A 144,179-nucleotide genomic window follows, 5' to 3' on the forward strand; every position below is an offset into this window, starting at 1 on the left:
CCATCTTGTGCCTGGCATCGAGTGGAAATCAATGTAACTGCCACCAACAGCAGCAGTTCAGGTTAGTTTGCAAAGTAATATATATATATTTATGTATATGTCCGTGTCTGTGGGTGCTTGTTCAGTTTGAGAAAAATAAAGTACCACCATACTTGTTTATTTTATGCATATGCAAATTAAGGAGATCCTTCACAAAACTATTGGCCGTGTGCAATTAGTTATCCGCGCACTTTCATGACAAGTCACCCTCAGTTAATGTGCGGAGCTGGTTAAAAGCACAAGGGTTTCTCTCTTCCTGGGCACATTTTCAGGGCAGATAGGCACAAAGAGGACCAGACACACGCACAGGTACACACACATACAGAAGCATGCACATTCGCGCAGAGTCCACAAACAGACACACACAGAAACACCGCTCTACACAAAGACTCGCTCACAGCCACGCGCACATAACCCCACATTCACATACACGCACACAGGCTCGCCCATTCACATACTCATACACACACATTTCAGCTGAAAAAGGAATGCCAGTTGGAGAAATGTTATTTATCCATTAACAACAAATGAATATTCGAGCTGTTTCCTACTGTATATTGGCAGTAAACTTTTTCCGTTTGCGCTCCAAATCTTAGATTTGTTAGCCTCACCTTGTTGTTGGCATTTATTTTCTGTGCACGTAAATATATTTAGATCCAAAGCCGTGTGTCCGCGCAGGCAGGCGTACGTACCCCAAGAGTCCACAGTGGCAATCGGTGGTCTCACAGCTCGCATCCTGTCAGCCACTGAGCTTGAAAAAAAATTCTAATTGGACCAAACTATCAGCCAATCAGAGACAACATACACATTATTATCAATTGCTCAAAGCCAAGTTTATAAAAATGTCGGCGTTTACAACAACGAAACGAACGTTATGAAACAGCGTGTACCAGTTTCACGCAGGTCACAGTATCTTCTGATATTTGGACCCCGGGTCTGCCTTTATTTTTCAGTCTTCTAAACAGGCTGAGGTTTTAAAGCACCAAGGAAAGCCGTCGTTTAAAATGTTCTTGGACACAGATATACCATCCCGACAGCACCGAAGCCAACGTATCCCGGTGGACTGTAAGCGGGTCTTGAATGCAGCAGAATTTAGCATTTTTGGATGTCTGTCCTATTCAAAGCAATGTAGAAATACTTTTTGTAAAATGTGTTAGCTTTTGATGAAGGTGGAGCATACTATTAATAATTCGTTTCACTATCCGTTCAGTTAGCAGCCAAAACACTGCATTAATGATATTGGCATTTAAATATTCATATAACCGTTATTAAAAAAAATATTTCATGAAAGCGGAGCAAACTATTCCCGATTCTTTTTTCGGTTCTTTTGACCGTTGGCAACCAAAGAGCTGCATTCATGGCAATGGTATTTAACTATTTACTATATAACCTCTGTTAAAAATGAAAATAAGTTTTATTATCTACTGGCGGTCGCCAGTAGATAGTTATAGTTAGGACCGTGTTTCCACAGGAAATCTGAAAATTCTATTTTGAATAACTTTGGCGCCGGTTGACGAATCCTCGCGAAGTTTTCAAAACTAATGGGGCGCTCCGCTCAGCTCCTGCCCTGAAAGTCTCGGGGTGATTCGTCAAGCGGGGGCTGAGAAAAAAGGGGGGTCCCAAAACGCGTTTTCCCCATGCATTTTCCCATAGGACCTTTAGTCGAAGGTACAGCCCGAACGGCTGAACAGAATTACTTGAAATTTGGCAAAGAGGTAGTCCTCAGGTCAGGCATGTGCCTTTTGCATATATGGTGTCAATCTGTTCAGGAGTTCCTGAGAAAATTGCATTCAAAAGCACATAAATATCTATAAGCGTGCACCATGCGCGCACCGTGCGCGCACCATAACGTGCGCGAGCGTAATTCTGATTGGTGGTTACATGTCAGTCAACATTCGAATCGGTCGAAATCAGGAAGTGTCGGCCGCCATTTTGTGTGTTTTGTGTGTGACAGTAAAAAAGAAAGGTAGAGAACGTGAAAAGGGGGCAGGGTAGAGAGTTCCTGACCCCCTAGCCTTTGTCAGGGGGTCCCTGAAGGACCCCGAAGGGTGAAAAAAACATTTTTTTTTTCCAAAAAATCACGGTGAAAAACCTTAAAAAAAAAAAACACACATTTTGAAGGAGCCATTTCATATTACAGGATACAGTCAATCTATAACTATATACATAGGTAGCTTATTGTAAAATAAATATATAAAAAATATAATAAAACATACATAACTTAGCATTTAAAAAACCTTACAAATTCACTTAAAAAACCATAGGTTTCACACATGTTATAGTTAGATGGACATTTCACTCATAAAAAACCATTGAAATTCACCTGTTATAGTTAGTTCAGATAACTATAACTCGTGCGACTGCCACTCTATCACAAGGATGATGTCATGAGTGATGTCATGAGTGATGCCACTGACTATGTCATGAGTGATGTAATATGTGACGTCATCAGTAGTGGATTGCGGGCGCGCGAGTTATAGTTATCTGAACTAACTATAACGGGTGAATTTCAATGGTTTTTTACGAGTGAAATGTCCATTGTGAAACCTATGGTTTTTTAAGTGAATATATATATATATATATATATATATATATATATATATATATATATATATATATATATATATATATATATATATATATATATATATATATATATATATATATATATATATATATATATATATATATATATATATATATATATATATATATATATATATATATATGTATTACCTACTGGCGGTCGCCAGTAGGTAGTTATAGTTAGGACCACGTTTCCATAGGAAATCCGCAACATTCTATTTTGAATAACTTTGGCGCCGGTCGACGAATCCTCGCGAATTTTTCAAAATAGGTGGGGCGCTACGCTCCGCTCCTTCCCTGAAAGTCTCGGGGGGATTCGTCAAGCGGGGGATGAGATAAAAGGGGGGTCCCAAAACGCGTTTTTCCCATGCATTTTTCCATAGGACCTTTAGACAGGGCTACAGCCCGAACGGCTGAACAGAATTACTAGAAATTTGGCAGAGAGGTAGTCCTCAGGTCAAGGAAGTGCCGTTTGTAGGTTTGGTGTAAATCTGTTCAGTAGATTCTGAGAAAATAGCCTTTAAATCAATATATATATCTGAGCCAGCTTACGGTGCGCTTACGGTGCGCTTACCGTACGCGTACGGTGACGTGCGCGAGCGCGATTCTGATTGGCTCTTAGATCTTAGTAGACATTCGAATCGGCCGAAACCAGGAAGCGGCGGCCGCCATTTCGTGTGTTTCACTCAGAAAAAAAAGAGTGATAACAAGAAAAGGGGGCAAGGAGGAGAGTTACAGACCCCCTAACATTTGTAAGGGGGTCAAAGAAGGACAGAAAAGTACAAAGAAAACATTTATTGATTTTAAAAAAAATCGCGGGGTACACGTACGGTAAGCGTACGGTAAAAAAATAAATAAAAAAAGAAATGAAATGCAGATTTAAGTGTTTAGATATTAGGGGGCTCTAAAAAGAGCCGTTGTGTTTATGAAGTGATTTTTAAGTGGTACCTACAAGTAAGTACCGATGCAGAGTCTAAGGTTCAAGAGGAAGACTCTGTTCCCTTCATCAATGAAGTGCACACCATCTCCTCTATAAATGTCTTGCATGTCGTAACGCAAGTTGTTGTGGTAAATGGAACCCATACCATAGTCACGGAGGAAAGCAGAAACAGATTTTTTGACGTGCTTTCTTGCTTTGTCAATCTGTGGACAGAAATGATTGGACCAGTTCCATTTTTGCCTTTGGCATATGTTAGAAAACACAAAGGCAGTTTTAGGGAAAAGTGAAAACAGTTGTGCAAAGGTGTCCTTCATAAGCATTTCCAGACCTACCCCAGTCAAAGTGCCTAGGTCATTGCCACCACAGTGCACTATTATGAGGTCAGGGTGTTGGTTTTGCATGAAGGATTTCACCAATGGCATCAATTGGTGCCACTTTAACCCTCTCTGACCAATCCATTTAATGTCTACATTTGGCAAAGCAAGGTCTCTCACCATACCTGTTTTCTCTGCAAACTTTTCACTCCAGAAGACATAGCTGTGTCCTACAATCCACACTGTGAACATCTTCAAAGGAGATCTAGATGCACTCAGGAGGTGTATTTCAGTAGAATGGTAAAAAGAAATGAAAGACAGTTTGGAAATAGAGGCATACATATTTTTTTTAAAAAAAAGAACTGATTGGCTGTTTCATACCATTCTACACTAAAAACTAGGCTGTATGTGTAAATTTATAGAAGCATGTTTTGTATTGGTACAGAAAAATGTGTTACCAAAGAACAGTACTATGGATTTGCTGTTAGGTTAGAAAAGTCAAGCACTCTTGCTCTGTGGAATTGAAACATTGTTTGGCGAACATCTGACCTAACTCCACACAGCAGTGTTCCATGAGCTGTTGCTATGGTAGCAGGCAGAAGTCAAGTTGGGGGAAGGGTACTAGGCAGAAGTCAAGTTGGGGGAAGGGTACTTTTGGAAAAGGGTTGGTTTTCAACCAATAGAAATGTGTGATTACATTTGAAAAAAAGGGGGAAGCACTGAGATTTGAAATTAACATGTATATATGTGGAAAAAGAGAGGGAAAGTTTGCCATTATCTGGTTCTGCTGAGAGGAGAGAGGTGTAAAGAACAGAGATCCTGGCTCTGATAATCTGCTGTTTGAGTGCCACATTTCTTTCACAACTAACTAATTTTAAAGGTGAGTTTAGAGTTTGAGAGGGGATGTATATGGTAAATTAAGAAATGAATAATAGAAATGCAATTCTTTTTGTTGAAGTTGTGTTTATTATTTTCTGTTTTGGAAGAAATTTAAATGTGAGGAACATGTAAAATAATATGGACTATGTTTTCACGATAAATTAAGGTGTACTGGTATAAAAAAAGAATAGTTTAAGGGTTTGAGGTTGGACTCAGTAATGCAAATACATTCAGCATCACTAAGGCTGGTTGCCCTTGCTGGAGTGTAGGCAGTCACCCAGGTTACAAATGGTGCTGGTGTGAAAAAGCAGTTTGGACATGTGCTTTTTAAAAAATCTGAAAAGTGGATTCATAATGTGTCAGTCTGTAAAAGTGATTATCACTTGCCAAAAAAAAGAGCAGTAAGTGTGCTTTCAAATTGGCAAAGAAATTTCGTTTTGTGACTAATGTGAAAACATGACTCTGTGTGCAAAGAGGAATTATAGACAGAGATTTATTGCGTATTACTCTGGTGATTTCACAGTTGCATTAGATGGAAAGGGGGAGCCATTTTTTGGTGCAGAAGCAGACTCTTAGCACATACCCAGCTGCTTACCATGTGGAATCATGCACAGTATTCACAAGCGAGTGGGGTTTGAGGTTTCAGTCAGTAATGCAAATACATTCAGCATCACTAAGGCTGGTTGCCCTTGCTGGAGTGTAGGCAGTCATCCAGGTTACAAATGGTGCTGGTCTGAAAAAGCAGTTTGGACATGTGCTTTTTTAAGAATCTGAAAAGTGGATTCATAATGTGTCAGTCTGTAAAAGTGTTTATCACTTGCCAAAAAAAAGAGTAGTATGTGTGCCTGCAAATTGGCAAAGAAATTTTGTTTAAGGGCCTAATGTGATAACATGACTCTGTGTGCAAATAGGAATTACAGGCAGAGATTTATTGCGTATTGCTCTGGTGATTTCACAGTTGCATTAGATGGAAAGGGGGAGCCATTTTTTGGTGCAGAAGCCGACTCTTAGCACACACCCAGCTGCTTACCATGTGGAATCATGCACAGTATTCACAAGCGAGTGGGGTTTGAGGTTTCAGTCAGTAATGCAAATACATTCAGCATCACTAAGGCTGGTTGCCCTTGCTGGAGTGTAGGCAGTCACCCAGGTTACAAATGGTGCTGGTCTGAAAAAGCAGTTTGGACATGTGCTTTTTAAAGAATCTGAAAAGTGGATTCATAATGTGTCAGTCTGTAAAAGTGATTATCACTTGCCAAAAAAAAGAGTAGTAAGTGTGCTTTCAAATTGGCAAAGAAATTTCGTTTTGTGACTAATGTGAAAACATGACTCTGTGTGCAAAGAGGAATTATAGACAGAGATTTATTGCGTATTACTCTGGTGATTTCACAGTTGCATTAGATGGAAAGGGGGAGCCATTTTTTGGTGCAGAAGCAGACTCTTAGCACATACCCAGCTGCTTACCATGTGGAATCATGCACAGTATTCACAAGCGGGTGGGGTTTGAGGTTTCAGTCAGTAATGCAAATACATTCAGCATCACTAAGGCTGGTTGCCCTTGCTGGAGTGTAGGCAGTCACCCAGGTTACAAATGGTGCTGGTCTGAAAAAGCAGTTTGGACATGTGCTTTTTAAAAAATCTGAAAAGTGGATTCATAATGTGTCAGTCTGTAAAAGTGATTATCACTTGGCAAAAAAAAGAGTAGTAAGTGTGCTTTCAAATTGGCAAAGAAATTTCGTTTTGTGACTAATGTGAAAACATGACTCTGTGTGCAAAGAGGAATTATAGACAGAGATTTATTGCGTATTGCTCTGGTGATTTCACAGTTGCATTAGATGGAAAGGGGGAGCCATTTTTTGGTGCAGAAGCAGACTCTTAGCACACACCCAGCTGCTTACCATGTGGAATCATGCACAGTATTCACAAGCGAGTGGGGTTTGAGGTTTCAGTCAGTAATGCAAATACATTCAGCATCACTAAGGCTGGTTGCCCTTGCTGGAGTGTAGGCAGTCACCCAGGTTACAAATGGTGCTGGACTGAAAAAGCAGTTTGGACATGTGCTTTTTAAAAAATCTGAAAAGTGGATTCATAATGTGTCAGTCTGTAAAAGTGTTTATCACTTGCCAAAAAAAAGAGTAGTAAGTGTGCTTTCAAATTGGCAAAGAAATTTCGTTTTGTGACTAATGTGAAAACATGACTCTGTGTGCAAAGAGGAATTACAGGCAGAGATTTATTGCGTATTGCTCTGGTGATTTCACAGTTGCATTAGATGGAAAGGGGGAGCCATTTTTTGGTGCAGAAGCAGACTCTTAGCACACACCCAGCTGCTTACCATGTGGAATCATGCACAGTATTCACAAGCGAGTGGGGTTTGAGGTTACAGTCAGTAATGCAAATACATTCAGCATCACTAAGGCTGGTTGCCCTTGCTGGAGTGTAGGCAGTCACCCAGGTTACAAATGGTGCTGGTCTGAAAAAGCAGTTTGGACATGTGCTTTTTAAAAAATCTGAAAAGTGGATTCATAATGTGTCAGTCTGTAAAAGTGATTATCACTTGCCAAAAAAAAGAGTAGTAAGTGTGCTTTCAAATTGGCAAAGAAATTTCGTTTTGTGACTAATGTGAAAACAAATGTAGTAATATATTGAAATAAAATAAAGGAATTTTTTTTTAGTTTTTTTCAGGTATTGCTGAAGAGCAGTGAACAAAATTTAAGATGCCTACAAAATCCAGAGTAAAAAAAGACCACAAAAAAAACCTATAATTGAAGACAACTGGAGGACCTAAGTTAGTTGAAGATGCTCATGTTGGGAAAAAGAAAAAATCTTCTGGTAAGCAGACAAAAAATTTTCTAAAGAACATATTCAAAAAAAGGAAAAATGTACAAAATGTCTGTACTGGAAAGAATGTTTTCAATAGAAAAGGACAGGAAAAAATTGAGAATTTAGTTAATGCAAATATACCTTCTGCAACTAAAAAGATTAACTTAAACAGAAAAACAGCGTTTAAAGAGATACGTAGAAAAATGTTTCAGAGAAGAGTTATGTCCAATTTGATAAAGGATGTGAAGAAATATAAGCAAAAGGCTAAGTTTTATAAGAGAAAAAAAGAAATTGAAGCCATTGCAGCAAAGGCATTAGAATTAAAAAGGAAACTATTCATTTTAATTTTGAATAGGATGCGTACATTAGACAAAATGGTTAATGTACTGAAATCACATAGCAAAAGGAAAAGAGTAGTGAACAGAACAAACTTTTCTAAAGTGTTTTTAGGAAAATGGAGGCATAGTTCAAGTAGTGAATCTTTTTTTAATGAAGAGAGTTATTTTCAAAGTAATAGTTTGCTGCATGCAGTTGACACCAGAGGTCGTGCTTATGAAGTGAAAAATGGTTGCATAATGGAGAAGGAGATAATGGTTCCAAGAGATGAGGTACAAGTGATGGCGGATGAGGCTATGGGGAGACGTCCTAAAGCCCCAGTGTACACTTGGAATTGTAGTAGTATTTGCACTGTGCGTCAGGAATCTATTGATAAATTTCGTGAGTTTCTAAGAGAATATAGTAAAAAAAGTGTAAAACAGAAGATTAAGGTGCTTCAAAGTCTGGATCCATGCAGAGTGAGAGAGAATACTGGTTTGCAGGGTCATTCTCTGGCTTGTCTATCTAGAAAAGTGTGTAATAGTGTTTTCCATCATTTTAGGATGCTGGCTGTTCATCATACTGAAATGAGAAAGTTTGTGAGACGGTTGTATGTTGCTAAAAGTCCAGCAATAAAGTTAGATGAATTGAATAGGGCTCTGTTCCGTGGAACGGTATCAGATGTAGAGAAGGTTGTTGATGAAATTCAGTTTTGTTACTTTGGTCCTGAACAAAACAGTGCAGAGAAGGACACAGTAAATGAGGAAGAAGTGGAAGAGAATGTAGAACCCTCTGTAAGTAAGACATTTAATGATCACATAACAAAATTTGCAATAATCTCTAATGAAAGGCCAAATATTAATTGTATTTGTTGCCGCAGAACTCATTATAGAAAACAAACTAGGAATGTTGATCTCTACAGAAAGAGTGAAAATGAAGATAATTATAAGTGGAAGGATTTTGCCACATATATATTTCTTGAAAATTGTTTTGAATTGGGTGAAGATCAGCGTATTTGTAAATACTGTTACAACAAGTTAGAGGAAAATAGAATGCTGACCAGAGCTGTACATAATAATTTAGAATTGGATGCTATTCCTGCTGAACTTTCTGAATTAAATACATATGAGTCTATACTCATTCAATGTGTTCATCCGTTCCAGACCATAGTACGTATGGAGCCCAAAACTGGTAAATTACCTCCTTCAGATTTACTGAGAGGTTTAAAAGGTAGAGTGGTGTATTTGCCCTTGGATTTGAAAAAAAATATGGAAACTATTGATGCGGATACTTTGGAAACTGAACCATTAATTATTCTGGTTAATGGTGTACCTACAAAGAATAGGAAGATTTGGCAGGAGCTGGTAGATGTACGGAAAGTACAAAGAGCAAATTTGTATTTGAAAAGGAATAACAAATGGTATGAATCAATTTATATAGAAGAAGAAGAAGAAGAAGATTTACAAGAAGACACAGAAACACCAACTGGACAAATTGAAAAAGTGGACAAGTCAAAGGAAGAAGAAATTTATGAACATTTTAGCATACATCCTCTTCATTCAAAAGAAGTTATGGGAGACAATATTGATCTATTTCAGATGAAGAAAGCAAAAGGAACTCCCGTGAGTGTATGGGAGGAGAGCTTGGAAGCTCGATGTTTTCCCCAGCTGTTTCCTAAAGGAAAAGGAGGACGATACGATGAACGTCCGGAACAGATTCCAGCTTCTGAGTATCGGACTACAAGACTATATGCTGAAGATCCCAGATTTCGACAAAGTATTCCTTATTTGTTCCATCTTTTATTTGAAAGCGACTTGTCTGCATTGTCTTATGCAGTAAATCACATTTTAAAAAGTGGAGTACATTTACAAAATGTGTCTGCTAAGGATTTTATGGAGAAAGTGCAGCACCGAGATGATCATTTGGAAACACAACTGATCAATCTGATGGCTTGTCAGCGTGGGACAAATGAATATTGGTACCGACGCCATGGTGAATTAAAATGCATGTTACGGAATTTAGGAACACCAACATGGTTCGTTACCCTAAGCTGTGCCGAGTACGCTTGGGATGATTTACTGGATTTTCTACGAAAGGCAAATTCAAACATTAAAAACATCGAATACAAGACAGCAGGAGAACTGTGCTCATTGGATCCGGTTAATGTTTGCAGATATTTCAATCATAGATTTGAGGCTATGATGTCCTTCATCTGCAATAAAAAAAATCCACCTCTAGGAGAAGTAGTGGATTTCTTTTGGAGAAAAGAGTACCAGGCAAGAGGTGCTCCTCATATTCATATGCTGTTGTGGATCAAGGATGCCCCAAAGTTTGGAACAGATACTGATGAAGCAGTGTTATCTTACATTGAAGAATATGCAACATGTGCTATACCAAAAAGCACAGAAGAGAAAAAGTTAAAGGAGCAAGTTTTAGGTTTCCAAAGTCATCGGTGTGGAAAATACTGTCGACGGAAATACAAGAGCAAAGATAAATACTACACTAAGGTGCCGATCACAATCCGGTAAAAACCGGGTACGAACCGTCGGACGGAGCATATTCTCCGTCCGACGCGTACCCGGTCGTCAAAATATACAAACATGGAATTACGATTCGCACGGGTACACCATTACCGTACGAATCGTAAAAAAGACCGACCGAACAAAAAACACCTACCAATGCGAACCGGGAAAGCGCCGACCTGACGTCGGGACGCACGCAGCCAGCCATTCACGACCCAGGAATCACGATTCGCACCGACGTCACCCCGCACGGTGAATATTTTGCGGCAGCCAAAAACTGCCGGGAAATCAGGACGACGCGAACAAGGACCACCAGTACGCGACGGACAGACGGCGACGCGAACAAGGAGGACCAGTACGTGACGGACACACAGGACGACGCCACCAAGGAGGACCCGTACGCGACAGGACGACGCGATCACGGAGGACCCGTACGCGACAGGACGACGCGAGCAAGGAGTACCAGTACGCGACGGACAGACATGGACCCGAACCTACGAGTCATCCCTGCCCTCATAGCAGTACACCTCCTCTACAGGTTACGACGCAGACGCCGCAGAAGGTCAGAATAACTAAGGGAGGGGGGAAAGTGGGGTGGGGTGGGGGTGGCACGACCAGGGCAGGCCACAAAACAACCACATGAGTGACACACTACACATGGCCTGGACATACCTGACTCCCATGCCCTGGTCACCACGAGGGGGTGGGGGCGTGTCCTGATAATCCAGCGACCGCCACAACGGAAGTCCGTCACCACGCGAACCGGCAACACAACCAGACAGGTACGTCCCGTACCCACGCCTGAAGAGCGTGGGTACGAGTCGGACCACGCCCACACACGTCACCCCAACAATGGCGGGACGGATCGCACCCACGTGGCAAAGGCCTGGGTACGGGCCGCACAAACATCACATAGCGTGGGGACGGATATGTACGGACCCTACCCCCACCCCGTATGCAAGGAGCGTACCCCCCAGCCCAACAGTGCAAGTACGACCCGTACCCCCACCCGCGGACGTACGGAGCGTACCCCCAGCCCAACAGTGTAAGTACGACCCGTACCCCCACCCGCGGACGTACGGAGCGTACCCCCAGCCCAACAGTGTAAGTACGACCCGTACCCCCACCCGCGGACGTACGGAGCGTACCCCCAGCCCAACAGTGTAAGTACGACCCGTACCCCCACCCGCGGACGCACGGAGCGTACCCCCAGCCCAACAGTGTAAGTACGACCCGTACCCCCACCCGCGGACGTACGGAGCGTACCCCCAGCCCAACAGTGTAAGTACGACCCGTACCCCCACCCGCGAATGCAAGGAGCGTACCCCCCTGCCCAACAGTGTAAGTACGACCCGTACCCACACCCGCGGACGTACGGAGCGTACCCCCACCACACCAGTGTCAGTAGACTCGTACCCTCACCTCTAATGCAGTGTACGTAACCCCACCGTGTATGTGCCAAGCGCACATATCCAGAAATCGGAGGTGTGTGTGCAGAGTCCACCCAGCAGTGCCCTGAGACAGGAGTGGTGGGTGTGGAGTCCTCCCAGCAGTGCCCTGAGACAGGAGGGGTGGGTGCCCATCACTCCCAGCAGTGCCCAGAGACAGGAGGGGTGTGTGCAGAGTCCTCCCAGCAGTGCCCTGAGACAGGAGGGGTGGGTGCAGAGTCCTCCCAGCAGTGCCCTGAGACAGGAGGGGTGGGTGTGGAGTCCTCCCAGCAGTGCCCTGACACAGGAGGGGTGGGTGCAGAGTCCTCCCAGCAGTGCCCTGACACAGGAGGGGTGGGTGCAGAGTCCTCCCAGCAGTGCCCTGACACAGGAGGGGTGGGTGCAGAGTCCTCCCAGCAGTGCCCAGACACAGGAGGGGTGGGTGTGGAGTCCTCCCAGCAGTGCCCTGACACAGGAGGGGTGGGTGCAGAGTCCTCCCAGCAGTGTCCAGACCCAGGAGGGGTGTGTGCAGAGACCTCCCAGCAGTGCCCAGAGACAGGAGGGGTGTGTGCAGAGTCCTCCCAGCAGTGTCCAGACCCAGGAGGGGTGTGTGCAGAGTCCTCCCAGCAGTGTCCAGACCCAGGAGGGGTGTGTGCAGAGTCCTCCCAGCAGTGTCCAGACCCAGGAGGGGTGGGTGGTGAGTCCTCCCAGCAGTGCCCTGAGACAGGAGGGGTGGGTGCAGAGACCTCCCAGCAGTGCCCTGAGACAGGAGGGGTGGGTGGTGAGTCCTCCCAGCAGTGCCCTGACACAGGAGGGGTGGGTGCAGAGTCCTCCCAGCAGTGCCCTGACACAGGAGGGGTGGGTGCAGAGTCCTCCCAGCAGTGCCCTGACACAGGAGGGGTGGGTGCAGAGTCCTCCCAGCAGTGCCCAGACACAGGAGGGGTGGGTGTGGAGTCCTCCCAGCAGTGCCCTGACACAGGAGGGGTGGGTGCAGAGTCCTCCCAGCAGTGCCCTGACACAGGAGGGGTGGGTGCAGAGTCCTCCCAGCAGTGCCCAGAGACAGGAGGGGTGTGTGCAGAGTCCTCCCAGCAGTGTCCAGACCCAGGAGGGGTGGGTGCAGAGTCCTCCCAGCAGTGTCCACACCCAGGAGGGGTGTAACACATGTGTGTGATGCCACAATTACCCACATCCATACTGCCTACAAGGGAACATGTCCCCATGAACTCATGTCAACTGACTCCACACACAAGTACAGTGATCACCAAGGATGCCACGATTGTTGCAGGTGGAGACATGGCCATGCATGCATGGCCAAAGTAGAAGGGCTCCGTCACACACACAGCTCATGTACACACAGCTCTGCGCTAAACATTGGGAACACCCTGCAGGGAAGAAACTGGGTACACAGAGGAAGGAATACACCCTGGGACAATTGAACCATGCAGTAACTGCTGACATGACCTAAGGAAGTTAGCCAACACCTTGTGATGGCACACAGATCCTAGGGTGGCCCCAAAGAGCAGAACACTACTACAAATCCCACACACCCAAAGCCTTAAACACCACCCAAAACAATGTAGCAGCCCCACCAACACCAATACCACCATAGCAGGAGTGTGAGAATGACAACAAAAAATAAGCTTTATTCAGCATGAGCACAATGTCCGTGGATCAAAGGCAGTTCAAAGTCAACAAAGGCCATAGGGCAGTCAATGATTCCCAGCTGCATGGGGGACACAGTGGGATGTGTGTCCCCTACCTTGCCTGCACAGTCAAATGCCATCGTCTTCCATACTGGTGAGGGCATCAGGGGGGGGGGAAGCAACAGGCACCGCAGGGACATCAGGGCAAAGGGGCGGCGTTGTGGGTGCAGGGATGGAGGACTCAACCACAGGGGGTGTGTCATGGCCAAAGGCGGAGGCCAGGATGGCACTACACACCTTAGCAAGGTCCTCCAGGGAGTCCCCTGCACCCGAAGTGACCTCAGGCCCCAAGGAGGGGGGGGGTTCAGAGGGATGGGTTGCAGCGCCACCGGGGGAGGGTGGAGACAGGGGGGGAGACTCAACCACCCTGACCGAGGACTTCCTTGACCGCTTGCGTGGTGGCGTAACTGTGGGGCTCAGGGACAGAGCGGCCATGAAGGAGTCCTTGGGGGAGATGTGGCCAGGAGAGCTGAGGGGAGGGGATTTGGAGGGAGTGGATTGTGTGGAATGCGGACTCCCACTCTGGCTGCGTGTCACACGTTTGCCCCCCGACCCAGTGGGTGTGCCTATCTCACCCTGTGTGTGCGTGTCAGGAGGAGTGCGGTGGACCTTCCCTGCTGGTGTGGTGCCTGTGTCTGTTGTGGTGGGTGCATGCCGACGTCTGGGTGTACGTGGGACAGGCATGGAAGTGGGAAGTGTGGATGGGGCAGGGGTAGGTGGGGGGAGGTCGCGCTGCAGGAGACCCACTGCTGCAGTCAGTGTGGAGTCTAGGGACCTCAGCAAGTTGCGTTGGTCAGCCTGCAAAGAATGAATGCCCTCCAAGAATGCCTCGATGTTGGTGAGGGTTTTCCCGTGGGAATGGAGGACATTCAGGATCGCAGCCTGACCAACCTGCATTTGCCGCTGGATGTCCATAGACTCAGCATTGGCGGCAGCAGTGGAGACAGGGGCAGGGGGTGCGGTGCCTGGCAGGAAGGAGACATGCGGTGACCGGGCACGCTGGGAAGGGACACGAGCAAGTGGGAGGCGGTTGGTGGGAACTGAGGGGGCGGTGGCAGGTGTTGTTCCACTGTCAGCTGCTGGTGCAGCCTCCGCCAACTCTGAGACATCCTCCTCGGACCTGTCAGCTTCGTAGTCTGATGTGCCAGTCGACAGGTCCTCGGCCACACTATCCTCCGCCTCTGTCCCACTCGATGTGCCAGCCCCGATGTCACGGCTGCCACTGGTGCTCGGTCCCTCCGCCTGGTCCGTGTCCATGTCTCCCTCTGTGTCCCCCGACGATGCTGTGGGCAGGGTGGAGAGACAGAAATTAATCAGACACCTGTACACATCTGTCACATGAGTCCAATCTACATAGTCAACATTGCATAGCCTGAAGAGGCAGATCCCTAACATCTGCAAAACAAGGTACCGATGTAGGGCATGAAACACAGTTGGTTGAGCCACCATGCCACTGAAATACCATGGAGAGCATGAGACAATAGCTGATGACAGGAAACGGAGTCTGACATAGCACCCAGGCCCTGGGGACAATCCTGCACTGCCTCTGCACCACACAGCGTTTGTGAAAATACCTATGACCAGGGACAATATCCATGAACTTGAGACACATGCTGCAAACATGCCCAACATAACTCGGTCACTGCACCTTGCGTGTGTGTCCAGTAACATCACACACTGTCCAGACCCAGCAATTAGGAATCAGGATTTGACACATAGGCATTGCCCGCCCCAAGCAACCCCCACACGATGCTAATTGCTGAGACACAGGTGGCACCAACATCTCATAGTCTGGGTGATAAACACAGTGGCAGGCAAAAGGCAAGATTGGACGCAAAACAGCAAAGGTGCGCCTGTACAAATAATGAGGTACCAGTGCCCATCCTCAGATGAGTATAACAAGACACACAGGCACTGGCAACTGTGAGTATGAAGAGGGACAATCAGGTCAGGCTGCACAGTGGACACCTGTACATAATAGCACGTCTATATACATGGTGACAGGGGACAATGGCACAGAGCACAACCTACGCTGTAGACAGTGAGAGTGTCCACGTTGATGATGACACAAACAACACTGAGGATAAGGTGCCCCAGGGGACAGTATTGGGCACGCAACTACATGCTACTGAATGGGAATGACTGCTACACACGTCACCATCCCTGCACTATGCGTAGCGCACACTCATGCACATCATGTCACAGGCCACTACATAGGACATGCGCGCTGTAAGGCATGACACATGAGAGACCAACTCCCATGTCTGGAGCCAGCATCAGTGCCAACTGACATGGAACCCACATGCAGTGAACTTGACAGTTCACAGGCAAGGTCCCACAACCTGTTACCCACCACCACCACCCATGATGCTACAGTCATTGTTCTCGTGGACAAAGCGCCAGCCTACATTACCTTGTGAAGGAGTGACTACACACAGACCAGGGAACACATTGCAAGGAGGGGAAGGGTGGCAGGGGCGCAGCGCTACACTTGGGCAAACTGGATGGGCACAGCACCTTTAAACCCTGCCAGTGAATTAATGCCACTGTGCCCTTACAAATGCCGGTGACACACAACAAACGCACATGTACCTACCCCCTTCCGCCTGCTGCATCGCCTGTAAGCGCCTCTCCAGGTCTGGAAAGACCACCGGCAGCACACGCCTGTGGAGGTGGGTCAGACGGCGGCGGCCGCGGTTCTTGTGGCTCTCAGGTGAGTCCCCCAGCAGGAGCCGTGCAATCCTCCGCGTCCAGCACCGGATATCCTGCCAGCGTTTCCTCACCTGGGACAGGCTCCGCCTCCGACCATCCACACGCCTCACGGCACTGACGGCGGTCAGCCAGATCTGCTCCTTGGCAGTGGCGCCTACCTGTGAGGGAGTACAAGTGACACCACATCAATACACCAGCCACATGTCACAGAGAGACATATGTGAACATAATAGCTGGTTACTACATGGCATGTAATGCAGCCAACGCATTGCACCTCTGTCATAGGGACATCATCCTCTGGTGAGGGAAAAGGCAGTACGTGCCATAGTGGGTACTCAGGTGGAATGATGGCAATGTCACAATCAATGATCAAGGCTCACACTGTGCATCACACCCACACCTCCTGTCTCAGGGCACTGCTGGGAGGACTCTGCACACACACCTCCTGTCTCAGGGCACTGCTGGGAGGACTCTGCACACACACCTCCTGTCTCAGGGCACTGCTGGGAGGACTCTGCACACACCCCTCCTGTCTCAGGGCACTGCTGGGAGGACTCTGCACACACCCCTCCTGTCTCAGGGCACTGCTGGGAGACATCAGGCACCCCCCCCCTGGTACCCCCCCGACAGTACATGGCATGTGTGTCACACCGGGTCACAATGCCTGAAGACACAGTCACAACATAGGGACAGTCTGTGGCAGTGGCCTATGCACTCACCTGATACCCTGGTCGCCCATACAGCATGGGGTACTGTGGGAGGATCACATCCAGCAGAGCCATGTTCTCCTCCAGGGTGAATGGCTGTGTCCTCTCCACAGCCCTTGACATGGTTCCAGGGAATCAGTAGCAGCAGCTTGGTCGACAAATGCAAAGATGTGCAGGCAAGTAATCCCTCATGGGACCTGGCTGCCTTATATGTGGCCTTCTGCCCAGTCTCATGCACAGGAGTACAGAGTGATTGGTCACTCACATTTGCATCCTATGTTTCCACCAATCCCTTCAAACCTAGCAGTCTGTGGGTTCTCTATCGGTTTCATTCTCCTGCATGATGTCAGCCCCACAAACACATTGCAACAAAGTAGAAGAATTCCAACTGACTTCTGCTGTGCACCTTCCAGAACAAAATCGAAATTTGAACCTGGTCGCCATGACAACCAGCATGCATGTAGGCCTTAATACTTGTCCCCTATGTAATTAGGAGAATCACACACAGGTACGGTGCGTTTCCGGGCCCTAGGGCACCCCAAATGCATGGCAACGGCCCGTACATGCATGCCTACGTTCAAAATCACTATGGGTCTGCACGCGTATGCGTACACGTAGTGGTACGGACCGTACAAATGCCTGTACGCTCACTATCACTATGGTTCTGCACGCGTATGCGTACTCGTTGTGGTACGGACCGTACAAATGCCTGTACGCTCACTATCACTATGGGTCTGTGTACCCGTAGTGATAGTGAGCGTACATGCGAGTGTACGGTCCGTACCACTACGTGTACGCATACGCGTGCAGAACCATAGTGATAGTGAGCGTAGATGCGAGTGTACGATCCGTACCACTACGTGTACGCATACGCGTGCAGAACCATAGTGATAGTGAGCGTAGATGCGAGTGTACGGTCCGTACCACTACGTGTACGCATACGCGTGCAGAACCATAGTGATAGTGAGCGTACAGGCATTTGTACGGTCCGTACCACAACGAGTACGCATACGCGTGCAGACCCATAGTGAGAGGGCCGTACACTCGCATGTACGCTCACTATCACTATGGGTCTGCACGCGTATGCGTACTCGTTGTGGTACGGACCGTACAAATGCCTGTACGCTCACTATCACTATGGTTCTGCACGCGTATGCGTACTCGTTGTGGTACGGACCGTACAAATGCCTGTACGCTCACTATCACTATGGTTCTGCACGCGTATGCGTACACGTAGTGGTACGGACCGTACACTCGCATCTACGCTCACTATCACTATGGTTCTGCACGCGTATGCGTACACGTAGTGGTACGGACCGTACACTCGCATGTACGCTCACTATCACTACGGGTACACAGACCCATAGTGATAGTGAGCGTACAGGCATTTGTACGGTCCGTACCACAACGAGTACGCATACGCATGCAGACCCATAGTGATAGTGAGCGTACATGCGAGTGTACGGCCCTCTCACTATGGGTCTGCACGCGTATGCGTACTCGTTGTGGTACGGACCGTACAAATGCCTGTACGCTCACTATCACTATGGTTCTGCACGCGTATGCGTACTCGTTGTGGTACGGACCGTACAAATGCCTGTACGCTCACTATCACTATGGTTCTGCACGCGTATGCGTACACGTAGTGGTACGGACCGTACACTCGCATCTACGCTCACTATCACTATGGTTCTGCACGCGTATGCGTACTCGTTGTGGTACGGACCGTACAAATGCCTGTACGCTCGCCATCACGATGGGTACACATACGGCAGCACTCCCACAGTGATTGGGGAACATACACAGGCCCTCTTAGCAGCAGTACGCCGGTTTGTACACATCACTGTGGTGATAGTCGACACACAGGTAGGAATAGGGCGGACATACTTGTCCATGGATGGACATACTTGTCCAGGAATGGACATCAAGGCATCGTCTGTGCATTACTACATGTGTGGGGCACAGGTGTGACAGGCTGTGATGTGGAACATGCCTCCTGAGTGGAGGAGGCACCAGATGTATGATGAGATGTGTACAGGTGTACTGTGTGAGGGTGCAATGTGTGCCAGGCATGCCCTTGACTCCTTTGACATGTGTGCATGTCGTACTGCGCACTTGGGGTGAGCGTCACTGGCATGGCACGGACACCAACACACGGAAGTGTCCCATGATGCCCGGTACAGGGGTCATGACACCTGACTTGTCACTACCCACAGTGCACAATGTGACTATGTCATTTATGTGTCCGGGATTTACATCAGGTTGATGTTGTAGCACCCTCAAAAGCTGCAGCCGTTGCAGCAACCAACATGTGTCTGTGTGTAGATTGTCATTGCACACTGTTCCGCACACCATGCCACATGTGGTATCTGATGTGAGGTGCACATGTATGCATGGGACACGGAGTAGCGTGACAAGGCCATGTCAGCAAACTCACAAGGAATGTGTGGGGAGTCATGACATGTGCACCTTCATGGCAAGGTGTGTGGGCTGGACTAGTGTAATGTCATGTGACCTGTGGCTCAAGTGTTCCGCTGCCAGTCTCTGCAATCAGCATCACACTTCTGCTGATGTGTGGGTGTATGTCACTCCTGTCTTGCGTCGGGCAGTGCACTTGCACTGGGACACAGCTATTCCCATGGCGTGGCATGGGGAGGTTCTCAATCACCGTGTGTAGCTGGGTCTTGGAAGGAGTGTCACCTTGCATCCATACGTGTCCTGGGCATGTAGCACATGCCTGACTCCCTATGTGGCATGTGTGTATTGCCAGATTTACATGTGCTCAGTAGACATGAGTTGTTCTCGTAGTGCACTCACTCTTCCTTGTCACTTCCAAATTACTGCAGAGCGCCTCCTGTTGCCCGAAGAATTCCAGACTTGGCCACCATGCAGGAGAATGACAGGATCCGGCTCTACCGCTTCACCCAACCGTTGATTCTGGAGCTGACGGCGAGACTGGCACCACACCTGCAACCGCAGCACAGGTATCCTACGGCACTGACACCCCAGCTGAAGGTAATGGCTGCCCTACATTTCCTTGCCACGGGTACCTTCCAATATACCATAGCTCATGTTGGTGGCATGTCCCAGAGCATGTTCAGCGGTGTGCTGCATGATTTCTTGGAGGCCATGTTGATTCACCTGGATGACTTCATCAAGTTCCCAACCCCTGAACAGATGACTGAGGTCAAACGTGGTTTCTATGCCCTGGGAGGGATGCCCCATGTCATTGGGTCCATAGATGGGACACATGTAGGTTTGGTACCACCACACGCACGGGAGGTGGCGTACCGCAATCGGAAGCACTACCACTCCATCAATGCCCTTGTGGTGTGTCTGTCCAACATGGTGATTTCACATGTCTGTGCACGTTTTCCAGGATCAGCACACGATGCCTACATCATGAGGCGTAGCGGGATGCCTGATATGATGATGCAGCTGCGCAACGAACGTGCATGTGTTGTTGGTGGGTACAGTCTGTCTGTCCTGTATTCTGTTTGGCCGAGCAGCACTACCGCTTCGCCTGTTCTAACGATATCCATGTGCTTTCCATTTAGGGGACGCTGGCTATCCCAACATGCCTTGGCTGCTGACACCTCTCCGCAACCCCATCACGCCGGCCCAGCTCCGCTACAACACCGCCCATGGCCGGACAAGGCGAGTGATAGAGAGGACGTTTGGCATGCTGAAGAGCCGATTCCGGTGCCTCCACAAGACCGGCGGCGCACTCCCATATGCCCCGGCGAAGGTCTGCAAGATCTTCATGGTCTGCTGCATGCTGCACAACATGGCAGTTGAAAGAGCTGTGCCCCTCATCCTGGATCAAGATGACGAGGACCATCCACCCGTGGAGGACGAAGGGCTTGGCAATGGGGCTAGTGATGTGGAGGATGTGGAGCCGCAAGAGGACATCCGGACTCGGCTCATACGCGACTTCTTTGCTTAGTGGTGAGTACCAGGGTCTGAGTGTGCACGCATTGGTCCCCGTGTGGCATGCGTTGTGATGTGTGTCTCCACCTGCATGTATGGCACGTGGGTCAGAGGTGTGTGTGGGTGTGTCACTGGAGTGATGGTGGCAGTGATGGTAGTATTTCCCCAGGCATAATTGTGACCTAGCATGTTGTCATACATACATGTGTCGAGTACATGCACATGCAAGTGGCTGTGCTTCTTGTGGCTGACTTCTTGTGTGTCTCTCTTCCCCAGGTACCTGCGCATGCCGTTTGCTGGTTGCATTGTTGTGGCACTGCTATTCCTCATGGACATGGCATCGTGGGCTGACTCAGCGTTACAGGCACGGACACGTTTGGAAGTCTCCATGGGGTAAGGGATGCATCTGGGATGTATTGGGTGTGGCAGTTGTTCACGATGTGTGCACACTGCCCCGGTCGGGGTTTGGGTCCTCTGCAGACATGTGGCATCCCCATGGGACACGACATGCAGCTGGGTACACCTGAATAGATGGGCTGCCTGGTTGTCAGTCATCAGTGATGGGATGGTGGATTGTGATGAAGGCATCAATGTGTGTGACACTGCCCTCGGACACATACGGTTAACATTGTCTTGACATGGCGTGGGACTTCCACATCAGCGGATGTATGGTGTATGGCAGGCTCTCCGTGAGCAGCTGTGGGTATTTAGCTATTATCCGACACTTGTGTGCCAGTTCCATGGCTATCACGCATTTGTGCTGCAGAAGGGGGGTGCCAGTGTTGGAGCCACATGTTACTCCACATGATGTGTTCATGTGTACTTCAAGTTGCCTCTGCAATCCCAAACACATGACTATTAAAGGTGTCCCTATGCCTCCAAGGTGCCTCTTCTCAGTCAATGCTGGTGTGTTGGCACGGTGCATCCTGCATGTCTGGCATGGTATTCCCTGATTGTGGCTATGTGTCAATGTGTCGAGTGGCAAGATGCAAGCTGTGTGTGTGTGCTGAGACTGTGTAATGGGCATGATGTCCATGACTGTGTGGGTATTGTGACATGTGCCATCCCCATGCATCCAACGTTGTCCATGACCCCATTCTCTGCATCCACCGGACTCAAGCTTGCAGGACATGGTTCTGCCACCTGTCTACACGTACCTGGGTGCCCCCCAGGACACGGGCCAGGATCCCTGACCTCTGCGCATGACTGTTGCTGTACTCAATGTGTCTGTCAGCACGGTTGTTCGGCCACCCCCTCAGCTGGTTCTGACCATCACGGGTGTGTATGGTGCTCCATGTCTGTCTTGCCTAGAAAACTGTGACCCATGTGTCCTGTGCCAGACTCAGGCCCCAGGGTGTGGATGGTTGAAGTGAACAGATGACTCAGGCATGTTTAGACTGTACAAGACACATGTTAGGTAATAATGCTACCAGCAGGCATCTACTCTTAATAGTGTGATTTATTATTGGGGGGGGGGGGCCAAGTGAGGGCCTTTCCGGGATTAGGGAATCCAAAGTTCAGTAGGGGAGTTGGTGTCCTTGCCATTGGAAATCCTCAGAGTCCATGCCACAGTCTTTGTCAACATTGGTCAGCCAGTGACCAGCAGGGCCATGTGGCAGAGAATGTCTCTTGATGCTGTGATGCTGTTGCTCCAGTGGGCCAGGTGCCAGGCCAGGTGTCCTGGGAGATGGTGATGTAGCAGCCACCCTCACGGTCCTTTCCGTGGACGACCCGGCTTCCTGCGGGGAACCTCAGCAGCAGGCCGTGACGACGTCTGGGATGCTCCGTCGGATGTTTCCTCCTCCTCCTCATGATCCCTCCCTGTGGGTGGTGATGTTCTCCGCCTTCTGGCACAGGGAGGGTCGGCCATGGTGTCGGCCATCCGACGGAGTTCAGCGTGAATCCCCTGGGACGCCGTCACTTGCTCAGCCTGTCTGTCCTCCATCCTCCGTTGGTGTAGCTGTAGACAGGCTATTAGCTCCGCATGTTGCTGGGCCTGCTGGACCTTGATCCCCTCGAGGACGGACACAACCTGGGCCATGCCCGTGGTGTCCTGCCGGTATGAGTCCAGGATGTTACGGACATGGGAAAATACCGGATCCCCAGCCAACTGGTCAGGCTCGCGCCTCCGCCGCTCTCCACTCCCACCACCCCTGCCCACTTGCGCCTGGCCTGCACTTGTGGGCACATGGGGTCTCCGGGACCCCTGAGGGGTGGCATTGGCGTTGTCGCCTGCCTCCTCCTGGGTGCCCGGGACACCGTGTCCCTCCTGGCGAGCCTGGCTGCATTGTGGTGTTGGGGCAGGGATCCTGGGTGTCTCCTGGGATGTGGCAGGAGTGGGGGTGGTGGTTGGCACGGTTGTACCTGACGCAGGTGCTGCAGGTGGTTGGACACCAGAGGGGCCAGGTCGGTCGGGGTCGTCCGCAGAGTGGTGAGAGTGGTCGCTGCCGGTGGGATCGGTCTCCTGCAGATCCGGGTCCTGTGAGTGTTCCCCCCCAGTGTTGGGGGGTGCAGCAGGACGTTGACCTGTGTGTGAGAGAGACAATGTTACTTTTGATCCATGCAACATCCATGTTTCATCCGTTACAAAGTTGGCACATTTCCTCTTGGAATTAGGATCTGTCTTGCATTCCACTCACAGTGCACTTGTGCATGTGTGTGTCCCTTGGGCACCAATTTGGCCCCTTTAACTATGTGTGGCACAGTCTTACTTGCTGCGTCAAGTGTGACTGCAGTCAGCAGTGGAGTGTGCATGTGTGCCGAGCTATGCGTTTGCGCCTTCCTTGTAGCACTGTACATGTGCACATGGAGTGGATCCACACACTCATATGATGCAGGTGGCTGTCCTTGTGCTCGTGTACAGGTTGTAACATGGCCCTGCGTTTTGCCATGATGAAGAGGGGGGGTTCTGGCACTGGGCACCCTTGTCTACATGCACGCAGTCCACCTGCTGACGAGCAGACATTCCCACACACCAAAGGACTGATTTGCTCTCCCTGTGTCTCCCTCCTTCTCTGTCCCCCTCTCCCTCCCTCTCTGTCCCCCTCTCCCTCCCTCTGTGTCCCCCTCTCCCTCCCTCTGTGTCCCCCTCTCCCTCCCTCTGTGTCCCCCTCTCCCTCCCTCTGTGTGTCAGCCTCCTCCCTCTGTCCATCTTCCTGAGTCTCCCTCCCTCTGTGTCCCCCTCTCCCTCCCTCTGTGTGTCAGCCTCCTCCCTCTGTCCATCTTCCTGTGTCTCCCTCCCTCTGTGTCCCCCTCTCCCTCCCTCTGTGTCCCCCTCTCCCTCCCTCTGTGTCCCCCTCTCCCTCCCTCTGTGTCCCCCTCTCCCTCCCTCTGTGTGTCAGCCTCCTCCCTCTGTCCATCTTCCTGTGTCTCCCTCCCTCTGTGTCCCCCTCTCCCTCCCTCTGTGTCCCCCTCTCCCTCCCTCTGTGTCCCCCTCTCCCTCCCTCTGTGTCCCCCTCTCCCTCCCTCTGTGTGTCAGCCTCCTCCCTCTGTCCATCTTCCTGTGTCTCCCTCCCTCTGTGTCCCCCTCTCCCTCCCTCTGTGTGTCAGCCTCCTCCCTCTGTCCATCTTCCTGTGTCCCCCTCCCTCTCTGTCCCCCTCTCCCTCCCTCTCTGTCCCCCTCTCCCTCCCTCTGTGTGTCAGCCTCCTCCCTCTGTCCATCTTCCTGTGTCTCCCTCCCTCTCAGTCCCCCTCTCCCTCCCTCTGTGTCCCCCTCTCCCTCCCTCCGTGTGTCACCCTCTGTCACCTTGGCCCAGCTTCCTGGGCACACACTGTTAGCAGATCTTTGAGTGGCCCTTGGCCTGTTGATGTGAGTTTGTTTCTGATCTCCAGGCACCCATTTTGTCTGCTGTGTGTCTGTGCGCTGCTGCTGTGGTGGTGTGTGCTGCCACTCTTTCACACTGTTGGCTGTTCATTAGCTGCTGGCATGTGCAAAACAGTGCCTTCACCCCCATGTGTTGATGCAAGGCATCCGCCATTTGCTGGCAAGTCATTCCTGTGTTGGGACACAGTGTTTGTCTGGCTGTGACCTAGGCCATATGGGCAGAGGGCATTGTTGTCTGCTTTGGAGTCGCACTATGTGATTCTTGGTGCCCACACTCCCGCCATCCGGGTTACCGTGTCATGTGTTGTTGTCTTCTGTGGCCTGTGACTTGACATTGTCCAGCTGGGTGCATGGGGCATGGTGGCAGCAGTGGCATGTGCCTGCTCATGGAGTGTGGTTGAGTAATGCGATGGCTTGTGGTGTTTGCGTGCCTGTTATTAATTTTGGTTGTGGTTGCAGTTCCCCCCATGTGAGGTGCGTTGTTTGTGTACTCACCCGGGTCTCGGAGTCCTTCTACTCCTTCAACTGCCTCCACCGGCAGTATGGCCATCACCCTCTCCTCCCAGGGATGGTACTGTACGGGTCTGCGGGAGGGCCCTCCTCCGGTGGCGTTGGCCTGGTCGTGTTCCTCCTGTCTCTTGGCTCTGACCCTCCTCCGCAGATCGTACCACCTGTTCTGGCAATCCTGCTTGGTCCTCCTGGTGTCCGCAACAGCATTCACAGCATCGACGATGGTCTGCCACATGGCTGTTTTGGCTGCCTGGCTGGTGCTTCTGACCAATGTTCCAAAGATCTGTGGCTCGACTCTGAGGATTTGATCAACAAGGACCTCCAACTCTCGGTGACTGAACTTTGGATTCTTGGTAGTGGGCATGGTGAGGGGTGTGGGTGGGGATGGTGTGGGTGTGGGGGGTGTGTGGATGTTGGGGGGGGGTGTGGATGGTTGTGTGTGTGTGTGAATGTGATGAGAGGGTGTTTGTGAGGGTGGTCGTGTGAAGGTGTGCAAGTGTAAGATGTGGTGTCGCTTGTAGTCTGGTTCTGTGGTGTCTGGCAGCAGTGGGTCTGTTGCAAAGGCTCATGGTTTGTGTGTGTGGGCCCTTTTTATTGGTCCATGGGTGGGTGTGGCAGTGTTTGAATTTTGGGTGGGTGTGTTATAAGGAGTGGTGGTGTATTGGGCCTCTGTTTGTTTTTGACAGTTGCAGGTCAGTGATTGTGTTATTTTAGTGGTTGTTGGCCATGTTTAGTGGCTGTGTGCCTTTCGAATGGTGTATTGTTGAGTTGTTTTGTTTTGTCCTTGTTGTGTACGTGCGTTTTGAGCGTGTGTACGGTGTGTACATGGGCCATTTGGTTGTACGATTTGGTCCTTGTGTGTGGCTTTGTACGACTCGTACATGCGGTTGTGATGTTGGGGCATGGGGTGCGCTCCGTACTTAGGAGGTTGTGTTGGGGGTGCGCCAGGAACGTACTGGGGTGGGGGTACGACTGGAACGTACTGGGGTGTACATAGACGGTGGTACGACACGTACAGGGGTGGGGGGGTGTACATTGACGGTGGTACGACACGTACTGGGGTGGGGGTACGACTGGAACGTACTGGGGTGTACATAGACGGTGGTACGACACGTACAGGGGTGGGGGGGTGTACATAGACGGTGGTACGACACGTACAGGGGTGGGGGGTGTACATTGACGGTGGTACGACACGTACTGGGGTGGGGGGTGTACATTGACGGTGGTACGACACGTACTGGGGTGGGGGGGTGTACATTGACGGTGGTACGACACGTACAGGGGTGGGGGGTGTACATTGACGGTGGTACGACACGTACAGGGGTGGGGGGTGTACATTGACGGTGGTACGACACGTACAGGGGTGGGGGGGTGTACATTGACGGTGGTACGACACGTACAGGGGTGGGGGGTGTACATTGACGGTGGTACGACACGTACAGGGGTGGGGGGGTGTACATTGACGGTGGTACGACACGTACTGGGGTGGGGGTACGACTGGAACGTACTGGGGTGTACATAGACGGTGGTACGACACGTACAGGGGTGGGGGGTGTACATTGACGGTGGTACGACACGTACAGGGGTGGGGGGGTGTACATTGACGGTGGTACGACACGTACTGGGGTGGGGGTACGACTGGAACGTACTGGGGTGTACATAGACGGTGGTACGACACGTACAGGGGTGGGGGGGTGTACATTGACGGTGGTACGACACGTACAGGGGTGGGGGGGTGTACATTGACGGTGGTACGACACGTACTGGGGTGGGGGTACGACTGGAACGTACTGGGGTGTAGGTAGACGGGGCTGTGACACGTACTGGGGTGGGGGTGTGGCTCGAACGTACTGGGGTGTAGGTACACGGGGGGTACGACACGTACTGGGGTGGGGGTGCGACTGGAACGTACTGGGGTGTACATAGACGGTGGTACGACACGTACAGGGGTGGGGGGGTTTACATTGACGGTGGTACGACACGTACTGGGGTGGGGGTACGACTGGAACGTACTGGGGTGTACATAGACGGGTGGGGGTATACATATACGGGGGGTACGTGTCAGACGTACGGGGGCTGGGGGGAGTGTTGGGCGCGTATGCGGGCACATGTCTCCATGGTTGCTATTGGTGTTCGGTGCGGACGGTGTTTTTTCCATACGGTTGTAGGCTCGGACGCACGGGATGGATCGTGATTCCTCGGTCGGACTTGGCTTTTTACGTTTGTAAGGTAAATCGTCCGAGGACGTGTCGGACACATTTTCCGACCCGAGGACGTGTGGGGAATGATTCCCGGTGCGGGTCGTATGGACTTTTTACCATGCGAATCGTGATTGCCAGTTCGTACGGCACTTGTACGATTCGTACGGTAAAAAGACCCGATACGAGTCGCACGGGGGAATTTTTTACCGGATCGTGATCGGCACCTAAATGTCGATTTGGATTTCCTAGACCTGTTCTTTCAAATGGAAGAGTTAACAGTTTTATGTCATCTGTGAGACATACTATCACAAGAAAATCACCTAAGAATACCTACAACCTTAAAAGAAAAGAAGAATCAAAAAATATAAATGACTACAACCCAGTGATTTTATCCATGTGGAACGCTAACATGGATATACAGTATGTAGCTGACAATTCCATTGCTGTTGCTCGATATGTAACGTCTTACATTACGAAATCAGAAAAAACAGAATTGAAGGAAATGTGGGAAGAGATTTCTCACGAGAAAACTGTCAGTAAGAAGCTGTACAGTTTCAGTTTGAAGATGTTATCGCATCGAGAAATTGGATCCTACGAATGTTCAGATAGGTTATCTTCTGCAAGTCTCTACTCGAAATCAAGAAGAATAATTTGGGCAAGTTTAGGCCTTGCAGCAATGAGAAATCGGGTACTGAAATCTGTTGGAGAAATTGAATATTTGGCCGAGAATGACCCAGAAAGTACAGATATTTTGAAATCAAACATGTTGGACACATATTATCCCAAGAGAAGTCATCATCTGGAGAACATGTGTCTCTATGAAGTGCTGCAGAACTACATTTATTCACGGAAAGCCACAGAAGACATCAACAATGGAAAATATAAAGTCATTGGTGAGGAAGGATGTTTGGTGAAGCAAACAAAAGGAAGTTTGATAAATCACAGGAAGCTGAGTTGCGACACTACTGACAAAAAGGAATTTTACTACTTGGCTCTTTTACAGCTGTTTAAACCATGGCGTACAGAGGATGAACTACTGGGAGAATTTCAAAGCTATGAAGATTCTTTTAATGCTTGCAAAGACAGCATACAATGCAGTACATTCTCAAGTTATCTGCAAATGTTAAATGAAGAAATTGAACAGGAAACTACAATTGCAGCAGAAATAGCTAGAGACAGTTCTCAGGACAGCCAAAGTTCAGGAACACTCAGTCAAGATCCCCTAGGACAACCAATCATTGAAAATGAAGCATCAATAGCCATGAATGAAGTGGAAACGGCTATGAATCAAGCTCAAGAAGAATTTATAGACTTACAAAATTTGGAAAGACAACTGAACGAAGAGCAGCAACAAATTTATGAAGAGATCAGAAACAAAATTGATCACTGATTTCTACATGAAAAAAAAGAGTGCTCATGCACATCATTTCATCCAATCAGGATGTATGTAAGCGGACAAGCTGGAACTGGAAAAAGTTTCCTAATAAAAGTCATCAGAAGCTACCTACAGCAAAAAACGGATTCTACTTTGTCTTGTGTGGTTACTGCTCCAACTGGGTTAGCAGCATATAACATAAAAGGAATCACTTTACATCGTTTGCTAATGTTACCAGTGGAGCATGAGAACAAAATACAATACAACAAGCTAACTGGAGAAGCATGCTTGGAAGTTTCAAGAGTATTGAAGAAGATGCAAGTTCTCATTATTGATGAGGTGAGCATGGTATCAAACTTAATGCTTGCCTTTGTGCATTTAAGAATGCAGCAAATTCTGAAGACAGACTATGACGTGTTATTTGGAGGAAAACACGTCATAGTTTTTGGAGATCTTTTGCAACTTACTCCAGTTAAAGGACAACCAGTGTTTAATACTGTGACACATGAAGACACGAAGAAGTCATTGGGAAGCATCGGTAATACAAATATTTGGTCCTTCTTTGAGTACAAGGAACTTACTACTAATATGAGGCAAGCAAACGATGAAGAATATGGAAGTATTCTGAAAGATATCAGAATTGGACTACTCACTGAAGCTGGCAAAAAAGCATTACAGAGTCGGCTGCTACATAATTTATTTCCAAAGGAAGAAATAGTTGCAGAGAAGATATACAAGAACATTGCAGAAAAGAAAAGTGTCATCTGCTTAATGCCAACTCTACGTGAATGCTCAATATTCAATGAGGAGCTTTTGAAATTAGAAAAGGAAGATATCAGGAAATTGGAAGCAGTGGACAAAATTGAGGATGGAAGAATTACTGTCACATTAACAGGCACACTGAAAAATAAATTGGATTCACTAGAGAAGAACATTTCCAAAACAGCTGGATTAGAAAAAAATCTATATGTTTGCATGAACTGTAGAGTATTTTTAAGGAGAAATTTGGATGTTGAAAAAGGTTTAGTTAATGGAGCTATGGGAAGAGTTGTGGGTTTTATTAATTATCAGAAAAAAGATGGAATTGAATGTTTAAAAATAAAATTTGATCAGATAGAAGAAGTTAAAGACATTTGTCGTTGTTCAGTTCGTTTCATGCTTGTGAAAGACTTATATGTACGTAGGAAGCAGTTTCCGTTTTCGCTAGCATATGCTGTAACTATTCACAAGTCTCAAGGATTGACTGTAGATTGTGCATTTGTGAACATTGGTTCAACTGTGTTCAAAGAAGGTATGGCATATGTTGCTTTGTCACGAGTGAAAACATTATCAGGTTTATTCATGATAGACTTTGATGATTCAAAAGTTAGTGCTGATACAAATTGTGTAAAGGAGTATAATAGATTAAGAAGAAGCTATGCTCCTCATTTAGGTCAGTATCCTGTGTTGGAGAAACGTGTAGTTTCTCGTAAAAGGAGAAATGAGAATATCTGTAATGAAGATGTAGAGAGGAGGAAAAAAAAGAGGAGTGATGTAATTGCAAGCAAAAAGAATAAGGAAAATGAAGAACAGGTTGTAGGATTTCATTTTGAAAATAGCTCTGGTGTCAACTGCTACGCTAATGTAGTGCTGAATGTTGCATTTTATCTGGAAAGTTTGCAAGAGCAGATAATAGTAAATCAGGGAAAAAGATTCTGTTCTGTGCTGAGTCTCCTTTTTGAAAAGCTGAGTAATGATAAAACTCAAATAGAAAGTGCTACTGAATTAGAAAAGTTTTAGATGTATGTTCAGGACGAACACAGTTTTCTCAAAATGTACAGCAAGACGCACAGGAATTCTTGATGTATTTTCTTCAGGTACTAGAAGAAGAAGGGGTTCCCATTGAAAATTTATTTGGTCTCTCTTATAAATGGGAACATAGTTGTGAAAACTGTTATAACATATGTGGCTCTGATGTTGATAATGAAAGGTTTATTTATTTAACATTGCCAGAGAGTAAAACAGTCACTTTTGCTAAATTAGTTAAAGATGCTAATCATAGCATGCAATGCGGTGAGTGTAAATCTGACATGTTTTCAACGTTAATTTTAAAGGAATACGGACAGTATGTAATTTTAATGATGCAACGATGTAGAGCTGATGGTTCAAAATTGGATACTTTAATAAAGAAGTTTACAGGACAGCAATTATCAATTTCAGGAAAAACTTTTGTAACAGTTGCAATAATTTTCCATGATGGACCTACTGTAACTTCTGGTCATTACACAGTTTATCTTAAATGTGAAAAAGGCTGGACACTGTGTAATGATTCCCAATTGATTTTTAAGCAACGTTTGCCTTTTGATTTAGCAAATTCCTATCTAATCTTCCTGAAACCTAAATTTTAGAGAGATTTGGCAACATCTGGACAAAACAATTTTACCATTTTATTGGATTACCATTTGGAATTTACAAATAAAAAGATTTAACAAATTATCATTTGGCCTAATGGAAAGGTAACCAATTGTAATGTGGAATTTTTCCATTTTTTAAGGAAACTTTGGAAAACCAAAAATTTTGAAAAAATCGGTAACATCTGCACAATTTAAATTTTGGAATGTTATTGGATTGCCATTGGAAATTTTTTCAAAAAAGATTTTTAAAATTACTATTTGGCAATGCGGAAAGGTAAACAATTCTATTGTGGACTTATTTAATTATTAATAAATCTTTCGGTAACCAAAATGTTACAGAGAATCGGTGGGATCTATACAATTTAAACTTTAGATTTTTATTGGATTACCATTGGAAATTTAACCAAAAAAGAATTTTAAAATTACTATTTGGCCTAAAGGAAATGGAACCAGATGTATTGTGGAGTTATTTGAGATATATTATTGTGATTATACTTCTGAAATAAAAATATCAGACGGTATTTTAAAGAAATAAGTATTGATATTAGATGATATTTTTTAAGAATATTATGCATTTCTATAAAGTTATGTTTATGCAAAAAGAGATTGTGGGCTTTTTTAAAACAATCTTTGAGATTGTTAATTTTTTTTTTGCCCGCTGTTAAATGATGAATGCAATTGCTTTCACAATTTATATTGAAATGCAATATATTCTGAAAACAGCAACAAAAAGGCAAAAATATTTTTTGAAAAATATGTAAATATGTGTACTGTATTATAAAATGTTTTATTAAATATTAATACTTTTTTCTTTTTTTTCAGATTGAGATAGAAAATTTTCGAAAACTAGAACCATTTTTAAAGCAATTAAAAAAAAATTTAAATGAATAAATATTTTTTTGAGTGGGTATGGTAAGTCAATAATATCATGGTCCCTTTTTTCCACTTCTCTACAATCACATTTTCAGTTTTTAATTGTAGTCTCTCATGGACCTTGTAATGTGATAATTGATTTTTAGTGTTTTTAAAAAAAAAAAAAAAAAAATTACGCGTACCGTACGCGTACGGTAAAAAAAAAAAAAATGTTTTTAAAAACATATATAAAAAAAGATGAAAGGTAAGGTTGGCTCTTAAAAGAGCCGTTGTGTTCATGCAGGGACAGAGGAAAGAAAGATTGGGAATATTAGATGGTACGACAAGTGTGCTGATCTATTTTATTGTTCACTAGGGAAATACTGGTCTCCCTATAACTAATTAGATCATGACAAGTGGCGCACCGTACTTCAACCCTCGCAAGCCGAGGGTTAATTTCCAGAGGACCAGAAAAAGGAGATGCTCCCCCCACAGATGAAGGGCTCACCTGACCTGCAGAAGAAGGACTCAGCACTGCAGATGATGGTCCAGGCTGAGCTGCTGTGGATGTGCTTGGTTGATTTACTGAAGGGTTACCTTCAGTAAGTCGAGCATGTGTCCTTCTGTGTACATCCTTAAGGTGTCTCATCATGGTGTGATTCCCAAAGGAATACTTCCTGTCGGGATTCCCTCTTGAAAGTACACGCTTACACAGCTTACAAGTCACTAAGGGTGCATTTACCTTTTGCTTGCCTTCTGGAAAAGAAAAATACTCCCATATGTAAGAGGTCTTTTGTTTCCTCGCTCTCTGCCTCAAGGTAGTGCTGCTAGCCTCACTCTCAGAAGAGCTCTGCTGTTCTGCCATCGTATCACAAAGACAACCCAGCTCCTTCTCCTAAGGGATCACAAGCAGAAATGAGGGGAATGGGTGTGGTGTAGGAGAGTTCTAGAACTGAAAGTAGTTTCAACCAATCAAAAGTTGTGTTTCATGATCACATGACCTACCGTACGCTTACGGTACGCTTACGGTGCGCTTACGGCAAAAGTACGCATGCGCGTAAAAAAGACACGCGCACGCGCGCATGCGCAAAACAGGCACGCCCCTTCACTTCCGCGTAACATGCGCGTGCAGCGTACGCGTTACGCGCTATGCGCGCGTGACGTGCATCTACGCAAATTGCGTAAATGAACGCAAACAGCGTAGAAATCTAACGTAATTACAGCAAGACGTGCGCTTACCGTACGCGCACGGTAAAAAAAAAAAAAAAATGTATTGCTAATAAATTTTACCTGTTTATTTTAACAAAATTGTAAAATAAAAACATATTGTAGAATTTTTAAAATTTAACCATAGTCTTTAAAAAAGGATAGAGAATTAAAATAAAAATATGTAAAAAAAAAAAAAAAAAAAAAAAAAAATTAGCATTTAAAAAACCTTGCAAATTCACTGAAAAAAACATGGGTTTCACTCACGTTATAGTTAGGAATTAGCATTTAAAAAACCTTGCAAATTCACTGAAAAAACCATGGGTTTCACACACGTTATAGTTAGGAATTAGCATTTAAAAAACCTTAGAAATTCAATGAAAAAACCAAAGGTTTCACACATGTTATAGTTAGCTGGACATTTCACTCGTAAAAAACCATTGAAATTCCCCCGTTATAGTTAGTTCAGCTAACTATAACTTGCGCGCCCGCAATGCACTACTGATGACGTCACATATTACATCACTCATGACATGGTCAGTGACATCACTCATGACATCACTGATGACATCTCAAATGACATCACTGATGACATTATCCTTGTGACAGAGTGGTAGACCTCCTCTCACCCTAATATAACCTTTGATACACACATTTAAAAATAGAGACTGAAATTTTCAAAAACATGGACATACCAATAACAGTTACAACAACCTCTTCAGTAATTCTAAGATCCACATACACATCCACTCATCCACCAACAGTCCTATACAGTCACTCATACATGTACTCACACATCATATGTACTCATACACCTAAACATCCTGTAACACAATGCCACTCATTCATAGAGTTGCTCACACATAGTCACTCATGCTAATAAAGAATCAAACATCCATTTACTTGCATATACAGTTATACACACACCACCACACTTACTTTTACAGAAACTTACACATACTTAGTCTTTTAAACAATCACTTATAGAAACACATACTTATTCATACAGGAAGTCTACCAATCTCTCACTCTCACATATACTCACTTATAAACACCAATACTCACATATACTAGTTTAAAACATATGTAGTTACTCATAAAGACACTATTGAGACAGTCATTCACTCACTAACACACCCATACACACACTCATCCACCCATACGGTACTGCACACATGCTGTCTTCAACACATACAAACAGTGAGTCACTCATTCATGCACCTATGCACTACGTAATAACCCCCACCGAACCATGAAGACACTCAGACACTCATACTGATACTCAAAAAACCAACTAATAACCTATATAGACACTCATGTAGCTACTCACCAACCCATGCAGCCACTTATATACAAAGTGAGAGACTGATACAGGTATTTACACATTTAAACATTACTCACTTAGCCCTGTATTCATAAAGATACACTTAATCAGTCAGTAATACAATCAATTTTTCAAAAACAAATCATCAATTTGGACACTTATATACTCATTTATTCTTCCATCGACCTTGAGATATACATATATTAAACATATTTAATTTTCAGAAAAACACACATTCACTGGATGATGTCATCAGTGATGTCATTTGAGATGTCATCAGTGATGTCATGAGTGATGTCACTGACCATGTCATGAGTGATGTAATATGTGACGTCATCAGTAGTGCATTGCGGGCGCGCGAGTTATAGTTAGCTGAACTAACTATAACGGGGGAATTTCAATGTTTTTTTACGAGTGAAATGTCCAGCTAACTATAACATGTGTGAAACCTTTGGTTTTTTCATTGAATTTCTAAGGTTTTTTAAATGCTAATTCCTAACTATAACGTGTGTGAAACCCATGGTTTTTTCAGTGAATATATATATATATATTATCTATCGCCAGTAGATAGTTATAGTTAGGACCGTGTTTCCATAGGAAATCCGCAACATTCTATTTGGAATAACTCTGGCGCCGGTTGACGAACCCTCGCAAATTTTTCAAAATAGGTGGGGTGCTCCGCTCCGCTCCTACCCTGAAAGTCTCGGGGTGATTAGTCAAGCAGGGGCCGAGAAAAAAGGGGGATCCCAAAACACGTTTTCCCCATGTATTTTTCCATAGGGACCTTTTTCCAAGGTACAGCCCGAACGGCTGAACAGAATTATTTGAAATTTGGCAAAGAGAAAGTCCTCAGGTCAGGGATGTGCCTTTTGAATATCTGGAGTCAATCTGTTCAGTAGTTCATGAGAAAATTTCAGTTGATTTCAATGATTAAATATGTGTCTTTCTGAAAAATAAATATTTGTACTATATGTATAGCTAAAAATTAATGGAAGAAGACATGGGTTAATAGGTGTCTAAATACAGTGATGTAATATCTGACGTCATCAGCAGAGGATTGCGGTCGCGTGAGTTATAGTTGCCTGCACTAACTGTAACGGGGAAATTCATTGGTTTTTTACGAGGGAAATGTCCAGCTAACTATAACATGTGTGAAACCTATGGTTTTTTAAGTGAATTTGCAAGGTTTTTTAAATGCTAATTCCTAACTATAACATGTGTGAAACCTATGGTTTTTTAAGTGAATATATATATATATGTATATTCACTGAAAAAACCATGGGTTTCACACATGTTATAGTTAGGAATTAGCATTTAAAAAACCTTAGAGATTCAGTGAAAAAACAATAGGTTTCACACACGTTATAGTTAGGAATTAGCATTTAAAAAACCTTAGAAATTCATTGAAAAAACCATAGGTTTCACACATGTTATAGTTAGCTGGACATTTTACTCGTAAAAAACCAATGAAATTCCCCCGTTATAGTTAGTTCAGCTAACTATAACTCGCGCGCCCGCAATGCACTGCTGATGACGTCACATATTACATCACTCATGACATGGTCAGTGATATCACTCATGACATCACTGATGACATCTCAAATGACATCACTGATGACATCACTGATGACATCATCCAGTGAATGTGTGTTTTTCTGAAAATTAAATATGTTTTATATATGTATATCTCAAGGTCGATGGAAGAATAAATGGGTATATTACTGTCTAAATGGATGATTTCTTTTTGAAAAATTTATTGTGTAACTGACTGATTAAGTGTATCATAGTGAATACATGGCTTAGTGAGTAATGTTTAAATATGTAAATATCTGTATCAGTCTCTCACTTTGTGTATAAGTGGCTGCATGAGTTGGTGAGTAGCTACATGGGTGTCTATATAGGTTATTAGTTAGTTTTTTGAGTATTAGTCTGAGTGTCTGCATGGTTCGGTGGGGGGAATGACGTAGTGCATAGGTGCATGAATGAGTGACTCACTGTTTGTATGTGTTGAACAGAGCATGTGTGCAGGACTGCATGGGTGGATGAGTGTGTGTATGGGTGTGTTAGTGAGTGAATGACTGTCTCAATAATGTCTTTATGAGTAACTACATATGTTTTAAACTAGTATATGTGACTATTGGTGTATATAAGTGAGTATATGTGAGAGTGAGAGATTGAAAGAGTTCCCGTATGAATAAGTATGTATTTCTATAAGTGATTGTTTAAAAGACTAAGTATGTGTAAGTTTCCGTAGAAGTAAGTGTGGTGGTGTGTGTATAACTGTATATGCAAGTAAATGTATGTTTGATTCTTTATTAGCATGAGTGACTATGTGTGTGAGTAGCTCTATGGATGAGTGGCATTGTGTAACAGGATGTATAGGTGTATGAGTACATATGATAAGTGAGTACATGTATGAGTGACTGTAGAGGGCTGTTGGTGAATGAGTGGATGTGTATGTGGATCTTAGAATTACTGAAGAGGTTGTTGTAACTGTTATTGGTATGTCCATTGTTTTGAAAATTTTAGTCTCTATTTTTGAATGTGTGTATCAAAGGTTATATTAGGGGAAGAGGAGGTCTGCCACTCTTTCACAAGGATGATGTCATCAGTGATGTCATCAGTGATGTCATTTGAGATGTCATCAGTGATGTCATGAGTGATGTCACTGACCATGTCACGAGTGATGTAATATGTGACGTCATCAGCAGTGCATTGCGGGCGCGCGAGTTATAGTTAGCTGAACTAACTATAACGGGGGAATTTCATTGGTTTTTTATGAGTAAAATGTCCAGCTAACTATAACATGTGTGAAACCTATGGTTTTTTCAATGAATTTCTAAGGTTTTTTAAATGCTAATTCCTAACTATAACGTGTGTGAAACCTATGGTTTTTTCACTGAATTTCTAAGGTTTTTTAAATGCTAATTCCTAACTATAACGTGTGTGAAACCCATGGTTTTTTCAGTGAATTTGCAAGGTTTTTTAAATGCTAATTTTTTTTTTTCTTCTATTTTTTTTAAACATATATTTTTTTTAATTTTCTTACCTTTTATAAAGACTATGGTTAAATTTTTAAAATTCTTTAATATGTTTTTTTTAAATATATTTTACAAAATAAACAGGTAAAATTTATTAGCAATACATTTTTTCCTTTTTTTTTTATTTTTTTTTTAGTACGCGTACCGTAAGCTTACGGTAAGCGTACGGTTTACGCAACGCCCGTAATTTTTCTACGCTGCTTGCGTATAGTTACGCAATTTGCGTAGCCGCGCGTACTCCGCGTGGGACGCGTGCGCGCGTACGCTACACGTGCAAGTTACGCGGAAGTGTCGGGTAGTGACTGTTATGCGCATGCGCGCAAGCGCGTGTCTTTTTTACGCGCATGCGCACTTTTGCCGTAAGCGTACCGTAAGCGTACCGTAAGCGTACGGTAGGTCATGTGATCATGAAACACAACTTTTGATTGGTTGAAACTACTTTCAGTTCTAGAACTCTCCTACACCACACCCATTCCTCTCATTTCTGCTTGTGATCCCTTAGGAGAAGGAGCTAGGTTGTCTTTGTGATACGATGGCAGAACAGCAGAGCTCTTCTGAGAGTGAGGCTAGCACTAGCAGCACTACCTTGAGGCAGAGAGCGAGGAAACAAAAGCCCTCTTATGTATGGGATTATTTTACTTTTCCTGAAGGCCAGCAAAAGGTAAATGCACCTTTAGTTACTTGTAAGCTGTGTAAGCGTGTACTTTCAAGAGGTAATCCTGACAAGAAGTATTCCTTTGGGAATCATACCATGAAGAGACACCTCAAGGATGTACACAGAAGGACACATGCTCGACTTTTTGGAGGTAACTCTTCAGAAAGTCAACCAAGCACATCCACAGCAGCTCAGCCTGGACCATCATCTGCAGGGCTGACTCCTTCTTCTGCAGGTCAGGTGAGCCCTTCATCTGTGGGGGGAGCATCTCCTTTTGCTGGCCCTCCGGAAATTAACCCTCGGTTTGCGAGGGTTGATATTCGATGCGCCTCTTGTCATGATCTAATTTGTCATAGGGAGACCAGTGTTTCCCTAGTGAACAACAAAATAGATCAGCACACTTGTCGCTTTGACTAATTTTCCCAGTCTTTCTTTCCTCTGTCCCTGCATGAACACAACGGCTCTTTTAAGAGCCAACCTTATCTTTCATCTTTTTTTTACATATGTTTTTTAAAAACGTTTTTTTTTTTTTTTTTTACCGTACGCGTACGGTACGCGTAATTTTTTTTTTTTTTTTTTTAAAAAAACACTAAAAATCAATTATCACATTACAAGGTCCTTGAGAGACTACAATTATTATTATTGACTTACCATACCCACTCAAAAAAATATTTATTCATTTGTTTTAAAAAAAAATTGCTTGAAAACAGACTGCTTTTTCAGACCACCACCATGTGTATCCTCAGTGACTGCCTACACTCCTTCAAGGGCAACCAGCCTTAGTGATGCTGAATGTATTTGCATTACAGACTGAAACCTGAAAACCCCACTCGCTTGTAAATACTGTGCATGATTATACATGGCAAGCAGCTGGGTGTGTGCTAAGAGTCTGCTTCTGCACCAAAAAATCGCTCCCCCTTTTTCCTACTAATGCAACTGTGAAATCACCAGAGCAAAACGCAATAAATCTCTGCCTGTAATTCCTATTTCCACACAGAGTCATGTTTTCACATTAGTCCCAAAACGAAATTTCTTTGCCAATTTGAATGCACACTTACTGCTCTTTTTTTTTGGCAAGTTAAAATCACTTTTACAGACTGACACATTATGAAACCACTTTTCAGTTTTTTTAAAAAGCCCATGTCCAAACTGCTTTTTCAAACCACCACCATGTGTAACCTGGGTGGCTGCCTACATTCCAGCAAGGGCAACCAGCCTTAGTGATGCTGAATGTATTTGCATTACAGACTGAAACCTGAAAACCCCACTCGCTTGTAAATACTGTGCATGATTATACATGGCAAGCAGCTGGGTGTGTGCTAAGAGTCTGCTTCTTCCCCCCAAAAATCGCTCCCCCTTTTTCCTACTAATGCAACTGTGAAATCACCAGAGAAAAACGCAATAAATCTCTGCCTGTAATTCCTATTTCCACACAGAGTCATGTTTTCACATTAGTCCCAAAACGAAATTTCTTTGCCAATTTGAAAGCACACTTACTGCTCTTTTTTTTTGGCAAGTGAAAATCACTTTTACAGACTGACACATTATGAATCCACTTTTTTGATTTTTTTAAATGCACATGTCCAAACTGCTTTTTCAGACCACCACCATGTGTAACCTGGGTGGCTACCTACATTCCAGCAAGGGCAACCAGCCTTAGTGATGCTGAATGTATTTGCATTACTGAGTCCAACCTCAAACCCTTAAACTATTCTTTTTTTTTCCAGTACACCTTAATTTATCGTGAAAACATAGTCCATATTATTTTACATGTTCCTCACATTTAAATTTCTCCCAAAACAGAAAATGATAAACGCAACTTCAACAAAAGGATTTCCATTTCTATTATTCATTTCTTAATTTACCATATACATCTCCTCTCAAACTCTATCCTCACCTTTAAAATTAGTTAGTTGTGAAAGAAATGTGGCACTCAAACAGCAGATTAGCAGAGCCAGGATCTCAGAGCTATACACCTCTCTCCTCTCAGCAGAACCAGATAATGGCAAACTTTCCCTCTATTTTTCCACACATATACATGTAAGTTTCAAATCTCAGTGCTTCCCCCTTTTTTTCAAATGTAATCACACATTTCTATTGGTTGAAAACCAACCCTTTTCCAAAAGTACCCTGCCCCCAACTTGACTTCTGCCTAGTACCCTTCCCCCAACTTGACTTCTGCCTGCTACCATAGCAACAGCTCATGGAACACTGCTGTGTGGAGTTAGGTCAGAAGTTCGCCACACAATGTTTCAATTCCACAGAGCAAGAGTGCTTGACTTTTCAAACCTAACAGCAAATCCATAGTACTGTTCTTTGGTAACACATTTTTTTGTACCAATACAAAACATGCTTCTATTAATGTACACATACAGCCTAGTTTTTATTCTAGAATGGTATGAAACAGCCAATAAGTTCTTTTTGTTTTGAAAAAAATATGTATGCCTCCATTTCCAAACTGTCTTTCTTTTCATATTGCCATTCTACTGAAAGACACCTCCTGAGTGCATCCAGTTCTCCTTTGAAGATGTTCACAGTGTGGATTGTAGGGCACAGCTATGTCTTCTGGAGTAAAAAGTTTGCAGAGAAAACAGGTATGGTGAGAGACCTTGCTTTGCCAAATGTAGACATTAAATGGATTGGTCAGAGAGGGTTAAAGTGGCACCAATTGATGCCATTGGTGAAATCCTTCATGCAAATCCAACACCCTGACCTCATAATAGTGCACTGTGGTGGCAATGACCTAGGCACTTTGACTGGGGTAGGTCTGGAAATGCTTATGAAGGACACCTTTGCACAACTGTTTTCACTTTTCCCTAAAACTGCCTTTGTGTTTTCCAACATATGCCAAAGGCAAAAATGGAACTGGTCCAATCATTTCTGTCCGCAGATTGACAAAGCAAGAAAGCACGTCAACAAATCTGTTTCTGCTTTCCTCCGTGACTATGGTATGGGTGCCATTTACCACAACAACTTGCGTTATGACATGCAAGACATTTATAGAGGAGATGGTGTGCACTTCAATGATGAAGGGAACAGAGTCTTCCTCTTGAACCTTAGACTCTGCATCGGTACTTACTTGTAGGTACCACTTAAAAATCACTTCATAAACACAACGGCTCTTTTTAGAGCCCCCTAATATCTAAACACTTAAATCTGCATTTCGTTTCTTTTTTTCTTTTTTTTTTACCGTACGCTTACCGTAAGCTTACCGTACGCGTACCCCGTGATTTTTTTTAAAATCCATAAATGTTTTCTTTGTACTTTTCTGTCCTTCTTTGACCCCCTCACAAATGTAAGGGGGTTTGTAACTCTCCTCCTTGCCCCCTTTTCTTGTTTTCACTCTTTTTTTTCTGAGTGAAACACACAAAATGGCGGCCGCCGCTTCCTGGTTTCGACCGATTCGAATGTTTACTAAGATCTAACAGCCAATCAGAATCGCGCTCGCGCACGCCACCGTACGCGTACGGTAAGCTTACGGTACGCGTACCGTAAGCTGGCTTAGATATATATATTGATTTAAAGGCTATTTTCTCAGAATCTACTGAACAGATTTTCACCAAACCTACAAAAGGCACTTCCTTGACCTAGGGACTACCTCTCTACCAAATTTCTAGTAATTCTGTTCAGCCGTTCGGGCTGTAGCCCTGTCTAAAGGTCCTATGGAAAAATGCATGGGAAAAACGCGTTTTGGGACCCCCCTTTTATCTCAGCCCCCGCTTGACGAATCCCCCCGAGACTTTCAGGGTAGGAGCGGAGCGTAGCGCCCCACCTATTTTGAGAAATTCGCGAGGATTCATCGACCGGCGCCAAAGTTATTCAAAATAGAATGTTGCGGATTTCCTATGGAAAAGGGGTCCTAACTATAACTACCTACTGGCGACCGCCAGTAGGTAATATATATATATATATATATATATATGATTGGATTCCTTAACTCCAAAAACACCATTCCAGGAATGAAGGGACAGCACACCAGGAAACGGCACAAAAGAACTTTATGTGTGCGCTAGCTTATTCAAGGACGACGCGTTTCGGCGTTAGCCTTTGTCAAGTAACTTCCTGTATCTCAATCTGGCATAGAAATACGTGCATGTGATTCATAAACATAAACAAAAGACTATGATATCGTATGTCATAGCAATTGAATTATCTGTTGACATAAACAATATTGATCAATGATAATTCTGCAAAGCAAGAAAATATGCATATAGAGCGGGTCAAATTAGTGTCCTATTTAGCCCGTATTTCAACGTCATCCTCATAAATGCGTCTGTTTGTGAATCATAGAGATAGACAAAATACCTCAATCTTGTTTAACAAATACATTGCAAGTTGCATTTAAAACAAAATAAAAGATACATTCATTTGTAACCATGATAACTTTTGTGGAATCAATCAAATCCCCATAAAAATTATTATATTGTTTTGGGGTAAGAGCTTCTGCGTGGCGTGACATTGATATAACTTTATCACTCATTTAATAGCTTACAAAAGCAATGCGCAATTGCGCCACGCAGAAGCTCTTACCCCAAAACAATATAATAATTTTTATGGGGATTTGATTGATTCCACAAAAGTTATCATGGTTACAAATGAATTTATTGTTTATTTTGTTTTTTGTTCTATGTTGCACACAAACATCCCCTTGGGGCATGTGTGTGTGCGACATGTTTTCTAATTGCCATTTCAGGGGTGCATCAGGGTGTCCTTTTGGCACCCTTGCACCCTTGAAATTGCATGTGCCATTGCGAGTACCTATTTGGTACTCGCAAATGGTGCATGCAATTTCCATTGATTCCTATGGGCTTCCTGGCCCATAGGAATGAATGGGAGCTTTTCCTTATTTGCGATGCGCAATTTACGAGTCGCAAATAAGGAATGTGTAGGAAACGGAAATTTTTGGGCGGATCCTACATGCATGAGAAATTGCGATTCCCTATTTTGCAAATGCATTTAAGGAATCGCAAATTGTGATGCCTTAAATATAATTCTGGAAGCACCCAAGTTTTGTGAATTTGCCTTAAGAAATCTCAAATTACCACCAACTTCAAGTTGGTGGTAATTAGCAATTTCCTAGAAAAATGCACTTTATTTCATATATGCATGTGCGCCACATGTGCACACATGCATATTTCAGGGGTGCAACAGGGTGTCCTTTTGACACTCTTGCACCCTTGAAATTGCATTTGCAATTTGCAAGTACCTAATGGGTGCTCGCAAATTGTGAATGTCTTCCTATTCATTCCTATGGGCATCTAGGTCCATAGGAATGTATGGGAAGGTATTCCTTAATTGCGAATTGCAATTTGCATTTCGCAATTAAGGAATATGTAGGAATCGCAATTAATATTGTGAATCCAACATACATTTCATTTTGCGAGTCTTTAATAGCGAATCCCTAAAATTCGCTATTAAGGACTCGCAAAACGATTTTTTGATAGATATGCCCCTAAGGGGCTTATCTGTGAACACTTTGCGCCGCCAGTACGTCACTTCTTCCTATTTTAAAAGTGATGTTCCAGTGGCGCAAGGCCTTCATAAATAAGCCCTAAGCCCTTTGATGAAAAACGCATATTTCTGGACTGACGAGAAATGATAAATCAGATAAGGCTGTCGGCTCCAGGGTGGATCTTGTTGTACTCTCCTGATCATGTCATTCAAGTCCTGAAGCTTTTACTCGATGACTTAGACATGAGCTGTGTGGGTGTTTAATAACTCAATTTGTATTTCAAGTTTATCTACATGAAAAGTTAGAGCAAAGGGTATCACCTCGATGGTGTTAAGCAGAGCAGACCAGATTGAGTGAAGGGTGTCGTATTGGAGAAGGGCCTTTCTATCGTAACATATTATGTGTTAGCCTGCTCTTCTTCGGGTCCGAATAGGGCTGAGGGAGGATTGAAGTTGCTCTTTGTTGGTCCGAACTCAATGGTCCTGCTACATGAGCAAGGTTAGTAGAATTTGGTTGTTGAGAGGCAGTTTGATGGGAGAGAGCAGGGTGTTATAATCGTGCTTTGGCCCATAATTATGAGATGTACTATGCTTATCAATAAATCATTTGTTCGGCTGGTCAAATGTGCTTAAAAGCATACCTCACCACACTAAAGAGTGATCAGGGACCCCGTTCAATCTGTTTGAAGGTAGACATATGGGGCTCATCCAAGGCTGCAGCTGGAACCCAACCTCTGAGGAGGGTCAGCCAAGGAGATCCCCGGGAGCCCTCATGCTCGAGGTGCTTGAGCTTCCAGCTGGAAGCCTTTGATGGCTTGACACCTACTCTGTGGTGTGTCCCTGGGCCTGGACCACATTCTCGCACCAAGGCCCAGATGGTGGGGCTTGCAGTAGAGTCAGCCCTAGAGATTGCCTGGGGAACCTGACTATGGGCTTAAATTGATGGCTTACTTGAGGTTTGGGAGAGGCTCAAGGCTTAGTGCACGCACTCATGTTCCTCCCTCAGCCCACACAGTGGCCTGGATGGTGAAGTCTGCGGTAGGTCCAACCTGAAATTTTTATTAGTAAGTGGGGCGTGGTGCACTTCTGAGGCACATTTTAAAAAGTCAGTTATTTGTGCTTTCCTTGAGCCCAATTAATTAGTACAACTAGTTGCCATTGACCTTTTGTCTGCCCTACTTATCCCCCCTGATGACTTTGAGGACCTCAAAGTTGACCTTAGGGTTCGCCTTCTCTCTTCCACAATGCGTTTGGCTGACTTTGTTGCCCCACGTATTTTCCCATATCTCATGATGGGCGATAACCGAAGGCAGAGGAGATGGGGAGCAGAATTGGAAAGTAAAATTAGGTGGCTTATGTAGCTGGCGAGCGACTGAATTTGAGGAGCAGGAAGGGCTTTAAGTGAGATGAAAAAACTGTGGGGGTCTCTCAAAGGGGTGTGGTCAATGTAATTAAGGGCATGGCTTAAACCACAAAGCTAAAAATCTGTGCTTAGCATGGTGTGTCACCTGAGTGGTATTTTACTGCTTTTGTCATTGCATTCGGATATATAATACAACAAGTAACATTATACCTACAACAAGCCAGGACTATAGGCTTTGTCAATGATTGTTAGTTCCATAAGATAACTAAGCAACAACTGTGGCTTTGTTGTATAGAATATTGAAAATACTTCAGTTCTGAAATGATGAGACTGAAAGAACTATAACAAGTCTCTTTGAAGTTATATCGAAGGCAGTCAAGGTCGGTAGTGCTACAAAGTTAAGATGTATTTATTTCACAAGGTGAGGGCAAAAATGGAGAGCCCGATAGGGACCCGTCTCAGCACCTGCTTTCTAGAACTGCCAGTGCTGTGCTCTGGCAGGACCCAGCCCACTTAAAGCCCTGGTAGCAGGACAGCTTTGGAGTATGTCACAGCTGGTGTGGCCAATGTCTCCTGCCAGGTGGAGGTCATCTTGTGGCGCTATGGGAAAAAATTGCAGTAAATAAGAGAGTGTTGCCCAGCAGTGCCACCACTAGTGCAAATCCCACTGGTACTGATGGTGAAGAAAGAGCTGATGATGATGTTGGGCAGCTGGCAGGGCAGTGTGCGGGGGCAGGGGACATCACAGGAAGGTGCAAGCTGTACCCAAACCTAGCCGGGCCACTTCTGCGGCTAAACCCAGCTCACCTCTCAGACATGGCATCTAATGCTGTGCCATGCCACACAGCCCTAAGGGCACAACTGTAGCCCACAGATTCATCCCCACCACCAAGCGGCATGAGACCCCTGCCACTGCCCTCAAGCCCTCCACAGCTGGCACTACTTCCCCTGCCAGTCACTGTTCTGGGTCTGAATCTCCACCGGTTCACCTTGCGCTCACCCCGCGGACCTGCTTGTGCCTTGTGATGACCGTGGGCGGTGTACGGCAAGGAGGGCACCCGGGGCTTTGCCTTAGCATCTGAAAGGCATTTGAACAGTGGTGGCTCGTTAATTATGGGCAAAAGGGCTGCGCCCTCCTCCATTAATCAAAAGAATAGCAGAGAGCAAACAAAAACAAGCATTGGCATAGCCATTAGGTCTCGCCTTTGGGACCTCATGTGTTTAGCCAGAACGTTTGGCTATGTTGAAGAGCATTGTGGCTGCTGTGATTCATGTTGAAAAGTTATAATAAAAAGTGTTGAGCATTTTTTTTACCTTTATACAAACCAAGACAACATTATATACAACTGAATAACCTGATTAAAAAAGATTTTAACATAAAAAATGACTTCTAGTATTTTTTGTAGTTACACTGCTAGCAACTTCTTTCTGCCTTTTCTCATGCTTGTTTGTTATAATTATTTTTGTAATGGGGGAGTGGGACATAAATAATGGGGGAGTGGAGGTTGGAAAACAGTAATTTAATTATAACAAGAACAGTGGACGGACACTTGGTGAGAATCAACAGATGCCAGATTCCGAGGGCAGAGTGACGTGATGTTTAGGTGATGATTAGGTGGTGCGCTGATGCAAAATGGTGGTGGTGAGTGATGTTTGGTGCTTAGGTGGTGCCACTATATGGTGTGGATTGGAGGTACGTTGTGGATTGTGGAGTTGAAATATGTTTGGTGTGTAATTATGTGGTGTGTATTGGAAATATGTGGAGTTGGATTATGTGGCCTGGAACTGTGGTGTTGAGTGAAATTATGCTTAGTGAAATTGTGTCATGGTGTGGTGTGAATTTATGTTTATTGGTGGTATGTGGCATGGAGTGCATTTGTGTGGAGTGTATTTATGTTGCATTGAGGAGAGTGCGATTATGTGGCGTGTAATTATGTGGCACTGAGTGGCATTATATGGAGTGTATTTATGCTGCATTTAGTAGAATGTAATTATGTGGTGTGTAATTATGTGGCACTAAGTGGTATTATGTGGAGTGTATTTATGTTACATTGAGTAGTGTGTAATTATGTGGCTTGTAATTATGTGGTACTGAATGGGATATGGGGTGTATTTATGTTGCATTGAGTAGAGTGTAATTATGTGGCGTGTAATTATGTGGCACAGTGTTATTATCTGGAGTGTCTTTACGTTGCATTGAATAGAGTGTGATTATGTGGTGTGTAGTTATGCGGCACTGAGTGGAATTATGTGGAGTGTATTTATGTTGCATTGAGTAGAATGTAATTACGTAGTGTGTAGTTATGTGGTACTGATTGGTATTATGTGTAGTGTATTAATATTGAGTTAAGTAGAGTGTAATTATGTGGCATGTTATTACGTGGCACTGAGTGATATTATGTGGAGTGCATGTTGCATTCAGTAGAGTGTAATGATGTGGCGTGAAATTATGTGGCACTGAGTGGTATTATTTGCAGTGTATGTTGCATTGAGTGCAGTGTAATTATGTAGCATATAATTATGAGGCACAGAGTGGTATTATGTGGAGTGTATTTATGTTACATTGAGTGGAGTGTAATGATGTGGCGTGTTATTGCGTGGCACTGAAGGGTTTTATGTGGAGTGAATTTATGTTGCATTGACTAGAGTGTAATTATTTAGCATGTAATTATGTGGCACCAAGTGGTATTATGCGGAGTGTAGGTTGCATTCAGTAGAGTAATTTTGTGGCATGTAATTATGTGGCAATGAGTATTATTTGGAGTGTATGTTGTATTGAGTGCAGTGTAATTATTTAGCATATAGTTATGTGGCACTGAGTGGTATTATGTTGAGTGTATTTATGTTGCATTCAGTAGCGTAAATATGTGGTGTGTAATTATGCGGTACTGAGTGGTATGTGGAGTGTATTTATGCTGCATTGAGTAGAGTGTAATTATGTGGCGTGTAACTATGTTGCACTGAGTGGTATTTTATGGAGTGTATTTATGTTGCATTGAGTAGAGTGTAATTATGTGGCGTGTAATTATGTGGTACTGAGTGGTACTATGTTGAGTGCATTTATGTTGCATTGAGTAGAGTGTAATTATGTGGCGTGTAACTATGTGGCACTGAGTGGTATTATGTAGAGTGTATTTATGTTGCATTGAGTAGAGTGTAATTATGTGGCTTGTAATTATGTGGTACAGAGTGGTATGTGGGGTGTATTTATGTTGCATTGAGGAGAGTGTATTTATGTGGCATGTAACGATGTCACACTGAGTGGTATTATGTGGAGTTTATGTTGCATTGAGTAGAGTGTAATTATGTTGCGTGTAATTATGTGGCACAGTGTTATGATGTAGAGTGTATTTATGTTGCATTGAGTAGAGTGTAATTGTATGATGTGTAATTATGTGGTACTGAGTGGTACTATGTTGAGTGCATTTATGTTGCATTGAGTAGAGTGTAATTATGTGGCCTGTAACTATGTGGCACTGAGTGGTATTATGTAGAGTGTATTTATGTTGCATTGAGTAGAGTGTAATTATGTGGCTTGTAATTATGTGGTACAGAGTGGTATGTGGGGTGTATTTATGTTGCATTGAGGAGAGTGTATTTATGTGGCATGTAACAATGTCACACTGAGTGGTATTATGTGGAGTTTATGTTGCATTGAGTAGAGTGTAATTATGTTGCGTGTAATTATGTGGCACAGTGTTATGATGTGGAGTGTATTTATGTTGCATTGAGTAGAGTGTAATTGTATGATGTGTAATTATGTGGTACTGAGTGGTACTATGTTGAGTGCATTTATGTTGCATTGAGTAGAGTGTAATTATGTGGCCTGTAACTATGTGGCACTGAGTGGTATTATGTAGAGTGTATTTATGTTGCATTGAGTAGAGTGTAATTATGTGGCTTGTAATTATGTGGTACAGAGTGGTATGTGGGGTGTATTTATGTTGCATTGAGGAGAGTGTATTTATGTGGCATGTAACGATGTCACACTGAGTGGTATTATGTGGAGTTTATGTTGCATTGAGTAGAGTGTAATTATGTTGCGTGTAATTATGTGGCACAGTGTTATGATGTGGAGTGTATTTATGTTGCATTGAGTAGAGTGTAATTGTGAAGTGTGATTATGTAGTACTGAGTGGTATTATGTTGAGTGTATTTATGCTGCATTGAATAGAGTATAATTACGTGGTATGTAATTATGTAGTACTGAGTGGTATTATGTGGTGTGTATTTATATTGCATTGAGTAGAGTGTAGTTATGTGGCGTGATATTACGTGGCACTGAGTGGTATTATGTGGAGTGTATTTATGTTGCATTGAGTAGAGTGTAATTATGTGGCATGGGATTATGTGGCACTGAGTGGTATTATGTGGAGTGTATGTTGCATTCAGTAGAGTAATTATGTGGCGTGTAATTATGTTGCACTGAGTATTATTTGGAGTGTATGTTGAATTGAGTGCAGAGTAATTATGTAGCATATAGTGATGTGGCAGTGAGTGGTCTTAAGTGGAGTGTATTTATGTTGCATTGAGTAGAGTGTACTTATGCGATGTTTAATTATGTGGTACTGAGTGGTATTATCTGGAGTATATTTATGTTGCATTGATTAGAGCGTAATTATGTGGCTTGTAATTATGTTGTACTGAATGGTATGTGGAGTGTATTTATGTTGCATTGAGTAGAGTAGGACCAGCGTGAGCATCGATGACACCATCAAGACCATGAGCACAATCCACTCTGGCTCTCTGTCAGACCCATTCCCGCACCACGTCTTCAACAAAGCGAGCAGCTCCATCGCACCCCACCTGCGCAACGTCATCAACCTCTCCCTCGAGACCACGACCTTCCCAGAGAGCTGGAAACACGCCGAGATCAGCACCCTACTCAAAAAACCCAACTCAGACCCAAGAGACCTCAAGAACTTCCGGCCCATTTCTCTGCTCCCATTCCCGGCCAAGGTCATCGAGAAGATCGTCAACAGACAGCTAACCCGATACCTCTAAGAAAACAGAATCCTGGACCCTTCCAGTCAGGGTTCCGCAGCAACCACAGCACCGAGACCGCCCTCATCGTTGCCACCGAAGACATCAGGACCCTGCTGGACAATGGTGAGACCGCAGCACTCATCCTCCTAGACCTCTCCGCCGCCTTCGACACTGTCTGCCACCGCACACTACGCGCACGCCTCCACGCCGCAGGGATCCGAGACAAGGCTCTGGAATGGACCACCTCCTTCCTCTCCGGCAGAACCCAGAGCGTCCGCCTCCCCCCATTCCGATCCGAAGCATCCAAAATCATCTGCGGCATACCCCAGGGATCCTTCCTCAGCCCGACACTGTTCAACATCTACATGACCCCGCTCGCACACGTCGCCCGACAGCACAACCTCAACATAATCTCCTACACTGACAACACTCAACTGATCCTCTCCCTCAACAAGGACCCCATCACCGCCAAAGCCAACCTCCACGAAGGAATGAAGGCCGTCGCCGACTGGATGAAGATCAGCCGCCTGAAGCTGAACTCAGACAAGACGGAGGTCCTCATCCTCGGCTCCAACCCTTCAGCCTGGGAAGGCTCCTGGTGGCCGACGGCACTGGGGGCAGCCCCGAAACCCACAGACCACGTACGCAACCTGGGAATCATCCTCGACTCAATGCTCTCAATGACCAAGCAAGTCAACGCTGTCTCCTCCTCCTGCTTCAACACCCTCCGCATGCTCCGCAAGATCTACAGATGGATCTGACAGATACAAGACAGACAATCACCCAGGCCCTCGTCAGCAGCAGACTCGACTACGGAAATGCCCTCTACGCGGGAGCCCCGACCAAGCTCATCAAACGACTACAACGCATCCAAAACGCCTCGGCATGACTGATCCTCGACGTACCACGCCACGGCCACATCGCCCCCACCTGAGAAACCTGCACTGGCTCCCTGTCAACAAGAGGACATCCACGCACACAAGGCACCTCACAAGACCGGCCCAGCCTACCTCAACAGACGACTCTCTTTCTACATTCCCAAACACCAACTATGCTACGCCGACCTCTCACTAGCCACCGTCCCGCGCATCTGAAGAACTACCACCGGAGGGAGATCCTTCTCCCACCTCGCCGCCAAGACATGGAACACCCTCCCACTGAGCCTACGACAGACCCAAGACCTGCTGACCTTCAGGAGGACACTCAGGACCTGCTGTTCGATCAGTAGCAACCCCCCCAGTGCCTTGAGACCCTCGCGGTTATTTAGTGTGCTTTACAAATGACTTATTGATTGAGTGTAATTATGTGGTGTGTAATTATGTGGCACTGTGGTATTATGTGGAGTGTATTTATGTTGCATTGAATAGAGTGTAATTATGTGACGTGTAATTGCGAGGAAGTGCCAGAGGACGTGTTTCTAATAAAATAAATTCCATATGCTTACTGGCATACACCGGCTTAAATTAAGCCTCCTGCAGGGCCCTACATTATGCCCCTGTGTTAAGCGAGCCTTAACAGCTTTGTGTAGTACACTGAGAAACACACAGAACACACAGAACTCTTATTTAATAATTTGTACCAGCCTCCCTCATTCCACCCAGATGCCCTAGGTGACTAAAACCAAGATGTGGGCAGATACCTGCCAACATTTGGGGCAAAGAAATGAGAGACATTAAAAAGAACACCACAATAATAAATCATTTCCAAGAATTACAGCGATGTTGGGGGGCGGGAGGCTACAAGCAAAAGAAAGCTAGACATTAAAAATAATATTACAATAATAAAGAATTTCCAAGACTCACAGCAAAGGGTGAGGGAGGGTCAATGCGGAAGAAAGCTGCAAATAAAGCATTTTTAGCTGAAATACTAGCAGACGTCGATCAACATTGACAGTGTTGGCACGTATGCCTATCCTCATACTAGATAGGGCTCCCACCATGTCTCTGGTCCTTTACTTGACAGCCTGTTGCATTCTGGGTGTTGTAGTATAGGTTTCCTTCAGTAGAACCAGTTCACTCAACACACCTGGTAATGAATTGTAAGAGAAGCACCTCGGACTGTAAACATGTGTGCCATGTCACGGAGCTATGCAGTACTTACTTTTAAAGCAGTGCGTCATGAATTACCACAAAGATAAACAAGAAAACAGCAAACAAGGTACAATGTCCAAATACATTATGAGGAACTTCGATTTCTGATCACTATCGAATCGACCCGCCATTTTGTGCTCCACCGCCATTTTATGTTGCCATCACTCAGGCAGCACGGCGAGCAAAGTCTATTCTGCTTTTTCTGCACCTTGGTGTCGAAATACGCTTTCTGCCTCTATTTACGAAGCTGGTGTTAGGACTGGCCGAGTACACTAATCCCTGTCTGGCTTTCCTAATCCCTGTCTCAACTATCTATTGATTCACACCATTCTTTTCTGACTTTATCTTTTCCCCTGGCCTTCACTGCCTTCTGCTAGCATTCTCTCGTTTCACAACTGTCCTCCAACACACACAAACGTATCTCGCCACCTGCAAGTTAATTATGAATCTGTTAATGAATTAGCTTGAGGGAGGGGTGACAGACATGATTGGAGGAGAGGTTTCTTTGAGTCATCTGACACTTTTGTTTTCCAATCTTTCCTATTGGTTCTATCTTGTTTTCCAACTTTCCTTATTGGTTCTTTCTCGTGTGTTCTGGGAGTGTTCTTAGTAAATGTTTCTGAACCCTGTATAGTATAAAACCCTGTGCGCCACAGAGTGAAGTGGCAGTCTCCTGAGATCCTACTTTGTGTACTTCTAGGATAACTGTACTAGCTGCAGCTAAATAAATCTGATCTTCTAACGCCGACAGAGTGTCCCGTGTCTCTGTGTAGCTGAGCAGGAGAACTCCGGAGACTTGGGCGTACCCTGCGCCGCCAGACCCAAAGAGTTCTGGTTCTTCAACTGGCGCCCAACGTTGGGCGGCTTCAGTGGTACCGGTTCTTCCTGAAGGTCGTGAGGAACCCCGCAACAAAATTCCGGAAGGGTTCGCGAGCCACATTAAGTGACCCCTGTATGTCGAAAGTGGTCCGAAGGTCTTTTGCAGCGCGGTTACTCCTTCCTGACGGCTACTGACGACCGCTGCCCTGACTGCCACCCTGCTTTGGCCCTTCCTTTGATGATGTATGGTAAGGCGAGACGATAGCAGGCCTCTGTTGGTGTGAGAAGATGTCCTTAGTTAAGTATCTTCGTGGGTCGCGCCCACAATTGTCCTTTGTTTTCTTAGTATTTGTAGGCCTTAGTCTTTGACTGTTGCAATAGCCAAAACCGAGGGTAAGTGCATTTGTGCTGCGTAAACTGAGTTTTACTCCCTTGAAGTTTGTGAACAGACAGGAAATATCGAGAGATGCCTGGTCTGACTAAGTTTGGAAAATTTGGTTGCTATAGGGATTCCCGACTTGAGGACTCTTGTCCGATTCCTTCGGTTGGAACTCCTACATATGAGCTCTATTCAAAACATGGTATTGGCCCCATTGCCTTTAACGAGACATGGACCCGATACACAAAGAAAGATGGTGTTTTAAAATGGCCAGAAAATGGTAGCTTTGATCCTGATGTGTTAGATAATTTGGAAGCAGTCTTATTCAAAAGAAAAGCCCGGCCGGCAATGTTTGACTCTTTCCGCCTTTGGCGAAAGGAAGCCAAACAGAAAGAAATTAAAAAAGCAAAACAAGATAGAAAAGCACAGGGTATGGCGATTATACAGGCTGCCCAACAGTTTAAAAATGATGAAATTGATAAAGTAACTGAAATTTCAGAGAGACAGCATCGCATGGCAATAGATAAATGCTATCCGGTGTTGCCTGTTTCTCCTTCTGATAAAAAGAAAGATATAGAAGAAGATCCCCTAATGTCCCATTTATTGAGGTTGCCTCCGCCCTATGTTCAAAGTGCCAATGCACCTCAGCCTTTACAGCCTGTCCAGCCGCCAGCGGTACCTCCGCCTGTTCCGGCTCTTCCCCATTTGCCTTCTCCAGTATTACCGCCCTTGTCGGTTTTACCATTAACTTCGACTTCTTTGCCCTCATCTCCTGATCTTAGATCTCCTTTGCCTTCTGCTCCTCCTGCAATTATCGATTCTTCTCCAGTCAGTTCTCCTAATACTTTATCTCCAATTCTTATGTCTAATTCTCCGTCTGTGCGTAAGCGTCTCACAGACACTGTCACTGGTATTCTATCTCCTTTCTTTGGAGCTTTAAGTGTGTCTCCGGCTTTTGCTCGAAGACAGTCTTGTAGTCAGTTCCCAGATTTTGAAGAACGAGAGAAGTTGGACTCTCTCGCACGAAAATGGATCAAGAAGGGTCCACAATATAGTGTGCTTGATATTATGCCTACCTTCTCGCAATGGAATGCGCCTACGCAAAGATTTGTTTTTAATATGATGTGCGATACTCTCATTAAAGAATGGGAAGATGTGAGTTCGAGTCCGATCTCACAAGACCTGTTAGATGTTCAGGCAGATTTCGATAAAGGACTTATAGTGGGTTCTAAGGTTGAGAGAGCTATAAGGACACTTATTTCTTATAGATCCTTGTTGTTCTCTCAGACTTTTCTTGATTCTGATCCGATGGTTAAACTGACGTCGAAAAACTATCCCATGAGAGAGGTTCCTCCAGTATGGAAGGAAGGGGTTGCAGCAGTAGGTGCTAATCCACTTATTCCTGCTCATTTTCAGCGTATATGGGTACATGTTCCATGGAAACGGTCTGAAGTCCTGGCTCTTAAGCAAACTCTACCAGATCCCCGTAAGAACCCTGCAGGTTATTACAAAGAATTATCACAGACAGTCGATGCTTGCATCATGAATTTAGCTGATATCGACATGTTAATGGGAAATGTAGTCCCACAGACAATATGGGCTAAGATTCGTAGAGAGGATCACGTGCAGGAATTAGGTGCTACTTGGGATGTTATAACTAATATAGATAGAGATCAAGTGGGTGGTGCAAAACCTGAAGCTTTGATTTCGGAACTCCCTGGTAGAATTATTACATTAATGAAAACTATGATGCCTGCATTGAGAGTTAATTGGGATAAATTAGCAGCATGCAAACAAAAGAAATATGAAAGTGTTTCTGATTTCTTCACTCGTTTCGAAGAGACCTTTATTGATCACAGTGGTCAAGATATGGCTACAGAAGGTGGACAGCGATTATTTGTGGACAAATTCGTATTCAATTTGCTTCCCGAGCTGTCACACAAATTAAAAGATTCTGAAAGTTCATGGGCTGTTTCTTCTTCTGCCCAGATATTGGCTACTGCACAATATTACGAAAACAGAGATAAAGAAGAAAAGGAAAAGCAAGAGAAAAAGACGAAAGAATTAAAAATGAAGGTTCTCTTGCAACAAGCCTATCCTCCACGCTATGTACAGCCTCAGCTTCAACAGCCTCCGCAGTTTCAGAGATTGTATCAAAAACCTTAGCCATACATTCCGCGACCTTTGTTGGGACCTAATCAATGTGCCTATTGTAGAGAGGAAGGTCATTTTAAGAATAGTTGTCCGGTTGTATTGCAGCGCAATGGAGCGTTATCTGCTCCACGAGGTCGTGCTGGCCTCCAGTCAGCAAACAGAGGTAGAGGTCGAGGTGTGTTGACTCAAGAACAGCGTACCCTTCCATCTCCCAATTCTGTGAACTGTTTTGATCAGCAAAATGTTAGGTCTACGCAATATTATAATGAAGATTATTATGTTGAAAATGGAAATGAGAGTCTTCATGCCAACTCGGACAGCCATGGACAAAGTGAGGGAGTTGTGTTGATTCCAGTAGATCAGAATGGACCTTATGTTAACGTCACTACGATGGGTGTTTCAGAGCCATTTCTTTTAGATACTGGGGCGATGAGAAGTTCTATCATTCATTCAAAACTCCTTGGGGCACCTTTGTCTGGCTTAACGAATGTTTCTGTAGGTTTCTCTGGCGCCCCTGTTCGCAACCCAGTTTCTTGCCCTTTGCCTATTTCAATTGATCCCTATGATTTGGAAGCTCCACTTCTGTTAACTAATGGTTGCAGTGAGAATCTGTTGGGTTTAGACCTATTGAAAAGAATGCATGCTACGATATATTGTTCTCCTTCTGGTGTACATCTTACTTTGGGACAGAAATTGATCTCTCCAATGTATTTGTCCAAAGATCAGTTTCCGCCTGAATTACTTTCTCTTCCAGCAACACTTTGGGCCACGGGTCCAAATGATGTGGGTTGTCTTGAGATTCCACCTTATGTTGTTACTCTCAAGCCTAATGTTGAATTACCGCGTATCCCGCAGTATAACATTTCCACTGAAGGTGAAAAAGCGCTTTTGGAAATTATTCATGATTTAATCCAGAAGGGTGTGGTTGAAGAAACAAGAGGTAACACATGCAATAGTCCTATTCTTCCTGTTCTCAAACGCACCGATCTTTCTGAACCACCTGTATATCGTTTTGTAATTGATCTGCGGGAGGTAAACAAAATTGTTGTCCCACAATTTCCTGTTGATCCAGATATCACTGCTCTGTTGACCATGATACCTTCCACAGCGACCTGGTTCTCTGTTATTGATCTGAAGAATGCCTTCTTTAGTATCCCCATTGCAGAAGAGAGTAGGGATATTTTTGGCTTCTCTCTTGGAGGCCGAAGCTTCCGGTTTAAGCGCGCACCTCAAGGCTATTGTGAAAGTCTCTCTATTTACAGCCAAGCTTTAAAATGTCATCTTGATACTTTTCATTTGCCGTCTGGTGCTGCTCTCATCCAGTATAAGGATGACTTGTTAGTAGCCGCTGATTCAGAAGAGATTTGTAAAAATGTCACTGTTGCATTATTACGCCATTTGTTTAATCTGAATCATAAGGTTTCACCTTCCAGATTACAATATGTTTGTCGAGAGGTTACCTATTTGGGTCATCTCCTATCAAAGGAGGGACGGCGATTAACGCCAGAACGAATTCAGGCGATTACGCGAATGTCTGTGCCATCTACACAAAGGGAAGTACGTGCCTTTCTGGGTATCACCTCTTATTGTAGACAGTGGATCCCTAACTTCTCTCTGATAGCCAAACCTTTGTTGGCACTCACTTTAAAAGATACGCCTCAGCCCCTTCCATGGACTGATGAGTGCCAAAAGAGTTTCACTGATTTACGTACCGCTCTGTGTTCTGCTCCTGTATTGGGTACCCCAGATTACACTAAGCCTTTCACGCTCTATGTTCATGAGAGAGAAGGTTGTGCATTGTCAGTTCTAACACAGCAATTTGGAGACAAACAGCGGCCATGTGCCTATTTTTTGGCTACGCTAGATCCGGTAGCTAAAGCATTGCCCAGTTGTCTCAAAGCGACAGCAGCAGCAGCAATTTCTATCCGACAGTCTGCTGGAGTAGTGTTGGATAACACTCTCATTGCCATGGTGCCACATGCAGTGGATACCTTACTAAACAGAGCAAAAACGCAGCATCTTACGAGTGCACGTCTAACTGCATACGAGCTGGCGCTGTTGTCTAGCCATGTACACATCAAGAGATGTAATACCCTGAATCCAGCCACTCTGTTGCCCCTTCCAAATGAGGAAAGTGTTGAAGAATGGCATGATTGCTTCTTCCGTACTGAGGAAGAGACGAAAGGAAGGATTGACCTGAAAGATGCACCACTAGAGAATCCGGATGGAACTCTATGGGTAGACGGTTCTTGTTTTAAAATGCCTAATGGAGATACAGTTTCAGCCTATGCTGTGACTACTTTGCACACAGTGGTGGAAGCTGCACGTATTAGACATAATTCAGCACAAGCAGCAGAATTGATAGCTTTAACAAGAGCCTGTGTGTTGTCGAAAGGGTAGAGAGTGAACGTGTACACTGACAGCCAATATGCTTTTGGTGTAGCGTTCAACTTTGGGCGTCTCTGGAAGGAAAGGGGTTTCCTCACCTCACATGGCAACAAAATACAACATGGTCAGTTAGTGACTGATCTCCTCGAATCACTTACCTTACCCACCCAAATAGCGATCGTGAAGTGTAGTGCACACAAAAATATTACAGATGACGTTGGTCAAGGAAATGCATTTGCAGATGAAACAGCGAAAAAGACAGCAAGAGATTTTACAAGTCGAATGTATGTGGCAGGTCCTGCAAATTGGGTCAGAGAGAGAGGAATGTATGAGAATACAGTAGAAAGCGTAAAAGCGATTCAGAAAGAGGTTTCGGAGAGGGAATTGAGCAAGTGGAAAGAAAGTACAGGAATGTTAGACGAAATGGGTTGTTGGATAGAACTATCTGAACATCAACGTTGGCTGTTACCGGATGCCTATGTACTCCCAGTGGTTACTATGGCACATGGTCCAGCTCACTTAAGTGCGAAAGGCATATGCAAGCTTCTGGCTCCAGTGTGGCAAAATAATACAATCCCAAAATGCGCAGACAATGTAGTGAAACATTGTATTGTTTGTCTGATGTACAATCCGGGAAAGGGAACCCCAACTCCAGCAGGTCACTTTGCCCCTCCGACATATCCATTTGAGGTGTTGCAGATCGATTATATTCACATGGAACGATGCAACAACCTCAAATATGTTCTGGTGGAAGTATGCGCCTTTTCAAGATGGATAGAAGCATACCCCCTAAAGGATAACACAGCTTTATCCACAGCTAAAGTTCTACTAAAAGAATTTTTCCCCAGGTTTGGTTTGCCGCGCATTGTCTGGAGTGACAATGGGAGCGAATTTGTTGGCCAAGTTATGCAGAAAGTTTGTCCAGGTCTTGGTATCAAGCAAAAGTTCCATGCGGCAAATCATCCACAGTTAGCGGGTTTAGTAGAATGCTACAATGGAACCTTGAAGTTGAAGCAAGCAAAGGTTCAAGCAAGTACAGGACTCAATTGGCCTGATGCTTTGCCATTAGCCTTGCTATCCACCAGAACTGCAGTACACTCTCGTTTGGGACTTAGCCCTTACGAAGTGGTTTTTGGTCGCCCAGCTAATGTATGGGGAGTCCCTCGCCCTAAGAAATACTCAGACTTGCCGTATCCAATGTTGATTGATTATCTGCATGATCTCACGACTAAATTGTGTGTTCTCCATCAACAGGTTCAGAGTGCTCTGCCGGAGGCTTCCACAGACCCAGGTCATTCCATCCAACCAGGTGACTGGGTCTGCACCCGAAACTTTCAGAAGAAAAAGAATTTGGAACCCAGATTGCGGGAGCCCCGGATGGTCTTGCTGACCACGAGAACAGCAGTTAAAGTCGAGGGAAAGAAAAATTGGATCCACGGTGTGCATTGCAAGAAAGTGCCTTTGCCTTTGCCCTTTGATCAGTGGGTTCGTAGAGGTGTTGGTGACTGTGAAACTGAAAGAACTCCACGATTCGTGCCTTTTAGTGATGCACACCTGAAAGAGACACTGTCTGAGAAAGAGGACGACGACGTTTTGCAAGAGGCAATACCACCACATCGTCGCTTAGAAACGACTAATCCACGAACATTGTTCCAAGACCAAAACACACCTGGGAAGGAGCGATACCACTTAAGACCTGGACCAAAGAACATTTAAAAACCTTTTCTCTCCTGTGTAGTATTATGTCCCGGTTGCAGGGTCACGGTAGGAGTCTGAATCACGACCTGAGTAGTGGCAATAGGCCTGCAGGACCTGACAGTGTCATAGGACGGTAGACAATCGTGATTCAGCGATTGAGGAAGATTGCCGTGAGCATCCATTAGTAAGATGTTATGTTATGTTATGTTATGTTATGTTAATAACTTTTATTAGGCACACAGCTGCCCCAGCGAAGGGGCGTCCTGGCGCCTGATCAGGTACACAACACAACAGGTCAAGGCTAAGAAAAAGAGAAATCAAATAGCAGAAGCAAACAGATGTGTTTTAATGGCGCGTCTAAAAAGAGTCAGGCAGCGCTTGACCAAGATGGCCGCGTGAGCTTAGAGCTCCCGAGACCCTCGCGCCCTCCGTCGACTATCCTGACTCAAATCCTGATGGTATGCATGGCACCGTGTTGCTGAGTTGTCAGGGAGGCGATTGATGCTACCCGCGACCGGATCGCCCACCGGGAACCGGACTTATGACTGGCGAAAGATTGCGGCCTAACTCCCGGAGATGCCAGGGGCTAGAGTTGGCAGGATGCCCGACTCCTAGTTGATCAACAACGGCCTGGTGAGGTGTGAACTACCGGACGGAGGCCCTCGCTCTTTCACTTTCGGTTTCGTTCCCTTTGTCTGCCCGGACACTGTAGTACTCTGGGTGGTTCTATAACCCCAGGGACGCTCGGTGGGCGATTTTGGAAGAACAAGGCGGACCTGCTCACTCCTTAGACCTCTCTCTGAGAGGGGACGGTCCTCACTGCATTGGACTGCTTGGAGTCCATTATGTCGGGCAAGGCAGAAGGAGATAGGCTGAAGACTAAGTCCACCAGGCGGGGAACGTACTCCCAAGTAAATAGTATGGACCGCTACGCCCTCCCGAAGACATCGCCGAGTGGATCGAGCCAGGCGCCGGATGCCCAAAAGGAGGACTCACCTGGGACCCCGGAGCTCTCCCTGCAGGATGTCATGGGCGCGCTTGATGGGATGCAGACCTCGATGGGAAGGCAATTCGAGGCCCTGGCGCATAAGGTGGATGCCATCCTGGTGGATGTCAACTTGATCCGCTCGGACCTGGGCAAGACAAACGAGCGCGTTAAGGACCTGGACCAAAAGACCACGGGCCTCACTGGTGAGGTCGCGGACCTGCAGAACGAGGTCAGGAAGCTGAGAGCCGAGAGTGACCTCGCCGCCCACCGGCTGGAGGACTTCGAGAGCCGGTCCAGGCGCAACAACGTGCGCGTAATCGGGGTACCGGAGTCCTCGGATGAGGCTTCGGCGGACCTGCTTGTGGAAGATCTGGTCCTCAACCATCTGAAGCCTAAGGGCCTTGGGAAGTTTTTCGCGGTGGAAAGGGCCCATAGGGTGCCGGGCGGACGGCCCAAGGCGGGTGCCCCGCCGCGGCCGATTGTCGCCCGGCTCTTTCATTTCCGAGATCGGGACGCTATCCTGCAAGCTTCGAGAGTGACGGGCCCCGTCCCCTTCCAGAATGCGTCGGTGAATTTTTACCCGGACTTTACCCAGCAGGTGCAGAGACAGAGACAGAGTTTCCTGGGGGTGAAGCGAAGGCTTCGGGAGCGGGACCTAAAGTATGCCATGCTTTTCCCCGCCAGACTACGGGTGGTGCATGAAGATCGGACATTCTTTTTTGACTCTCCTGTTATGGCTGATGAATGGCTGGACGCTTTGCCCCGGCGACGGACCGGGGACGACACAGCTGAGCATGGAGACAGTGGCCGGGATGGACAGGGCTGATAACTCAAAGCCGGCCTGACTTGATTTGACCATATTTGTAGATTTGGATAGAGTGCAGTAACTGTGGAGGGTTGCGGGAGGACGAGGGGTGCTCTTTTCCTCCCTTGGGGTACTTTTTGTAGATTTTTGTTTTTGTGGGGCGACAGGCACACTGCAAGTTGTAGGGGTTTTTTAAGCTGCAGCAGGGGTGCAGGGTGGGGGGAGTTATGGGGAGTTTGAGTTTGTTGTTGGGGGGTTTATTTCTGCAAGGCATGATGATTATCCTCAGTGTTGTTCCATGGTGGCGCCTCGGGTGTGGGGTGGGCCTCTTTCCGTTTGAGGATGGGGGGTAGAGGCCTAAGTGTTATAAGCTGGAATGTTAATGGTTTGGGGGATCGCATTAAGAGGGGGATTGTTTTGCAATTTCTGAAACGCTCACTGCCAGACGTTGTACTGCTGCAGGAGACGCACCTCATAGGCAATACGTGCTATGCCCTGAATAGGAAGGGGTTTAAATTCATTGCACACTCGGGATTCTCTTCTGGGTCCAGGGGGGTGGGCATCCTCGTTAGAGCATCGCTGCCTTTTGAGGTGGACTCCACCATTGTTGACGATAGGGGGAGGTTTGTGGCGGTGGCGGGGCGGTGGGAAGGAAGGACTTTGGTTTTGGTTTCGGTTTATGTCCCGCCGGCCCTGCAGGCCGCCACATTTGCTGAATTGGGCAGGGCTTTGCTGACTCTCCCGGGGGGCATGCTGGTAGTGGGAGGGGATTTCAACGCTGTGGGTTCCGGACTGCTGGATAGATACCCGCCCAGGGACACAGGGGGGGCTCAGAAATGGCTTCCAGACCTCCTAGACACGTTTGGCCTGATAGACTGCTGGAGGCTCCGGCACCCCACACAGAGTCAATACACGTTTCACTCCGGGGCGCATGGTAGCCTCTCCAGGATTGACTACCTGCTCACTTTGGCCGCACATGCCTCGTTGATATCCGAGGCGAGGCACATGGCACGTGGTATCTCTGATCACTCGCCAGTGTGGATCCGGCTGGATCTCGGTCGAGAGGGAGGAGGGAGGGTGGCCCCCATTAACCCTTGGTATTTCCGAGACCCCAAGATGCGCAGCGCCCTGGTAAAGAAGGTAGATAATTACTTTAAGGACAATCTGGGATCCGTGGACTCGGCGATCTCGCTGTGGGAAGCTTTTAAGACCGTGCTTCGGGGGGAGGCCCTCTCCCTGGTGGTGACTGCCAAGAATCGGAGGGATTGCAAAGTGCGTCGAGTAGAGGAGGAGATTGCGGCCCTTGAAGGAGATATGGAGGAGGGGGTCACAGAGTCCTCGTTGCATGAGCTTTGCTTGAAGCAGGCGGAGTATAGGGACCTGGTGACGGACGCCGCCAAGACCCTCAGCAGGGAACAACAGGGCCGTCTGTATGACGTTGGAGATAAGGCGGGGAAGCTCCTGGCGTGGCTGGACAGGAAGGAACGGGTCAATAGAGTGGTGCCAGAGTTGATTGGAGAGGGGGGAGAGGTGATTGTGGAACCTGAAGGGATTGTGGAGTGTTTCGCGGAGTATTTTCATAGGGTTTATTCCTCTGTGTCGGACAGGCCGCCCGAGGACTCGTCTGATCTCCTCCGCGATATCGAGTTGCCCTGCCTCTCTGACATAGATAGGGACGATTTGGATGGCGACATCACGGTTGACGAGGTGGCGGGGGCGATTCGCGCGTTGAATTCGGGTAAGGCCTCTGGACCGAACGGACTGCCGATCGACCTGTACAAACTGTTCCCGGATAGGGTCGCCCCTCACCTGCGCGCCATGTTCTTGGAGGCGCGGGGAGACGGGATCCTTCCGTTGGATCAGCGGCTGGCGTCGATTGTGGTCATACACAAAGAGGGTAAGCCCCGAGATAGATGCGCCTCCTATCGGCCCATTTCACTCCTCAATGCTGAGCCGAAAATTCTGGCCAAACTCCTGGCAACCCGTCTGATTAGAGTACTTGGCGATCTGGTCCACCCGGATCAATCTGGCTTTATCCCGCACCGAAACACAGCATTGAACCTTAGGCGTCTTCATGGCGTCATCGCCAGGGCGGGCACGCTGCGTGAACCGGCTGTTGTGGCATCTCTCGATGCCACGATGGCCTTTGACACGGTGGAGTGGGCATATTTATGGGCCGTGCTGGCCAAGTTTGGTTTTGGTCGCGGGTTTGTGAGCTGGGTCCGTTTGCTGTACGAGGGGCCACTAGCGAATGTTGTGGTGAATGGTCGGGCATCTGCTCCGTTTCAGCTTGGAAGGGGTACGCGGCAGGGCTGCCCCCTGTCGCCTCTGTTGTTCGCCCTCGCCCTTGAACCGTTGGCTGCGTGGATACGTTGGCACCCGGATATACGGGGCCTTCGGTGGTCGCCTGATCACGAGGACCGTATTTCACTGTATGCCGATGATATCCTGCTGTATCTCGCCTCACCTAAGAAGTCCCTTTTAGTGGTCTGTGACGTCCTCGCATCGTTCGGTAGGAATTCAGGGCTTGTGATTAATTGGGGCAAATCGTACTTGTACGTTCTTAGTGGCGAGGTCCCACCGATCCCTAGAACATGTTCGATACAGGTTGCCCAGCAAGGTTTTGTGTATTTGGGGATTTTTATATCCATGGATCCTGCTGTGCGCTATGAGAGGAACCTGCTCCCCCCCTTGGCACGCTTGAGACGGGATGTTGAGGGTTGGCGGAGGCTGCCGCTCTCCCTTGTTGGGCGTGCGGCCATGTTCAAAATGATGTCTCTTCCCCGCTTCCTCTACGCCCTCCAGAACACCTTGGACTGGGTACCGGCTAAATACTTTCGGGAGGTCGAAGGCCTCCAAAGGACGTTGCTATGGGATGGGCGGCCGCGAATAGCTATTTCAATGTTGACGCTCCCATGGTACGATGGGGGCATTGCGCTCCCAGATATCCGACGGTACTACTGGGCCACGCAGTTGAGCGCGATCAACCATGGGTTCTACGGCCCGGCCCTCAGCCCTGGGTATGCCATGGATAGGTGGCTGCTGCGCGGCGGCAACTACTACAGGGCGTTGTATTCGCGGTCCCTAGACTCGTCCCTCACGGGGCCCACAGGTGTGGCGGTGCGCGTATGGAAGATGGCGACCGACTCGCTGGGCTGGAAGGACAGGCTAACCCTCGCTACCCCATTGTTTGAATCGGAACGGTTGGGAAGACTCTGGCATACGAAGGGCTTTGATAAGTGGGATCTGATAGGGATATCCAAGGTGGGGGATGTGTTGCATAAGGGGAGGGTGAAGTCTTTCGAGGAGTTGCAGACTGAGTTTGAGCTAGGGCCTTCAGAATACTTTAGGTATATCCAGCTGCGTCACGCCCTCCGATCAGTCCTAGTGGAGGGTGAGAAGGTGCCGGAGTCTTCTCCCCTTGAGGACCGAGTCCTTGATGGTCATATGCCCGAGAGCACGATTTCGCTTATATATAAGAAGTTGATAAACGTCCGGGCGGACTTGCTATTGGGCCTGAGAGAACAGTGGACCAGGGATGGCCTCGAGTTGGATAATGAGGACTGGCAGTCAGCGGTTTCTTCGCCTAAGGAGGTTGCGATTCCGTCGCGTCTGAGGCTGGTGCAGCTCAAAATACTGCACCGGGTGTATGTTACGGGGCCACGGCTGGTCCACATGGGATTCTCGGAGGATGGCCTGTGCAGAAGGGGATGTGGTATGGTGGGTACTTTCCTGCACATCATTTGGGAATGTGGGGTCGTTGTGGAGTTCTGGAGGAGAGTCCATGCAGTTATGGGGGAGGTGACGGGCATTGTGGTACAGCCGGAGGCGCGGTGTTGCCTCCTGAACGTTTGGGGGCCCACTGATCTCGATGAGGCACAGACCCAATGGGTGACTCTGGGCAACATGGTGGCTAAGAGGGATATCGCGCGATTATGGGGCTCCTCGGGTCCCCCTACACTGACCGCGTGGAAGGAGAACATGGATTGGAGCATGTTTAGGGAGAAGACGGTCTACTGCTCTAGAGGTCGCCCCCGGAAGTGGCACGCCATCTGGGGGCGGTGGAACCAATATAGGGGGGGAATATGTCTTGCCCCGGATCTGGAACCGCCCGAGGAACAGCTTTCCCCCTGACCTACCATCCAGCACAGTTTTGGTTTAGGTACCCGTTCTGAGCCTCTGCTGTTCCCCTTCTTCCTCCGCACACAGTCTTATAATTAGTAGATGAGTGGGGTCCTGCCTCCCCTGGGGGCTTTCGCCATGGGATTTCAATGTTCTGCCTTGCTGGGGGTTGTTGTGTGTTTTTTCTGTGTTTATTTAAAATTGGACCTTTGCATTACTCTTCGTACTGTATCCGGGACGCATTACTGTATCTAACTTGCAATGCTGCCGAACCTTCGGGCTGTCGGCTGAATAGCTGTGTCCTGAATTTCGAAATAAAGGTTTTCAAAAAAAATAAATAAATAAATAAATAAAAAGAGTCAGGCTATTTAGGGCGCGAATATGTAAAGGGAGGGAATTCCATAGATCAGCCGCCAGAACACGGAGGGAGCGTCCTCCCATCCTACTCAGCCTGAACCTAGGTTTAGTCGCCAGATGGTAAGATTCAGACCTGAGAGACCGCGTGGGGACGTATGGAGAAATAAGGCCCGCCAAAGCAGGGGGAGAGGAAAGCTTCAGGATCTTAAATGTCAGACAGAGAGCCTTAAATTTGATTCTCTGTCTGACCGGAAGCCAGTGAAGGGAGGTCAGAACAGCAGAGACAGAGCATCGTCTCGGAAGGCCAACAATGGCCCGTGCAGCAGCGTTCTGCACCCTCTGAAGCCTAGTAGTCTCAGCCTGGTTGACTCCAAGTAGCAAGGCACTCCCGTAGTCCAGCCGGGAAAGAATAGAGGCCTGAACCACCAGTTGCCGAGTGGGGGGGTCAAAGAATTTGAGGACTGACCTCAGCCCTCGCAGAATACCAAAACAGGTAGCTGCTGTCTTCTTTGTATGGCTGGTATAAGAAAGATTAGAATCCAGCCAAACCCCCAGATTTTTAACTTCGGCCGCTGGAATGGGGGACACCCCCAGTTCAGAAGGCCACCACTGGTCTCCCCAAAGTTCCGCCTGCTTCCCCACAACCAGGACCTCGGTTTTCTTAGCATTAAGCTGTAGGCAGTTGCTACGCATCCAGCTAGCCACAGCTATAAGTCCTGCACGGAACCTGGGCGCAGTCACCTCAGGGTCCCCACTGAGTGTCACCGCCAGCTGCGTGTCGTCGGCATACGATGTTATGGTAAGGCCACATTGCCTGACGACAGCGGCCAACGGTTTCACATACAAGTTGAACAATGTGGGGCTTAAAGCAGAGCCCTGAGGGACTCCCAGTTCCAAAGAATGGAAAGAGGACTGGCCAGGTGGAATGGCTACTTTGAAAAACCGGTCCGAGAGGAAGGAGCGGAACCACTGAAGAGCCTTCCCCCCAATCCCCACTTCCTCCAAGCGCCGCATCAGAATGTCATGAGACACCGTGTCAAACGCGGCGCTCAGGTCTAACAATAGGAGCGCCGCAGTCTGCCCCGCATCCAGCACTGACTGCAAATGCTCGGTCATAAAGAGCAAAGCAGTTTCAGTGCTGTGTTGGGCGCGGAAACCATTTTGACTCTCGTCAAGAATGTTATTACGAGAGAGGTGGGCAGACAGGATGGAATTCACGTGTGCCTCAGTGACCTTGGCGGTCCAAGGCAGGAGGGAGATGGGCCGGTAATTCTCCGGGAGAAAGGGGTCAGAGTTGGGTTTCTTCAGAATAGGGCTGACCACAGCTTGCTTCCAGGATGGCGAGACCACGCCCTCACTGAGGGAAAGATTAATCACGTCCAAAATGGGTTCACGACAGAGAGGAGGGAGACGAATAAGGAACTCCGGCTTCAATGGGTCTAAGGGGGAGCCAGATTTAATTTTAAGGCTCAGAGTATCAAATACCTCGTTAGACATGGCCGGCAGGATGGACAGAGTTTCGGACACCGAGACCTTCATATCACTAAGAGCATCCCCGGAAACAGATGGTATAAATCCTCGATAAATTGTCTGCACCTTCCCCACGAAAAAGGATGCCAGACTTTCACAGTGAGAGTCCGTGCAGATTTCTTGCGAGGTAGCCCGTTTCCCCATCAGGTCTTTGAGTACCTTGAAGATTAACTTAGAAGGGTTAGGGCTGGAAACTACACTAGGCAAGAGAGAGAGAAAAGAAGAAATAAAGAAAGAATCCTGTAGAATAATGTACAGTTGTTTCAGTATAACTTTATGTGTTATTATATTATTGTGTATTGTTTTGGCGTTTATAAGTTGGATTATTTATGCTCTGCAGCCAAAAGTTATATCTCCTTCTCCTTCTTCGTCTTCTTCAACTGTCTCTCCACATCTCTTTCATACTCTTCCTCAACATGAACTCATTAGAAGAACTGAATATTATAACAATTCCTTTATCCAGTTACTACATCAGCATCAGTTAGTGGTCAATACGACTAATTGTTGGGTGTGTGGACTTATGCCACACACCACAGAGAAAGGAATGCCATATTTAGTTCTCCCATTCTCTTATGAGGGTTCTGCTTGGGCTTATTTCGTCATCTTCTCCAATGCTTACAAAAGCAAATTCAGACGATCTATTAATTCACATGTTAGCGATCCTGATTTTAGTCATAGTTCTTTGATTAAGGGAATGTTAGCTATGGCTAAAATCATGGAAAATAGTAAAATCTCCATTGATGAAAGAAAGGCATACACCAATTGGAATGTCACCCAATATATGTCCAGTCTTAGTGATAAAGTGAAGAAAGGAAAGTCTTCACCAATTTGGACTATACCACATCAGGGCAACTTCTGCTTACAGATAAATGATCGCTCTTCTGACACTATACAAAGGAATAATTGCTCCTACACGTACGTTTATTCCTCTCAGAACTCGCCTCCTCTAGTACCATCTCAAGGCACCTATTTCATTTGCTATAACAGAGCTTATACATGGTTACCAACGGGTTTCTCCGGTACTTGTTATATAGCCTTTCTTCTTCCTCCTACTTACACCGCTTCCGCAAACCATCATCAAACCAGATACGGCAGAGGGATTATCGATTCAAAGGACACAGCAGGACAGGAGGGAGGAGATTTCCTCAAAGGATTTCTTCCTTTCTGGGGCCCAATGGTCAACAGCAGAAATATAAGGCAACTGGTTTGTGTCGTAGAAACCACAATAGACATCACTGTAGGAGCCTTGAGTAACATCACGGCAGAACTACAGGCGGATCGTCTTATGACCTTACAGAATTGAGTTGCCTTAGATTTTGTTCTCGCAGATCGTGGTGGAGTGTGCAAATTGATCGGGTCAAGTTGTTGTATTTTCATACCTAATGACGCTCCGACAGTATACCAAGCTATCCCCAAGTTGCACATAATCTCTGAGTCTATTCACCAGGATGAATGAGATTGGTCTTTTACGGAGTGGTTTTGGGGACTACTGTCCAAATGGGGTTGGAAAGCATTGACATTTCTTGGTATAATTCTGACCATTATTTTCTCCTGTTGCCTTTGTATGCATTTTGGTCGCGCTATCTGTGACCTTTGTGCTACTTTGTGCATTCCAAAACCCAAACCACAAGTAACGGAAAACATAAGAATGATGTTACAGCAACAACTCGATGACCTCATGTCTATCGACATTGACTCAGATTAGCATGAGTCTATATTGCCTGAGTTCTGGCAAAAGGAGGGTCTGAGGAACTTCGATTTCTGATCACGATCGAATCGACCCGCCATTTTGTGCTCCACCGCCATTTTATGTTGCCATCACTCAGGCAGCACGGCGAGCAAAGTCTATTCTGCTTTTTCTGCACCCTGGTGTCAAAATACGCTTTCTGCCTCTATTTACGAAGCTGGTGTTAGGACTGGCCGAGTACACTAATCCCTGTCTGGCTTTCCTAATCCCTGTCTCAACTATCTATTGATTCACACCATTCTTTTCTGACTTTATCTTGTCCCCTGGCCTTCACTGCTTTCTGCTAGCATTCTCTCGTTTCACAACTGTCCTCCAACACACACAAACGTATCTCAGCACCTGCAAGTTAGTTATGAATCTGTTAATGAATTAGCTTGAGGGAGGGGTGACAGACATGATTGGAGGAGAGGTTTCTTCGAGTCATCTGACACTTTTGTTTTCCAATCTTTCCTATTGGTTCTATCTTGTTTTCCAACTTTCCTTATTGGTTCTTTCTCGTGTGTTCTGGGAGTGTTCTTAGTAAATGTTTCTCAACCCTGTATAGTATAAAACCCTGTGCGCCACAGAGTGAAGTGGCAGTCTCCTGAGAACCTACTTTGTGTACTTCTAGGATAACTGTACTAGCTGCAGCTAAATAAATCTGATCTTCTAACGCCGACAGAGTGTCCCGTGTCTCTGTGTAGCTGAGCAGGAAAACTCCGGAGGCTTGGCCGTACCCTGCGCCGCCAGACCCAAAGAGTTCTGGTTCTTCAATTAAAAAATTAACACAATGACTTGTGATAAAAGATAACCAGTCACAATCCCCTTCACAACTACAACCAATACTTTGACACCAAACAAGCATTGGCCTCCGGGCAGTATCATCTTAAGGATTTTTGGAGCCTTGGGCAAGACAAATTTTGTGGTTTCGCTGTACATAAAAAATCCTGCATTTTATAACCCAATTACTGCTAACTCAAGCCTGCAGGATGCCAAGCAAAACTAAATGTTATGTTAAACTTGAACAAGCTCACCCAAAACTATTGAAATTGGTATTGCGACCCCCAAAATCCTTAAGTTGACACTAGGTTGATAGTCATGGAGGGAGAGAGGTACAGTGAGAGGGTTCACTTTCCTAGGGCCCTCCCGTGGAAGGTCGGGCCCGGGACCATTCCCTACTTTGCTTGGGTCTTACAAAGTCTTTGCCTCCGGGTAACACAAACCGCAGAGCTCAGGTCTGTTAAAAGGCCTTTTTACATGCCAAGTATGGCCTGGGACTACCGAACTTCCCCCTCCCCCGCCTTGTGTATAAACCACATCTATTAATGATGGACATGAGAGGGGAGTTTCTTTGGAGGTGGGGGTCGTACAACCCCCGGCCGTATTTATTAAAATATGAAAACAAAATAAAATTGAATTAAACAATATTTACACAATTTACGCAGAAACATAGCATGACATTTGATTACAATTCATATGTACAGATATCAGATGGCTAACCTTAACATATTTCTAATACATAGTTTTTCCTATCCGAATCAAACATCTGGATCAAAATCACACATTATTACTTTCTGCATATCCTATTTGGGCCTACGACAAGGTCTCTAACCGGTGTCAGATCCTTATCAATTAGCCACGCCCTTCCGTAGGAGTGCGCATGCGCAGAGGGCCCGTTTACCAATGGGTACTTCCCCCCGGGTTACCCCCATACATTCCCTGAACTCCATTAAAAATGGGGGCTCTTGCACTCTGCGCCATTTAGTGACGTCATCATGCCAGTGCGGGGTGGCCAACCAGCCTAAAGAAAGCGTGACTCCCCCTTCCCCGCACCCATCCAGCCAAACGGATGTACCACCCCTGGAGTTATAGGAGAGACCCCTTGTCCCCCCCCCTGGGCGATCCCATCCAAGAATGGCGCCACCCTCTAAGGACCTTAAATACACTGCTCACCAGTCATGACCTTACCGCCTGACCAAGGAATAGCAATAAATACGACGATTGATGACCTGCAAACGGGAAAATGCCTAAGGAACAAAATCATACTGTCAACTTCATAACACAATAACCACATTGCTACAGGGGACGGTGGGTGGGCAAAAAAGGTTGACAGCCTCCTAGAGGCTGGGTGCGGCAGGCCTGGGAGCGGGGGACAAAGAGTCTGACTCCCGCGCTCCCCGGCCTTTTATCAAGTAATACTGAGAAAGCCTGTTCTAACCGGCCTGCCCCCTGCTTCCCCTTGACCCGGAAGCGCCTTAATCACTTCCGGGTCAAGGTGGAGCCTTGACCCTCATAGCAGTCCACCTCCTCTACAGGTTACGACGCAGACGCCGCAGAAGGTCAGAATAACTAAGGGAGGGGGGAAAGTGGGGTGGGGTGGGGGTGGCAGGACCAGGGCAGGCCACAAAACAACCACATAAGTCACACACCACACATGGCCTGGACATACCTGACTCCCATGCCCTGGTCACCACGAGGGGGTGGGGGCGTGTCCTGATAAGCCAGCGACCGCCACAACGGAAGTCCGTCACCACGCGAACTGGCAACACAACCAGACAGGTACGTCCCATACCCACGCCTGAAGAGCGTGGGTACGAGTCGGACCACGCCCACACACGTCACCCCAACAATGGCGGGACGGATCGCACCCACGTGGCAAAGGCCTGGGTACGGGCCGCACAAACATCACATAGCGTGGGGACGGATATGTACGGACCCTACCCCCACCCCGTATGCAAGGAGCGCACCCCCCACCCCAACAGTGAAAGTACGACCCGTACCCCCACCCGCGTATGCATGGAGCGTACCCCCACCCCAACAGTGTAAGTACGACCCGTACCCTCACCCGCGTATACATGGAGCGTACCCCCCACCCCAACAGTGTAAGTACGACCCGTACCCTCACCCGCATATGCAAGGAGCGTACCCCCCAGCCCAACAGTGTAAGTACGACCCGTACCCCGACCCGCGTATGCATGGAGCGTACCCCCCAGCCCAACAGTGTAAGTACGACCCGTACCCCCACCCGCGTATGCATGGAGCATACCCCCCATGCCAACAGTGTAAGTATGACTCCTACCCCCACCCGCGGACTCACGGACCGTACCCCCACCCCAACAGTGTAAGTACGACCCGTACCCCCACCCGCGTATGCATGGAGCGTACCCCCCAGCCCAACAGTGTAAGTACGACCCGTACCCCCACCCGCGGACGTACGGAGCGTACCCCCACCCCCACCAGTGTAAGTACGACTCCTACCCCCACCCGCGGACTCACGGACCGTACCCCCACCCCAACAGTGTAAGTACGACCCGTACCCCCACCCGCGTATGCAAGGAGCGTACCCCCCAGCCCAACAGTGTAAGTACGACCCGTACCCTCACCCGCGTATGCATGGAGCGTACCCCCACCACACCAGTGTAAGTAGACTCATACCCTCACCTCGAATGCATTGAGCGTACCCCCACCGTGTATGTTCCAAGCGTACATATCCTGAAATCGGAGGTGTGTGTGCAGAGTCCACCCAGCAGTGCCCTGAGACAGGAGGGGTGGGTGTGGAGTCCTCCCAGCAGTGCCCTGAGACAGGAGGGGTGGGTGTGGAGTCCTCCCAGCAGTGCCCTGAGACAGGAGGGGTGTGTGCAGAGTCCTCCCAGCAGTGCCCTGAGACAGGAGGGGTGGGTGCCTATCACTCCCAGCAGTGCCCTGAGACAGGAGGGGTGTGTGCAGAGTCCTCCCAGCAGTGCCCTGAGACAGGAGGGGTGGGTGTGGAGTCCTCCCAGCAGTGCCCTGAGACAGGAGGGGTGTGTGCAGAGTCCTCCCAGCAGTGCCCTGAGACAGGAGGGGTGGGTGCCTATCACTCCCAGCAGTGCCCTGAGACAGGAGGGGTGTGTGCAGAGTCCTCCCAGCAGTGCCCTGAGACAGGAGGGGTGGGTGTGGAGTCCTCCCAGCAGTGCCCTGAGACAGGAGGGGTGTGTGCAGAGTCCTCCCAGCAGTGCCCTGAGACAGGAGGGGTGTGTGCAGAGTCCTCCCAGCAGTGCCCTGAGACAGGAGGGGTGGGTGTGGAGTCCTCCCAGCTGTGCCCTGAGACAGGAGGGGTGGGTGTGGAGTCCTCCCAGCAGTGCCCTGAGACAGGAGGGGTGGGTGCAGAGTCCTCCCAGCAGTGCCCTGAGACAGGAGGGGTGGGTGTGGAGTCCTCCCAGCAGTGCCCTGAGACAGGAGGGGTGGGTGCAGAGTCCTCCCAGCAGTGCCCAGAGACAGGAGGGGTGGGTGTGGAGTCCTCCCAGCAGTGCCCTGAGACAGGAGGGGTGTGTGCAGAGTCCTCCCAGCAGTGCCCTGAGACAGGAGGGGTGGGTGCCTATCACTAACAGCAGTGCCCTGAGACAGGAGGGGTGTAACACATGTGTGTGAGGCCAGAATTATCCACATGCATACTGGCTACAAGGGAACATGTCCCCATGAACTCATGTCAACAGACTCTACACACAAGTACAGTGATCACCAAGGATGCCACGATTGTTGCAGGTGGAGACATGGCCCTGCATGCATGGCCAAAGTAGAAGGGCTCCGTCACACACACAGCTCATGTAGACACAGCTCTGCGCTAAACATTGGGAACACCCTGCAGGGAAGAAAGCTGGGTACAAAGAGGAAGGAATACACCCTGGGACAAGTGCACCATGCCCCCCCGACAGTACATGGCATGTGTGTTACACCTGGACACAATGGCAGAAGTCACAGTCACAACATAGGGACAGTCTGTGGCAGTGGCCTATGCACTCACCTGATACCCTGGTCGCCCATACAGCATGGAGTACTGTGGGAGGATCACATCCAGCAGAGCCATGTTCTCCTCCAGGGTGAATGGCTGTGTCCTCTCCACAGCCCTTGACATGGTTCCAGGGAATCAGTAGCAGCAGCTGGGTCGACGAATGCAAAGATGTGCAGGCAAGTGCTCCCTCATGGGACCTGGCTGCCTTATATGTGCCCTTCTGCCCAGTCTCATGCACAGGAGTACAGAGTGATTGGTCACTCACATTTGCATCCTATGTTTCCACCAATCCCTTCAAACCTAGCAGTCTGTGGGTTCTCTATCGGTTTCATTCTCCTGCATGATGTCAGCCCCACAAACACATTGCAACAAAGTAGAAGAATTCCAACTGACTTCTGCTGTGCACCTTCCAGAACAATTTCGACACTTGAACTTGGTCTCCATGACAACCAGCATGCATGTAGGCCTTAATACTTGTCCCCTATGTAATTTGGAGCATCACACACAGGTACGGTGCGTTTCGGGGCCCTAGGGCACCCCAAATGCATGGCAACGGCCCGTACATGCATGCCTACGTTGACTATCACTATGGGTCTGCACGCGTATGCGTACTCGTAGTGGTACGGGCCGTACACTCGCATGTACGCTCACTATCACTACGAGTACGCATACGCGTGCAGACCCATAGTGATAGTGAGCGTAGATGCGTGTGTACGGTCCGTACCACTACGGGTACGCATACGCGTGCAGACCCATAGTGATAGTGAGCGTAGATGCGTGTGTACGGTCCGTACCACTACGGGTACGCATACGCGTGCAGACCCATAGTGATAGGGCCGTACACACGCATGTACGCTCACTATCACTATGGGTCTGCACGCGTATGCGTACCCGTAGTGGTACGGACCGTACACACGCATGTACGCTCACTATCACTATGGGTCTGCACGCGTATGCGTACCCGTAGTGGTACGGACCGTACACACGCATGTACGCTCACTATCACTATGGGTCTGCACGCGTATGCGTACCCGTAGTGGTACGGACCGTACACACGCATGTACGCTCACTATCACTATGGGTCTGCACGCGTATGCGTACCCGTAGTGGTACGGACCGTACACACGCATCTACGGTCACTATCACTATGGGTCTGCACGTGTATGCGTACTCGTAGTGGTACGGACCGTACACACGCATGTACGCTCACTATCACTATGGGTCTGCACGCGTATGCGTACTCGTAGTGATAGTGAGCGTACATGCGAGTGTGCGGTCCGTACCACTACGGGTACGCATACGCGTGCAGACCCATAGTGATAGTGAGCGTACATGCGTGTGTACGGTCCGTACCACTACGGGTACGCATACGCGTGCAGACCCATAGTGATAGTGAGCGTACATGCGTGTGTACGGTCCGTACCACTACGGGTACGCATACGCGTGCAGACCCATAGTGATAGTGAGCGTACATGCGTGTGTACGGCCCTATCACTATGGGTCTGCACGCGTATGCGTACTCGTAGTGCTACGGACCGTACAAATGCCTGTACGCTCGCCATCACGATGGGTACACATACGGCAGCACTCCCACAGTGATTTGGGAACATACACAGGCCCTCTCAGCAGCAGTACGGCGGTTTTTACACATCACTGTGGTGATAGGCGACACACAGGTAGGAATAGGGCGGACATACTTGTCCATGGATGGACATACTTGTCCAGGAATGGACATCAAGGCATCGTCTGTGCATTACTACATGTGTGGGGCACAGGTGTCACAGGCTGTGATGTGGAACATGCCTCCTGAGTGGAGAAGGCACCAGATGTATGATGAGATGTGTACAGGTGTACTGTGTGAGGGTGCAATGTGTGCCAGGCATGCACTTGACTCCTTTGACATGTGTGCATGTGGGACTGCGCACTTGGGGTGAGCGTCACTGGCATGGCACGGACACCAACACAAGGAAGTGTCCCATGATGCCCGGTACAGGGGTCATGACACATGACTTGTCACTACCCACAGTGCACAATGTGACTATGTCATATATGTGTCCGGGATTTACATCAGGTTGATGTTGTAGCACCCTCAAAAGCTGCAGCCGTTGCAGCAACCAACATGTGGCTGTGTGTAGATTGTCATTGCACACTGTTCCGCACACCATGCCACATGTGTTATCGGATGTGAGGTGCACATGTATGCATGGGACACGGAGTAGTGTGACAAGGCCATGTCAGCATCCTCACAAGGAATGTGTGGTGAGTCATGACATGTGCACCTTCATGGCAAGGTGTGTGGGCTGGACTAGTGTAATGTCATGTCACCTGTGGCTCCAGTGTTCCGCTACCAGTCTCTGCAATCGGCATCCCACTTCTGCTGATGTGTGGGTGTATGTCACTCCTGTCTTGCGTCGGGCTGTTCACTTGCACTGGGACACAGCTATTTCCATGGCGTGGCATGGGGAGGTTCTCAATCACCGTGTGTAGCTGGGTCTTGGAAGGAGTGTCACCTTGCATCCATACGTGTCCTGGGCATGTAGCACATACCTGACTCCCTATGTAGCATGTGTGTATTGCCAGATTTACATGTGCTCAGTAGACATGAGTTGTTCTCGTAGTGCACTCACTCTTCCTTGTCACTTCCAAATTACTGCAGAGCGCCGCCTCTTGCCCGAAGAATTCCAGACTTGGCTGCCATGCAGGAGAATGACAGGATCCGGCTCTACCGCTTCACCCAACCGTTGATTCTGGAGCTGACGGCGAGACTGGCACCACACCTGCAACCGCAGCACAGGTATCCTACGGCACTGACACCCCAGCTGAAGGTAATGGCTGCCCTACATTTTCTTGCCACGGGTACCTTCCAAAATACCATAGCTCATGTTGGTGGCATGTCCCAGAGCATGTTCAGCGGTGTGCTGCATGATTTCTTGGAGGCCATGTTGATTCACCTGGATGACTTCATCAAGTTCCCAACCCCTGAACAGATGACTGAGGTCAAGCGTGGATTCTATGCCCTGGGAGGGATGCCCCATGTCATTGGGTCCATAGATGGGACACATGTAGGTTTGGTACCACCACACGCACGGGAGGTGGCGTACCGCAATCGGAAGCACTACCACTCCATCAATGCCCTTGTGGTGTGTCTGTCCAATATGGTGATTTCACATGTCTGTGCTCGTTTCCCAGGATCAGCACACGATGCCTACATCATGAGGCGTAGCGGGATGCCTGATATGATGATGCAGCTGCGCAACGAACGGGCATGTGTTGTTGGTGGGTACAGTCTGTCTGTCCTGTATTCTGTATAGCCGACCAGCACGACCGCTTCACCAGTTCTAACGATGTCCATGTGCTTCCCATGTAGGGGACGCTGGCTATCCCAACATGCCTTGGCTGCTGACACCTCTCCGCAACCCCATCACGCCGGCCCAGCTCCGCTATAACACCGCCCATGGCCGGACAAGGCGAGTGATAGAGAGGACGTTTGGCATGCTGAAGAGCCGATTCCGGTGCCTCCACAAGACCGGCGGTGCACTCCCTTATGCCCCGGCGAAGGTCTGCAAGATCTTCATGGTCTGCTGCATGCTGCACAACATGGCAGTTGAAAGAGCTGTGCCACTCATCCTGAATCAACATGACGAGGACCATCCACCCGTGGAGGACGAAGGGCTTGGCAATGGGGCTAGTGATGTGGAGGATGTGGAGCCGCAAGAGGACATCCGGACTCGGCTCATACGCGACTTCTTTGCTTAGTGGTGAGTACCAGTGTCTGAGTGTGCACGCATTGGTCCCCGTGTGGCATGCGTTGTGATGTGTGTCTCCACCTGCATGTATGGCACGTGGGTCAGAGGTGTGTGTGGGTGTGTCACTGGAGTGATGGTGGCAGTGATGGTAGTATTTCCCCAGTCATAATTGTGACCTAGCATGTTGTCATCCATACATGTGTCGAGTAAATGCACATGCAAGTGGCTGTGCTTTTTGTGGCTGACTTCTTGTGTGTCTCTCTTCCCCAGGTACCTGCGCATGCCGTTTGCTGGTTGCATTGTTGTGGCACTGCTATTCCTCATGGACATGACATCGTGGGCTGACTCAGCGTTACAGGCACGGACACGTTTGGAAGTCTCCATGGGGTAAGGGATGCATCTGGGGTGTATTGGGTGTGGCAGTTGTTCATGATGTGTGCACACTGCCCCGGTCGGGGTTTGGTTCCTCTGCAGACATGTGGCATCCCCATGGGACACGACATGCAGCTGGGTACACCTGAATAGATGGGCTGCCTGGTTGTCAGTCATCAGTGATGGGATAGTGGATTGTGATGATGGCATCAATGTGTGTGACACTGCCCTCGGACACATACGGTTAACATTGTCTTGACATGGCGTGGGACTTCCACATCAGCGGATCTATGGTGTATGTCAGGCTCTCCGTGTGAAGCTGTGGGTATTTAGCTGTTAGCCGACACTTGTGTGCCAGTTCCATGGCTATCACGCATTTGTGCTGCAGAAGGGGGGTGCCAGTGTTGGACCCACATGTTACTCCACATGATGTGTTCATGTGTACTTCAAGTTGCCTCTGCAATCCCAAAAACATGACTAATAAAGGTGTCCCTATGCCTCCAAGGTGCCTCTTCTCAGTCAATGCTGGTGTGTTGGCACGGTGCATCCTGCATGTCTGGCATGGTATTCCCTGATTGTGGCTATGTGTCAATGTGTCGAGTGGCAAGATGCAAGCTGTGTGTGTGTGCTGAGACTGTGTATTGGGCATGATGTCCATGACTGTGTGGGTATTGTGACATGTGCCATCCCCATGCATCCAACGTTGTCCATGACCCCATTCTCTGCATCCACCGGACTCAAGCTTGCAGGACATGGTTCTGCCACCTGTCTACACATACCTGGGTGCCCCCCAGGACACTGGCCAGGATCCCTGACCTCTGCGCATGACTGTTGCTGTACTCAATGTGTCTGTCAGCACGGTTGTTCGGCCACCCCCTCAGCTGGTTCTGCCCATCACGGGTGTGTATGGTGCTCCATGTCTGTCTTGCCTAATAAACTGTGACCCATGTGCCCTGTGCCAGACTCAGGCCCCAGGGTGTGGATGGTTGAAGTGAACAGATGACTCAGGCATGTTTAGACTGTACAAGACACATGTTAGGTAATAATGCTACCAGCAGGCATCTACTCTTAATAGTGTGATTTATTATTGGGGGGGGGGACAAAGTGAGGGGCTTTCCGGGATTAGGGAATCCAAAGTTCAGTAGGGGAGTTGGTGTCCTTGCCATTGGAAATCCTCAGAGTCCATGCCACAGTCTTTGTCAACATTGGTCAGCCAGTGACCAGCAGGGCCATGTGGCAGAGAATGTCTCTTGATGCTGTGATGCTGTTGCTCCAGTGGGCCAGGTGCCAGGCCAGGTGTCCTGGGAGATGGTGATGTAGCAGCCACCCTCACGGTCCTTTCCGTGGACGACCCGGCTTCCTGCGGGGAACCTCAGCAGCAGGCCGTGACGACGTCTGGGATGCTCCGTCGGATGTTTCCTCCTCCTCCTCCTGATCCCTCCCTGTGGGTGGTGATTTTCTCCGCCTTCTGGCACAGGGAGGGTCGGCCATGGTGTCGGCCATCCGACGGAGTGTAGCGTGAATCCCCTGGAACGCCGTCACTTGCTCAGCCTGTCTGTCCTCCATCCTCCGTTGGTGTACCAGTAGACAGGCTATTAGCTCCGCATGTTGCTGGGCCTGCTGGACCTTGATCCCCTCGAGGACGGACACAACCTGGGCCATGCCCGTGGTGTCCTGCCGGTATGAGTCCAGGATGTTACGGACATGGGAAAATACCGGATCCCCAGCCAACTGGTCAGGCTCGCGCCTCCGCCGTCCTCCACTCCCACCACCCCTGCCCACTTGCGTCTGGCCTGCACTTGTGGGCACATCGGGTAACCGGGACCCCTGAGGGGTGGCATTGGCGTTGTCGCCTGCCTCCTCCTGGGTGCCCGGGACACCGTGTCCCTCCTGGCGAGCCTGGCTGCATTGTGGTGTTGGGGCAGGGATCCTGGGTGTCTCCTGGGATGTGGCAGGAGTGGGGATGGTGGTTGGCACGGTTGTACCTGACGCAGGTGCTGCAGGTGGTTGGACACCAGAGGGGCCAGGTCGGTCGGGGTCGTCCGCAGAGTGGTGAGAGTGGTCGCTGCCGGTGGGATCGGTCTCCTGCAGATCCGGGTCCTGTGAGTGTTCCCACCCAGTGTTGGGGGGTGCAGCACGACGTTGACCTGTGTGTGAGAGAGACAATGTTAATTTTGGTCCATGCAACATCCATGTTTCATCCGTTTCAAAGTTGGCACATTTCCTCTTGGAATTAGGATCTGTCTTGCATTCCACTCACAGTGCACTTGTGCATGGGTGTGTCCCTTGGGCACCAATTTGGCCCCTTTAACTATGTGTGGCACAGTCTTACTTGCTGCGTCAAGTGTGACTGCAGTCAGCAGTGGAGTGTGCAGGTGTGGCGAGCCATGCATTTGCGCCTTCCTTGTAGCACTGTACATGTGCACATGGAGTGGATCCACACACTTATATGATGCAGGTAGCTGTCCTTGTGCTCGTGTACAGGTTGTGACATGGCCCTGCGTTTTGCCATGATGAAGAGGGGGGTTCTGGCACTGGCCACCCTTGTCTACATGCACGCAGTCCACCTGCTGACGAGCAGACATTCCCACACACCAAAGGACTGATTTGCTCTCCCTGTGTCTCCCTCCTTCTCTGTCCCCCTCTCCCTCCCTCTCTGTCCCCCTCTCCCTCCCTCTCTGTCCCCCTCTCCCTCCCTCTCTGTCCCCCTCTCCCTCCCTCTCTGTCCCCCTCTCCCTCCCTCTGTGTGTCAGCCTCCTCCCTCTGTCCGTCTTCCTGTGTCTCCCTCCCTCTCTGTCCCCCTCTCCCTCCCTCTCTGTCCCCCTCTCCCTCCCTCTGTGTGTCAGCCTCCTCCCTCTGTCCGTCTTCCTGTGTCTCCCTCCCTCTCTGTCCCCCTCTCCCTCCCTCTCTGTCCCCCTCTCCCTCCCTCTGTGTGTCAGCCTCCTCCCTCTGTCCGTCTTCCTGTGTCTCCCTCCCTCTATGTCCCCCTCTCCCTCCCTCTCTGTCCCCCTCTCCCTCCCTCTGTGTGTCAGCCTCCTCCCTCTGTCCGTCTTCCTGTGTCTCCCTCCCTCTCTGTCCCCCTCTCCCTCCCCCTCTGTCCCCCTCTCCCTCCCTCTGTGTGTCAGCCTCCTCCCTCTGTCCGTCTTCCTGTGTCTCCCTCCCTCTCTGTCCCCCTCTCCCTCCCTCTCTGTCCCCCTCTCCCTCCCTCTGTGTGTCAGCCTCCTCCCTCCCTCCGTGTGTCAGCCTCCTCCCTCTGTCCGTCTCCCTCCCTCTCAGTCCCCCTCTCCCTCCCTTTGTGTCCCCCTCTCCCTCCCTCCGTGTGTCACCCTCTGTCACCTTGGCCCAGCTTCCTGGGCACACACTGTTAGCAGATCTTTGAGTGGCCCTTGGCCTGTTGATGTGAGTTTGTTTCTGATCTCCAGGCACCCATTTTGTCTGCTGTGTGTCTGTGCGCTGCTGCTGTGGTGGTGTGTGCTGCCACTCTTTCACAATGTTGGCTGTTCATTAGCTGCTGTCATGTGCAAAACAGTGCCTTCACCCCCATGTGTTGATGCAAGGCGTCCGCCATTTGCTGGCAAGTCATTCCTGTGTTGGGACACACTGTTTGTCTGGCTGTGACCTAGGCCATATGGGCAGAGGGCATTGTTGTCTGCTTTGGAGTCGCACTATGTGATTTTTGGTGCCCAGCCTCCCGCCATCCGGGTTACCGTGTCATGTGTTGTTGTCTTCTGTGGCCTGTGACTTGACATTGTCCAGCTGGGTGCATGGGGCATGGTGGCAGCAGTGGCATGTGCCTGCTCATGGAGTGTGGTTGAGTCATGCGATGGCTTGTGGTGGTTGCGTGCCTGTTAGTAATTTTGGTTGTGGTTGCAGTTCCCCCCATGTGAGGTGCGTTGTTTGTGGACTCACCCGGGTCTCGGAGTCCTTCTACTCCTTCAACTGCCTCCACCGGCAGTATGGCCATCACCCTCTCCTCCTAGGGATGGTACTGTACGGCTCTGCGGGAGGGCCCTCCTCCGGTGGCGTTGGCCTGGTCGTGTTCCTCCTGCCTCTTGGCTCTGACCCTCCTCCGCAGATCGTACCACCTGTTCTGGCAATCCTGCTTGGTCCTCCTGGTGTCCGCAACGGCATTCACAGCATCGACGATGGTCTGCCACATGGCTGTTTTGGCTGCCTGGCTGGTGCTTCTGACCAATGTTCCAAAGATCTGTGGCTCGACTCTGAGGATTTGATCAACAAGGACCTCCAACTCTCGGTGACTGAACTTTGGATTCTTGGTAGTGGGCATGGTGAGGGGTGTGGGTGGGGATGGTGTGGGTGTGGGGGGTGTGTGGATGTTGGGGGGGGGTGTGGATGGTTGTGTGTGTGTGTGAATGTGATGAGAGGGTGTTTGTGAGGGTGGTCGTGTGAAGGTGTGCAAGTGTAAGGTGTGGTGTAGCTTGTAGTCTGGTTCTGTGGTGTCTGGCAGCAGTGAGTCTGTTGCAAAGGCTCATGGTTTGTGTGTGTGGGCCCTTTTTATTGGTCCATGGGTGGGTGTGGCAGTGTTTGAAGTTTGGGTGGGTGTGTTATAAGGAGTGGTGGTGTATTGGGCCTCTGTTTGTTTTTGGCAGTTGCAGGTCAGTGATTGTGTTATTTTAGTGGTTGTTGGCCATGTTTAGTGGCTTTGTGCCTTTCGAATGGTGTATTCTTGTGTTGTTTTGTTTTGTCCTGGTTGTGTACGTGCGTTTTGAGCGTGTGTACGGTGTGTACATGGGCCATTTGGTTGTACGATTATGTCCTTGTGTGTGGCTTTGTACGACTCGTACATGCGGTTGTGATGTTGGGGCATGGGGTGCGCTCCGTACTTAGGAGGTTGTGTTGGGGGTGCGCCAGGAACTACTGGGGTGTACATGGACGGTGGTACGACACGTACAGGGGTGGGGGGGTGTACATTGACGTTGGTACGACACGTACTGGGGTGGGGGTACGACTGGAACGTACTGGGGTGTAGGTACACGGGGGGTATGACACGTACTGGGGTGGGGGTGGGGCTCGAACGTACTGGGGTGTAGGTTCACGGTGGTACGACACGTACTGGGGTGGGGGTACGACTGGAACGTACTGGGGTGTACATAGACGGTGGTACGACACGTACAGGGGTGGGGGGGTGTACATTGACGGTGGTACGACACGTACAGGGGTGGGGGGGTGTACATTGACGGTGGTACGACACGTACTGGGGTGGGGGTACGACTGGAACGTACTGGGGTGTAGGTACACGGGGGGTATGACACGTACTGGGGTGGGGGTGGGGCTCGAACGTACTGGGGTGTAGGTTCACGGTGGTACGACACGTACTGGGGTGGGGGTACGACTGGAACGTACTGGGGTGTACATAGACGGTGGTACGACACGTACAGGGGTGGGGGGGTGTACATTGACGGTGGTACGACACGTACAGGGGTGGGGGGGTGTACATTGACGGTGGTACGACACGTACTGGGGTGGGGGTACGACTGGAACGTACTGGGGTGTAGGTACACGGGGGGTATGACACGTACTGGGGTGGGGGTGGGGCTCGAACGTACTGGGGTGTAGGTTCACGGTGGTACGACACGTACTGGGGTGGGGGTACGACTGGAACGTACTGGGGTGTACATAGATGGTGGTACGACACGTACAGGGGTGGGGGGGTGTACATTGACGGTGGTATGACACGTACAGGGGTGGGGGGGTGTACATTGACGGTGGTACGACACGTACTGGGGTGGGGGTAGGACTCGAACGTACTGGGGTGTAGGTACACGGGGGGTATGACACGTACTGGGGTGGGGGTGGGGCTCGAACGTACTGGGGTGTAGGTTCACGGTGGTACGACACGTACTGGGGTGGGGGTACGACTGGAACGTACTGGGGTGTACATAGACGGTGGTACGACACGTACAGGGGTGGGGGGGTGTACATTGATGGTGGTACGACACGTACAGGGGTGGGGGGGTGTACATTGACGGTGGTACGACTCGTACTGGGGTGGGGGTACGACTGGAACGTACTGGGCTGTACATAGACGGTGGTACGACACGTACAGGGGTGGGGGGGGTGTACATTGACGGTGGTACGACACGTACAGGGGTGGGGGGTGTACATTGACGGTGGTACGACACGTACTGGGGTGGGGGTAGGACTCGAACGTACTGGGGTGTAGGTACACGGGGGTATGACACGTACTGGGGTGGGGGTACGACTGGAACGTACTGGGGTGTAGGTACACGGGGGTATGACACGTACTGGGGTGGGGGTACGACTGGAACGTACTGGGGTGTAGGTAGACGGGGCTATGACACGTACTGGGGTGGGGGTGTGGCTCGAACGTACTGGGGTGTAGGTACACGGGGGGTACGACACGTACTGGGGTGGGGGTACGACTGGAACGTACTGGGGTGTAGGTAGACGGGCCTATGACACGTACTGGGGTGGGGGTGGGGCTCGAACGTACTGGGGTGTAGGTACACGGGGGGTACGACACGTACTGGGGTGGGGGTACGACTGGAACGTACTGGGGTGTAGGTAGACGGGGCTATGACACGTACTGGGGTGGGGGTACGACTGGAACGTACTGGGGTGTAGGTACACGGGGGTATGACACGTACTGGGGTGGGGGTACGACTGGAATGTACTGTGGTGTACATAGACGGTGGTACGACACGTACAGGGGTGGGGGGGTGTACATTGACGGTGGTACGACACGTACTGGGGTGGGGGTACGACTGGAACGTACTGGGGTGTACCTAGACGGGTGTGGGTATACATATACGGGGGGTACGTGTCGGACGTACGGGGGCTGGGGGGAGTGTTGGGCGCGTATGCGGGCACATGTCTCCATGGTTGCTATAGGTGTTCGGTGCGGACGGTGTTTTTTCCATACGGTTGTACGCTCGGACGCATGGGATGGATCGTGATTCCTCGGTCGGACTTGGATTTTCACGTTTGTAAGGTAAATCGTCCGAGGACGTGTCGGACACATTTTCCGACCCGAGGACGTGTGGGGAATGATTCCCAGTGCGGTTCGTATGGACTTTTTACCATGCGAATCGTGATTGCCAGTTCGTACGGCACTTGTACGATTCGTACGGTAAAAAGACCCGACACGAGTCGCACGGGGGAATTTTTTGCCGGATCGTGATCGGCACCTCTGTGTTCCTTTGTCCCGTGGTTGTGACCGCCGTTGTGGAGAATATTGCTGTTGTGGCAACGGCAGTTTCCCCCATGCGTGACAGGTTCGAGAAACTGAAAGCAAACAAACAGAACAGGACAGGCATCAGTCCACAATTGTATGGTACCCTCACAACATGTGCAGCCGCACATAGCGCTTGTAACTATTAGAAGCCCATCGTCCAATCTTCTTTACACTGTTGCTATGCAACCCCCTAGCTGTTGCCTCTGTGGCAGCCCCTATTCTGAATAAATGAGTCCCAAAGTCCTTTGGATTCAGACCTGCCCTGGCGATCGCCATGGCCAATACCCTTTTAAACTGGAACATGGTAAGTGGAGTACTGTCGGCATGTAGTAACAATGTCCCACCTACCACACTACTCCTCTGTCTGAGGTAAGCTTCTAGATGCATCACTGGGCAGCATGGATTGCTTTGTGCCCTGTGAAGTACCACCCCTTCGCCCCGTGCTTCCTGGTCGGTCGTAGATTTTTTAATGGTTATTAGCAAAGCGTCTCCCTGTATCTTCACATGCTCCAAGAGGAGCCCACCTTGTACATTCGACTTGTTGCGTGCCACCAGTTCCCCCACCCTAAATGACCCATAAAAAGCTAATGCAAAGGCAGCTCTAAATAGTAATGCTTCCCCTATTGAACTGCAAATGGCGCCCAAGGCTGTTAGCAGTGCAGTCAGCCGCTCCAAACCAATCGGCTGCCTGGTGTCAGGAGCAGCCCCCTGGAGGCGTTTCCACCCCTTCAATGCCTTTCTTACAATGAAACTATTCGTGGGGTCTTTTGTGTCCCTGATCTGTGCAAAGAAAAAAAACGCTGCTACATGTCGCCTGGCTGTCGCAGCGGAGCGCCCCTCCCTATTTAAAGTGTCTAAATACAAGAGGAATGCCCCCGACTTATGCCAGCTATCCCCCCCAGTCCTGCCCCAAAAACGTGCAGTAAGACCAAACTCCCCTTCGTAAGCTTTCCTGGTCCTGGGTGCTAGGCTAGCTGCCACGAGGTTCTGTAGCTGGGGGCACCAATCTGCCAGAGTACTTCCGGGAAGTGTGTTGGTGTTGCCTCTGCAGATGGTAGATGTTCCCTGAAAACCTGCATCTTGAAGCGAGAGAGTGCGTCAGCAGCATTATTCAGCACCCTCGGGACATGTTTAGCCTTAAACTGTATGTTCAGTTTCATACATAACAGCACTATCACTTTCAACAGGCGGAGAATCATTTTGCACTGTGCCGCCTGTTGATTGATGCATTCCACCACTGTCATGTTGTCTGACCAAAAAATAACCAATTGATTTCGCAGATGATGGGCCAAACCGTCAATGCCACCCAAATGGGAAAAAGTTTCAGGAAACCTATGTTGCCTGTCAGACCACTCCCGACCCACCAAGCCGGCCAATGTTGCGCCACCCACTCGTTCCCGAGTATGGTACCAAATCCCACAGTGTCCGTAACGTCAGTCCATAAACCTAACTCCACGAAAGTAGTGGGGGGACCGGGACACACTACCCTGCCATTGAAACCCTCCAGAAATGCGATCCAAATCCGCATGTCCTGGCGAACCTCAGACGACGGTCTTGTGTGATGATGTTTTTCTTGCAGGCCTGTCATGGCCTGTGAGATGGAGCGGGGGAATGGTCGTGCCATAGGTATTACCAGTAGCGCAAAGTTCAACTGGCCCACTGCCTGTTGTAGCTGGTGTAAGGTCACTTTATCTTTTGACAAACATTTTTGGAGTACTGCTCTAAATTTCACTATTTTTTCTTTTGGTAACCTAAAACATCCCTGTACCGAGTCCAATTCAATGCCTAAAAATTCAATTGTGGTTGCTGGACCCCCTGTCTTCCCTTGTGCCAGAGAGACCCCAAAAGTACGCATGAGCACGCAAAATTCCTGCAATGCCCCAGTGCATTCCCGGGAGCCCGCCGGCCCCAGAAAGAGAAATTCATCAAGATAATGCATGACAAATTGGTGCCCAGTCGCCTGCCTGAAAACCCATTCCAAAAATGAACTACATTTTTCAAAGAAAGCACAGGAAACAGAACAACCCATGGGCATGCACATATCCATGTAGAATTTCCCTTGAAATGAAAGGCCTAACAGGTGGTGATCTAACGGATGAACCGGCAGCAGCTGGAATGCGGATTCAACATCCGATTTGGCTAGCAAGGCTCCTGGTCCCAAAACCCTTAGCATATCCACTGCCTGGTCAAAGGAAGCATATTTAACGCTGCAGAGTTCTTCGTTGATGGCGCCATTTAATGAATTGCCTCTAGGGGCTGATAGATTATGATTCAACCTGAACTCCCCCTCCTCTTTCTTTGGGACCACCCCCAGGGGCAAGCAGACAAAGTTGGGCACAGGGGTGAGGTCAAATGCACCCGCTATTCTACCCAGGCGTAATTCCTTAGTAATTTTTTGGGCTGCCAACCCTGTGTTTGACCTTACCGACAGCTGATTTTTACACTCTGGTGTCCCTGTGTAGTCCCCAACTGGAATCCTAAAACCATACAAAAACCCTTCCTGTAACATCCTAGCCGTGGCATGATCTGGGTACCTATTTAACCAAGGAGTCATGGCAAATACATCAATGGGTGAATGCGTTACCATTTTTTCCTTTTCCTTATTCTTGTTTCTTCCTCCCTCTATTTCCTGAGAATGCATTCCCTTTCTTGAGGCATTTCGACTCTGGGTGAGAGGGGTGATTACATATGGAGCATGCATGTCTTAATTTACAAGTGCCTTGGGCTCTGGTGCATGTCTTTCTATTAAAATCCCAGCATACTCCTTTTCGACCCCCCCCCCATTCCCTGCACCCGGGGCCGTGCCCCCGGTTTGTGGTGGCCGAAAGGGCTGAGGTGCTTGAGAAGTGTGACCCTTGTTCCAATTTTGCCCTGCATTGCCCGGCTGCCCCGGACCAAACTGATCAAACCATGAGATAGGACCAACCCGGTCCCATGTAAGTGTAGGGTCAAATTCCTTAGCCTTCCTGAAATTCATTTCATATTCTTTCCAACCTACGCCACAATATTTATCATGAGTCATCGTTACCCTGCTCTGGTAACACGCCATTTCTGCTTGCAGATTAGGCGAACGCTCAGCTATTATGGCCATAAACACTGAGAAAGCCCTTATCCAATTGGTCAGGGTCTCCTCCACCCTGAATCTTGACATTTCTACCCGCCACTCACTGGGAAGCATCCAATCCTTTTGCCTCTTAGCATACTCCATTTCCCTGTTATCCACAATTAAAGAAAACATATTGACATACGCACCAGACCATATCAATTCCCTCACCTCGCGTGTTACATGCCTTGCTAAATGTTCCCTCCTGGAGGGTAGCACCCCGCGCCCAGCAATGGCAATGCCACCTCCTTACCTATTGCCCCAATTCCAGCTGGCTCCGCCATCTTGTCTTTTCCAATGTCGCTCTCCTGTTGCGCTGGTTGGGGTTGACTGTCCTTACTCGGGACTGGGCTTGGCAACCCGCTCGGGGTAGCCATAATCCTCGCCACCATTCTTTGTGCCTCTGCTAGTGGGTCTGCCCCTACTTCTTTTGCACCCACAGAAAGTGGTAACATTCCCCCTTTCCTAACCAAGGAAGGACTGCCGCTATCTGTGATGCTAACTCCGGCGGGACCTGCCCAACCTCTGCTGGTGCTAAAACCGGCACAGGGGCCCCTGGATTCTGGACCGGAACATTTGGGTATGGTGTGGGCACCACCGGGATCATCATTGGTACCACCGGGATAGCTGCTGGAGGCACCGGACTTGTTGCAGGCATAGGCACAGGGGTCAATGGGACACTTGGCGCTACATCAGGTATAGCTATAGGGCTCTCTGGTGTAACTGAATGACCTGAGGGGCTATCCCCAGAAGGGACCTCTCCTAAAGGTTGCCTTGGCGTGGGGTCCTGGTTCTTCCCCTGGGTTTTGGGGGCACTATTGTCCGCTTGGGCCTGCCTGATGGGCCACTCTGGTCATCTACCTTCTGTCTGAGCTCCGCCAGGCTGTGCCCCATTTGCTCTACCTTTCCCCATCTCCTATCCATTGTCGCGATCCTGTGCATCATAGATTCCAACATATGCTCCATGTGGGAACGCTTAGCCCCCGTTTACCAGACATCTTTTACTTGAGCCCAAAATTGTCAGATAACCCCCACACTGATCGGTAATTACCCTGCGAGCACAATGCTATTCGTCACCTAAATGGGACCCAACCAGGTCCATACCTGTACGTTGGGGGTACACAAACTGTCCGTAAGCACCACGCAACTGCGACCGCACCACACCAGCTAGCCTGGGTGGTAGGCGAGCGAACTCTAGCCCGGCGGCCCACAGAAGCAGTGAAGTGCAGGCCTGCCTGTATCCCCTTACAGCGACACCCTCTGTCTCGCCTCCTTCTTGTCTAGCGTGATGCGCACCCACTAAGTACTCCTACGATGAAAACCAAGTTAGCATATGTATGGGAAACAATAACAAACTTCAGATCCGAATCACCCAGCCCTTTATTAATGCCACTTAAAAACTCCTTAAAAAAAAACTCTCACCACAAAAGGGGCTCTCAAATCCGTTGCCTGAATCACCTACGTTTGATTTAATGCGCTATAACACTGTCACTGCGCAAAATTTTGGTTTATAAAAAAGGCTCCCCTGATGCAGTAAATGCCCTCTATTAGGACCGAACTCAAGACCTTCTGATTAGAGACAGCCGCGCTGTCTACTGTGCTACTACCTCTTAAAATATTTTCCCACTTACTGAAGGAAATATGATTGCCTGCACTTTAAACTGAGCATCCAGTGACCTTGAAATACCAGGATTGAACTCCTCTCCACTTTTCACACAATCAACAGAAACGATGGAGAATTAGCCTTACAGTCTCCACCCTCTCAGACCACAGCGACTCCGGTTTTTTATCAGCAAGCGCACGCTTCCCCCGCTCAGCTGATTACCTTGCAAGCGCATGCCTCACTTAACTCATATGATTCCCAGGGTCTGCCGGCTCCATACGTTCTCGCCGCATCCGACGTCTGCTCTCCCCCACGAAACAGGAACCGCCGTCCACCACGCAAAAGAGCACCACGGAAGCACGCGCCACCGCGTATCTCCCGGCTCCGTCCGCTGGTGAGTCAGGAACCGCCGGCCACCGCGTCACGCAACCTGTAAGGAGAGAAAAGAGACACAAAAAAGGTTGACAGCCTCCTAGAGGCTGGGTGCGGCAGGCCTGGGAGCGGGGGACAAAGAGTCCGACTCCCGCACTCCCGGCCTTTTATCAAGTAATACTGGGCAAGCCGGTTCTAACCAGCCTGCCCCCTGCTCCCCCTTGACCCGGAAGCGCCTTGATCGCTTCCGGGTCAAGGTGGAGCCCCAACTAGCCAATCCCCACCGCGACGCATCCACCGCGTCATAATGACGCGGTGGAGAGCGCCGCGCCCGGGAGAGCAGGCGAGGGGGGGAGGGGGTCGGCGCCCCGCCATACTTGCGGCAGGGCTGATTCCGGCCCCGCCTTTCTCTTTGATATCTTCTGTCTGTGTAAAACGTTTTGAAACCTCTACTTACCATTGCCAGGTACCGGCCTTCCGTCTCCTCTCTCCTCAGTACACCTGTCTCGGACATGGCAGGTTCATGGAGAGTTCATGATCCAATGGAAGATCTAGTAAAGCTCCAAGGATGGGCGTGCGGTCCGGCCCACGTCCTGTGGAATGATCGAGACTACATGTCCCATGATGCCTTCTGACATGCTTCATCATTCGGTACAGTACAGACGTCCTTAGCCCCGTTATGCTGGTTCCCGCTTCTGGATGTCAACGGGGTCGACACGTTTTCAGTACAAATTCGTGTACGCCGGTATTTTAGTCAAATTGGCTCTAGCCAAGAAAGTCTGGACTGCAACTCACAGACTGCATTGGAATCTTAAATGACAGCCAAGTATGGGAACGTGTGAGCCCGTGATAAGTGTCGTCTCCCATAGCTTTTTAATCTGGCCCTGCGTCCTGACAGTGCTATTCGGCCAGTTCTAGTTTTTTAGCCTGCAACACAAAGCACCCTAGAATGTGTAGTCCTTTTCCGTTTATAATGTGACAAGTAAGTGAGACTTCCCAGCATGCACCCTGCTGCTGGCTGGAAAACCAGCTCTGACTGAAAGTCAGATCCCTGACATGGACTCACTCGACAGCTACGTAGTCTTGAGCCTTTCAATCAAGGTTTGTTCTTGGACTAGAAAAACCTACTTAAGGGATTGGGGTGGATTTAGAAAGTGTCAATTACAAATGTTCGTATGAAAATATAAAAACTAATAATATTGGGTCACTTAACATTAAAGCATGAAATTCATAAAAAGCTGAAAGAGGGAGAAAAACAAAGTTGAAACAAGCGCGGCCGCGGAAGCAACCGTGCTTTGTTTATTTAGTAACATGAGCCAAGATCACGATAAGGGAGGTATGCAGCTGGCACAAGGCGCGCCGCTGCTCGCTCCTGAGACCCGTAGGCCATGGCAGTTAACGTTAAAAGGAAAGGTGGGACATGCAGCTGTCTTTGGCCATTTGCGGGCTTTCATTATTGAAAGCCACATGCAAAGGCCAATAGAATGTGTGGGAGTTACCAAACTCCCACAGAGAAGTTTAGGAAAAGTGTGGAGTGCTCACAAGAAGCCTCCCATAGACAGCGCATGAGTGCTGCACAAGGCTCGACCTAAAAAGCATCCAGCTGCCACTTAAGCAGAAAGCGTAACGTTACTCTATTTTCTTAACTGTGTTACGCTGTTTGCTTAAGTTGCTTTCACCAACGTTTTTGTTTGCGCATGTCTGGGCGCTGATTTCACCATCCCTAAATCACCCATGGAGATGTGTTAAACTCCATGCAAAATTAGGAAAGGGAAGAAGCCCAGAACAAGCATTTGCAATGCAATCTGTCTCGCCTTTGGGAGTTTATAAGTATTTAGCCATGCAGTGCATTATACTGGGCACTACAACATCTACTCTTTTAACATGGAATTGTTCCTAAAGCTGGAGGTTGCTTAAAGCAACATATTTATGGGGAGAATGAAGAATAAAAAAGGTATTATTTTATTTCACCTGTTTAAAATTACAAAGGTCACCGGTGATAGAATGTATGAGATAGGGCAAGCTGAGAGTTTGCGTGAGAGAGCTTTAGCGAGAGTGTGTGTGAGAGAAGGGAGGAGTGTCTTAAAGCATGTGGAAGAGAAATGTGTGTGTGAGTATAAATTGGATGTGTATGTTTGGGAGAAAATGTGTGCATGAGAATGTGTTTCACATCAAGATGGTGCTGCACTTTTTTTAGGAACCTGTCCTGTTTCCTGCTCTCCTACAGTCAGCATAGGCACAATAGCTAACTGTGGAGGCTATGCAGGGAAATCTGTGTGCCGGATCATTTACACGAACTGCTTCACATCTACAGGCGCCATGGTGAGCTTGTTCTGTGTGTTACATATTTACTGCAACCGTATTGTTTCACATGAGCATCAACCAATTTTGTTAAGATTTCTGTTTGAACGCAGCAGCCTACTGTACCAGAAGTGACACATCTTCACAAAAGCCGTCAGACCTGTACTGACAGTAGCAGCCCAGGAACCTGCTGGGCCGCGGTCTGTTATGTCCAGACCCAGAACGGCCCGTGCTCGGACAGTGTGTGTCTGTGAGGGTGAAACTGTGTGTGAGAGAAGGGAGGAGTGTCTGAAAGCATGTGGAAGAGAAATGTGTGTGTGAGTATAAATTGGATGTGTATGTTTGGGAGAAAATGTATGCATGAGAATGTGTTTCACATGTCCAGAACGGCCCGTGCTCGGACAGTGCCTTGGTTGGACAGACCTCGATGTTGCTGAATAAAATGAGGTGTGGGGTATGTGTCCTAATTACAGTAGTGACTGGCCTCTGGCATCTTAACACAAGCACTTTCACTCCCGCGCCCCCAACTCACTTGAAACATCCATTAGCTCTGTTATGCTAATTTCATGTAGTTTGTGGGAAGGGGGTGTAGGCTGTCAGTGTGTGGCGGCAGAAGGTGTAAATGGGAAGGCAACGAAGCAGACTGACAGGGTGCAAAGCACACATAGGGGAAAAGGATTAAAAGTGGTTCCTACTGAATCACGGGAGCCATGTGAGGGGGGCGCTGCAGTTTGAATGAGGACCCTAATGTAGACAGTTCAGTGCACCCCTCTGCAGATTGGCGCCCTGAGCCCTGCTCGCCCATGCCAAGAGCCGGCCATGTCCAGACTTCACTGTGACTGCAGACGGATGTCCCCGCTCTTGGGAGCCGCTGAGGTTCTGCTCCTGTGGTGCTCACACAGCAATGGGCTGTAAAATTCCTGTTAGGCACCTGATCTTGACCATGCAGACCACTTATGCTTGCACAGGAGGATCTGAGATGCAGAGACGCTGTATGGATTATCCCCCGTTTACACTGTCTATGATACACAAAGAATAAGGAGCGTGGTCCCTAGACGTGTATGCTCATGAGCCAAACTGAAAACTGAGCACGTTACCTCTGGAGGATACGTTAACTTGGTATATTAGGTCTGCTAAAATTCACAAATGTCATCATTAAAGCCTAGTGTAAAAGGTAGAGTCAGAGGCCCAAATAATAGCAATATGGGCGGTAAGTGATCCCACTGCAATATGAGGGATCAGTGGCGCCAGTATGGGTAGGTGTGCACCCGCTGCACAGGACGAAGTCACCCAACAGATTATCCAGTTGCCCAGTACATCTTAGACACGTCCTCACTTATTCTCGGCCTCTCTTCTTCTGCTGCTCCCCTTTCTGGGCCTCAGCAGCCTCCTATCCTAGGGCACCGCTGCAGCGACCGCTCGGAGAAGCCATTGCAGAGTAAACAGTTGTACTAACATCGCAGGCCCGGACCGGGAACACTCGGAAGTACAAGAGGCAGAGCGGAGTCAATGCCACCGCCATCATGGAACAGAGTCGTGTTCGTGCAAGATTAGAAGTGGGGCGGAAAGCAGACCACTTGAGCGGTTAAATCCTCCATGGGAGAATGTTACTTTTAAAGTTATTTGAATATTTTCCTCCTCTTGAGTCTCTCTGGGAAACGCTGGTGCTTCAGAATTGAGCGACTTTGCCAGTGGCAGCTGTAACTGTCTATTCCGTGGAGCAGTAGTTGGTAGGGACAGAGTAAAGCAGCAGCATTTTTGAAAGACTTTTGGCGCACATGCGTACAATGTAAGGCATCGTGCGCATGCGAGACAGGACAAACGCATTTAAAATGCAATAGGACTCGTATTTACGCAAGACCTATTGCATTTTAAACGGAAGTCCAGGTGTCCAAGAAGGCACGAATGGGAGGGGGGGGTGGTGGTGGGCCGAGAAGTCACAGACTACAGGAGGGAATTGGGGGAGACAGGGGTACAAAACAGTTTTTAAAGTAAAGGGGCCGATAGCCATGGAAGGACAAAAATGACGACATGGCCGTCAGGAGGCAGGACTAACAAGCCGAAAAACAATCAGAATGCAGCATTTAGGATTTAAGCCAATCAAAAAGATGGGCGGAAAGTGGGTGGAGCGTCCCCCACTATACCGTATACTGCATGCCTCACAAAGTGGGCAGCGCGTGCGCTGTAACGCTAGGCGAGACCTAAAAACAGAGGCTCCCTGCGTGTCTGGCCTTACAGCTCAGCGTCATACGGATGATGTCAGACACTTCTCCACTCATCGGATAAAAAAACACACCTTGTGGCTCCTCTTCCTGATGCCGTTATGAAAACTGATCACACTGGAGATTGGCATTTGCTGATGTGGTGCGTGTCAAGGCTGCTGCATGAGGCTACTTTGCAGGTAACGGTAAAATGGTACCAGAGAGCTTCAGTGATAAAATAATTTTCTACACAATTTTAAATGACCTCAACCTGCGATGAAACTTTCATTCTGTAAGGATTTGATGATGATGATGTTTTAGAATGCAGGTCAGTCATCAGTGACATATGTGGGATCTGGAATGTTGGGGAATCAGAAGTTGGACTGTGCCTGCTGGGGATGCTGTTTAAACTCAACTTGGAGTTATTAAACTTGAACTTGGATCTACTTCATGAGAGTATCGACTATCTTTACATTGGCGACGAGTTAGTAAGGGAAGACGATAATCGACTCTCAACTGTGCAGGGAACAGTGTCTGCATCCTCACCCTGGAAAACGTTCATAACGAGCAAGAAAAGAAAAACAAGCTCAAGCGGAACTGAAGTGAAGGAAAACGGAGGTAAATCAAAAGAAACGGAGGCAAGTGAAACCTTATGCTATTTTTGAGGCATTTTATTGACATTTAACAAGTCTTAGTGGCTATTTATTTACGAACTGAAACGGACTAGCGCGTGCTCGTCATATCAGCGCATGCATTGTTAACGCGTGAGTGCCACCGTGTGGAATATCAGGGCAGCGCATGTTCTTAAGCGCGAGAGTATTCCAAGCACGAGAGGATCAATGCATTCCATCTGAAGTCACTGAGGACAGCGCGAGGGTGATTGCTAGCACGAGATTGCTCAACACGTTCCCAGCATTCCAAGTGAAGTCATAGAGCACAGCACAAGAGTGATTGCTAGCGCGAAAATTCTGCTGAAATAGACAGAGCATTGTCAGCACATCCTCTATGGCGCGCATAGTTAAATGATTGCCAGCAGCTTCGTGACAATTCATTGTACTGCATATTAAACTACAAATATTTTTAAATAACTTTACTACGATTCCTGCATTGCCTCCTGCCTCCTAAATGCCAATAAATCCTTCCAGAATTGAATATATAAGGCGCATATCGATTTACACAAAGTGACCAAAGGATCAAGAACAATTTAAAACACGATTGCCATAAAATATTGATCATGGGTGATCAAACAATGGCCTCTCCTCCTCCTTTTTTATCATCTCCTGGTGACCCACCTGTACCCTGGAAGCAGTGGAAAAAACTTTTTGTGACGTATCTTTTAGCAATTGGTGGTGATCGCTACGGACCCCTCAGACGTCAAGCAATACTCCTACATCATTTGGGAATAGAAGGCAGACGAATATATGAGGACTTACCAGAAGTGTCATTGGGCATGGGCGATGGACAACCAAACAATCTCTATGATATGTCTATGCAAATGCTTGAAATTCAATTCACCCCTAAGACAAATCTAGTCTTGGAACGCCATAAATTCTTTTCTAGGGCACAAAAACATGATGAGGATATAGCATCATATGTAGCTACTCTAAGAGGTTTATCCTTAACATGTCGGTTCGAGCAGTTGGCTGATTCTTTGATTAGAGATCAGATAGTCAGATGCACTAATAACAAGAGAATTAAAGAAAGGTTATTGATGAAAGATCCAAGCTTAGACGAAACCATCAAAATTGCTAAAGGGATGGAACATACTGCTATATGGCTTAAAGAGATTGATGGTTCCAGAAAAGAAGTTAAGGAAAATTTGGTCGCAGAAGTGGGGGTGGTACAGAATAAGGAAAAGAACACCCCAAAAGTGGGATCAGAATCAAAAGTAAAACAGGATACGCAGGTTAAACAATCTAGCCAAGAGTGGAGAGAAATAAAATGTTATCGTTGTGGTGCTCCTGGACATATTGCGTCCAGTAGCAGGTGTGCTGTAAGAAATTCAATTTGCAGAAAGTGCGGTAGAAGGGGACACCTTGCAAAAATGTGTAAGACTAAAATGGATTATAAAAAAATTCAAGAAGTGGAATCACATATGGGTGATTTGTGTGACGAAGGTGGTGAATTGATCTCTACCGTAGAAGTTATTTCTATGGTAGATGGTCACGTATTTAAAGAAACATGCGTTATCAGTCAGAAACCTGGTGTAAGACCTGATGGGGTGAAATTAGAAAGTACTGGTAATTTGGAGAAACCTCATTGTCAAGTTCTCCTCGAAGGTGTTCCGGTGAGAGTGTTGGCAGATTCCGGAAGCCTGTTCACCTTAATATCAAAGAAGGTATTTGAGTTAGCTTGGGATGTAAATTCGTTAACCAAACCTGATATTAAAGCTGTAGGGTATGCTGGAAAAAGGATCGAGATTTTGGGTATGAGATGGTTAACTATCGATTTTAAGGGAGAAAAGGTATATGGCAGAGTATACATTAGTGATTATGGCTCGAATTTATTGGGTTGGCGTCACCAACGTGATCTGGGCATAATCATTAATCCCAATGCTCCTGAACCTGTGATGTTGTCAATTCAAGGGGAAGTGAAGGAGATTGATGTTGCGTTCAATGAAGATCTTATTGAAAAATATTCAGATGTATTTTCTGAAAAATTGGGTCTATTGAAAGGTTTTTCACACAAAATAATATTAAAGAGCGGAGTGAAACCTGTGGTGCATAAGGTGAGAAATGTACCTAATGCCATGAGGGATCTCTTAAAAGTGGAGTTAGACAAATTGTTGGAACAGGGAATCATTGAACGCATCGAGGCTTCTGAGTGGTTGGCACCAATTGTTGTGGCACCCAAACCGGAAGGCAAAATTCGCTTATGCATTGATCTTCGCGATCTAAACAAAGCAATTTGGGTAGATAGACACCCGCTGCCCAATATATCGGAAATGATGACAATGAATGGTGGTGGTACGGTTTTCAGTGTCCTGGACATGTCGTCTGCTTATCACCAAGTGGATTTGCATGAGGAGTCCAGGCATTTAACTTCTTTTGTAACGCCCTTGGGGGCTTTTCGTTACAAAAGAATGCCTTTTGGATTGGCCTCGGCCTCTGCAGTGTTTCAGAGGATAATGGATAATATATTTGGAAATCTTAATCATGTGTTATGTTTCCAAGATGATATATTAATCATTGGTAAAAATAATTCTGAGCACGATGTATTGTTTGAAGAAGTAATGTCGAGGCTACGCAAACATGGGATGACAATAAAGAAAGAAAAATGTCAGATTAGGAAAAACGAAGTGCACTATCTTGGACATACTATAAACAGTGAAGGAATAACTCCAAAGAGGAGTATTGTCAGTGCTATTGAAAAGGCAGGGAGACCATCTACCAAAGATGAATTGAAGTCATTTTTGGGACTAGCAGAATACTGCGCTAAATTTGTAAAGGGTTTCACAGAAATTGTAGAACCATTAAGGAAGTTGTTGAAGAAAGGAGTTGAGTATGTTTGGTCTAATGAGTGTGAACAAGCGTTCATTAGTATAAAAGATTGTATTAGTCATGCTCCAACACTTGGACATTTTGATGTTAGTGCAAGGACGTATGTGACAACTGATGCTAGCAAGGTTGGGGTTGGAGCAGTACTATCACAAATTAAGGAAGGGGTTGAGAACATAATTGGATTTGCTTCTAGGAGATTGCAAGGAGCAGAGTGTAATTACTCAGTGATTGAAAGGGAGGCTCTGGCTTGTTGTTGGGGGATCAACAGGTTCAAGTTTTATGTCTGGGGTATTCCTTTCAGGTTGAGGACAGATCACAAGCCATTGACGTATATTTTTAAAGGAGGGAGAGGACTGGAAGGGAATGTAACACCACGTATATCAAGATGGTTGCTGTCAGTAATGGACTACAATTTTGAAATAGAGTTTGTGAAAGGAGTAAACAATGTGGTTGCCGATTTCTTATCAAGGGCCCCTGAAGATGGTGGAGATACTGAAATTGAGGAAATATCTATTGGAGAGTTGGCTGTAATGCCGGAGGAGTGGATGGCAGCTAGGAGTGTGGATAAGGGAATGGATGTCGTTGAGGAAAAGGTTGTGCATGGGTGGAACAATGAAGATGAAGTGAATTCTGGGTTAAAGGAATATTACAGAATTAGGGAGGAATTAAGTATAGTTGATGGGAAATTAATGAGAAGGAATCAATTAATACCCCCTATGGGCATCAGGAGTAGGATTCTTAATATCGTCCATGAGGGTCATTTAGGACGTGGAATTATTAAGAGGAAGATAAGACAATCATATTGGTGGCCCGGTATGGATCGGGATGTGGAGGAAAAAGTAAAACATTGTTCGATCTGTGCTAATAGTGATAAATCGAAACAAGTCAAGGAACCTCCGTTGGAGATAGTAAATTTTCCGGAGAAACCTTGGGAGGAATTGGCCATAGATATTTTGGGACCTATAGTAAAGTTGGGTTCAAGGAGCAAATTCATTATCATCCTGGTAGATATTCACAGCAAGTGGTTTGTTTTCAAAGATGTGGGAGAAGTAAAGAGTTCACATATTATTGAATTCTTAGAAGATGTTTTTGTTGAAGAGGGAGTGCCAAGGAGAATTGTATCGGATAATGGAGCGCAATTTATATCTAGGGAAATGAAGGAGTATCTATCGGGTATGGGAGTGCAACATGATAAGGTGGCACTTTTCAGACCTCAAGCTAATGGGGTTGTAGAGAGAGTAAACCGCTTGGTGATGAGTAACATTCAGTTGTCTCTTGCTAATCATCTTCCGTGGAAGAGGGAATTGAGAAGAATGATATGGACACATAGGACTAGTCCTCACTCAACAACGGGGGTTTCTCCTTTTGTCTCTTTGAAAGGGAGGAATCCTGGAGTGAAAGAATGTCCAATATGGTTGAACAAGGCAAGCAGTGTGAGAGTTGACAGAGCGGAAATTTTAAGGAATGTGTTAAGATCACAAGTGAAAAACATGGAATATTATAACAGAAGGAACAGTGTGAAATGTTGTTCCGTTAAACCAGGAGATTTGGTAGTTGTTAAGTTAAGAAGGTTTGTTCACAAGGGTCAGAGCAAGTACTCTGATCCTTGTAAAGTAAAGGAAGTCAAACGCAATGTGGTAATTTTGGAAAATGGGACCACAAGAAGTATGTGTGATGTGTGTAAAGTTTAGACCTAGTAGAATATTAAATACAAATTTAGAACTGATAGGATATTAGATATTAAGTTTAGACCTAGTAGAATATGGGATGTAAAGTTTAGATCTAGTAGAATATTTGATGTTTTGTAATAATTTATTGTTTGTATTGTTAAGGGGGAAAGATATGTAAGGATTTGATGATGATGATGTTTTAGAATGCAGGTCAGTCATCAGTGACATATGTGGGATCTGGAATGTTGGGGAATCAGAAGTTGGACTGTGCCTGCTGGGGATGCTGTTTAAACTCAACTTGGAGTTATTAAACTTGAACTTGGATCTACTTCATGAGAGTATCGACAATCTTTACACATTCTTGAAGCTATCTCAGCAATGCTGCTGTGTAACTAAAGCAAATTGAATTCCTTTAGAAACAACAGTGTGTGGCTTCTGCTTCCCACCTACGCTCTCCCTTTATGTCCCGAAATTTAAAATAGAGCACATTTTCGAATATGTTCAGGACGTGTACTGTAAAAAAACGTTTTTGTCTTTAATAGACATTACCCCATGTATAATAACAACTGCAGCACATTAAGGGTGCGCATGACAACTGACTCCTCTTTTTTCACTACTAGCACAATCATAGGTGGGGAGAAGGAGGGCACGACTATTGGCTTACCACCATTTCTATGAAATTTTCTTAGGAATGGTTAACCACTGGCAGTCTTAAGGAAGGTAGGGTTTCCTGTCACACCATGAACGTAAGGTTTGCTTACTTTGCTTCAATTCGAGGCAGGCAAAGTTCACCAGCCACCACTGCATATGAGGGCAGTGGGGGTGTGATGGAAGGGCCGAGGTACCGCTTGTCGGAGGATGCCACGGTGTTGAGTGCGTTGAGATGATTAAAACTGCCACACGGTTTATGCCCCCTGTTGTGTAGGGCTTTTTTGGGGGGAGGGGAGTTGCTGCGGCATTAGTGTCAAAGACTTTGGAATGGTGGAGCGGTGCCTTGCGGCATACAAGGCCCTGCGCTGTGCAGGGCATGAGGGAGAGACAGGAGCTCCTCCCACTATGGCCTGATACTACCTATACCCCCTCCTCCCTTGTCAAGACCCACACAATATCAAGAACAAGAGTTTAGTTGGAAAAGGGGGTCGTAGATAACCCCTGGGAGTATTCATTAACAAAATTATTCACACAATGAATAATAACAATATTTACAAAAATTACGCAGACAATCATCATCATCATCATCATCATATCTTTATTCGGTCATTTGTAAAAACCATCAAAGTGTACAAAATATAAAACATAAATATATCTACAATATAAAAAATAGTATTAAACCATTGCAATCCTGAATACAAATGACATATTGAAGCAATTTAAGAACATAAATACATATACCATCAGTCTAATCATGCTCATGGAAAGGAGCAATGCAACCAACAAACAGAAGAAAGATAAACCATATAAATCGGCTAGGGAAAGAAAAAATAAATTTAAAAAAACAAGATTAAAACGGTTTCATAACTACACAAGAGATTTTTAGAATAATATCATAACTAACAAAGGAATTTTTTTCGGATGAACCAAAAAGATAACAGTAAACGACTAAGGGAAAAAACAATTGGTCCAGAAGTGTCTGCTTTAAAGATTCTAAACGCGATCTGATACTTCTTGACACCCATATTAAGGCAAATAGGTCTAAACCTTCTCCTGCCTAGCTGCCTGTACTTGGAGCAGACAAACAATATGTGTTCTTCGGATTCGTCAGCTTCGCAGCATGCAGGGCAGGTGTCAATTACTAAACCCCTCTCCCCTTTCCCTGAAAATTTCAGTATTAGGTTACCATACCTAAACCTGACATATAAGCTTTTAGCAAGTGAAGGCGAGATCAAGTCAAGGAATGGTTCAAAAGAGGAGCAGGATTTTATAATTATAATAAAAAAATGTGCTGATAGCTGTCCACTAGCTATATTATTAGTGTAGTGCTCCCCCACCACCTTCCAGTAAATAGCTTTAAGGGACAAAATGTCACGTCCGGTAGCCCATTCTGGATTCTCCCATAGACCCATTAGGTTCAGTGACTTGCACCATTTAGCGATATGCTTGAACCAGAAAAGTTGTTTTGCCCACCTTAAGTGCCAGGACCTCCCGTAAAGAGTTACGATATACAGTTAATTGATTGGGGAGTAGTCAATAGGCACAGCCAATAAATTAAGGGTTTCAGGGCAGCCAAGTCACCGATTCTTTTTAGCCCAAGGTCACTAAAAAGTGAGGTAAGTGGTGTTGTGACGAATAGTGCAATCAGAGCCCTTGCAAAGTTGTTCTTGCAGGTTGTTAGCTGGGTTACAGGGGTGAATTCCCAGATCTCCGCTCCATACAGAGCTCCGTTCTGGGCCTTTGAACGATATATTTCAAGGGCCGGGGAGAGGGGTTGGGTATAAGATTGTTTAAAGAATCTTAATACTGATTTAGATCTTTGGCATAAGGTAAAGTAACTCTTCCTCAATTTATAATCCCAGCTAAGTGACTCACTTAAGCCTATGCCCAAGTAATCAAAATCCTTTACACGTTCCAAGGGTTCATGCATGATCTTAACCTCTCGAGTACCATCCCTTGTTGTACCGAAAACCATAAATTTAGTTTTCGTGGTGTTCAGTTCCAGTTTCCTATCCTTACAAAAACCCAGGAATTTATTCAATAAGACTTGTAAGCCCATGGGGGTAGTGGATATTAAAAGCGAATCATCCGCGAAGAGTAAGATAGGTACTTTTGGGCTATTCAGCGAGGGGACATCATTATTGCAATCGATTAAGCAGCTCACCACAACATTAATGTACAGAGAAAACTATGTGGGAGCGAGGACGCATACTTGGGGGACCCCGCCTTCTATCGGAATCCTCTCTGTCAGTTCCCCATTTACCCCCCACCTAACCTGCACATAAGTGTCCTTATGCAACCTGGCAATCATAGTCATCAAATCTACCGGGGCACCTTGGTCAAGCATAGTCTTCCACAACAAGTTGCGTGGCACCAAGTCGAACGCAGCTCGCAGATCCACAAAGGCCACTCACATAATTGACATTTGATTACATTTTGATATGTACAGATTCAGATGGCTATCCTTAACATAACTCTAATACAACTTATTCCTATCCGAATCTAAGCATAACATCATCCATAATCATAATGGCAATCATTTTCTGCGTATCCATGTTTGAGCCTACGACAAGGTCAATAACTGGTGTCAGATCCTTATCAATTTAAACCCCGCTGTTAGATCTGGGGGTCTCTAGTTGGCAGGGTAGGTACCACTGTCCAAGTAGGGACCCTTGCTTCTAGTCAGGGAAAGGGGGATACACTGTTAAGATAACCCCTGCTCACCCTCTAGGTAGCTTGGCCTGAGCAGTCTAGGCTATCAAAGGCAATGTGTAAAGTATTTGTACCAACACTCACAGTAACACAGTGAAAACACCACAGATTTACTCCACACCAGTTTTAGAAAAAATAAGGTATCTTTACTAAAAACTTCACTAGACCAAATACTACAGACAAACCAACATATAATTCAAAAAGGTTACTTTAACGATAGTTCAGAGTTTGCAGAAAGTACTCCAGGATGTAAAAGTCAGTGTCCTGCACAATGCGACTCTCAATGCACAAAATGCGACACTTTCGTGCCCAACAGTACCTGTAGTTGCGATAAGGTTCCCAAAAGCTATAACAAGGAAGCTTGCAAAGGCGATGCGATACTCCTGAGATCCTGGGGAGGCTTTGCAGCAGCCCTGCTTCACGCAGCAGAGGTGGATGCGCCGGCTCCGATCTGTAAGGGGAGGATGCGATGACTTTGTCCTTCGTTGCGTAGGATTCTTAGGGGGAAGCTTCACGCACAGGTTCGATGCGACACGCTTCGATGTGGCACGATGCGTGGCGCAGTGTTGACTTCCGGTGCCGCAACTCTCGATGCGCCACGGAACGGGACTCTGCGTCGACGCACACGATGACTGGAGACTTTTCACGCACCGGCAGTGGTGCGGCACGCAAACTGGTTCTGCGACGACCCTCGCAATGTCAGGAATCTTCACGCTTCGGGACGATGCTCGACGCACTCGGCGATGCGGGGACCCTGCGTGTTGCGATGGTGCCGCGATGAAATTTTCCATGCACTCTCGTTCTTGCGACACGCAATCGGATGATGCGTTGGGTACCAGTTACTCTTGTTCACGCTTCTGCTTCCCAGCTCTCAAACACAGCCAAAACGACCTCCTGAGGCCCCAAGACTGGGCAAGCACTCCAAGGCAGGTCAGAACTCCTTCAGCAGAGTTCCAGGGGAGCTGGTGGTGAAGTCCTTTTGTTCCTGGGACTTCTTAACAGGGAGCCAGCTCTTCTCAGGCCCTTGGAGATCAGAATCAAAAGAAGGGGTCACAGCAAAGTCCTTCCCCTCTCCTTGGCAGCAAAGCAAAACAGCAAGCAGGCAGTCTTCTCCTCTTCAGTCCTTTTCAGCTTTCTCCTTGGCAGAGGTTTCTTCTTAGTTCCAAAGTGATCTAAAGTTTAGGTGTCTGGGGTCCTCTTCTTATACCCCTCCAAGTCTTTGTCTCTCTGTGTTTCAGTGGGGGGATTCCCCTGCTCAAACCGGTTCCTGGGTGTGCTCTGCCCTGGAGCACCTGGTTCCTTTCAGAGTGAGGGGCAGGGTCGTTAGACGCTCAGCAGGAGGTGGAGCCTTCTTTGTTCCAGCAGAGGCAGAGTCCTCAGCCTGGCCAGCAGGGGGTGGAGCCAGCATTGTGTTTGTCAGGGGCAGCCCTATTCAAACCCAGGGACTACTCCTCCCACCCATCTAAAGCAGATCTCCCTATTCACCCTGCTGCTGACTCATCCAGGCTCCTGGAGCCACCTAGCCCATCACATGACACCAGTCAGCCAACCAGCACACAGGCACACAGGAAGGTTAAACAGGAGAATAGCTACTTTCTAAAAAGTGCTATTCTCACACAGTGAATTTAAAAACCATCTTGCTAAAAAGATGTATAAATAAATTCTGAACACAGAGATACCAAACTTGGATTTTCTATCTTACCCTTATGGGAAGATAGGCATGTAAACAGCCTTCCCCATTCTATCCTATGGGCAAGATAGCCTCTCAGCAGTGAAAAACGAAAATGGCCGTAATTCACTACCAGGGCATGTTACACACCTCAGTACATGCCCTACCTTTCAGATACACGGCACCCAGCCCAGGGGGGTACCTAGGGCCACCATAGGGATGCCTGACATGTACAGAAAGGGAAGGATAAGGCCTGGCCAGTGGGTGCACTGGCCAGGTCGACATGGCAGTCCTGGACTGCACATAGGCACTGCAAGCAGGCCTAAGACATCATTTTAGCGCTACTCCTGTAGTTGGCACAATCAGTGCTGCAGCCCACTAGTAGCATTTGAATCACCAGCCCTGGCACACCCAGTGCAATTTACTAGTGGCTAACAGGTGAAACAAATATACCAATCATGGATGACCAATCAATATAACGATTTATACAGAGAGCATATGCACTTTAGCACTGATCAGCAGTGGTAAAGTGCTCAGAGTCCTATTGCCAACAACCACAGGTCAGAGAAAATAAAGGAGGAAGAAGCAAAAAGTTTGGGGATAACCCTCCAAAAAGGGCCGTTTCCAACACCCGCCCTCCCGCCGGAGTGCGCATGCGCAGAGGGCCCGCTCACCATGAGGGTACTTCCCCCCCCAGTTACCCCGTACGCTCTGTATACTATCTCCATCAGAGGCCTTGCAGTTCTGCGCCCTTTACTGGCGCCATTGTGCACATGCGGGTGGCCAAACAGCCTAGGAAAAGCGTAACTCCCCCCTCCCCCGCACCCATACAGCCAAAAGGGCTGTCACTGCCCCTGAAGTTCTAGGAGGGACGACTTGTTCCTCCCCCTTGGGTGACCCCATTCTAGAATGGTGCCGCCCCCTAAGGACCTTACATTTACTGCTCACCAATCATGACCTTACCGCCTGACCACGGAATCGCACTAAAATACGACAATTTTTACCTTAAAAAAGGGGAAAAACAATTTATTTACACATCACAACATAACGAAAAAAGAAAACAATCATACACTACACAACCTCTGCTTTAGGGGATGGTGGGTTGGAAAATATGAAATTGCAGCCTCCTATGGAGGTTGCACTACAGGCTGGGGAGCGCGGTAGGCAAAGAGGAAGATTCCTCTGCTCCCCAGCCTTTTATGGCTACCACTAGCCCCCAGACCGGTTCTGTCCGGCCTGGGGGGCTGGCAACTTGCGCGACCCGAAAGTGATTCCTTTCACTTCCGGGTCACGACCCAGCTTGCCAATGAAAGAGGGGGGGTGCGCCTGTCGCGTCACTGCTGTGCGCGACAGGCCCGCCTCCCCGGTCATCGGGGGCCGGCAGGACCGCCATATTATCGGCGTGTCTGATGCCGGCCCCGCCTCATCCATCGGCATCGGTTCAGCGTTTCAATCAGGAGCTCTTCGGAAGAAGAAGACGTCTGACACCTTATACCATGAATCCTAAATAGCGAACCAATGAGAGCTTGCAGCGCAGCTGGGGAGCAAGCCTTGATTCTATCCCACGTGTGACTAATCTGGTACCTCAGTTCCTCCCAGATGTCTTTAAAATCCCTGGGTTGGGATTCCTGCTGGTGTTTTAAGGCTTCTTTGTGGAAATTCAAAGACTGTGCTTGAGCTGGTGAAGTCATAATTTCAGTTCTTTCATTTTTTTCAAGGGTATTTATGTATTCAAAATCAACTCTACCTTCCTCTGGAAAATGCTTAACCCTGTCACCCTCAAAGCACTTGACTCTTTTTGTCATAAACCTGCCCAAGCCTCCTCCTATTGGTTGTACATACAGTGACCTGGGGTCCCCCTAGGTGCAAACGCAACACTTTGCAATTACTGGTGCCCAGGTTGCTCGATTGTGCCTACTCTCTTTTCCTCAAACACTTCACGGATTGTCACAGTTTATCTTACCTTTTGAGGAGTATCCCCAACACATCATTCATCCAGAGATATTTGACCTCTTCACAGCAGCCTCCATCAGCTCAACACTTATGTTACTTTGTGCTCTCAGGTGCACTCCGCTCTCCAAAGACCATGAACATTCCTTTCTTGGCTACCACCATCACCACCGTGCACATCTCCCAGCCGGCCCACAGTACCTCAAGAGCATCCCTCTGGAACCTGTCTGCCCACTGATGGCTGGGGCAACATGCCACTCCCCCCAGAAGCTTAACTACACGGCCACCACCATCGGCCTGGGTGTGTACGTGTGTATCGCTATTTATACAGAACAAACCTAGCTGTGGAAGCACCAGAGCGCTGTACATTACAGGAGGGATGGGGAGACGACCTGCGAGCTTGCTTACATCAAATGGGGATTATACAAAAACATGGTAGACACCTTCAGGCACCAGCAGATTGAGGGATTTGCTCAGATTCACACAATGCTGAGTCTAGCGCCGAGGCGGCCATTCGAGCCTGGGTCTCCGCGCTCCACAGCTGGCAGCTCGAGGCATTAGGCCACATCTCCATCCTGGGTAACTGTTCTGTACCCTACCATGGACAACAAAAGATAATAAAGGCCGTGTGCGGATTCCACAATTAAATGGCAGCCTTTGGAAACTCTTCAAACGCCAGCATAGACTTTTCTACCTCTTAGTCAAACATCTTTGGTCTTCATTATAAGGTGCCAATCATTGTGCCTGCATCTGTTCAGGGCATCCTCGCCATTACAGCATGGTGAAAATACAAGAACACCGCTACTTGTGAGTTTTGACCACTACATTTCCCCTGCTTAAAGCAGATGAAATGTCTCGTCTAAAATCGTCCAACATGTAGGAAATGATGTGAAACACTCATTCGTTCATGTTATTCGCCATTCTATATGTGCCATAAGGGCTCAACGTGTGATCCATGATAAATTCGGGAACTGGTTTCATTGATGCCCACAGTATCAGTAATACAGCATGGCACCACCGCCTAAGAAAACCTGCTCCTTTGAGTAAAAAGTATTTAAATAAAAATGGTAGTGCTCACACAACGGCAGTCGGTTCGATCCACTTGGATAGGAGTTAGTGTTTGTTTTGATTGGAGAACAGAACAGAACACTCAAGCAACGGCTGAATCTGGTTTAGTAGGTTGAATTAGTGGTAAAAGCTCATTTTTAAGGGTCCATCTCTAAGTGTTATTTTACAAAAACTTTGAATCTTGCGTCGAAATCCTGACATCGTTAGCATAATATTTTACCTGTCCGTACTTGCGTATTTGCACATTATTATGCACTGTTATTTTTAACTTGCGGCGTACACCACTATCTATACTTTTAAAGCAGGGGAAGCAGGGGAAACGGGGCCTTTACTCACCCTCGAAAGCCGGTATCACCTCGTGCCCTGCGATCTCCCTGGTCCACCGCCAGTCATTAGCGGACTGTTCGTAGTGGAGGGTGATCCCGGGGAACGGCCACATTTGCAGAGGTGAGGCACTTCCTGGTTTGGGGCCATGTGGTACCGCCATCTTGCTTGGGTCGGCGTTCTAGTTATCCCGCCACTCAATCAGGGCGGGCTACATAAAACAGGAAACGACGCGAGCGCGCATTTGATTGGAGAATAGAACACTCAAGCAACGGCTGAATCTGGTTTAGTAGGTTGAACTAGTGGTAAAAGCTCATTTTTAAGGGTCCATCTCTAAGTGTTATTTAACAAAAACTTTGAATCTTGCGTCGAAATCCTGACATATTTTACCTGTCCGTACTTGAGTGTTTACACATTATTATGCACTGTTATTTTTAACTTGCGGCATACACCACTATCTATACTTTTAAAGCAGGGGAAGCAGGGGAAACGGGGCCTTTACTCACCCTCGAAAGCCGGTATCACCTCGTGCCCTGCGATCTCCCCGGTCCACCGCAAGTCATTAGCGGACTGTTCGTAGTGGAGGGAGATCCCGGGGAACGGCCACATTTGCAGAGGTGAGGCACTTCCTGGTTTGGGGCCACGTAGTACCGCCATCTTGCTTGGGTCGGCAGTCTAGTTCTCCCGCCACTCAATCAGGGCGGGCTACATAAAAACAGGAAATGATGCGAGTGCGCAGCGGGCGCGCCAAAGCCGCGCAAAAGGCAAGCGCGTCTGCGCCCGTCTGCGCCCGTCCGCGCCCAGTTCGCGCCTAGCGACACAACCCCTAGTCTAGGAATTCCGGACCATAAAAGCTTCATTGAATACTACCGTGAAGAACTACTGGCCTTAAGAGAAAGTAATATATCGGCTATAGATGGAGTGCTATCTGGCTCTCCTCTGATTACCAGGTGCTTAACATCAGTGAATATAACTCAGCCCCCCACAAAAGATGAATCTAATATCCATTGCCTGCTTCTCAATGCCAGATCTCTGGTGAAACATCAATTAGAGTTTCATGAGCTGGCTCTCACAATGAGCATAGACATTGCCTTTTTAACAGAGACATGGGCAGATGAGAGCTCTGATGCCGATATTATTGCCGCCACACTGCCTGGATACAATATTTTCAGATCAGATAGGCAACACAAAAGAGGTGGTGGCTTGGCAATTTTATACCGTGACAATTACAAGGCTAGGTTTGATCCATTACAAATATTGGGTACTGAGGCTATGACGTTCACGATTGAACCTCCAGACTCAATTGCTATCAAAGGAGTCTTGATATACCGTCCCCCAGGAGATAGGAACTGTTTTATAGACACACTCAGTTCCTTGATGGAAACGGTTACTATTAATGACAGATACATGGTGCTGGGTGATTTTAATTTTCATCTAGAGAATTTGGTAGATCCCAACTCCATTAAACTCATTGACCTCATGGACTCATTTGGACTGCCCTTACTTAATACAGGTCCAACACACAAAGCTGGCCACATGTTGGATGGTTTATTCTCCAATTGGGAAAATATTACGCTATCTCCATCCTTCCCAATAACGTGGTCAGATCATTGGGTGGTTACCTGGTCCATGTTGGCCAAAAAATGAGGACAACATAGACCGATGACATTATATACTACTAGTAGAGCCTGGCACAAAATTAAGACACACGCTTTGACAGAGGCGATTGCCACCACTCCCTGCCAACTTGAGGTGAATGCAGCCGCAGACCGCAATATTGAAATTTTCTCCTTTTGGCTAAATACCATGCTGGATAATATAACCCCCATTTCCCGTACATTAAAAAAAGAAAGGAAGCTGTCTCAACCTTGGTATAATGAGAATGTACGTTTATCTAGTCAGGAATGTCGGAGACAGGAACAAAAATGGAGAAGGAATTACAAGGCAGAGTAGAAAATAGCATACAAAGTGAAAATTGCTAAACATAAAAAATGTTATGTTAAAGGGCAAGTCCGAATATTTTACTGAAAAAATAAGAAATGCCTGTGATACCAATAAAACTCTCTTTTCGGTAGTCAACAAATTGACTAAACCCAATAAGGGCTGTCATAATGAAGCAAGTCAGGACTTTTGTAATGAGATGGCTAACTTTTTTCAAAAAAAGGTGACTGACATTTATGATAACTTCACAAGCATCGACCGGCAGAGTAACTATAATACCTAACCCAAGAATGACCTAACTGGCTTATCCGACTTTATAATGCCCTCAGTTGAACAAATATCAGACCTTATTCTATCAATTAAATCAGGCTCTCCATATGATCCCTGCCCACTCAGTATAATACATTTGATCCCTACACAAATGGCAGTGTATCTGGGCTCTATCATTAACACAGTATTCACCAGTGGAATTTTTCCCACTGAAAGGAAACGGACCTCAATTCTCCCTCTCTTGAAGAAAGTTGATCTTAATAGTTCAGAAGTCGGTAACTATCGCCCTATCGCAAGATTACCCTTCGCTGCCAAATGTATTGAGAAGGTAATGAATAAACAAATTACTCAATACATTGATTTCTCTGGCTTACTGGATGAAACACAACATGGTTTCAGGAAATTTCACAGCACCGAGTCAGCCTTAATCACCGCTACTGAGGATATTCGGTCAATTCTAGACGAAGGAGGCACGGCCGCCTTGGTGTTGCTTGACCTCTCGGCGGCCTTCGACACGGTCAGCCATGAGATCTTGGCTGCCCGTATGTAAGAAGCAGGAATAAAAGGCATGGCACTAGAACTCCTAAAATCCTTTTTAACCAATCGTCAACTTAACGTAGCAATGGGATCAGCAACCTCTAAACAATTCTCTTTACCTTGTGGAGTTCCACAGGGCTCTGCCCTGAGCCCCACACTTTTTAATTTATATGTTGCGCCACTTGCCTCAATAACAAAAGAAGCTGGTTTTGTCTTAGCTTCCTATGCTGACAATACACAGATCGTGGTGTCTTTAACAAATGAAGAAAAACACCAGGGCGAAGACTTTAAGAACTGCATGAAGAATGTGAGCGATTGGATGGATATCAACTGTCTAAAATTGAATGCAACTAAGACAGAGGTCATCATCTTTGGTAATAAACCCTCTCTCTGGACACCCAATTGGTGGCCACCTGTACTCGGAGTGCTTCCTGCACCCGTAGCTAAAACTAAAGACCTAGGTATTATCATAGTCAAAGAACTTAAATTCAAGGCCCAAATTAACAAAATCACAGCCATTTCTTTCGGGCCATTAGACTAATCAACAAAATAAAGCAGTTTATACCACAGGATCTCTTAGAAACTGTAACCCTGGCCCTGGTCCTTTCCCGTCTGGACTATTGCAATGGCCTCTACCTTACCACCAACTCAGGCCTGCTTAACAGGCTCCAGATTATACAGAATGCGGCAGCACGCCTCATCTGGAACATTCCAAAGAATGTCTCTGCCAAAGAAGCCATAAGAAAATTACATTGGCTCCCAGTCAGACAGAGATGTCAGTTTATAGTCTTATGCCTGGTTTTTAAATCATTGCACGGTTTTGGACCTACACAGTTTAGAAATAAACTGAAGTGGTATGTTCCTAACAGAACCCTGCAGTCCGGAACAGCTTGGAACGTGATAATCACCCCTTTTAAAAAGGCTACCTGGGGAAGAAAGAGCATTTTTAGATCAGCAGCTAGGTTGTGGAATACGTTACCCATCGCCTTAAAATCAGCTCCCTCCTTGATCCATTTCAGGAAAGACCTGAAAACACACAAATCGCCTAAAACTTCTAAATCTGAGCGCGGCCTTCCTTATGTTCTGCATGTTCTCAAATTTCATGTATAGCGCCAAGACGCCTTCGGGTATATGCTGCGCTTTATACATTTAATTTCAATTTCAATGTGTTTATTGAACGGGAGGGAAAGACGTATGAAGCTTAGGAGCAGTTTAATATGTAAATGTCTAACAGAACTAATGTGTAAATACTTGAATGTACACCTAATAAACTCCACAGTCGTGCCAATGCTAATCTACAAGAAGCATATTTAGCTATCTCAAAAGTTTCACATTATACTCAGCTCCTGAGCTAGGATTTTTGCAGACCCAGAAAAAAACGTGACAACTTGGCTCCCCCTCGTCTGGGGCATGTTCGGTGCCTATGGTTAGAATCTGGGGTCACATTGTGGTGAGCTCCTAAGGCGGCTGCCTAGTCCACTTCAAGGCCCTTAGGAACAACACAAGGTCAAACAAAGTTTGGAGACAGACGAACCTCTCGTGACAGCAAACAAACATTTATTATGTTTTCTCTTTAAAACAGACCCGTATTCCTAAATAACGAGGTCTTTCCTTTCCTGTTTATATAAAAGAAATTTACTGTTGCATTGTTTTAGGCATCCAGAAACATTTCTTACATATTTAGTCATTTCTGTTATGGATGCAGAACAAGTGAATGGTCTTATTTTGTTTATTCAAGTGGTTCTGTTGTCGGCTCCCGGCATCCTTTGACCTCCTTTGATGTTGAAGTTCAGACCAATAATGTACAATAAATTGTTTCACTGTGTAAACCAACGTTTGCATCTGTACTACAGAGGAATTGCACATTTGCAGAACCCAAGCATTGCACATTTGCAGAACCCAAGCGGCTCTTGGACATTTATGAAATGCAAACCTACTGTTCAGTGTGCATCCTATAAGTCCTGCCCTGCTTGTCTCAACATCCACAGGTCATACATTGCACATGTATTTCACTGATCTACATTGATATGTTTGAGCACCCCTAGCTCCTGGGTCGAGAATGACCTCTGAGGATTGAACAAATGTCAAAAAGAATTACCCTTTATAGGCTTGTGGTAAATATGTAAAATAAAAAAGGTACTCTAGGCCACTCTACTCCACTCTACAACTCTCTCTGCAACTCCATCTCTGCCAGTCCATGCCACTTTACTTCACACTACTTTATGGCATATTACTATAATATACTCCACTGTACTACACTACTCCACTCAGCACCACACCACTCTCCACAACTGTATGCCACGATACTCTGTGAAACGCTATGCCACTCCACTCTAACACAATGTACAGCACGCCACTCCAATCTTCACCACTCCACTCTACAACACTGTACTCCACTCTATAGGCCAAGTGTACGAAGCCATTTTGCATTTCCTAACATGGCGAATCGCAATTTTGGGCCGTTAGGAAATGCAAAATGCCATTGTGGTATGTACGAAAGGCATTTGTGGTGGTGCGCTTTGCAATTTCTATCTAGTAGAAATCACATTTTAGAAATCACTAAATAGGAAATCGCCAATAGCAATTTCCAAATAGAAAATCGTTGCCCACATGTACAAAGGCTCTGCTAATTGCCTATAGTTGCAAAATGGCCATTTAGGAAATGCAATTTGCCATCAATCTTGATCAGATGGTATCTATAAAAAGGCACCCAAAATGCATCTAGCTCTTTCAGAATGGTGTCCGTCTGCGTTTTGGCGAGGAGGTTGAGGATTTTAGCTGGCTGGCAGAGAAGGAGTGGGAGACTGAAGCGAATATTTAGGGTGAGGGTCACCCTGTTTGAACATAGAGAGGAGGAGATTTTTGAGTAGTACATACTCAATATTGAGTTAATCCTGGACTTAATTGCTGAATTACAACCTCTGCTTTATACTCCAACATTTAAAAGCAAGGCAATCCCACCTCAAATATATGTATTGTGTTGCCCACACCTCTTAACTTCTGCCAGTTACCAGGAAGACAGCAGTGGCAGGAAGGTTGTCGGAAAGTCCTTTTTCCGGGTTCTTTCACTGGTTTCTGGACATCATGGTTAGCAAAGTTAACCAATACATATATTTCCCAAACACTCCCCAATTATTGCAACAGAACAAATTAATGTTCTACCGGGCAGCACAGTTCCCCAATGTCATTGGCTGTGATGACGGCACACATATTGCCATATATCCCACCTCAACAAAATAATTCACATACTGAAACAGGAAAAGCTCACACTCACTCAATATGCAATTAGTGTGTGATGGGTCCCGTATCATAACAGACCTTGTGGCCAGGCAGTACACATGACTCCTTCATGTTCCGCAACAGTGGAATACAAAACTGACTGTCAGAGGGTGAATTTGGCGGTGGGTATTTAACTAGGTAAGAGAAATGCTGACTCAATGAATACAGTGGCCAGAACTGTTTGTGTAAATGTGACCTAATGGTTTTCCTTCTCGTGCTCTTAAGGAGGCAGTGCATATGCCATGCATCCTTGGATATTCACACCTTACCTGACTCCAAGGTCAAGAAGTGAAAGGCAGTACAACATGGCACACAGGACAATGCATTCCATCATTGAGAGGACCTTTGGGATACTGAAGTTCAGGTTCCGCTTCCTCCACAAGACTGCTGGAGCACTACTATTAAAAGACCTGAGACGTGTTGTGAGATCATTTCCACATATGCCATGCTACATAATATTGCCATGAGGCAGGGTCTGCAAAACATCACCATTTAAGGAAGAATCTGACTTAGATAATGAATTGCCACCTCTACAGGTGCAGGAGGATAGAACACCTGCAGCAGAGAGATCATCAACAACTATTTTTGAGATAAGAATGATTACAACATCTAAGAAATGGACATCACACATGATCATATTGCAAGGTGCATAACTGTAAGATCACCTTTTATGCAGGTTGTGACACTAATGTATCTCTCCTGAATCAACATTATCCATTGCAGATATAAAAATGTGTCAACTAGGCAACACAATATGTAATTACAAACAAAAAAACAGTAGACTCATGACTCTGAGTGTTTTGTGCATGCACTACTTCCAGCCTCTGGAGTTGGGTGCCTTGTCAGCAACACTGGCCTGAGGAAGTGTATACATGTCAGACCCTGAAGTGTTTCAACTTGTACACCTGGTACTGCATGACTTCTACATAGATGTGCCACTGAACCTAGAGCCCTCTCCGCTCTCAGGTGAGAGCAGAATGTTGGGGATACAGAGGTTAGGTTGTGGATCTGTATATTTTCAAGGGCTGTGGTCACTTTAACTAGCCCACATGCTACATCCTGGCAGCAGTGCCCCATGTCAGTCCGTATTTTTACAGTTCTCATTTTTAGAGTTGTTGCGGCTACTGCCAATCGGTTTAAGGACAGGTGAAGCATCAAAACGTGTCAGGTACTGCCTGTCCATCGGTCTCTGCACACGGTGCTCCTTCTCCATGGCAGCAATCCACCGGTTATTCCCTTTCTGCAATTGCTGCATCAAGCTTGACATTTTTAGCAGATGCCCATTGACAGCCCTGATTTGTTTGGTGTGCAGAAGTGTGGCTCAATGATTAGAGCGGCAGACCCTGATGCAGAGGTCTAGCCCGGGACCAGGGTTCAATTCCCCGCCTCGGCGGGTCTTGGGCTCAAACATTCCATGGACCTGATAATTCTCGCCTCGGTGCCATTCCAATCATGGAGTCCCACTCTGCAACTCTGGGCAATAGCTTGCTTAATCTCCACATCGGCCCCCACAACGCTAAGGATGCCTGGCCTCCACCTTGGGGGTGCCCAGGAGTGGATGCCTCACAGGGAAAGCCAGGATGGGTTCCACAGCGGTATTCATACAAGCGCCTTGAGACCCTTGTGGGTGAGTAGTGCGCTATACAAGTATCAATTTACATATCAATTTACAGGTGCTGTACAGAGATGATGGACCTCTCAAGGCCACCAAACGCAGAACTCTTTGCCATTTCATCTGAGACATTCTCATTGTAACTGCTACTGGTTAGCCTCTATGTTGTCTGTGTGTACTGTCCACAGATGTTGTCGTGTCCCTGCTTTGGGATTGTCCCTCATCACTATCCACAAATTCTGCTAGCGGTGTAATGGTTGCTCTCCTAGCAATTGGAGCTGGAGTGATGGGCATAGCAGTTGGTAATGTGCTGTCCTCCATTTCCACATGTGTCAGTAGCTTCTTCAACCTTAATTGTTTATGACACATACTGGGTGTAATCTGCAGTTAGTGTACATTAATGGTTAATATCTACTCACTACATTGTTTGAAACTGTGCATAATGTGTTTGTTACATGTTTGTGATGTACAGATATGTGTGGTGCAGTCATCAGCACACAGTACTGCATGCAAATTTGGGTGCTACAACTCTAATTATGCATTGCCAAGGTAGGGCAAGCATCTCAATGGAGTTATTTATGCTGTAATGTTTTATCTAGGGAATTGCAAACATGTTACGTTACATAAGTACAGTGGAGTGGACTTACCCTGATTAGTGCCTGCAGGATTGGAGGTGTCAATGTCTGGCACATGGCCCCTACTTCCCCAAAAAATGTTTTTTTTAAAAGCCTCAACTAGAGGGAGGCCCTGCATCCTCTCTCCACCACTCTGCAAATGCACCTCCAGCGGCACTCTTGGTTGGGGTATGAAGTCCCCTTGGCTGCTGAGGGTCCCCAGGGCCAAGAAGACCTCCTGTTACCTCCAAAAAAAGCCCCACACAGTGGGATTGCTGTAAGGTAGTCAGAGGCCATGCCCCTTTCTCCACCACTCTACAAACACTCCTCTTGGTGCATTGCTGGTGGGGGGATGGCATCCCCTTCCCTCCTGAGGGCCGCAGGACTAAAGTGGAATTCTTCCCCCAAGCAGCAGTTCGCCCGGAGGCATGTTTGCAGAATTGCGGAGAAAGAGGACGTGGCTTCTGACCACCTCTTGCCAGTCCAGCTGTGTGTGCCTTATAGGAGGTAACAGGAGGGTTAGTTGGCCCCCAAGGACCCTCAAGAGTCAAGGGGACTTATTTCCGCAAATACTAGTGTACCAGGATGCACGTTTTCAGAGTGGTGGAAAAAGGTGGCATGGCCTGCTATCAGATCTAATCTATCCTGTTGTATGGGACTTACTGGTGATAATAAGAGGGGCAGTTGGCCTCCAAGCATGCCCTTGGGGGTCAACTACGCCTCCTGTTACCTCCAGTAAGTTCCACACAGCAGAATTGCTGAGAAGTTATCAGGGACATGTCCTCTTTCTCCACCACTCTGCAAACGTGCCTCCTGCCACACTATTAGTTAGAGGATGAAGTCCCCTTTACTCCAGGGGGACCTTGGGTGCCAAGAGGCCCTCATGGTACCTCGTGTAACTACTAAAGAGAAAAATTCCTGTGAGCTGGTCAGAGGCCCCGCCTCTTTCTCCACTACTCTGCAAACGTGACTACTAGTTTAAAAGCCATAGAAATTCATTGAAAAAACCAAAGGATACAGTGATGTTCTAGTTAGGAATTAGAATTTAAAAAACCTTAGAAATTCACTGAAAAAAACAAAGGTTACAGGGACATTATTGTTAGGAATTAGCATTTAAAAAACCTTAGAAAGTCACGCAAAAAAACAAAGGTTACAGAGACGTTATAGTTAGTGGGCAGTTTTTCTCATACAAAACCAGAGACATTCAGCCGTTATAGTGAGCTGAGTTAACTATAACTCACACCCCCGCAATGCACTGCTTATGACCTCACACATTACATGGCATGTTCAGTGACATCACTGATGACATCACCGATGACATCATCCACAGCATCTCTAACGCACCTACTCACACCCCTATAGAATCTTTTGTACACCCACTGCGACTCACACACAACCATTCACAAACCCATTCACAGAACCATACAAGTACATGCACTGCTTATGACCTCACAACATGGTATGGTCAGTGACATCACTGATAACATCACTGATGACATCTCAAATGAGATCACTGATGACATCATCCAGTGACTATGAGTGTTTTAAAAAAAGTTTATCAGTGTTAAATATATATACTAAAGGTGTGTTGCGAACCAGTAGGTGTATGAGTGTCTGAATGGATGATTCAGCGGCTGCATGACTGACTGTATAATCGAGTAATTAGGTGTCTCCGTGAATGTGTTGGTGGGTGACTGGTTATGTGAATGTCTGTTTCAGTCATCTAGTTGGTGTCAAAGTGGCTGTGTGGGTGTGTGAGTGGGTACATAAGTGGCTATATGAGTCAGTGATTGGTTGTCTGAGTACCTGTATTGGTGTCTGAGTATCTGTGTGGGTGGGTGAGGGGGGGTGTGACTGCCTGTATGAATTAGTGCGTGGGGGTCAGTGGCTGTTTGGGTTACTGATTGCAAGTGTGAGGGGCTGTATGGGTGAGTGTGTGTATGGCTGTATGAGTGAGTGAGTGGATGTGTCATTGGTATATGGGTGAGTAACTGGGTACGTGAAAGGCAGTATAGGTGAGTGATGGGATATACAAGTGACTGTATGGGTGAGTGAGTGAGTGAATGTGAGAGTGGCTGTATGGATTAGTGTGTGCTTGTGTCAGTAACTGTATAGGTGAGTGAGTACCTGTTAGTATCTGTATGAGTAAATAAGTGTGTGTGTGTTTAACTGTATTAGTGAGTAAGTGGCTGTGTGATTGGCTGTATGGGTGAGTGAGTAAGTGTGTGAGTAGCTATATGGGTGACTGACTCTGCGTGAGTGGCTGTATAGGTGTATAAGTGGATACGTCAGTGGCTGTATTAGTGAGTGTATGTGTGTATATCTATGAATCAGTGAGTGGGTGTGCAAGGACTGGTATGGGTCTGTGAATTGGTTTTTGAATGGTTGTGTGGGAGTGGGTGTATGAAGGGTTCTATGGGGGTGTGTGTGGGTGTGTTATTCATTTTCTGGATGATGTCATCAGTGATGTAATTTGAGATGTCATCTGTGATGTCACTGTCCATGTTATGAGTGATGTAATATGTGGGATGTATGTCGTTACAACGCACACTTTTACAACGCATGCACTTACAACGCATTTTTTACAACGCAACATCCACTACAACGCATTACATTACATCGCATGACACTACAACGCATTTTTAAAACCTACCTTTACAACGCATTCCATTACATCGCATACTACCTTTACAACGCATACCATTACAACGCATAATATTAAATTGCATTTAAGGTAAGTATTGGATAGTATAGGGGTAAAAATTACTATTCTTACTCCAGGGGGTGCAACAGTAGGGTAAGTGTTGGATAGTATAGGGGTAAAAATTACTATTCTTACTCCAGGGGGTGCAACAGTAGGGTAAGTGTTGGATCGTATAGGGGTAAAAATTACTATTCTAACTCCAGGGGGTGCAACAGTAGGGTAAGTGTTGGATAGTATAGGGGTAAAAATTACTATTCTTACTCCAGGGGGTGCAACAGTAGGGTAAGTGTTGGATAGTATAGGGGTAAAAATTACTATTCTTACTCCAGGGGGTGCAACAGTAGGGTAAGTGTTGGATAGTATAGGGGTAAAAATTACTATTCTAACTCCAGGGGGTGCAACAGTAGGGTAAGTGTTGGATAGTATAGGGGTAAAAATTACTATTCTAACTCCAGGGAGTGCAACAGTAGGGTAAGTGTTGGATAGTATAGGGGTAAAAATTACTATTCTAACTCCAGGGGGTGCAACAGTAGGGTAAGTGTTGGATAGTATAGGGGGTAAAAATTACTATTCTAACTCCAGGGGGTGCAACAGTAGGGTAAGTGTTGGATAGTATAGGGGTAAAAATTACTATTCTAACTCCAGGGGGTGCAACAGTAGGGTAAGTGTTGGATAGTGTAGGGGTTTTAATGTAATATTATGCGTTGTAATGGTATGCGTTGTAAAGGTAGTATGCGATGTAATGGAATGTGTTGTAAAGGTAGTTTTTAAAAATGCGTTGTAGTGTCATGCGATGTAATGGAATGCGTTGTAGTGGATGTTGCGTTGTAAAAAATGCGTTGTAAGTGTAATGCGTTGTAAAAGTTGCGTTGTAAAGGTGGTTCCCCTAATATGTGAGGTCATAAGCAGTGAATTGCTGGGGCAGAAGTTATAGTTAGCTAGCACAGACTGTGCAATCTCAAAGCAACTCTGTTTTTTATTTGCAGTTTTTATATAGCGCAAACTTGACATGAAGGGGTTGGTGTTCTTTATGTGAGTGCCAGTTACATTACACAAGGTCACATTCTGCATTTTTAGGCACAGGCAGATTGAGTAATTTGTCCAGAATCACAGGATATGAGGCGATTGCACAGATCATTGAGACTCGACCTCAGGCAGCAGTTCTATTCCTTAGGCTACAACTACCATTCATTCTCGGATATCTGACAAGCTGTCAGGGCCTGCTTTTGCACTGGTGGTGCCCTGTGCCACAATGTTTGTTGGCACCCCCCACAGACTCCCTCACTACCACCCTTTAACAGTGCTTCCTCAAGTCTCCATAACCACTCTCTCTCAGATGTATTTAATTAGTTATATAGCGCCTCCTATACCAGTGTAGGGTGTCAGAGCACTTTACATTACACACACACACATTACACAGAGACAATCAATCATTGGTGTGTAAATCAGTGTTTAGGAAATGTTACATAAGCCAGAAGACTACAAGGTGAGTCACATATCATCCATACTGGTAGACATTTTAGTTTAAGAGTGCTTGGTCTGGAGAAGCACAGACTCAGACTTAAAAACATAACCCCATGGTTTGGGGTTACATTTAATAATAAGGATTTTTTTTTACCGAAATGAACCCTTTTTGAAACATTAGAATAATTAAATACAGAGGAAAACATTATAATGCTCTAATCTATACCTTGCAACTTGCATGCAGCTTTTTGGCAGTTATTAGCTCACTGTTCCATGTTAGGATTTTAACATCTACACTGCTAGTAACAAAAGGATCTCTCTGACAAAAGCACTGACCTATTTAAACTCTATGCACTTTCTGATCTGCATGGTACACATTCTTTGCAGCAGGCATATTAACCCTCTGTGCTACCATAAAATGAGTTAAAACTTCCACTAAACAAAACTTCTTCTCTCTCCAGGAAGAACATTAATCACCGCTGGTTTGGTGTGTACTCTGGACGAGCGCTGGGATGCCCAAGGGTAACCACGCGCTATACAAGATTCAATAATAATAATAATAATAATAACCGTAGTTATCTTGACATTTTTATTATTGCATGAAAATTGCCGGAGGCCAGCAATGCAGCAGCAGGTGCCTTGGTGCCCCCTTGGAGAGTTAGCAACCGCTGCGGTGGCACCAGTCGCACCGCCCTAGAGCCAGCCCTGCAGGCTGTCATGTAAGGTAAGCTATCCCTGGTGTTAAAGAAATGCTGCTCCAGGCTTAGACCTCAGGGACCTTGCTTATCTATCATGTTACCAGCCAAGGTCCCACATAGAAGTATGTCATGCTACACAATCTTTATATAGCAAAGAGGTACCTGAAGCTGCAAATGTCCTGCAGTTTACAGTCCCAGCATAAGACAGAGGAACTGTTCTACACTGATATCAGTGCTGTGGCACAGATAGGCAATCGATGCTGTTAGTTACCCATATATATCAGGAGTAGCTACTATGATAAATACTGTTCTTCATGTTTTCAAGGCAAAGCTATGCTCTGAGTACTAATAGTGCAGCAGCGCTGAAAGTGTTTCTCGCACATGCAAGATGCACCATGGGTTCAAGCATCCCTACAAAGACCAGACAGCACTAAATGCAAACCTCAATCACAAAGCACTATAACTACCTTCACACACAGTACTAGCTCTGCACATTGATAGACACCGAGCAAGCTTTCTTTGCACAAAGTGACAAAGTCAGCACAAGTAGAGCACTTTGGGTCTCATTTACGAGGGCACTTGCGTCACCGGTGCGTCACTGTTTTTGACGCTTCAGTGGCGCAGTGTGATTGCCCATATTTACGAGGCCACGCAAAGCCACTCTGCTTGGATTTTCATGGCCTTGTAAATATGTGCCCTTTTCATGCAGAAGAATGCATGAAAGGGGCATTCAATGGGTGTCGCTGTGGGCGTTCCCATGCAGCACTCATGGAATCTAATGTATTCCCAGATTTACAAGGTTTCAGAAACCTGCAAATGTTTCAGATTCCTACGCCTCCCAGGGGAAGTGCAGGTGAGGCACAATGACAAGAAATAGCTTTATTTCTCCATGTTTTTCCTTTTTCTTGTGTATTGCATTCTGCAGCACACATAGAAAAAGAAAACACCTCTTGTGATTGTTTTTGTGCAGGAAGGTGTCCCTTCCTGCACAAAAGAAGTCATCCGTGCAGCGCAGGCACCCTTGCACCATGGCGCAAGGGTGCATGCGTTGGCGCATGGCAGCCCATTGTGCACCAGCGCAGGGGAAAAGGACAGGACAGCGTCTTATCTTACAGATACGGTGCATTCCTGCCCTTTTCTTTTTAGGCATGGCAGCGCAGCAGGAAGTCTTGCTGCGCTGCGCTGCGTTGCGTCAAAATATTGTAAATGAGGCGCTATATGTTTAAATGTGCTGAAACATGCAGAAAGTGATAAATAGTGTGTAAAAACAACATTAAAATATGTCTAGATGGACAAAAGGATAGACCTAAGGAGAGTAAATTAATGTCAAAAGCTGATAACTTACGATCCGATAGGTTCACCACATTCATTTGGCACCCCTCCTGGCTCGTGTTGACATTGATGTTGATTTGTTTAGTTCTCCTCTTTCTTCTCCTTGACCGGGCTTCCTGGTTCCTGCGGTTCCTCCGCGCCCTCTGGTTCTCCCTCGAGCGCCACGTCCTCGGCTCCGCCGAAAATCCTGCTCGCCTTGTGCTGAATTCAATTTGGCTCTTGTCATCATTTGGAATTGTTTTAGAAAGTTGTTCATAGACGATATATTTTTAATTTGGAAAGGTGATGAGGAGTCAGCTGTAATCTTCATTGACTCCCTCAATAACAACGAGAAGAACTTACAATTCACCTCCCAAATTAGTGACTCTATGATTGTATTTCTGGATGTGGAGATACTAGTTTCTAATAATTCATTGGTTACAAAGTTGCATAGAAAACAGACAGCTGGGAACAGTCTACTCAATGCCCAGAGCGCCCATCCGTCTAGCCTGATTCAAAGCATTCCTTATGGGGAGCTAATCAGAGCTAAGCGCAATTGTGGTACCACTGAAGAGTATGATAAAGAGAAAATCATAATGAGCACCAGATTCAAACAACGTGGTTACAGTGATAAGACCATTAAACAAGCGATTACAAAAGGCAGATTCATTAACTAGATCTAATCTCTTACACTCGAAACCTGTGTCATCTGAATCCAAGTATTTGGTCAGGTTTATCACCACTTTTTCTAAAAATGCATTTCAAATCAGGCAACTTTTTGATAAAAACTGGCATATTTTGAAAAGTGATTTGACTTTAAGTGAATATTTGAATGACACCCCTCAGATAACTTTTCGCAGAAGTAAATCCTTGAAAGACGATTTGTGTAAAAATATGATAAATGCCACAGAAACTGGTCTACAGTCAAGATCCAGTGGTTTCGTAACATGTAAACGTTGCAAGGCGTGTGCCCACAGTTCAGATTGCAAAAAACTCATGTTATTAGGTAACAAAAGGGATTTTGAAATCAAAGGAAATTTTAACTGCAAAACGGATTATTGTGTTTACTGTTTGATTTGCCCATGTGGCAAATTGTACATAGGCAGCACAATACATCCAGCCAAGAAAAGAGTTCTAGAGCATTTACGCGCTATTAAAAAACATGATATTCAGTACCCTGTAGCCCGTCACTTCTTCAACATACATGAGGAAAATGAAAAACTTCTATCCTATGTTGTTATAGATGCAATTGCACGGCAGGAAAGAGGAGGTGACAGACAGCGCCAGTTAACCCCTTCAGTGCCCATGACGAGCTGGACTCGTCATGGGCTGCGGTGGCGCTGTGCCCATGACGAGTCCAGCTCGTCATAAACTCCGCCCGCTAATAAAAAGCGCGGCACTGGGCGGGGAAAGGGGCGGGCATGCAAGGGGTTAAGATGCCTGGAATCAAGATACATAATTGATCTCGACACCATGATGCCCGAAGGACTCAATTCAAGTGAAGAAATGGCTGTTCATTTGTGATAATTGGAACTGTTGTAAGAATCAAGTGTTGATTGGTTTTCTGTTAATTTAGATGTTATTCAGCTAGAAGCATACATACTTTGTAATGTTTTTTGATGTATTCAGTACTATTTTAGTATAGGGGATTTTAGCCTTTGCAGTTGAATACATTTTTGCTGAGGCGGGTGTCTCTATTTCCCGAAATTAAGGACGCTGATAAATGGCAAGGAAAATTGTCATTGGGTTCATTTAGGAGATTTTAAACAGCAAGTGATAATTGACAACTGCTTGCATGGTTAAAGAGCACAATGTCACTTTGGCCCACTTGGGCGAGACAGAATAGTTATTGTTACCAATGCTTCACTGTAATAATAGGATAGGTTGGACAGCAATCCGATCCTACGCCAACACTACGATTGAGCGTAATGCAAACTCATTATGGTTCATATTTTACAATGTCGATAATATTTTATTGATCATTATTGAAGGACATCTTACTTTTGCATCGATACGATCCAATGCATTAATATGAACGCATTATTATGCTAACGCAATATGTTGAGATAAGGTGTAATTGTGACCAGGTCTAAATGAGCATTATTTACGAATTGTGCCTTGCTGTTTGATCGTATATAATTTCAGTATGTGATAATATGCCGATTTGGCACCAATATTCACAATGCTTTATTGTAACAGCATGATAAGTTGGATCGTACTTTGCTCCTCCTTCAGCATTATGATTGGATGTAACCCAAACCCACTGGGGTTCGCATTACACAATGTCAATAATGCTTTATTGACAATCAGTGATTGACATTTGGCTCATTTATTCAAATGCACAATGACAAGTACATTATTGTGCCAATATAAAATGTTGCGATAAGATTTGACTGCAACCAGGTCTTAATATTATTATTCATGACTTGTGTTTTGTTGTTTTATCTCTCATTTTGTATATCAATTCATTATTATATAACAACATGCCAAGATGGCGCCCATACTCACAAGACAAAAAAACATTGTATTGTTCTAGTCCTACCTCCATGTCAGTTTTTGAGGTATTATGTAAATATGGGAAAACGAGACATCCGCCATACCGTGAGAAAGCTATCAAGCGAAACGCGTTGGTGAGGCGTTATACTGCCCAGTAAATCCTTTTCAAAGAATCCTGAGTGTCCTGGTATTTCTTTTGGAACTGCAAAAGTGTGCGTGTGTGATACAAGGGTAACGGAGCCCATCCAGGACCGCCACGTCAGAAGCTCCAGACTTCCGTGTTTTAGCGTTCGGATATATATATATATATATATATATATATATATTCACTGAAAAAACCATAGGTTTCACACACGTTATAGTTAGGAATTAGCATTTAAAAAACCTTGCAAATTCAGTGAAAAAACCATAGGTTTCACACATGTTATAGTCAGCTGGACATTTCACTCGTAAAAAACCAATGAAATTCCCCCGTTATAGTTAGTGCAGGCAACTATAACTCACGCGACCGCAATCCTCTGCTGATGCTAATACTGTATTTAGACACTTATTTGCCCATGTCTTCTTCCATTAAATTTTAGCTATACATATATTACAAATATTTTTTTTTCATAAAGACACATATGTCATCAGCAGAGGATTGCGGTCGCGTGAGTTATAGTTGCCTGCACTAACTATAACGGGGGAATTTCATTGGTTTTTTACGAGTGAAATGTCCAGCTAACTATAACATGTGTGAAACCTATGGTTTTTTCACTGAATTTGCAAGGTTTTTTAAATGCTAATTCCTAACTATAACGTGTGTGAAACCTATGGTTTTTTCAGTGAATTTGTATGGTTTTTTAAATGCTAAGTTACTTTACGCCATTCGTGGCGTGCGCGCCCACTTAACGCAGTTCGTTCCGTTCGCGCACCGTGCGCGCACAGTGAGCACGCGGTGCGCTTCGCGCACCGCGCGCCCACTTTACGCAGTTAGTGCCGTGCACGCACGGTGGGCACGAGGTGCGCTACGCGCACTGCGTGCCCACGTTACGCTAGATGGGCCATGTACGCACGATGCGCTTCGCGCACCGTGCGCACATGGAGGACATATGATGCGCTTCGTTGTGAACGGTAATATTTTAATTTTTCACATCTGTGATATGCCATGCACAAATGGTGCTCTTCGGGCACCCTTTGCACATGGGGTGGGGAGAGTATGGATATATTAATTTTTTGTATTAATTTTTACCGTAAGCGTAATCGGCGAAATTATCGAAACAATTAAAATTCCGTTTTTGGCCTTGGGGGATCTTTGAGGACTCCCTCAACATGGCTAGGTGCTTAGGAGCTGTCTAAACAGCCCCTTTACATGTTTTTGGGCTTTGTTTTTTAACCCCCTCTCAGACTGCGAGAGAGAAAATGGCGGCCGCCGCTTCCTGGTTTCGACCGATTCGAATGTTTACTAAGATCTAACAGCCAATCAGAATCGCGCTCGCGCACGGCGGCGTGTGCGTACGGTAAGCGCACCGTAAGCTGGCTCTGATATATATATTGATTTAAAGGCTATTTTCTCAGAATCTACTGAACAGATTTACACCAAACCTACAAAAGGCACTTCCTTGACCTGTAGACTACCTCTCTGTCAAATTTCAAGGAATTCTGTTCAGCCGTTCGGGCTGTAGCTGTGTCTAAAGGTCCTATGGAAAAATGCATGGGAAAAACGCGTTTTGGGACCCCCCTTTTATCTCAGCCCCCGCTTGACGAATCCCCCCCGAGACTTTCAGGGTAGGAGCGGAGCGTAGCGCCCCATTAGTTTTGAAAATTTCGCGAGGATTCGTCGACCGGCGCCAAAGTTATTCCAAATAGAATGTTGCGGTTTTCCTATGGAAACAGGGTCCTAACTATAACTACCTACTGGCGACCGCCAGTAGGTAATGTATATATATATATATATATATATATATATATATCCAACTATGGGTATATTCCTTCTAGGAGATAAACATCCAGCACTCCGGTGAAAGAATGGGCACTCGGTCTTTATTCTCAACAAACGAGGTATAACATCAACGCGTTTCAGCAGACTCGCGCTGCCTTGTTCACGATGTTTTGTGCACCACTTTTTTTCAATAAAATACATTTCATTTAGTGATTGACAACAAAGAGGGACTCAACTTTCATATTCCCCAGCTCTGTATAATGCACTTTGGCCGCCATCTTGTAACATGTTCATTCCTATTTGTGTCACATGTTTTCTTAGTACGATTTATACTCAATTTGCACATATTGCTGTATTACATGGCTCAATGACTACAGCTACTTCTTATGTTTACGCGCAGGGTACCTCCTTGCGTATATTAACAATAGCTAATTAAAAATCAGAGTTAGTCATACAGTTTTAAAGGATTTGAATTTCTTCAACATGCTAGTGCAGATGGTATTAATCTTCGGGAAATGAATTCGGCAAGTGCCTTTTTAACATTTTCTTATAAAATTCAGTAATTCAAAGTGCTAGTGCTTACTGTGCAAATTACGCATTCTAAAGTGCCAGTGCTAGTTTTTTTAAAGAATTACGCAAAAGTTAATAATTAAAGGTGCTAATGCCTATTGTGCAAATTACGCAGAGAAACCCTTTCCTAATATATACAAGTTCTTGATCTATATACCTGTATAAATTTGTCAAGACCAATTCTTTTAATCAAAATTCTCATGACATTCCTAAAGTGCAAGTGCTTATGTAAACTTAGATATTTCTCAATTACAATATCCATCTTACTTTCTCAGCTTTAGCACAATTAGTTCCATATGGGATAGGGATTAATATCTAGGGGTGGGCGACAATTTCCGTTCCGCTCCCGGAAATTGCGACAATTCGACATTTCCGCGTTCCGACCGGAACGCGGAAATGCCGAATTGTCGCAATTTCCGGGAGGGAACGGAAATTGTTGCCTGGCCAACCACAACAGGAAGCACTTACAGATATAAATAAAGCAGGGGCCCGAGTGGAAGCTCAAATTCAGTAACGCTTTATCAGCACAAAACATTAGGGAGCTAGGTCGAGGCTGGGCAGGTGTGCTTTTCCCCCAGGTCGTCGTCACTTACCCGATCCGTGATTCCGACTCGAGCGCAATCCCCGCGTAGTCTCCAGGAGGTTCAGTCTCCTCATCTGCTGCTCTGCTCGGTCTCTGGCCCATAAACAGAAGGCTTGTGAACTGCATGGAAGCCTCGCCCCACACACCAGCGGTGGGCAACGTCTTCCGCCCTTTCCCCCACTGATGGAAAGCTGACTCGAGGGACCCCAGGAACGTCGGCGCCGTGTCAACGTTACAGACACACATGGTCACTGTAACGGCAGCGGCAGGCCGGAAGCACCAATTTCCGCGATCACGGAAATATCGCGTGATCGCGGAAATTGCGGGCATTCTCGCGAGAATTGGCGGAAGTGCCTTCCGCCAATTCCGCCCACCCCTATTAATATCACACGTACATACATATTCATAAATATTAAAATCATATTTGATATTTCTATACAGAGCGGTTATCTTTGTCGGGTTACCCTCTATTTTGATTGTTTTTTCACTAATAAAAGTAATGATAGCAGGAATTTCTCATTTCTTATCTCCTTGAGTATTTCAAAACAAACACGTATACAAATCCTCATCCACATTTAACCCTTGCGGTTCTTTGCAGTTAAATTCTAGGATGAAAAATGTTTCCAGTCTCCTTAGTTCCTTTTCCCTGTCCCCTCCCCTCTTTCTCCTCGGGACTTCCGCTATACAGGAATATTTTAGAAATATCGGGTTACTCTGGTGATGGGATTCAAAATGACGTGCTATGGGATATGTTCTGTCTTGATTAACAATAGCTCTCCGATGCTGTAAAATTCGTTTATACACAGGAAGGGTTGTACTCCCTATATATACTTTGGGGCACGGGCATCGTCGCAGGTAAACAACATAGCTAGATTTACAGGTCAAAAAACTTTTAATAACAATAGTTTTATTAAAAAAAGTTTTAAAATCAGTGCAATTTATGCCATGCTGGCACGCTTTGCATTTTGGGCATTTTCTAAAACCTGGTTTTTGATGTAACCAGGTAGGAGCTCGCCCTTTCTCTTCCTGATATTCGCTCCTCACAACTAAATCCTTTAGCGATTTTGATCTTTTATAGGTGATGTCCGGGTGTTTTTTCATTTTAGGGCCTAGTACAGGATCGTTTCTTACTAGATGCCAATGTTTGTTTAAGATAGATCTTATTTCTTTATGTTTTTCATTGAACATTGTTATAAATCTAGAATTAAGTTGATTCTTGTCTCCCTCTCTCTGTAGTTTTCTCTGTTTTGTTCTTGATGGTTCGAACAGGATTTTTTGTCTATCAAGGTTTCTTGCCTTAGACGCGGCTCCTTTTATTACAGCTGGAGAGTACCCCCTTTGAATGAATCTATGGGTCATATATATATATATTCACTGAAAAAACCATAGGTTTCACACATGTTATAGTTAGCTGTACATTTCACTCGTAAAAAACCAATGAAATTCCACGTTATAGTTAGATCAGGTAACTATACCTTGCGCGCCCACAATAAACTGCTGATGACGTCACATATTACATCACTCATGACATGGGTCAGTGACATCACTCTTCACATCAATGATGACATCTGAAATGACACATTGTGGATTGCGGTCGCGCAAGTTATAGTTACCTGATCTAACTATAACGTGGAATTTCATTGGTTTTTTACGAGTGAAATGTACAGCTAACTATAACATGTGTGAAACCTATGGTTTTTTCAGTGAATTTGCAAGGTTTTTTAAATGCTAATTCCTAACTATAACGTGTGTGAAACCTATGGTTTTTTCAGTGAATTTGTACGGTTTTTAAATGCTAAGTTATGTATTTATTTTTAATTTTTGCGCGCAGGGTGCGCTTCGCGAACCGTGCGCGCGCTGTGGCCACTCGGTGCGCTTCGCGCACCGAGCGCCCACGTGGCGCATTTCGTACCGTGCACGCCTCGCCATTTTTTACAAAATATCAATTGTCTTTTTCTCTCTTGGGGGTCCTTAGATTTATATATTAAATGTGATTGTTAATTCTTTTTTTTTTTTTTTTTTTTTTTTAAGCTTACCGTACGCGCACCCCGCGATTTTTAAAAAAAATTATTAAATTAATTTTTCATACTTTTTGGTCCTTTGTGAACCCCCTGACGAACGCTAGGGGGTCTGCAACTCTCTTCATTGCCCCCTTTTCATGTTATCAACCTTTTTTTTTCAGTGCGAGAGACAGAAAATGGCGGCCGATACTTCCTGGTTTCGACCCATTCGAATGTTTACTTTGATCTAACAACCAATCAGAAACGCGCTCGCGCACGGCACCGTACGCGTACGGTAAGCTTACCGTAAGCGCACGGTAAGCGCACGGAGCGCTGCCACAGATATATATATTGATTTAAATGCTATTTTCTCAGGAACTACTAAACATATTTACACCAGACCTACAAAAGGCACTTCCTTGACCTTATGGCTACCTCTCTGCCAAATTACAAGTAATTCTGTTCAGCCGTTCGGGTTGTAGCTGTGTCTAAAGGTCCTATGGAAAAATGCATGGGGAAAACGCGTTTTGGGACCCCCCTTTTTTCTCAGCCCCCGCTTGACGAATCACCCCGAAACTTTCAGGGTAGGAGCGGAGCGTAGCGCCCCATTAGTTTTGAAAATTTCGCGAGGATTCGTCAACCGGTGCCAAAGTTATTTAAAATAGAATTTTCAGATTTCCTATGGAAACACGGTCTTAACTATAACTATCTACTGGCGACCGCCAGTAGATAATTACCTACTGGCGGTCGCCAGTAGGTAGTTATAGTTAGGACCCTGTTTCCATAGGAAATCCGCAACATTCTATTTTGAATAACTTTGGCGCCGGTCGACGAATCCTCGCGAATATTTCAAAATAGGTGGGGCGCTACGCTCCGCTCCTACCCTGAAAGTCTCGGGGGGATTCGTCAAGCGGGGGCTGAGATAAAAGGGGGGTCCCAAAACGCGTTTTTCCCATGCATTTTTCCATAGGACCTTTAGACACAGCTACAGCCCGAACGGCTGAACAGAGTTCCTTGAAATTTGGCAGAGAGGTAGTCTACAGGTCAAGGAAGTGCCTTTTGTAGGTTTGGTGTAAATCTGTTCAGTAGATTCTGAGAAAATAGCCTTTAAATCAATATATATATCTGAGCCAGCTTACGGTGCGCTTACGGTGCGCTTACCGTACGCGTACGGTGACGTGCGCGAGCGCGATTCTGATTGGCTGTTAGATCTTAGTAAACATTCGAATCGGTCGAAACCAGGAAGCGGCGGCCGCCATTTTCTCTCTCGCACTCAGAGTGTGGATTAAAAAACAAAGGACAAAAACATGTAAAGGGGCTGTTTAGACAGCTCCAAAGCACCTAGCCATGTTGAGGGAGTCCCCAAAGATCCACCAAGTCCAAAAACGGAATTTTAATTTTTTCGATAATTTCGCCGATTACGCTTACCGTACGCGTACGGTAAAAAATATTATTAAAAAAAAATTAACCACACTCTCCCCACCCCGTGTGCAAATGGTGCCCGAAGGGCACCATTTATGCATGGCATATGTTTATTATGAAAAATTTAAATATTACCTTTCACAACGAAGCGCATCATATGTCCTCCATGTGCGCACGGTGCGCGAAGCGCATCGTGCGTACATGGCCCATCTAGCGTAACGTGGGCGCGTTAAGTGGGCGCGCACGCCACGAATGGCGTAAAGTAACTTAGCATTTAAAAAAACGTACAAATTCACTGAAAAAACCATAGGTTTCACACACGTTATAGTTAGGAATTAGCATTTAAAAAACCTTGCAAATTCACTGAAAAAACCATAGGTTTCACACATGTTATAGTTAGCGGAAATTTTACTGATAAAAAACCAATGAAATTCCCCCGTTATAGTTAGTGCAGGCAACTATAACTCACGCGACCGCAATCTTCTGCTGATGACATATGTGTCTTTATGAAAAAAAAATATTTGTAATATATGTATAGCTAAAAATTTATGGAAGAAGACATGGGCAAATAAGTGTCTAAATACAGTATTAGCATCAGCAGAGGATTGCGGTCGCGTGAGTTATAGTTGCCTGCACTAACTATAACGGGGGAATTTCATTGGTTTTTTATCAGTAAAATTTCCGCTAACTATAACATGTGTGAAACCTATGGTTTTTTCAGTGAATATATATATATATATATATATATATATATATATATATATATATATATTCCAGCTACCAAAATGCGGAGCACTCCCAGGACGTTTTCAAAGATCTTTATTAGAGCAAATGCATTTCAGCGTTTAGCCTTCCTCAGTGCTCATCAACTTAGCCCCAAGCACAAAGCACATTCAAATACAACCGCAAATGGTTTCATTGGAGTAGCAATTATCATGGCCAGTAACGAAGGACTAATTCAGTTCACAGCATATTGTTAAATCTTGTGGCTGCCATGTTGGTGTGTGCCTTATTGCTTACAGCCTTATGGTGAATACCTCATTGCGTTTAAAAGGCTGCATTTCCTCTCAAATGAAAAGAAAGTCAAGTTATTTAATTGTCACTTACACACCACATGATTAATGCCGTCCTTCGTGATGCCAGCCTCTGTGCCTCCTTTTTATTGCTGGTGCCTTGTTTCCATCCCTCGCCGTGCCAAAGTTTCAGAAATGTTGCTCATTCCTGCAGGTTAAAGTATGAATTACTTCAATCCTTCCATTAGATAAATGACAGCATGTTCCAGCTGGCAGGGTGTTTTTCATTTCTAGCTGCCTTGGCGGTTCAAGCAGAAATTAACACCACGCTCCAAGTATCACCCAGCTGCTGAACTCTTATTCGACGGGTGCTGTTGTCCGCCAACGTGAGGGTGAAATCACGTAAATTATTCCAGCTACCAAAATGCGGAGCACTCCCAGGACGTTTTCAAAGATCTTTATTAGAGCAAATGCATTTCAGCGTTTAGCCTTCCTCAGTGCTCATCAACTTAGCCCCAAGCACAAAGCACATTCAAATACAACCGCAAATGGTTTCATTGGAGTAGCAATTATCATGGCCAGTAACGAAGGACTAATTCAGTTCACAGCATATTGTTAAATCTTGTGGCTGCCATGTTGGTGTGTGCCTTATTGCTTACAGCCTTATGGTGAATACCTCATTGCGTTTAAAAGGCTGCATTTCCTCTCAAATGAAAAGAAAGTCAAGTTATTTAATTGTCACTTACACACCACATGATTAATGCCGTCCTTCGTGATGCCAGCCTCTGTGCCTCCTTTTTATTGCTGGTGCCTTGTTTCCATCCCTCGCCGTGCCAAAGTTTCAGAAATGTTGCTCATTCCTGCAGGTTAAAGTATGAATTACTTCAATCCTTCCATTAGATAAATGACAGCATGTTCCAGCTGGCAGGGTGTTTTTCATTTCTAGCTGCCTTGGCGGTTCAAGCAGAAATTAACATCACGCTCCAAGTATCACCCAGCTGCTGAACTCTTATTCGACGGGTGCTGTTGTCCGCCAACGTGAGGGTGAAATCACGTAAATTATTCCAGCTACCAAAATGCGGAGCACTCCCAGGACGTTTTCAAAGATCTTGATCTTTGAAAACGTCCTGGGAGTGCTCCGCATTTTGGTAGCTGGAATAATTTACGTGATTTCACCCTCACGTTGGCGGACAACAGCACCCGTCGAATAAGAGTTCAGCAGCTGGGTGATACTTGGAGCGTGATGTTAATTTCTGCTTGAACCGCCAAGGCAGCTAGAAATGAAAAACACCCTGCCAGCTGGAACATGCTGTCATTTATCTAATGGAAGGATTGAAGTAATTCATACTTTAACCTGCAGGAATGAGCAACATTTCTGAAACTTTGGCACGGCGAGGGATGGAAACAAGGCACCAGCAATAAAAAGGAGGCACAGAGGCTGGCATCACGAAGGACGGCATTAATCATGTGGTGTGTAAGTGACAATTAAATAACTTGACTTTCTTTTCATTTGAGAGGAAATGCAGCCTTTTAAACGCAATGAGGTATTCACCATAAGGCTGTAAGCAATAAGGCACACACCAACATGGCAGCCACAAGATTTAACAATATGCTGTGAACTGAATTAGTCCTTCGTTACTGGCCATGATAATTGCTACTCCAATGAAACCATTTGCGGTTGTATTTGAATGTGCTTTGTGCTTGGGGCTAAGTTGATGAGCACTGAGGAAGGCTAAACGCTGAAATGCATTTGCTCTAATAAAGATCTTTGAAAACGTCCTGGGAGTGCTCCGCATTTTGGTAGCTGGAATAATTTACGTGATTTCACCCTCACGTTGGCGGACAACAGCACCCGTCGAATAAGAGTTCAGCAGCTGGGTGATACTTGGAGCGTGATGTTAATTTCTGCTTGAACCGCCAAGGCAGCTAGAAATGAAAAACACCCTGCCAGCTGGAACATGCTGTCATTTATCTAATGGAAGGATTGAAGTAATTCATACTTTAACCTGCAGGAATGAGCAACATTTCTGAAACTTTGGCACGGCGAGGGATGGAAACAAGGCACCAGCAATAAAAAGGAGGCACAGAGGCTGGCATCACGAAGGACGGCATTAATCATGTGGTGTGTAAGTGACAATTAAATAACTTGACTTTCTTTTCATTTGAGAGGAAATGCAGCCTTTTAAACGCAATGAGGTATTCACCATAAGGCTGTAAGCAATAAGGCACACACCAACATGGCAGCCACAAGATTTAACAATATGCTGTGAACTGAATTAGTCCTTCGTTACTGGCCATGATAATTGCTACTCCAATGAAACCATTTGCGGTTGTATTTGAATGTGCTTTGTGCTTGGGGCTAAGTTGATGAGCACTGAGGAAGGCTAAACGCTGAAATGCATTTGCTCTAATAAAGATCTTTGAAAACGTCCTGGGAGTGCTCCGCATTTTGGTAGCTGGAATAATTTACGTGATTTCACCCTCACGTTGGCGGACAACAGCACCCGTCGAATAAGAGTTCAGCAGCTGGGTGATACTTGGAGCGTGATGTTAATTTCTGCTTGAACCGCCAAGGCAGCTAGAAATGAAAAACACCCTGCCAGCTGGAACATGCTGTCATTTATCTAATGGAAGGATTGAAGTAATTCATACTTTAACCTGCAGGAATGAGCAACATTTCTGAAACTTTGGCACGGCGAGGGATGGAAACAAGGCACCAGCAATAAAAAGGAGGCACAGAGGCTGGCATCACGAAGGACGGCATTAATCATGTGATGTGTAAGTGACAATTAAATAACTTGACTTTCTTTTCATTTGAGAGGAAATGCAGCCTTTAAAACGCAATGAGGTATTCACCATAAGGCTGTAAGCAATAAGGCACACACCAACATGGCAGCCACAAGATTTAACAATATGCTGTGAACTGAATTAGTCCTTCGTTACTGGCCATGATAATTGCTACTCCAATGAAACCATTTGCGGTTGTATTTGAATGTGCTTTGTGCTTGGGGCTAAGTTGATGAGCACTGAGGAAGGCTAAACGCTGAAATGCATTTGCTCTAATAAAGATCTTTGAAAACGTCCTGGGAGTGCTCCGCATTTTGGTAGCTGGAATAATTTACGTGATTTCACCCTCACGTTGGCGGACAACAGCACCCGTCGAATAAGAGTTCAGCAGCTGGGTGATACTTGGAGCGTGATGTTAATTTCTGCTTGAACCGCCAAGGCAGCTAGAAATGAAAAACACCCTGCCAGCTGGAACATGCTGTCATTTATCTAATGGAAGGATTGAAGTAATTCATACTTTAACCTGCAGGAATGAGCAACATTTCTGAAACTTTGGCACGGCGAGGGATGGAAACAAGGCACCAGCAATAAAAAGGAGGCACAGAGGCTGGCATCACGAAGGACGGCATTAATCATGTGGTGTGTAAGTGACAATTAAATAACTTGACTTTCTTTTCATTTGAGAGGAAATGCAGCCTTTTAAACGCAATGAGGTATTCACCATAAGGCTGTAAGCAATAAGGCACACACCAACATGGCAGCCACAAGATTTAACAATATGCTGTGAACTGAATTAGTCCTTCGTTACTGGCCATGATAATTGCTACTCCAATGAAACCATTTGCGGTTGTATTTGAATGTGCTTTGTGCTTGGGGCTAAGTTGATGAGCACTGAGGAAGGCTAAACGCTGAAATGCATTTGCTCTAATAAAGATCTTTGAAAACGTCCTGGGAGTGCTCCGCATTTTGGTAGCTGGAATAATTTACGTGATTTCACCCTCACGTTGGCGGACAACAGCACCCGTCGAATAAGAGTTCAGCAGCTGGGTGATACTTGGAGCGTGATATATATATATATATATATATATATATATTCACTGAAAAAAACATAGGTTTCAGGGGTGTTATAGTTAGCTGGACTTTTCACTTGTACAAAACCATTGAAATTCCCCCGTTATAGTTAGTTCAGCTAACTATAACTCGCGCACCCGCAATCCACTGCTGATGACGTCACATATTACATCACTCATGACATGGTCAGTGACATCACTCATGACATCTCAAATGACATCACTGATGACATCACTGATGACATCATCCAGTGAATGGCTGTTTTTCAGAAAATTAAATATGTTTTATATATGTATATCTAAACAATGATGGAAGAATAAATGGGTATACAAGTGTCTAAATGGATGATTTGTTTTTGAAAAATTGATTGTGTAACTGACTGATTAAGTGTATGATAGTGAATACATGGCTTAGTGAGTAATGTTTAAATATGTAAATATCTGTATCAGTCTCTCACTTTGTGTATAAGTGGCTGCATGGGTTGGTGAGTAGCTACATGGGTGTCTATATAGGTTATTAGTTGGTTTTTTGAGTATCAGTCTGAGTGTCTGCATGGTTCGGTGGGGGTATTACGTAGTGCATAGGTGCATGAATGAGTGACTCACTGTTTGTATGTGTTGAAGACAGCATGTGTGCAGGACTGTATGGGTGGATGAGTGTGTGTATGGGTGTGTTAGTGAGTGAATGACTGTCTCAATAGTGTCTTTATGAGTAACTACATATGTTTTAAACTAGTATATGTGACTATTGGTGTATATAAGTGAGTATATGTGAGAGTGAGAGATTGAAAGAGTTCCTGTATGAATAAGTATGTGTTTCTATAAGTGATTGTTTAAAAGACTAAGTATGTGTAAGCTTCCGTAGAAGTAAGTGTGGTGGTGTGTGTATAACTGTATATGCAAGTAAATGTATGTTTGATTCTTTATTAGCATGAGTGACTATGTGTGTGAGTAACTCTATGGATGAGTGGCATTGTGTAACAGGATGTTTAGGTGTATGAGTACATATGATGAGTGAGTACATGTATGAGTGACTGTATAGGACTGTTGGTGAATGAGTGGATGTGTATGTGGATCTTAGAATTACTGAAGAGGTTGTTGTAACTGGTATTGGTATGTCCATTGTTTTGAATTTTTGCACGCACGGTGCCCTTCGCGCACCGTGCGCGCGCTGTGGCCACTCGGTGCGCTTCGCGCACCGAGCGCCCACGTGGCGCATTTCGTACCGTGCACGCCTTGCCATTTTTAACAAAATATCAATTGTTTTTTTCTCTCTTGGGGGTCCTTAGATTTATATATTAAATGTGATTGTTAATTCTTTTTTTTTTTTCTTTTTTTTTAAGCTTACCGTACGCGCACCCCGCGATTTTTTTTAAAAATTATTAAATTCATTTTTCATACTTTTTGGTCCTTTGTGAACCCCCTGACGAACGCTAGGGGGTCTGCAACTCTCTTCATTGCCCCCTTTTCATGTTATCAACCTTTTTTTTTTTTAGTGCGAGAGACAGAAAATGGCGGCCGATACTTCCTGGTTTCGAGCCATTCGAATGTTTACTTTGATCTAACAACCAATCAGAAACGCGCTCGCGCACGGCACCGTACGCGTACGGTAAGCTTACCGTAAGCGCACGGTAAGCGCACGGAGCGCTGCCACAGATATATATATTGATTTAAATGCTATTTTCTCAGGAACTACTAAACAGATTTACACCAGACCTACAAAAGGCACTTCCTTGACCTTATGGATACCTCTCTGCCAAATTACAAGTAATTCTGTTCAGCCGTTCGGGCTGTAGCTGTGTCTAAAGGTCCTATGGAAAAATGCATGGGAAAAACGTGTTTTGGGACCCCCCTTTTTTCTCAGCCCCCACTTGACGAATCACCCCGAGACTTTCAGGGTAGGAGCGGAGCGTAGCGCCCCATTAGTTTTGAAACATTCGCGAGGATTCGTCAACCGGTGCCAAAGTTATTCAAAATAGAATTTTCAGATTTCCTATGGAAACATGGTCTTAACTATAACTATCTACTGGCGACCGCCAGTAGATAATATATATATATATATATTCACTGAAAAAACCAAAGGTTTCAAAAACGTTATAGTTAGGAATTAGCATTTAAAAAACCTTGCAAATTCACTGAAAAAACCAAAGGTTTCAAAAACGTTATAGTTAGGAATTAGCATTTAAAAAACCTTGCAAATTCAATGAAAAAACCTTAGGTTTCACACATGTTATAGTTAGCTGGACATTTCACTCGGGAAAAACCAATGAAATTCCCCCGTTATAGTTAGTTCAGCTAACTATAACTCGCGCACCCGCAATCCACTGCTGATGACGTCACATATTACATCACTCGTGACATGGTCAGTGACATCACTCATGACATCACTGATGACATCTCAAATGACATCACTGATGACATCACTGATGACATCATCTAGTGTATGTGTGTTTTTCTTCAAATTAAATATGTTTTATATATGTATATCTCAAGGTCGATGGAAGAATAAATGGGTATATAAATGTCTAAATGGATGATTTTTTTATGAAAAATTGATTATGTGACTGATTCAGTGTATCATAGTGAATACATGGCTTTGTGAGTAATGTTTAAGTCTGTAAATATCTGTATCAGTCTCTCACTTTGTGTATAGGTGGCTGCATGAGTTGGTGAGTAGCTACATGGGTGTCTATATAGGTTATTAGTTGGTTTTTTGAGTATCAGTCTGAGTGTCTGCATGGTTCGGTGGGGGGTATTACATAGTGCATAGGTGCATGAATGAGTGACTCACTGTTTGTATGTGTTAAGGACAGCATGTGTGCAGGACTGTATGGGTGGATGAGTGTGTGTATGGGTGTGTTAGTGAGTGAATGACTGTGTCAATAGTGTCTCTATGAGTAACTTCATATGTTTTATAGTAGTATATGTGATTATTGGTGTTTTTAATTGAGTATATGTGAGAGTAAGAGATTGAAAGAGTTCCTGTATGAATAAGTATGTTTTTCTATAAGTGACTGTTTAAAAGACTAAGTATGTGTAAATTTCCGTATAAGTAAGTGTGGTGGTGTGTGTATAACTGTATATGCATATAATTGTATGTTTTAATCTTTATTAGCATGAGTGACTATGTGTGTGAGTAACTCTATGGATGAGTGACATTATGTAACAGGCTGTATAGGTGTATGAGTACATATGATGAGTGAGTACATGTATGAGTGACTGTATAGGACTGTTGGTGAATGAGTGGATTTGTATGTGGATCTTTGAATTATTGAATTGGTTGTTGTAACTGGTATTGGTATGTCCATTATTTTGAACATTGTAGTTTCTAATTTTGAATGTGTGTATCAAAGGTTATATTAGGGTGAGAGGAGGTCTGCTACTCAATCACAAGGATGATGTCATCAGTGATGTCATCAGTGATGTCATTTGAGATGTCATCAGTGATGTCATGAGTGATGTCACTGACCATGTCATGAGTGATGTAATATGTGACGTCATCAGCAGTGGATTGCGGGTGCGCGAGTTATAGTTAGCTGAACTAACTATAACGGGGGAATTTCATTGGTTTTTCACGAGTGAAATGTCCAGCTAACTATAACATGTGTGAAACCTATGGTTTTTTCATTGAATTTGCAAGGTTTTTTAAATGCTAATTCCTAACTATAACGTTTTTGAAACCTTTGGTTTTTTCAGTGAATTTGCAAGGTTTTTTAAATGCTAATTCCTAACTATAATGTTTTTGAAACCTTTGGTTTTTTCAGTGAATTTGTACGGTTTTTTTATATGCTAATTTTTGTATTATTTAATTAATGATATTTATTTTTTAATAAAAATAAAATTCCTATATATTCATTTATATATTATCTGTATCTTTTTTTTTTTTTATTTTAAAAAAAAATTCAATTAGGATAAAAAAAAAATTTATTATTAATTTTTTTAATTATTTTTTGTCCACTTTTTTTTTTATATATAAATTCTTGGGGTGCGCGCTCTGAGCGCGCTCCTAGTACTATTTCGTAAGTTTTTTATGAATTCCGTCGTACGTTATTTACGTACACAAATATACGTCATAGTGCGCGCTGGGAGCGCGCACCCAGTACGTATGTGTGCGTACGTACGTACGCATGCGTGCATGCGTCCTACGCGCTCTACGCGGTTTACTTCCGCATACGCTAAAATTACGCGCAATAACGGTCGCGTATACGCGTGTTCAACGTATGCGCGCTAGGTACGCGCATATGACGTATGCACATGCGCTCTTACGCGTTCGCGAATACGTAATCACGAGGTGCACGCTCGGAGCTTGCGCAGTGCGCGCACCTCGGGTTTATGCATAATAAAACAATATTTCTTATTGGTTATCATTACTTTCAGTTTCTAATTGTTTCAACACCACACCCAATCCCCTCATGGCAAGTCATGTGATCAAGAATCATCACTTTTGATTGGTTTGAAGTACTTTCAGTTCCAGATTCTTCCCAAACCACACCTACTCCCCTCATTATTAGTTCTGATTCCTTTGGAGAAGGAGCTATTCTGTTGTTGAGAGACAATGGCTGAACAGCAACCAACTTCAGACAGTGACCAGGACACTCTTGAGAGGCAGAGGAACAGGAAGCAGAAAGACAGCTTTATATGGCAGTTTTTCACTTTTCCAGAAGGTCTGAAAAAGGTAAATGCACCGAAAGTTACATGTGTACTTTGTGATAAAGTCTTATCTCGTGGGAATCCTAACAAGAAATATTCTTTTAGCATTCACACTATGTTGAGACATGTTAACAAAATGCATCCAGTAACTTTTCGTCGAGCTTCTGGAGAAAACCCTCCACCTGCTCAGCCGACGACATCAGCAGCAGCTCAGCCGAGCACATCTTCGGCAGCTCAGGGGAGCACTTCAGCTGCGATGGTGCCTTCACCTGTTTCTACACCTCTTGTTGGTCCACCTTGTTTGGCGAGGTTGTCTACACGGTGCACTGATTGCGGTTCTCTTATTTCTGTGGGGGAGACCAGTCTTGATCTCCTTCAGAGAAAATTTGATGCGCATCCGTGCACTAGGCCATAGATGTTTTTTCTTTTTTTGCGTTTTTCTCTTCCTGTTTCCCTCCATTAACTCAAGGGCTCTTTTAAGAGCCACTTATAAACTAAACCCCCCAAATTTTTTTTTGAGATATTTTTTTTTGAAATTTTTTTGAGGTGCGCGCACCCTGCGCGCACCCAAGGTTTTTTAAAATTTTTGGTTTTAAAAAAAAAAAAAAATTAATATACAAAAAGAGGTGAACAAATGGAACCACACAGAGTCATGCCATCATTTTGAGCACATAACACAGGCTGCCCCTTTCATGGGCTGCATTTCTTTCAGAACAACAACTTCACAAATTAAATCTCTGCCCACAATTCCTGTGCGCACACAGACTCATGCTATGTTTTTTTTAACAAAACAGTGTCCCTTAATAGTACCAAATTACTGTTACAGCCTGATACATTTCCCTTATTATTTACAGAAGCAGAAAACAGCACATTTCCTAACAGCTCCTTAAGACCATGTCCATATGTTACAGAGTGAGTGAATAAACAAGATCAATTTAAATGAGGCCTTGGTGACGTTGAATGTGTTTGCATTACACAGTGCTATCTGAAACAGCACACAGAGCTGTGTACTACACATGAGAGTGTTGGAGAAGCTGCTGCATGTGTGCCAAGAGTGTGTTTCTGAACACTGTGGATTGTCTGGTGCTTGACAGATGAGCAAAGAGACTTCCAGAACTGCATGAAGACTGCAGGGATGTATGTAACAGTGCATGTGTGCTAAGGGATAATTTGTGTAAACACAACAGGCTGCCCCTTCCATGGGACTGCATTTCTTACTGAACAACATCTTCACAAATTAAATCTCTGCCCACAATTCCTGTGTGCACACAGAGTCATGCCATCATTTTAGGCACATAACACAGGCTGCCCCTTTCATGGGACTGCATTTCTTACTGAACAACATCTTCACAAATTAAATCTCTGCCCACAATTTCTGTGCGCACACAGACTCATGCTATGTTTTTTGGAACAAAACAGTGTCCCTGAATAGTACCAAATTACTGTTACAGCCTGATACATTTCCCTTATTATTTACAGAAGCAGAAAACAGCACATTTCCTAACAGCTCCTTAAGACCATGTCCATATGTTACAGAGTGAGTGATTAAACAAGATCAATTTAAATGAGGCCTTGGTGACGTTGAATGTGTTTGCATTACACAGTGCTATCTGAAACAGCACACAGAGCTGTGTACTACACATGAGAGTGTTGGAGAAGCTGCTGCGTGTGTGCCAAGAGTGTGTTTCTGAACACTGTGGATTGTCTGGTGCTTGACAGATGAGCAAAGAGACTTCCAGAACTGCATGAAGACTGCAGGGATGTATGTAACAGTGCATGTGTGCATGCTTTTTTCAAATGTGCTGCCATTTTCCTCTCTTTTTTTTCAAAGTGATTTCTGCTAAATGCTAACCATCAAAATTAAAAAGAAGCTGTCCTTTTCTTTCAACTGCAAGTCTTACTTTTCAACAGCAACACAAATTAAATCTCTGCCCACAATTCTTCTCTGCACACAGACTCATGGTTTGATGGTAGTCACAAAACAGTATTCCTCATTGTTACCAGTACACATTATCTTATGTTGAAAACATACTCCATAATATTTTACATATTCAAAACAGTTAAATATCTTGCAAAACTGAAAATGTAAATCACAACTGTAAACAAATAATCATAATTTTTTTTATATATCAAATTAACCACAAACACCCCCTCTCAAACTCATAACTCACCTTTAAAATTAGTTAGTTGTGAAAGAAATGTAGCAGTCACACAGCAGTTTATCAGACCAGAATCACTGAGCTCCACACCTCTCTCCTCTCAGCAGAACCAGTTAATGGCACAGTTTCCCTCTCTTTTTTCACACATATGCATGTTAATTTTCAATCTCAGTACTTCCCACATTTTTTCAAATGAAATCACACATTTCTATTGGATGAAAACTTCAACCCCTTTCCAAATGTACCCTTCCCCCAACTTAACTTCTGCCTGCTACCATAGCAACAGGTCATAGAACACAGGTGTGAGCAGAGAGGTCAGAAGTTCAACAGACAATGTTTCATTTACAAAGAGCAAGAGTGCTTGACTTTTCAAACCTAACAGCAAATCCAAACTAATGTTCTTTTTTCACACTTTTTTTCTGAACCAATGCAATACATGCTTTTTAAAATTTAAACATATAGCCTAGTTTTTAGTGTAGAATGGTTTGAAACAGCCAATGAGTTCTTTTTATAAAAAAAGTATGTGTGCCCCCATTTTTCAACTGTCTTTCATTTCTTTTTGCCTTTCTACTGAAAGACACCTCCTGAGTGCATCCAGATCTCCTTTGAAGATGTTCACAGTGTGGATTGTAGGACACAGCTATGTCTTCTGGAGTGAAAAATTTGCAGAAAAAAGAGGTATGGTGAGAGACCTTGCTTTGCCAAATGTAGACATTAAATGG

This window comes from Triturus cristatus, chromosome 2_1 (genome assembly GCF_964204655.1).
Source record: "Triturus cristatus chromosome 2_1, aTriCri1.1, whole genome shotgun sequence".
NCBI classification, from domain to species: domain Eukaryota; kingdom Metazoa; phylum Chordata; class Amphibia; order Caudata; family Salamandridae; genus Triturus; species Triturus cristatus.